General features: G+C 38.5%; 2 protein-coding genes across 5 annotated transcripts; both read left to right on the forward strand.

Moving 5' to 3' along the window:
- The first annotated feature begins 346 nt into the window (after nt 1-346).
- SCIN (scinderin) lies at nt 347-76,852 on the forward strand. The gene is made up of 16 exons (XM_004431396.3): nt 347-611; nt 5,966-6,120; nt 10,214-10,375; nt 21,627-21,776; nt 47,918-48,010; nt 50,409-50,541; nt 50,960-51,048; nt 51,855-52,070; nt 54,429-54,550; nt 59,939-60,029; nt 64,538-64,708; nt 69,665-69,842; nt 70,436-70,557; nt 73,332-73,409; nt 75,319-75,379; nt 75,999-76,852. Exons 1-16 carry the CDS (start codon nt 413-415, stop codon nt 76,124-76,126), a joined length of 2,148 nt encoding a protein of 715 aa, XP_004431453.1. The 5' UTR covers nt 347-412; the 3' UTR covers nt 76,127-76,852.
- A 48,493-nt stretch (nt 76,853-125,345) lies between these two features.
- Nucleotides 125,346-127,635, forward strand: ARL4A (ARF like GTPase 4A). 4 transcript variants are annotated; one of them, XM_014788211.2, is made up of 2 exons: nt 125,346-125,504; nt 126,626-127,635. In XM_014788211.2, the coding sequence occupies exon 2, from the start codon at nt 126,712-126,714 to the stop codon at nt 127,312-127,314; it is 603 nt and encodes a 200-aa protein (XP_014643697.1). In that variant the 5' UTR covers nt 125,346-125,504; nt 126,626-126,711; the 3' UTR covers nt 127,315-127,635. The 4 variants fall into 4 exon arrangements, with proteins under 4 accessions (XP_014643697.1, XP_014643696.1, XP_004431454.1 ...); XM_014788210.2 differs by having other exon boundaries at nt 125,363-125,504; nt 126,623-127,635; XM_004431397.3 differs by lacking the exon at nt 125,346-125,504 and adding an exon at nt 126,045-126,161 and having other exon boundaries at nt 126,623-127,635.
- Nucleotides 127,636-144,179: the final 16,544 nt, after the last annotated feature.

The raw sequence follows: 144,179 nt of genomic DNA on the forward strand, positions 1-144,179 counted from the left end.
GATGACTGTTACCTGGACAGCCAATTTTAAAAAATCGATGCGCCAGCCAGAGTTTTTATTGCTAATCTCTTCCATCTGTTGCCAGGGGAAATGTTCTTTTTTGGAAGAGGCATTTCCAGCAGTTTCTGTAAATTCCCTCTGGATCTCACGATTTCTGAGATTCCGATTCTCCTCCTGCCTCTGAGAAGGGCGCAGGAGGTGGATATCAGACGCTGCGCCGCGGGAAGGAGCGGATCGCCTCCTCCCCGGCAACTCCGGCCTGGGCCCCTCCCGTTTCGGGGCCCCGCCTCCCCGCAGGGCGAACTCTATAAAGTCGCGGCGAAGAGGGTCCCTCCTGCTGGTCTCAGTTTAGTCTGACTGCAAGGTCAACGAGGTCCTGCGCCCGCTTCCCCGAGCATCGCGTGCCGGAGCTATGGCCCAGGGGCTGTACCACGAGGAGTTCGCCCGGGCGGGCAAGCAGGCGGGGCTGCAGGTCTGGAGGATAGAGAAGCTGGAGCTGGTGCCCGTGCCCGAGAGCGTGTACGGCGACTTCTACGTCGGGGATGCCTACCTGGTGCTGCACACTGCCAAGGCGAGCCAGGGCTTCGCCTACCGCCTGCACTTCTGGCTCGGTAAGGCGCGGCGGGCAGCGGGACCCGGACGCGCCCCGGTCGCGGGGGGGCGAGGCTGCCGGGGCGCTGAGATTGGCAGTTTGGAGTTGGGGCTGGGGGGCGTGCCGCAAACCGGGCCGGACGGGAAACCCGTCGCACCAGTCGCGTCCCCGCCGGTCCGCCCCTTTCGGGCGGGCCACCTTCTCCCCGCCAGAGTCCGCTCCTGCAGACGCGGCTGCAAACGCCCGGCGCAGCGAAGTCGGGAGCAGCCCTACCCCACTGGCTTTGACCTTTGTCGCGTCCATCTCCCGGGCTTTGGGGCTGGTTCCTCTAGCTCCTCTCACCTTCCAGTCTCCAAACCCCACTCCCGCCCAGGGCCGCCTCTCCGCGCACCCTGGCGCTGGCCAAATCCCGCTCACCTTCCAACAAGTTCAGTCCTGGTTTCCCTGTCACAGAGGAGATGAAGTCAAACAAGTTTGTGGGCATCCGCCCTAGCTAGCGAGAAGTCCTCCCCGCCCCTTTTTTCCCCTTAATTAATTAATTTTTATTTTTTGCCCTTGGGCGCCAACTTGTATTTCGCTACTAATTGTGGTGATTAATATTTTGGGCCGCTTTATACCAGGGTCCCGCCTGCACCCCGCTGCTCGCGGGTTTGGCTAACAGCTATTCCTGTTTATTAGGATGCTGGAGACCTTCAATATAAATAAATAGCTTTATGTGGCATATTTATTTATTTAGATAAGTTGCTTTGTTATAATAATAGTTATTTTTTTAAAATTTATTTTTTATCTGTTTGAACAAGGACGCAGTGTGCAACAAAACGGCTGCTGCTGCGGTAGTAATTATTTTGGGCTGCACTGGCGCCAGGCTCTTAGGACACTGGGCCTTGTGTGTTCTACTTTTTCCACCTTCTACTTTTACTGGTAAATATCCTGAATGTCCAGGCTCTCCCTGTGAGATCCTGTGCTAGTGGGCACACTCCGTGTAACAACGTGCCAATATCTGAGCCTTATTGCCTTTTAATATAGGCTGCCTGCCCTGGACTTGGGTTTTTTTATTTTTTTTATTTTTAGTTTTATTCCTGAGCTTATGGGGAAAACATACAAAACCACACACACCGAACACGTTTTGAAGTCCCTGAAAGCCGTCATTTTTATTTCTAACATTAGGAGATTTTAAGAAACAAAATGGTAGAAAACATTGAGAAGTGATGTTCTCAGTGTTAGTGAACACTTGGAGCAGAAACTCCAAATGAGCAATACATAAAGGGAGAGATAAAGGACTATTTGCATTATAGCATTAGATATTAAAATTTTGTGCTTGCTTGAGGAGGCTGAACCTGAGTTCCCAAACACATTTTGGTTCCCCAGTGTTATGTCACTATTCCTATTATAATAGATAGTGATCTATTTATATTTTATACCAGAAAACACTGAAACCGTAATGTATAACCATGTTCATGAATAAATGATGCCAGATAGAATAGTAATGTCCTCGCCTTCATTTTTCTTTCCAGAATTTGCATCTGGAATGAATAAAGGTGTCTGAAATGCCACATTTGTCATTTTGGTGAATTAAAATGTGAAAGAACTTCATGTACTTGCTGTAAACAAGAGATGAGTTTGACTTTGTTGCACAAGACTGCAAGAAGGCTTTCAATACAATTTTTAAATTCTATGCGTTCTTTCTTATCCAAATAAGTTCTTTAAGCACTATGTTTTTTGGGGTTTACAGATTCATGTTAACTCTTAATTATTCATTTAGTGCTCACCAATTTCAAAAAATGTAATAGCATTTTCATAAAATGTGGTAGCAGTATACTGTTATAATTATACTTTAGTATACTAAACTATACAATAGTTTTACAAAATGTTACTACTGGGGGAAACTTGGTCTCTTGATCTGTGTGTCTATCCTTCCACCATTAATTACCACACTGTCTTGATTACTGTAACTGTATAGTAAACCGTAATATCAGATAGAGTTTTTCCTCCCACCTTTTTTTTCTTTGTCAAGTTTGTTTTAGCTATTCCAGGGCCTTTGTCTTTTCACATATATATTTTTTTTTTTTGTGAGGAAGCTTGGCCGTGAGCTAACATCCGTTGCCAATCTTCCTCTTTTTGCTGAGGAAGATTGGCCCTGAGCTAACATCTACGCCCATCTTTCTCTATGTTGTATGTGGGATGCCTCCACAGCATGGCTTGATGAGTGGTGTGTCAGTCCGTGCCTGGGATCCAAACCTGTGAACCCTGGGCCACTGAAGCAGACCGCGTGAACTTAACCACTATGCCACTGGGCTGGCCCTCACGTAAATTTTATAATAAACTCATATAATCTAAAATAAACCTTGCTGTGATTTTGATAGGAATAGCATTAAGCCTATAGATCAATTTGGGAAAAATTGACATCTTTATTATATTGAGTCTTACAATCTGTGAACACTATGTCTTTATATTTATTAAGGTCGTTTATTTTTTTCATCACCAGTTTGTAATTTTTGGCATATAAATCACGTACCTGTTTTGCTAAATATGTGCTTGAGTATTTCAGTTTCTTTGGAGTGATTGTAAATGGTTTTGTGCTTCTAATTTCAATATCTGCATGTTCTTTGCTTCTATATAAAAATGAGACTGCTTTTTGTTATTGATTAATCTTTTTTTTTTTTTTTTATAATTTTATTTATTTATTTTTTCCCCCAAAGCCCAGTAGATAGTTGTATGTCACAGCTGCACATCCTTCTAGTTGCTGTATGTGGGACACGGCCTCAGCATGGCCGGAGAAGCCGTGCGTCGGTGCGCGCCAGGGATCCGAACCCGGGCCGCCAGCACCGGAGCGCGTGCACTTAACCTCTAAGCCACGGGCCTGGCCCCTGTTATTGATTAATCTTTATCCTGCTATTTTGCTGAATACACTTATTCTGGGAATTTTGTTTTTTTGTAGATTGCTTAGGATTTTCTGTATTGACAATCCTGTCATCTCTAAACAGAGAAAGTTTTATTTCTTCCTTTCCAATCTGTATTTTTTTTTCTGATCTTATTGCAGTCGTTAGAATTTCCTGTATGATGTTGAGTAAGATTAGTGAGAGTGGACATCCTTGCCTTGTTCCTGATCTTAGGGGTAAAACATTCAGTCTTTCAACATTAAGAATTATGTTAGCTGTATGTTTTTTGTAGATGTTATTTATTAAGTTGAGAATGTTCTCGTATATTCCTAACTTGGCAAGAGTTTTTATTGTGAATGGATGTGCGATTAACCTAATTATTAAACTTCTCTTTTAATCTATGTTTTATATATAAAATCATCACATCCCCAAAACAGTTTTAGGAAGATTACAGGATATATACAAATATAACATAAAGTAACGTAATATAAAACAACATAACACAAAACAGCATAACATAACATGAAAGACATTGGTGAAATCAGCATAGGGAAAATAAATGAAGTCATAAGCAGAATTCATACCGAAAGTTCATAAGTTTCTGAACACTTGCTAGAATTTCATCATGATACAACTGAATTTGATTCTAGTTTTCACATTCAATGGCTGGTATTGGCTTCATTAAGACTTTTCAGCCTCTTTAAAGCAAGGACTTATTTATTCATATGGATATTCCCTGGCCTAACACAGTACATAAGCATTAACAAATGATAGCGTAATTTAATTAACTTACTTCCAGGTCATTCATTAATTGCATGCCTGTCCATTTACATCTACCTAAAGAGATTCAGGTTTCAACTTGTACTCAAGTAAAAATGTTTATATCAAATACATGATCCTTAACACCTTTGATATTAACCTTGATTTAAGTTTCCCTCTTAAAGCATCTCTGTACAAATCTGTATCTGTGCCTTTATTAGTATTCTCATTTATGGATGGGAAAGTGGGCAGAAGAATGACACTAGAGTCCTTTTGGACCACAAAATCACATGTGTGTTTTTTTATGAGTGTTAAATGATTTCCTTTGACCACAAGTTCACAAAATTGATATCATGTCAAATACTCTTCTAGCTACTGAATTTTTTTCCTGAGAACATACTTGCTCTACAGGTCCCCTTTGAGAGTAAGGCAGAAATTGTAAAGAAACATAATTCTTTCTTTAATATAACTGACTGATGTGCTTTCTTCAACTTTGGTGAATACTCTCTATTGGAGTTTCAGATGAACTATAGTATTGGTATAGCTTCTAGACTTTTATGCATCAATTATCCATGGAGAAAAATCACATACACCAATCGCCATAAAATTTTACTGCTAATTAGAATCTGATCATAAAAAAATACCTACTAGTATTGTAATTTCTAAGAGCCTGTGCTTCAGAGTCACAGAAACCTGCCTCTGGGTCATGTTCTACCAAAGGTCAACTTTATGACCTCAGAGAAGTTACTCGGCCTCTTAGCCTCCACTACTTCCGTGTAACATAGTAGAAAATAGTTTCTGCTGCATGGAGCTGCTTAAAGATTGAATGAGATCATCCATGTAAAACACTAGCACAGTGTCTGGCCCATAGCCATGGTACTATAAATGTATAAATGTTAGCTATTATTTTTTCTAGAATCATTTATGATTTTCACATAGCTCAGATATAGTAAGAGTTTTGAAGTGTCTTATAAAATCTGAGTTCCCTTCAGGACTGTCCTGGCTCTGATCATTGTGTCACTGAAGATGCTGGTTCTTAAGAATTGGTGTTTCCACCTCAGTGAGGTTGCCTGGATGGGATCTATATTAGAATTGTGAAAATTCAATGTGTTCAATTTTTGGGACAATACTATAGCGTTCAGTAGATGTTAGCATACTAGTTCCTTTACTCTCCCTTTTCCTTTGGAAAATATTGTCTCATACCAATAAGATAGTGAAGTGGGGACACTGGGACTCAATAATAGGAGTAAGGTCAAGTTATATTCATTTTCGCATTCTAAAAACCACTTGCTTTACTGAAGTTGTTTAGCAGTGGCCTATGATGTTCATATTCCTTACAAATATGAACATAATGACGTATTGGAAACCTAAGGATTGATGCTAATTAAGGCTAAAACAATTGCAAAATGTTTTCATAGCCCGATCTTAGTGACTGTACCAAGTGAATTTGAATCTTACTGGAATGTATTGTTATATCTTCCTGAGCGTGTCCAGACAGTGGTGTTCCTTTTAAAATTTTGAAAGAAAGAATTGGAAAGCAGGAACAAAATTCTTTTACTTATTAGCAAAATAATATTTTGTATTACACTATTTCTGCTAAAAGATTGTTCTCTTGAAGACCATTTATTGTATTGATCTATAATTCAAAGAAAATTTCTGAGTTTTTTGTATCAGAAATTCTGCCTTAATTCTTTTCCTTGCTTGATAAATGAAGTGCTATCATTTGCTATTTCAGGAAAGGAGTGTACTCAGGATGAAAGTACAGCAGCTGCCATCTTTACTGTTCAGATGGATGACTATTTGGGTGGCAAGCCAGTGCAGAATAGAGAACTTCAAGGCTATGAGTCTACTGATTTTGTTGGCTATTTCAAAGGAGGTCTAAAATACAAGGTGAGCAGCTCTCTGAAACTGTTTCTGATATGATCTTCTTTTCTTATCCATCTACACCTCATGTCTTCATAAAATGAAAGTTCGTTGACGGCAGGATTTTTTGTTTTGTTTTAATCTGCTTTGTTCACTGATAGATCCCCAGTACCTGCTGGACACAGTAGACACTCAATAAATGTTTGTGGAATATATGGTGTAATATGTGAAATAGTCTGACTTGATTTCATTTAATAAGTTAATTTTTAATAAAGTTAAGAGCTTTCAGTTATGTGGTCACAAGAAAGCCCTTTAAAATTTTGTGAAATTACTCCAGTAATTAAATATTGGTAACTTGGGTATTAACAGGTTTCATTTTTGCATTCTAGAGAATCTCTGAATTTGCTGCAAATGACCCACAACTTGGGAATCTCAATTGTTCTGGAATATCTTAATGCAGTATTTATAACAATTATGACTTTAGTTAATACAAAGAACTATACATGCATTTCCCTAATAGTGTGGTTTGATCTTGGAAATGATACAGATGAAACCACTGAGTTGAACATAGATGTGGTTCATCCCCACAAACTCAAATACACATACACTGGCACAAACACCTGTATACATAGTTTATGTGTATTGGCCTGAAACACTAATCATCAAATGGCTTTACTTCTGAAAATAAAAAACAAAAGTTAAATAGTTCTATCCCTTTAAGGCAACTTTCAGTAAAGGATAGCTTTTTTCTGGAAATCTCCCAGTGACCCTTGCAGACTGGCCATCCTTCACCATACCTGCTACCCCTAGGGGTGTTCAGTTAAAGTGTTTGGAATACCCTCCCCAGAAAGACATTCCAGAAATAATCCTTTTCAAAATCAAACATGCTCCAACAGGTATTCTGCAGACCCCACCATCCCACCCCTCAAGCATGATAGCCTACTGAAGACCTAAAACCTCAGAGCTAAATGAGACTTCTGAATGTATACTAAATTTGCCTAAATGCCAGGGTTTGTTTCTACTTTTACCTGACCAGAGCCTTAGATGGATATTTTGTGATGCCATTGGGATCAGGACAAAACACTTATAAATTCTCTTCTCTCTTTTGAACTCATTTTTTTACTCTAGGCTATGAACCACCCTAAATATGAAACTATTAGCTCTCATTTTATTTAATACACATGAGTTCCTACCGTTTATGTCAAATGATCCTGAAACTTGCTTTATGTTAATGAACCCAACATTTTGAATAAACTGGGTCTTGTAGTTATTAAAAACATATACCGTGCCATCATCCTGGTGATGAACCCGTTTCTGCCACGTATGACTTTGCCTCAGGGCAAGTACATAAGCTTTCTGTGCTCAGTTTCCTCAAATGTGCAATGGGTGTAAAACAGCAGCTTCCTCATATAGGTGTTGTAAGGATTAAGGGTTAAACTAAATAATAAAATACCTATATACTACATACACAATCAGTAGGGACATTTGTTAGTAGCATTAATCCTGCTGGCTATTAGCAGGATTTCTGAAATCAACTTCTGGATACATATTTAAAAGTGGACATGATAAAAGTAATTTTACAGTTATTGGATAATTATATTCTAATTATCAACATTAAAACCACCATAAATCAGCATTTTTTAGAAAGAGGATGTTTGCAAATGGAGGTCAAATTTACCAGCAAAAAAATCAGTTCACTGTCTTATCATTGGTGACATTGAACAGATGACAATGTGTGCAGTTGCAACAATATTTGATAGGAAATGTGGAAGCAAAGATAGTTGACCACCCAGAATAGCAAAGATTATGTATTATGCTATACTTAATTTCATGCTTATAGGAATATGCTAAGCACTTCATGTATATTATCTCGTTTAATCCAAACAACAGCCCTGTGGTGCACTTTCTGTCATTATCACCCTATTAAGGTAAGTAAACCGAAGCTTAGAGAGACTGTGTAATTTGCCAAGGTCTAATAGCTGTTATGTGACTGGGTGACCATCTGCCTCCAGTGTCCAAGCTGGTCCCCATTATACTATGATGCTGCCTAAGCTGGTAACCATTATACTATGATGCTCTCAACATAAATAAACGGTTCAAATGTTGGGATGAATTTTTTATTTAATATTACTTTATGAAACAGGGAATTGTGTTTATTTGGAATGGGCAAAACTTGGCAAAACCTGCCGTTACTCAGTCAGCCACAACCATAGTTAGTTGCCATATGTAATGTAAAGATTCAACATTAAGACCATCTTCCTATGTCATTTAACTGACTTGAGGTTTTTTCTCTGTAAGGTTTTATAGGGAGTTGGGGAGGAGTTATAGAGGACTGTTACTTACCACTACTTCCTTATATTAAATCTCTGGCTAATCACACCTTTTCCAAGCTCAACAAGACCCAGCCCTCAGCCATGATTGTAAATAACAACAATCGGACATCTTCGGCCAGCAAAACTGTATTTATGGTGCCACTGATTTAGAGGATCATCAACCTTGTTTTCATTCTGTAGAAAAGGTAGAAAGAGACAGGGAGTTTCTAGGGTTAGTTAGAACAGTATTCACAGAAGAACTACTTACTGTCTGATACAGACCTATACAAAACAAAGTTTTTCTTGTGTGCATTTTCGGCATCAAATATTAGAGACAAAATTGACTTTTTAAATACTGTTAAATATTCACAGACTATATGGTTCATAATGTCACATGAAATGAACCTAAATTTGTATATGTATACTCAGTCTGAGTCTGCTCAATATTTTATAACGTTTTTTTCAGATTACAGTGTTTTTATACTATTTTTTTTTATCAGATCACAATATACTTCCTATTAAAAAAACTTGAAATGGCCAAGAGCAGTAGTTTGTAGATGAAAACTTGTATTTATTTTTATTCTATAATACTTAGTTTGTTTAGTCAATAAATATATCATTGTAAAATTATGGTCTGAGAAATTATTATATATTTCTTAAAATTTGTGGTTATAATTGTCCTGAAGTCAACATTTAGCTTATATTAACAAAACCTTTCTATTTATGAAGGCCTTTTCCTGGAGAATGGGGGAATTCAAAGTCAATGGAAATTTAAAGAATGTGTTAATGATTACATATGCAGTTTAACCTCTTTCTTTGGATTTACTGTACATGTTTATATGATAAATTTGAAAGTTGGATTATTTTATAGGTTTCTTATACTGTTAATTTTTCTTACCATATTATCATAGGAGGCCTTTGATCAATAAGTGACAGAGATCTATTTACACTGCATCTTTAGTAAGCACATTACCTCATAATTAATTGTGGAATAAAGATTATTTTTCTTAAGACTTAATTAGAAAAAAAATGAAAAGATAAAAGCTCATTTCAAATAATGCAAGAAGATGTGCTTGATCCAGTATATATTTTTTCTTCAGCATTTTTTAATTCAATGCAGTTATATTTTGTTTTGTTTTGTTTTGTTTGGGGTTATGCAGCCAAGATACTGCATCTCTCCTAATTTAGAGTATAAATACTTAGGCCTGGTGTATTTACTAAACTCTTTTTACCAAAAAGTAAATAAATAAGACAGGTGATTTTTAATGTAAAAACAAGGACCATAAATAGGAGCAGCCCATACCTGGCCAGCACTAAACTCCCCTTCTCTGCCCTAATGCTGTGACAATGGAAATTTTGGGGTGCCTTAGTCTCTGGGTGCTCGTCATGTGTACCTGTTGCCTCTGAGTCTCCTCCATCCTCCGCCGCCATCTTCCCTGAAATCCTTGTCTGCCTTCTCGCTCACTGACTTAAGAATTATTAGTTCTCAATGGACAAAAGCTATGGCTTCTTTTTGTTTATGTAGGAGGTTTTTTTTACACTGATGGTTCTCAGTAAATATTCGCACTGTTAAAGTGAATGGTTAAAACAGGAAGGACAAAGAGCCTAAAAAACAAACAAACAAAAAACCTGTTGATTTGCCAAGGAATTCTCTTCTGCATATTTAATTTCACACGCACTTAGATGGCTATTTTATCTTGGCTTGGCAGGCGGTTTTGGCACAAACATCTGTACTTTTATACCTTGTTATGTCTACTTAGAAGCCTCATCCATTTTGTTTTGTTTCCTGTCTTCCTCCCACTGATCAGGCTGGAGGTGTGGCATCTGGACTAAATCACGTTCTCACCAACGACCTGACTGCCGAGAGGCTCCTGCATGTGAAGGGTCGGAGAGTGGTCAGGGCCACGGAAGTTCCCCTTACCTGGGACAGTTTCAACAAGGGCGACTGCTTCATCATTGACCTTGGCACTGTAAGTTTTATATACACAGGTAGATGTCTAAAGGAAAGTAAATTGTTTTCAGATCAAATCAGGTGTACGTGTCATGGAAGGTAATGACTTTTTCTACACACTAGAAAGAGGTCTTGTTTATGTGAGATGCAATTATATCATATGAGTAAATTGGCAAGTATTTAACTGACACACAAAGTAAGATTTCAGTTTTTATTTTCTTTGATAGGTTTAGAGTGGAGTAGTGATTTAGTTCTTCCTACCATAGAACGGAAATTGAATAATTTTTAATATATTTCCCCTTCTCTCTGAACAGAGCTTCCTCTAATTATTTTTGTTCCTAATTGTGTGTGGGAAAACATTACTTAAGGGAGAAATTGATTCCTCCAGAAAGCAAAGGTTCTAGAATTTAAAATGGACATAAGATGAGTCTAAATAGCCTGCCTGAAGAGTTTTGGGGAAATATTTTAACACATATTGATATATCCCTTACACACACACACACACACACACACACACACACACACACACATCATATTACTTCACACTTTTTAATTCTCTTAGGATTGTCAGAAATTAAGACACAAGTACAAATATCAAGTATCATCTTAATGGGATGAGCAATATCTGACTTATGTTTTCTTGCAGGAAAAGAGGCCCCTCTAGTGTCAAGTATACTTATTAATCATTATTATCATGACAAAGAAGTATGATTGCAAGGTCTTGTGCTAGACTCAAATAGATAGGATTTAAGTTGTGTTTGTAGAATTTTGTAAGGTTTTGAAAGTAGAAATTAAGGGCATTCCCTACCACTGAAAAACCATGTGCAAAGGTGAAGAAGGCAGGAAAGTACAGAGCACGTTTATGATGTCCTTCTCTTCCTTCTCGTGATCATCATTCTCATCACACCACATACATCAGCATTCTAGTCATCGTCCCTAACATTCCTGGGTGAAGCATTCTAGAGGGACTTGGTCTGACCTGTATTGCTTCAGTTAGCGTGAGGCTTGGACTGGCTATGGAACTGGCTCAAGGTTGCACAGCCAGTCAATGGTGAAGCCAGGGTTAGACCCTAGTCTGATCAGACCCTATGTTTGATTGTTAGCATTTTGTTTTACTGCCTGTCCTTGGGCAGTATTTTAGGGGAAAGCATCAGACAGAAGCCAAAAGAGTTTATTCCATATGCATAGAGGAGGGACACCAAAGGTTTTGAAAATGGAGCTACACAAAGTTCTGTTTAAGCCATATTAATTTGGTAACAGCACAGATAGGAAATGTGCTATTATAAATGGTTTGGAAAATGACCCCAAGCTATAAACTTCATTGGTTTCTCTAGGTTAGAGTACACTTATAGTTTTATTACCAGTAATGTATAATCCAGCTGTCTTGGATCATATCAGCCTGTGTGCACAATTGAGATCATAATAATAATACCCAAAGTACAATGCTCAGTGTCACACTTAGACATCTGCACCCAAAATGGCAGTACTCTTGCCGTGAATCTCACAATGAATTTCATGGAAAAGTCCTTTTCAACTTTAAATGCTAACCCATTCCCCCAGCAGGGCTTAAGTCCTGACCCTCAGATCTAGACAGAAAACTAATAGAATTCCATCCCTTCATTCCCCTGCAACCAAAAACCATAACTTACACGAGTAGGTACCCACGTGTATCATCAAGCCTCACAGTTCCAAAACGAATTATAGCATTCAGAGCCTCTTAAAGCTCGTGCACAATAATTAATTGCCTATCTCAACTTGCATCTCAACCACTTACATTTTATAGCCCCTTATCCCTTTATAAAGTATTTTTACATATAAGATGGTATTTTTCATAGAAAAAGGAGACCTCAGTTTTCATCCAAGTTTACTGTAATCTCAGGTTCTCATCTATAAAGTCAGGTATCTGAGTAGATGATCTCTAGGGCCCTAAACAAGAGAGACACCGCCCATTGATAATGTCATTCATCATTGCCATTACTTGAAAATATTTCTTTTTTAAAAAAAACCTTTTGTATGTAATGTAATTGCTCCACGAATGAAATAATCTCTTTAATGATCGTGAATAGTGTCCACTTCAGCTTTCCAACTATCTACTGTTTGATCTTGAGCAAGTCATTAACCTCTCCAAACATTAACTTCCTTATCTTTTTTTTCATCTTGACTCTGGTTTCTGATGACACTTCTAACCTTAGCTGGCTATGATTCACTCTCCTCTGACACAGTCACATGTGGAGATGGCACTTATCATCCCAGCTTCACAAGAGCCAAAAAAGCCTTAGAAGATGTGAGCAAGTCACTGGCATTAATATAGGTTGAGTGGTGACCTGGGACAGGACGTGGGTTTTTCTGTTCCTGGTTCACATTCTTTTCACTACATTAAGCAAACTTGGTGTAGTATGTATATGGCCCTATAACAGAATATCTTGCAACAATTTCAGAATCTATTGAATTCAGAATTGATTATCTCATCTGGCTTAAAAATCTGCTGAAAGTAGTATTATTAATGAAATCATTTATTGTTTTATTGAACAAGTACTGATTGAGTTTCCACAGTGGCTAGATAGTTTGGTGCTGTGGTAGAGAGATTTTAGTTCTAGTGACATATGCTGTCTTCCCATAGGTAGTGTCTGCCTGTGGGAGTATGACCCACAAATCCAGGCTCATATAATAGAGACAGAGTCTCTGTTATAAGGTTCAAAGACATTCATCTGTTTAATAGTAAAGTATCTTTATTTTATATAGTTAATTATCTTTAATAACTTACAAGTTCTCACGTGCTCTCATGCCTGGTTAGAGACATGTGCGATGATTTGTTGCAGAGGTACTTGAGTTTCATTATCTCTTATGTTGTGGAAGTTTCCTATACTCCAAAGGGATACCCTAGTGGGAAGCATGCATTAAATTCCTAAGGACACTGGAACAAATACCCACATGATCTGTGTTTATGTTACTAACCTTTAATAACCACTCGGTATGTTGCCAAAAGTTTCTAAATGGTGATAAGATCTTGCGATTACCTTAGGGACTTTCTTTTTGGGGTGTGTCACAGTAAACAAGGCATGGAACCAAAATTTTCTCTACCATAATATTTTTTTTTTTTTTTTTTTTTTAAAGATTTTATTTATTTATTTTTTCCCCCCAAAGCCCCAGTAGATAGTTGTGTGTCATAGCTGCACATCCTTCTAGTTGCTGTATGTGGGACGCGGCCTCAGCATGGCCGGAGAAGCAGCGCGTCGGTGCGAGCCCGGGATCCGAACCCGGGCCGCCAGCAGTGGAGCGCGCTCACTTAACCACCAAGCCACGGGGCCGGCCCTCTACCATAATATTTTAATAGCAGTTATTGAGTTAATTATTTCGTGACCACCTTCTACATTAGAGGATGAAAAAGGAAGCCAGTGCAGTTTCTTCAAGTTTTGTTAACTAGGTATGAAAAAAAGCAGATGAGATATCTAGAGCTGTCGCCCAGCTAAAGCCAGCTGGCCAAAACTGAGGTTATGGATAAAACCCAAATCCTGTATCTTGATTGTGTTTGAGGGAAGTCAGTTTTTTTGATACACAGTCACTATTATTGATATGATATGCCATATGCCTTAGAAACATTTGCTGTGATAGGATTTTAGACTACAGTAAATATCCCCTGGATGTGACAATGTTGTCTCCTCAACCTGGAGCATGACATTGTAAAATTATCCATTTAATCTCTTTGAAAGTTAAGAAAATCAACATTTTAAAGGATGATTTGGATAACTTGTCTTATATTTAGTGTGTTTTCAGCAAATAACGTGGAATGTGGCTAGATCTTAGCAATTTGGAATTTACTGAATCTTTGGCAAAATGCTTTTAACTATATATTTTAATGTTGGTGAATTTATAAATCATTATTTTCCAGCTATATTAAAGATATGAGGTATTTGTATAAAATAAACCTGTATACATTTGTATAAAATAAAAATAATAGTAAAATCACATCTAAATATATTGCAGCAAAGCATCAGTAACTACAGAATGTGAATAGTAGCGAACAGAGCCCGTATTCTCAAACTTTGGGATCTGGAATTAACTCTTAGAAAAAGACGTCAGAGCCAGCCACTAATGGAGAATTAGGTTGCACAGGAGTAGGCATTTTCTGTGGGGAATTACTAATCGTGATGTTCTGCCTGTTTTGTTTCCTTGTTAACTTGTTGGTCAGCTTTGCAACTTTGCCTACGCCCCTTACTATTTATATTCTTTCACCTCTCTCTCATGGTGCAGACTGCTGCTTTGAAAGAGCAGTCTGCACTTCCTCATTTACTAGTCGGTCTTCAACCTCTGTTTTCCGACTTTCACTCCTACCATTCCTTTGAGACTGTTCTTCCTACAGGCATAATGCCTTCTGCTAAATCCAATGGACACTTCGATCATTATCACTTGATCCCTGTGCTGCGATTGACACTGGATTACTCCCTTCTGCTTCAGCCTCGCTTCTCTCCTGGCTCCCTGCTCCTCTTCCCTGTCAAGCCACGCTTTCCCATTCTTCTCCACATGGTCCGTCTACCCCCTTAAGTTGTTGTTTTTTTTTTTTTTTAAAGATTCCGCTTTTGATCATTGTCTCTTCTTTATACATTCTTTCTGAACAAACTCATCCTCACCCGGAGCTTCAACTACTACTACCTACTGGTAAATCTCAATTTTATAGTCTAGCTCAGACGTCTTCCCTGAGCTCTAGTCAGTGTTTCAGACTACCTCCTAGATATTTCAGCTTGTGTGTGTTATGAGAACCTCAAACTCCACAAGTCTAAAAATGGAACTCATCAACTTCACCTTCTCATCCTAAAACAATTTCTCCTCTTATTGTCTTTATCTTGTAAATGGAGCCACCACTCAGTCAGGCCCTCAGACCCCAAATCTGGGAGTTATCTTGATGACTGCTCCCAAATGCTGCACATTCAGTCAGTCACTATGCCTAGTCTCCTCCTAAGTGTCTCTTGAATCCTTTGTGCCCTGTTCATCTCCGTGATGCTGTCTCGGTACCCTATACATGACACTGTCTCTCAAGTTGCCATGCTTTTGCTTTTGTGAAAATTGTTTCCTTTGCCTAGGGTACTCTGCTCTTCTGCATCACCTCTCTCCAACAAGCATCCAATATCACCTCATCCTTAAATATTCAACTCAGATTTTGTCTTCTTTCTAATGTGTTACCTGACCTGTTCCTCCTCTCCTTCCCCATCCCCACTTTGCTTTCCTGTAGAGCTAGGCATGCCCTTATCTTAACTCTCCTATTGCCATGCAGAGACTTGCCTCTCAGCACTTTCCACATTGCTTGTCCATTCACTTATGAACCACACTCACTCACTTTGTTTCTAGCATAAGGTCCAAAACTTACAGTCATTCAACAGTTTTTTCAACAAATGTATATCTCTCCAACACAAAGCATACAGTCTCATGCATTCATGTGTATAAAGATGTAATTTTCTTTTTTCATCTATAACTCAACCTGATTTTATTGTCAAGCTTCTAATTCCACAAGAAGAAGGTTAAAAATAAAATGATATTGCCTTATTCTGGTGAATTTTGTTTACCAGTAAAGCACTTCAAACTTATCACACCCATCCTCTTTTCCATCCCCCAGACTGGAATGCATGGGTAATATTATGGCCTGGGGATGGGGGTCAGGGTTCAGAATGGACGTGAGTCTGGTTTGCAGTCTTCAGGCCTTACTTCTCGCTGACTTTCATTGAAGTGTAGCCATTTCCTTCATTTTTGAGGTTTGGGCTTTGGCCTCTGTCCCAAGACATTTACTGGAAAATAGCCCTGGCCTCACTTTGGTCTTCTGCTATACCCACATATCCATGGCAAGACTCTTTCTGGTTCTGTCAGCCACTGCTGTACCCTGCTCAGGAACTCTGCTTTGCTTCTCCCATGCCACATTGCAGTTGTGGGACACTGTAACCTCATTGTACCAGTACCCATTGGTCCAACTGCCTGGACACTGCCCACAGTTGTTTCTGCTCTAATGGCCAAGACCATGGATAAATATATGACAATTATGGTGGTTGGGAAGTATACCGAGTTCTTCTCAAAGATTCATTGCATCTGACCAAACTTCCTAGTTCTCTTGTAATCTCTTACTTTTCTCTTCTTGGACCAGACAAACTAGTCTTACACCATTTCACACTGTTGCCTCCTGTATGGTTCCTGCAATATACTCTAGCCCCCAAGGCCAAGAGTCTGGTTCTTGACATGCAAAACCAGCTTTCTAGACTGCATCCTCACTCTTCCTCTCAAAAAAACTTGAGCAAAATAAAGGTTCTTTTAAATGAAAACTATGTTGGTTTTCAGGCTTTGTCTCTGCTATGACTTAAAAGCCTATTTTAAAGCTAAAATCTGAGCAAAATCCTCTTTGTTCTGGATAAATTTGTCCTTACCCCAAAGTAATGATTTCCACTAGCTTTATAAGAGGAGAGCCTTGAGGCAATAAGAAAAGATGATGAGAAAAATAAATCTAATCTTAAATCTGTAAAATTTACCCTGCAATAAAAGTAGAGATGAATGGCATTTATTATGTGGTTAGTATGTGCTGAGTGCATGGAGTACAAGGGTGAAAACCAGATAGCCTTTGACCTCTAGGTGCCGTCAAATGGTGAGAGGCACAGACACATACACAAGTCAGAGTATGACAAGGTAGAATGTGAAAAGTGCTGGAGTAGAGGGGCACACACATTATAACTGGAGAATGGATGAGAGCACTAGGAAAGACAACTTTCGAGGTATTAGGATTTATACTTTAATTCTCAATCATGGTTTCACATTAGAATCATTTGGAAGAGGTTTTAAAAATAGTGATGCCGGGCTGGCCCCGTGGCTTAGTGGTTAAGTGCACGCGCTCCGCTGCTGGCGGCCTGGGTTGGGATCCCAGGTGCGCACCGACGCACCGCTTCTCCGGCCATGCTGAGGCCGCGTCCCACATACAGCAACTAGAAGGATGTGCAGCTATGACATACAACTATCTACTGGGGCTTTGGGGGGGGTGGGAATAAATAAATAAAATCTTAAAAAAAGAAAAAATAGTGATGCCTATGATTTGACCCCTAAAGATTCTGATTTTAAAGTTTTATGGATGGGACTTTGGTGGAAGTACTTTTTAAGCCCCACTCCCAGGTTATTATAATGTACAGTGAACATTGAGAAGCACTTCAGTATGGGAAGTGTCTAAAGGGGTTGGAAAATCATATGCATGAAGAACCAATAAGTCAGTTAAAAACAGTTGAGTCACCAACTTATGTGGCTGGCAGAAATGATTTGATAAAATGTGATTATATAAAACATCTGTGATATGCCAAATACTTTGACTAGTACAGAGAACATAATTTCACCTACTCTCACTGTTGCTGTAGAAAGAACCCTTCAAAAGCTGTCCCCTGGTCCCAGTAAGTGGCATCACTACCAGCAGCCAAGCTAATTGCCCAAGTCACTTCCGCCTTTCCCTGTCCTCCAGTACACATCCAAAGGGTATTGTTGACCAATCCTGTAGGCTTTAACCTTCGAAATATCCCTCGATTCTTCTCCTCTCCATCACTGCTGCTCTGTCCTGGTTCACATGCAGTTTCTTCGTTTCTGTCACCAAGCCTTCAAGTGTTCCTGCGTACCCATTCCATTCATCTTCTGTCCTTCAGTCAGAGATGTTTTTTAAAACACACATATATGTCACTGAAGGATATTGAGTTGGCTTGGCTTTGAAGGGCAACAAAATAGGATATAAATCAACAGTTGTTTATCCAAAAACTAAAAAGGTCGTGTTCTAAAGTTTTAAAATATAAAATGATAGATTCCTAGAGGTATCTCACAAGTCGTCATTATTTTTAAGCTATGCTTAGAGAACCTCAAGCCTAAAGGGATATCTGAATGAAGTTCTATATTGGGTTAACTAGATTGAAGAGAAAACTAAATCCATTAAAAATAAAGCCAGTAGAAGAAAGGGAGAGGAAGAGATCTGGACCCTCTTCTCCTTTTATAAAATTTTAGATGTATTTAGAATAAATAACTTAGAAAAGGATAAAAGAGTGGCAAATCCATGCTGAATTCTTTGCACATGTTATGAGGCAACATCACATGGGCTGTTTGGGGTGCTCCTTTGAACTCAGCTTCTGAAATCTCACTTCCCTTCAAGGGCATCATGGAGCATTGTTTTATTTCTGCTCTTATTTCCTGTTCCCAAATGAGATTTCGCTGTGCTTGGATGTTTTACTTGTTAACTCTGACCACATAGTTTAAAGGAAATTTTAGAAACTTCTAGTTTGCTCCCAGTGTGGTTGTTTCTATAAATGTCACTCACTTGCTTTTATTTCATTTTACCAGTGGACCAAACTAATTGCCGTAACAGATTGTCTTTACTCCCCTATTTCTTCCTTTTCCAATTGTCCAGAGTAATTTTGTTTTCCTTTAACAATTTTATATTGAGTTAATTATAGTTTCACAAACTTCTACTAGAAGTTGTTCATGGGCAATATGTCCATCAACAAATTACGACCAAAATTTAAGTGGACTTCATTCTGAATTGAGTGGATACTTCTGTATTTACAGAGAGTCTTTATGTTCTTTCCCCAAGGAAATAAATTTAGTGTTGAGTTGTTAAATTCCTTAGGATCTTAGAGGGTAAAATAGTTGCCTTTGAAACCATGTTTGCTTTACAATTTTCAGTGTCTGGTACACTTAAATCAGATTTACGAAAGGTTTTTCATCTAAAGCCCACTAAATTATTAGAAATAAAACAATTTAAATTATAATGAAAACATTTTGTTGTAATAATACATATCAACCTATCAAATCAATTCAGACATTTTTTAGCTCTATGCAGAATTTCTTTTTTTCAGCCTGCTCCTTCTAAAAAACAGGGTGAGTTGAAGTATAGGAGAATTTTTCAAGCACAGGGCCAATTGAGTACAAAGTCTCCTTGTGCACAGAGTGGTGAAGTCTTAACCAGCTACCTCTGAAAAGAGTGTTGGGCAGTACGGTTTATTAATAGTACTGCACACATTTATTTCAGCACAGTAGAGCTCTGTTAAAATGAGATGTCCTCAACACATCATCCACACATGGTGGAATATAAATTGCTCACATTTAATGAATTCTAAAATTTTGTTTAAAATTTTAAAGCATGTTTTAATGTGCTCTGCCATAATTGAATGAACTATTTGCATAAAAAATTAATTAGCATTGAATGAAAAATATGTTTAAGGTAACTTTTTAAACAATTCTGGCTTTTAGCAATTTAAAATTTAAGTCCATATTTTGTTGCATTTCTTGTCTGAATTAACCATTGAAAATTAAGTTTAGTAAATAAGATGATGTCACTTTTATAGAAATAGTAGCACAAAATAAGATGAAAATAAAAAGAGAGTAAGCGTAACATAAAGCATTCTTTTTCATCCTCAGTAAGAAATTTTCTGTAATACTTTCTTTAGTGATGTAGTCATCTTCCAGTTAAAAGGAAAACTTTACTTTTAAAAGTTTTATTATTTTTATGAGTATTTCCTACATATGGTTTTGCTATTTTAAAGGTAGCCTGTGGTCTCTAAACAATGGTAAGGAAAATTTTCTATAACTAAATTCATCTGTGAATTGATATTGCACATAAAAACTCCCAACGCAAAGTAGTATCATAGAAAATATTTTGGGATCTATACAGTATTGTAAAATTCCATGTTAAATAATAATTATGTTCATAAAATTATCATTATCTACAATTCATTTTTAAACACATTTTACCAAGCTTCCATAATGCTTTACAGATGCTAATAAAATTTAGCGTGATTTGATATAATCTCTTTGAAGTAGATGAGAGGTTATTTATACAACTAAGGTAGGGAGAACATAAACATCTGTTAGATGATTATAAAAATACAGAGCAAGTCAGTAATGAAAGGTGCTAGTAAGTCGGAGAAATCTAGAGAGCTAACTTCTGATCGACTTCCTCTATTTCACTGTAAGGTAAATATTAGACGTTTGCTTTCTCAGACCTACTGAGAAAAGAATCATTCGCAAAATATCATGGAATATGGTAGGAAAGGAATCTGAGCTAAGAGCCCAGGTGTACTCAGCAGAGTAGCTTGCTTGGCTCCATTGGGTAATTAAATGTTACAGATTCCCTGTAATGAGTGCCAGATGCAACATGCTCAGGGCGACCAGCAGAGGTTCTCAGCCCTGGCTGAATGCTAGAATCATCTGGGGAGCATTCAATAAACACGGCTGCCCAGAACACACCTGACAGTCCCTAAGGGTAGAGCTCAGGTATCTGTATTTTTAAAAATCACCTTTCTGCTTCACCATCTGATTTTAATGCTCAGTGATAGGCGTTGACTGGTCGTTGGGAACCATTTGTTTTCCCTATTTGTAACTGCTAACCTGCGCACAGTATTCAAATTGCCTCCAAATGTGAGCCTCGTATTCAGATGCCCAAGTGTAGAAAAGAGGTTGGAGAGGAAACAGTAGCAGTGCACGATTCTCTTAGAAACAGAAGAGAAACATCCCTTGACCATATTGAGTAACTAATCAGATTCTAGAGTGAAAGGGGTTGCAAGGCGTAGTCGTTTTTATTTTACTTCTTCTAAAGGCTTGAATTCCTAAAACGTATATTTTATTCTTAGAGAGGAGTATGGAGTAGGTTAATCAGGAACCTGGTGAGGTGAGTCAGAGAGACTGTGCAAGCCTACTTGGTTCAAAGTTGTGCCCCTAGGGCCTGGAAGAGAGCCTGCCCCATTTTAGGCAATCAGTAAACTATTTTTGAAGGAGGAAACAACTCTGGACTGGAAATGTCTTCTTTTTTTTTTGGTGAGGAAGATCAGCCCTGAGCTAACATCCGTGCTAATCCTCCTCTCTTGCTGAGGAAGACTGGCTCTGAGCTAACATCTATTGCCAATCCTCCTCCTTTTTTTTTCCCCCAAAGCCCCAGTAGATAGTTGTACGTCATAGTTGCATGTGCTTCTAGTTTAAGTAATCTGTATAAGTCTACTTTCGTAAATTGTACTTAGTGGATTATACATACAAAGGTTGGTGAGATATACATTTATATTTTCCATGTTTAAAAAAGTGCTTACTTTATAATGCTAATTGAAAGCAACAGGATACAGAATGAAGTATAAATAAAATATGTAAAATCATATATACCTCAACAATAGATAACTTTTATTTTTATACCTTTTTGTTTTTTCCTAATTAATCACAGTGAGTATTACAACAGGGCTGAATGTCCTCCACATGTTTCTGGGGTCAAAAGATCTTTCTCTCTCTTTTAGGAAATTTACCAGTGGTGTGGCTCCTCGTGCAACAAATATGAGCGTCTGAAGGCAAGCCAGGTTGCCATTGGCATTCGGGACAATGAAAGGAACGGAAGGTCTCAACTAATTGTGGTGGAAGAAGGAAGTGAACCATCAGAGCTTATAGAGGTATTGTGACTTATTTTGTTTTTTAAAGGGTTACCACTCTAAGTTGTATGTGCGTGTGTGTTAGTTTTAACAAATTGTCTAATACTTAGGCTAAGATTAGGTAAGAGGAAATATCAGAGTTATCTAAGTCATGGTACTAGGAAGATAGAGTGTCAAGACAGTTTTCTCTAACCATTTGTATGACTTTCACAGGAAGCCTTGACCCTATCTTCTGTGGTATTCAAGGACAAAGAGACGTGTAACACTTTTGAGATTGACTATAAGAATATATTTTGGAAGAAAAATAATAGTTTATTCATCTGGGCTTCTCAACATTTTTTTTTTTGAAAAATGAAATCATTTTTTTGAAAATGATTTTCTTCATTTTTAAAATTAGCAATTATTTTAGTAAAAGAACGAAATATAATCTTATGCCAAGAGATTACATATACCAATGATTTAAAAAATCATTTTAACCTAAGGATTACCGGCAAGACACTTATAATTTTAGTATAGTTAAATTTTGGACATTTAGTTGTGACCAATTTTTCCCCTTTAAGAAAAGTACAATGAGTACCTGAGTGTATATATTGTATATATTCCCTTAAGTAAGATGATCAGTCAAAGGTTATAATTATATTCAGATGTCTAGACGTGTTGGTAAATTGATTTTCATTTATGCATTCAACAAATATTTATTAAACTCCTACAGTGTGCCAAGCACTAAATGTTTACACCAACTGCTGCTTCCTTGCACAAGCACTGCTTCTTCATGACTTTACAGAACCAGATCACGATTTACTGTTGTAATATCTTTTTGAATCTTCCTGCATTTAGTAGTAGCAGGTGGTATCTCTTTGGATTTTCATTTCTCTAATTTCCTAGGGTATTATATATTTTTCCCAAAAGATTTTAGCTATTTGCATTCAAATTTTTCTAAAGACTATCTTGTAAACATATTTTTTAATAATGTTGATTTAGAGCAATGTAAAGCATTAGAGTTACCTGATCAGCGATAGCCTACATAATCCAGTGATTAAAAATTATATAATGAGACAATTTTATTGATTATAATATCTTCAAACTTTATTACTTTAATAACCACCAAACATAGACCTTCACATTAATGATGTTTTGGAAACAATTTTAATTCAGTGGGAAGATGCTCCTGGTGTAATGCTAAGAGAAAAGGCAAGATATAAAATTTTATATACAATATTATTGTAATATGTAGGTTTATATGTATATAGCTATATATTCATACATACTATATATCTGGAAGAAGTATGCTTAAATATTACCAATATTATCTTTGACTCTTGGGATATGGCTGCTTATTATTTTGTTCTTCATTTGTCCTTATATTTTCAAAATTTATTATAATGGATGTATATTCCTTTTATAATTGGAAAAAAAGGACCATCTGAAAAAATAAAATAAAATTAGAGATGGTTTAACTGGGTTTTCAGTAGTCATAATAACATGGCTGATGAATTAGACCTTGAAAACTATTCAAAACATATTCTCGGTCTTTTCATATTCTTTCAAGACCTCTGTTCTAGAGATGTGCTCACCATTTAAGTCTTCCTACTGTCATATTTGGGAAAAAAAAAACTGTAAATAAGCTGTATTGCTAATTGATTGTAATCTCTTTTTACGATAGCTATATTTTGATAGAAGTGGACCCAGGAATAGGATTTGCTCCTGTAGAGTGGTAGAGGGTACATTGCGTTAACTATCAGACTCAGCTTTTCTGTGTCATCTTGCGTCCCGAGCAAGTCCTTTAACCTCAACCTCTCATTGTCTCTGGTTCCTCTTTTCTAAAGTGAGGGCTTAGACAAAGTGGCTTTTATGGTCCCTTTAAGTTCCAAAGATCTATAATTCTACCTTGTCTTTTAGGCAATATCTGTGTTTAATTCCAACCATTTGTAGTCTGTGGGGTCCTTCATTATTGGATTTCATTTAAAGTTCTGAGAAAGGAAAGTTTAAATAGTCAACTAATATATTATACTGTTAAAGTAAAATAAGAAAATGCAAACCTGAAAAAAAAAGTGTGAAAATATAACTGATTATAAGATATTAGTGATAGGGATAAGGGACATACTGCTTCATATAAAATGCCATGTCTGTGTTTTAGGGGTTTTCGTTTTTTGGTTTTTCAAAGTTCTAGAAAACACCTATTTTGTTTCCATTCAACACATTCAATGTATACTGCATTATATTTGACAGCTTTCACTCACACAATAAACTGAACTGAATTTTCAGTGAGAGTCTTCATTTTTCTTCTTAAAAAGCATTCAGTGTGCTTTTTGTTTTTATAAGTGTTGTTTTGTATCTAATTACAAGGGTAAGTAGCAGTTTGATGAGTTAATTATGCACCCATGATACACTAGTTTGACCTCAAAGAGGTCATGAACTTGGTTGGGAAAAAAATTACAACTTCCTTTTCACTAACCTCTAAATGAAAATTTTCTCCAATTGTGAATGCGGTGGACAAACCACAGTAGCGTGAGCAGTACCTCTGATTTCTCAGATCATATTAGAGTTATTGTAGATAACCTCAAAATATCATATATATTCATCACTGCTTGGTAATTATGATAGTTATTATACCTGCTGTTCAACAATATTATTTAATGAGTTAATGAAGAAGCTTATATGTTACTTTATCACATGTTTGGTTTTTAAATATATTTTGATACTTTGATAATTGTATTCCAACATAATTGGTTTCCATTGTAATACTTTGTAGTTTATTTTACACATTTAAAAAATATTTTTCTTAGAAGGAGTTCATAAGCTTCAAAAGTGGTCCAGAGTGGTCTGTAGCATACACATACAAGAGGTTACCTCTTTTAAGATAATGAAATACCATTTCTTTTTCTGAGACTCTAGTGCAACTGTTAACTTTGCTAGAGAAGGATTTTAAAAATCTTTCAAAATATCTTTTAAAATTGACCTTTTAAGTGACTCATTTTTATTTTATTTTATTTTTTTGTGAGGAAGATCAGCCCTGAGCTAACATCTGTCAATCCTCCTCTTTTTTTGCTGAGGAAGACTGGCCTTGGGCTAACATCCATGCCCATTTTCCTCTACTTTATATGGGATGCTGCCACAACATGGCTTAACAAGTGGTGTGTCAGTGCGTGCCTGGGATCCGAACCGGCGAACCCCGGGCTGCTGCCGTGGAGTGCACGCACTTAACCGCTTGCGCCACTGGGCTGGCCCCAAGTGACTCATTTTTAATGAGAATCTTTTAAAATTATTTATCTTCAAAAACTTTGAAAGTCTATATATGAGGGTTAGTAATGGCTTGAGATCAAGGACTTTTCAACCAGTTAAATGATCCTGTTAGCTTTTCTTCATATTCAATACTGAATATTTGGAACATGTCTTTCTAACACATTAAAGTGCTCAACACTAAAAATATTGAAAAATAATTTTTCTGAGACTTTTTAAAAAAATTGTTCTTTATTTTGAGGTATTTCAGCTATCTATTCACACGATTGTTTTCACACAATTTTAATATGGCTGATCTCTCGGATGATCATAAGTTTACCCTTCAAACTAAAACACTTTGGAGAGTAATAGGGAACACCAACCAGATAGGACTCAGAGAGGACATGTATTAACAACACTGTCTGGGGAAACAGGATGTGTGGTCAGCCTCTTATCTGTATCTTTAGCACTTTCAAAAACTCATATGCCTAAATGTGAAAATAATACTGTAAGGGGAACTAACTAAAGCGTGTAACTAAAGTCACATTTTACTTTGTGCTTGCTTTCTCTTCACTGTAAACATATTTACCATGAAAAGCTGCATCTAAATTATGTAAAGCTTTTTTCTTGGTCTTTCTTCTTTTCATATTTAAAATAAACAATGAATGAGAAGGAAAATTAAATATCTCATTAGTCCTAAGGTCCCAAATTTTCTTCGTTGGCTGTATTCATTCTCTAAACATTAGGAGAGAGGCTAAAAAATCCCCTGAGGAAAAATTGCTGAGGTCAATAATTCATCAATCTGTATTACAGACTTTCATTTTTAAAAAGACAGCATCTGGTAGATATCAAAAAGAGAATGAAGAAGATCTTGTTTGAAATGACAACAAAAAACAACTAATTTGTCTAACCCAGAAAGACTATTTTTCAATGTAATTTAATGAATTTGTTAAGTCTGTAATCATTGTAAATGCTAGTGGAATACTGGCAGGGAGATTGTAAGCAGATGTTATGTTACTGAACTGCTGGATTTCTTGTTTTTATGAAAACACTAAGGCTCCCTGGACCATCATATGTGCAGTCATTGTTTCAGATTCTGGACAAAAAAAAAAAAAAGAAAATTGGAAGAAAAATTAGAATATCATATTATATCTTAGTTAATGTATTTATTGAGTACTGGGTTGACTCACAAGAAAGTTTAAAAACTCTGCTTATTTTATTGTCTGATTGAGGAGAACAGCACACACTAGAGCTAAAACAGAGTTGGAGAGTGGGAACAGGTTGTAAGGGTCCTCAAATGCCAGAAATCATGGTCAGAATGATGCTACCATTAGTTAGAAGCCTTCTCTTGATAAAGTTTATGTACTTTAGATTGTATGATAATAGCATATAGGCTAGATTAATTACCATCTATTGATGGACACTTAGGTTGTTTCCATATCTTGGCTGTTGTAAATAACGCTGCAGTGAACGAACATAGGGGAACACACATCTTTACGCATTTGTGTTTTTGTGTTCTTTGGATAAATACCCAGAAGTGGAACAGCTGGATCATATGGTAGTTGTATTCTCAATTTTTTGAGGAATCTCCATACTATTTTCCATTGTGGCTACACCAATTTACATTGTCACCAATAGTGTACCAGGGTTCCCCTTTCTCCACATCCTTTCTAACCCTTGTTATTTCTTGTTTTTTTGATAATAGCCATTCTAACAGGTGTGAGATGATATCTCATTGTAATTTGATTTGCATTTCCCTAATAATTAGTCATATTGAACATCTTCTCATGTGGTTGTTAGTCATCTGTATGTCTTCTTTGGAAAAATGTCTGTTCAGATCCTCTGCCCCTTTTTTAGTTGGGTTGTTTGTTTCTTTGTTCTTGACTTGTATGAGTTCTTTATATATTTTGGATATTAACCCCTTGTCAGATATATGACTTGCAAATATCTTCTCCCATTCAGTAGGATGCCTTTTCACTTTGATGATGGTTTCCTTAACTGTGCAGAAGTGTTTTAGTTTGATGTAGTCCAATTTGTTTATTTTTGTTTTTATTTCCCTTGCGTTTGAAGTTAAAGCCACAAAATATTGCTAAGACCAATGTCAAGGAGCTTAACCACCTATGTTTCCTTCTATGAATTTTATGGTTTCAGATCTTACATTCAAATCTTTAATCCATTTTGAGTTAATTTTTGTGTATGGTGTAAGACAGTGGTCTAGTTTTATTCTTTTGAATGTAGCTGTCCAGTTTTCCCAGCACCATTTATTGAAGAGACTGTCTTTTCTCCATTGTATGTTCTTGGCTTCTTTGTGGTAAATTTTCCATATATGTATGGCTTTATTTCTGGGCTCTCAATTCTGTTCCATTATCTGTGTGTCGGTTTTTACACCAATGCCATACTGTTTTGATTACTATCGCTTTGTAGTGTAGTTTGAAATCAGGGAGCATGATACCTCCAACTTTATTCTTCTTTCTCAAGATTGCTTTGGCTGTTCAGGATCTTTTGTGTTTCCACACAAATTTTAGTATTATTTGTTCTAATTCTGTGAAAAATGCCATTGGAATTTTGATAAAGATTGCACTAAATGTGTAGATTGTTTTGGGTAGTATGGACATTTTAACAATATGAATTCTTCCAATCCTTAAGTATGGAATATCTACTTATTTGTGTTCTGAAATTTCTTTCACTGGTGTCTTATAGTTTTTGGTGTACAGGTCTTCCACCTTCTTGGTTAAATTTATTCATAGATATTTTATTCTTTTTGATGCAATTGTAAATGGGATTGTTTTCTTACTTTCTCTCTCTGATAGTTTGTTATTAGTGTATAGAAACTCCACAGATTTCTGTATATTGATTTTGTATCCTGCTACTTTACTGAATTCTTTTATTAGTTCTAACAGTTTTTTTGGTGGAGTCTTTAGAGTTTTCTGTATATAGTATAATGTCATCTGCAAATGGTAACAGTTTTACTTCTTCCTTTCTGATTTGGATTCCTTTTATTTCTTTTTCTTACCTAATTGCTGTGGCCAAGACTTCCAATACTGTGTTGAATAAAGGTGGTGAGAGTGGGCATCCTTGTCTTGTTCCTGATCTTAGAGGAAAAGTTTTCAGCTTTTCACCATTGAATATGATGTTAGCTGTGAGTTTGTCATATATGGCCTTTATTATGTTTAGGTATGTTCCCCCATACTCACTTTATTAAGAGTTTTTATCATTAATTGATGTTGAATTTTGTCATATACTTTTTCTGCATCTATTGAGATGATTATATGATTTTTATCATTCATTTTGTTAATATGGTATATCATGTTGATTGATTTGTGGATGTTGAACCATCTTTGCATTGCTGGAGTAAATCCCAGTTGATTATGATGTATGATCCTTTTAATGTATTGTTGAATTTGGTTTGCTAACATTTTGTTGAGGGTTTTTGCATGTATGTTCATAATGATATTGGCCTGTAATTTTCTTTTTTTGTGTTGTCGTCTGGTTTTGGTATCAGGGTAATGCTGGCCTCATAAAATGAGTTTGGAAGTGTTCCCTCCCTTCTGTTTTTTGGAAGAGTTTGAGAAGGATAGGTATCAAATCTTCTTTGAATGTTTTGTAGAATTCACCAGTGAAGCCGTCTGGTCCTGGACTTTTGTTTTTTAGTAGGTTTTTGATTACTGATCCAATCTTCTTACTAGAAATTGGTCTATTCAGATTTTTCTATTTCTTCGTGTCAGTCTTGGAAGACTGTATGTTTCTAGGAATTTATCCATTTCTTCTATGTTGTCCAATTTTTTGGCATATAACTGTTTGTAGTAGTCTCTTATGATCCTTTGTATTTCTGTGGTATCAGTTGTAACTTCTCTGTGGTTTCTTATTTTGTTTATTAGAGTCCTCTCTCTTTTTTTCTTGGTTAGTCTAGCTAAAGGTTTGTCAATTTTGTTTGTCTTTTTAAAGAACTAGCTCTTAGTTTCATTGATTTTTCTATTGTCCTTTTAGTCTCTATCATTTATTTCCACTATGATCTTTATTATTTTTTCCTTCTACTGACTTTAGGCTTCATTTGTTCTTCTTTTCCTAGCTCCTTTAGGTGAAAAGTTTGATTCTTTGGGATTTTTATTGTTTCTTGAGGTGGGCCTATATTGCTATGAACTTCCCTCTTAGAATTGCTTTTGCTGCATCCCCCAAATTTTGGTATGTCATATTTCTGTTTTTATTTGCCTCTAGGTTTGATTTCTTTGATGACCCATTGGTTGTTCAGTAGCATTTTGTTTAATCTTCACGTTTTTGTCGTTTTCCCAGTTTTCTTCTCATAGTTGATTTCTCATTTCACATCATTGTTGTCAGAGAAGATGTTTGAGAAGATTTTGGTCTTCTTGAATTTATTGAGACTTGTTTTGTGGCCTAACCTGTGATTTACCCTGGAGGATGTTCCATGTGTACTTGAGAAGAATGGTATTCTGTTGCTTTTGAATGGAGTGTTCTGTATATATCTCTTAAATCCATCTGGTCTAACGTGTTGTTTAAGACTGATGTTTCCTTATTAATTTTCTTTCTGGATGATCTATCCATTGATGTAAGTGGGGTGTTAAAGTCCCTTAATATTATTGTATTGCTGTCAATTTCTCCCTTTAGGTCTGTTAATATTTGCTTTATATATCTTGGTGCTCCTATGTTGGGTGCATTTATATTTATAATTGTTATGTCTTCTTGCTGAATTGACTTGCTGAATTACATCAATATGTAATGCCCTTTTTTGTCTTTCATAACAGTCTTTGTTTTAAAGTCTATTTTGTCTGCTATGAATATAGCTACACCAGCTTTCTTTTCATTTCCATTTGCATGGAATATCTTTCTCTATCCCTTCACTTTCAGTCTTTGTCTCTCCTTACTTCTGAAGAGAGTTTCTTGTAGGCAGCATATGGATGGGTCTTTTTTTTTTTTTTAATCCATTCATCCACTCTGTGTGTTTTGATTGGTGAATGTAGTCCATTTACATTTAAAGTAATTATTGATAGGTATATACTTATTGTCATTTTGTTAATTGTTTTCTCTCTGTTCCTTTCTTCTCTTTTTCTTCCATTGTGATTTAATGGCTTTCTTTAGTGTTATATTTAGATTCCTTTGTCATTTTCTTTTGTGTATTTACTATAAGTTTTTGCTTTGGGATTACCATGAAGTTCATGTATAATTTACTTTGTATATAACAGTTTGTTTTAAGTTGATAGCAACTTAAATTTGAACACATCCCCAAACTTTACACTCCCCTCCACAATGTTATATTTTTGATGTCACATTTTACATCTTTTTATTTTATGCATCCCTTAACTAATTACTGTGGTTTTAGTTAATTTTACTATTTTAATCTTTTAACCTTCATATTTGCTTTATAAGTGATTGATCCACTACCTTTACTATATATTTACCTTTTTCAGTGGGATTTTTACTTTTCATATTTTTTTTTTTTTGTTATTAATTAGTGCCATTTCTTTTCAGTTTAGAGAAGTCCCTTTAGCATTTCTTATAAGGCCAGTTTAGTGGTGATGAACTCCTTTAGCTTTTACTTATCAGAAAAACTCTTAATCTCTCCTTCAATTCTGAATGATAACCTTCACAGGTAGAGAATTTCTGGTTGGCAGTTTTTTCCTTTTAGCACTTTGAATATATCATGCCACTCTTTTCTGGCTTGAAAAGTTTCTGCTGAAAAATCTGCTGATAGCCTTATGGGATTTCCCTTGTACATAATGTTGTTTTTCTCTTTCTGCTTTTAAGATTCTCTCTTTTTCTTTAACTTTTACTATTTTAATTATAATGTGTCTTGATGTGGATCTCTTTGGGTTCATCTTATTTGGAACTGTCTAGGCTTCCTGGACCTATATGTCTGTTTCCTTCCCCAGATTAGGGAAGTTTTTAACCATTATAATTTCAAATAAGTTTTCTGGCTCTTTCTCTTTCTCTTCTCCTTCTGGGACCCTATATTGCAAATGTTTTTCTACTTGATGTTGTCACAGATGTCCCTTAAGTTATCTTCATTTTTTCTTTTTTTTTTGCTGCTTTGTCTGGGTGAGTTCTATTGCTTTGTCTTCCAGCTCACTGATCCAGTCTTCAGCTTCATCTAGTCTGCTGTTGAACCTTTCTACTGTATGTTTCAGTTCAGTTATTGTATTTAGCTCTCTAACTTCTGTTTGGAACTTTCCTGTGTTTTCTGTCTCTTTACTGAGGATCTCCCTGTGTACATCCATTCTTCTCTCAAGTTTGGTAAGCGTCTTTGTGACCATTATTTTGAACTCTTTATCAGAGAGATTGCTTATCTTCATTTCATTCATGTCTTTTTGTGATGTTTTGTCTTGTTCTGTCGTTTGGAACACATTCCTTTGTCTCCTTATTTTGCCTGACTCTGTGTTTGTTTCTTTGTATTAGGCAAATCAACCACTTCTCCCAGTCTTGAAGGAGCCACCTTGTGTGGAAGATGTCCTATGAGGCCTAGAAATGTGGTCCCCACAGCCACTAGAGCTGGGCACTAAAGGAGTATCTCCTATGTGGCCTGTGTGCACCTACCTGCTGTGGTGGGGCTGCAGCTCATGCACAGGGGTGGGTGGGGGCTGTTGCCCAGCCCAGGGCAGTGCACTGCTGATGTGTGGGAGTGGGCAGGACTCTTAGCAGGGCACTCCCACCTTCTCTAACAGATTAGAGGGAGTGTTCCAAAATGGCATGCAACAGTGCCAGCCTTAGCAAGTTAGAATGAGATTGCCATAATGGAGCCTGCCAGTGTTTACGACCTGCAAAGTTTCTTGCCTCTCCCACAGATGCTTTAAGATTAGTAAGTGGATCTCCTCCGCATATGGTCTAGGTGCTTTACAATCTGTTTTTGTAACTGAGTTCCAGGGCCAGTGAGTCTGCATTTGAGCCCTTTATTAGAGGGTTCTCCATTCCCTACAGTTTCATGATTTTCCTGGTCATAATCCCCATTGGTTTTCAAAGCTGGGCATGTTGGGGGTTGGTCTCTTGCAGGATCTAAGGGTTGGGGTATCTGATGTGGAGCACAACCCCCTTGCTCTTCAAGGAAAAATTTTGTATTTTTGGGATCCTTCCCATTTTTGGATTACTTTGCCTGGGATGGGCTTTTTGCTTTGTTTTGTTTTTTTGATGAGAGCATGTCTCTGCCTCTCCTATCTGTTTCAGCGCTGCCCTTTTATTTGATGTGGAAGCTCTGCTGATCCAGTATTCAGGTCTTTTTCAGAGGAAATTATGCCATATCTACGTAGTTGTAGATTTGTTGTTTCCGTAGGAAGAGGTGAGTTCAGGATCTTCCTACATAGCCATCTTGACCCTATCCAGCAGATGTTCCTTAAATTATCCTTTAGATGTGTCTATTTAGCCAAAGAATAATATTTTAATCCTATTTCCCCAAAATATTTTGCCAAATAAAATTGTATCTTCTCAATGCTACTCTCAGTTCCTTGAGGGCAGGCACTGCCTTTATATCTGTGTAACCCTCACAGCTGTAACTCATTGCTCATTAATATTTGGAGAATTAATACAATTAACTGTGAACTATGTGGTATCGGAAAACCATAACATTTGTTTTTCTGTTTTCTAGAGGATAGTTTGCTTAAAAAACTTCCCTGCATTTTAAATAATAGTGTTGGTGAAGATATGAACAAAGCCATACTATCGATTTAAGTTTTAAAACCAACTGCATTTATATAGGAGCAGTTGATGTGAAGATAAGGATAATTCATATATGCTTCTCATCTTCTTTCTACAGATACATAGTTACAACTAACCTCTTGACAAGAAATAACTGAGTCTTGAGCTTATTTGTATTTACTGCAATACCTTCCCATGTATTAGGTAGACTGCATATACTCCAGGTGAAAGTACCTAGCACAGTAAAAAATAAATAGCTGGTGTCTAAAACTTTTCATCCTGTGAATAAAAATACATGTTCCCAGGAGCTGCAGTTGGACACCTCCACCTGTAGAATCTTCCTTCCAAGGTCAGGTCATCTCCCCACTTAGTGTCCTGCAACCGCAGAAACCAACTCCTTCTCTCACTCTCTAGCACAACACTGCTGTCCACTGGCCTCGACCCCTTTGCTTGGCTGGTGCCTGTGGTCCCAGTGCTGCTGCTTCTCACAACTGAGTTAAAAGTGAATATGCTCCGTGAACTCCATGCAACTACATAGATGCAGAGCTTTATTTTTTAAATTACCCAATATATGTCTTATTCTTTCTCAAAAGTTAACATCAAAAGACTATGCAAGTGGCTAATGCTTCCAAGTTCTTATACAATTTAAATTTACAGAAAGTAAAATCAGGAGTGATTTTGAACATTCAATCATCTATAGGCATTGGAATATTCATACATTTAAGCATGTAAAGTAAGAGATTAAGAAATAAATCAAATTGGAATTTGGAAATTTAGGATTCTGTCAACATTCCTTAAAGTTTCTCTGTGGAAAAGCTTGCTTCATAGCCTAATCTTGGGTTTACTGGATTTACGTGGGATCGCATTTAATGTTTTAACCAAAATATCATTGTATGTTTAAATCAAGCATGATCATTTTGAAAATGATACTATAGAGAGTGGGAGGAACTTTTTTTTCTGGGGTTGATCTTTGATTACATAAATCTATCCCCATTTATCTTTGTAGAATAATATCAAATGAACCAAAGAAGAACCGATAATGGAAATGGGGAGCTGTTTTGAAAATCCCTGTCATGACCATTTTGGAACAATGAGTATATAGTATTTTTAAAAGAGTCTAAAGATTTATAGGAAAGTAATGTAAATAAGAATAAAAATCACATTGCTTTTTAGCATCAGGGAACAAAACATGGATGTTTTGAGCTCCTTAAATGTAAGACTTAAACTTGTTTTGTGGGTTTGTAATACACACACATACACGCACAAATCACTCATTAAAGTGTTTTCTGTTGCCCTCTTATTTACTTCGTTGTTAGTCACAGCTCTGTGCCTTGTAAGGATGGAAATTTGAGTTGCCTGAAATATTAATTTGGTCAGTAGACACTAACACTAAGAGACAACAAAAACATTTTGTCAGAGAGGCACACTTCTCTTTGTGTGCTGTCCAAGTAGCTTTAGCTTCCTTGTTCATCCCTCCTTTGTTTTCTGGGATCTTTTTATAAATTCTTGGGAAATTGGAGGATGACTTAAACATTTTGGAATTTCCCATTCATGTAGCATGGTACCTGGCACATCAGAGATGTTCTTCAGTGTTCTGATTGAAATAACATTATTATGGGAGCCATATGGAAAAACGAGATCCATTTATGGGTTTACCATTCAAAGATTTTTAAGTTAAAGGGATCCAAAATATTTACCACTCTCTCTAGATTAGTCTTGAGGCTACATTATATACAGAATAGAAAGGAAGTTATCAGAGATACAGTACCAGCAAATAGGAATTTTTCTTTTCTTCTCTCTGTTGCATGGTAATTAAATCATTTCCTCCGTTTTGCATTATGGCAATAATACTTAGTACGCACTCAAAATCCAAAGAATTATGGTGACAAGCAGTGCATGCTGCAAAGTTATGACACTTTCAAGAGCACTATAGTTGCTAAACCTATTTCTGTCTACCATTTATTGATAGCTAACTATGTGCCAGGCACTGTTCAAGGCACCATTCATTTGTTGTCATTTATTTTAATCAGTCTTTTATTTGAATTTCTAGTATTTAATTCAGATATCCATTTTGTTCCTCAATAGTTCATCCAGTGAGGGAAGCTGAAGTATTCTGAACAAAGATAAGAAATATAGTAACAGTATTGTTAACCATATGCTGCAATTAAATAATAATAGTATTTCAAATAATCTTCCACTTTGTCACACCAAATTTCAACATGAAGATTTGTGACTTTACTGATAAGGTGTCACTTTTATATAGTCAGCCCAAATTAATGCCACTTGGCGATCATTTCTGAATGAGGTAATTTTCCCTTCAGTGTGCAGCTGAAGTGAGGGAATAATGATAGGACGTGTAAATAGAATAATGCAATTCTGAGACAGATGGACTGCATAGAAGGATAGATCTTTGCCCCTGCAAAGTCGATATCTGAATTAACATAAATATTAAATTAGAATGACAGGTTTCTATTCTACTTATATTACTCTTGATGTTTTGTTATAATATTAGTGATAATATATAATAAAAAACTAACAGTAAGACTATATTTTCTTTCAGTAAAATTAGGTCAATTTCTTCTTATCCCTTATGCTAAGAATTGGCCAAACTCAGATATCAAAGGGCCAGATCTCTAAGATTCAATGAGTTACAATTCCCTTGACATTCATTTTATGAATTAGTTTTTTAAATATATAAGAATAATTAACAGTAATATTAATTTCATGTCAGTTTCCTCTTACACATCTTGTGCTAATAGTTAGCCAGGCCCAGATATTAAAAGGTCGACTCTTCAAGATTTAGCAATTCACAATCCCTTAGTATTTATTTTGTAGTTAATATTTGTTTAATATCATAAGAAAATGTGTTCACATATTGGAAAGAACTCCGTAAAATGGAGACCATCTGGATTGTGCTTCTAAGTCCTATTTTTCCAGAGCCAAGAATCACACTGGGATGGAATTGGGTTATATTGACAGTACTTGTGCAAATGAAAAACCAATGTTATTGCTAAAAACCAATGTTATTGCAATGCTATTGCTCATTTATTGCTGTAAGAATTACTATTATGTTTGCAAGGGTATCTGGTGCATCACAATTTTACAGTTACATTGCTTTTGGATACATATATGTATTTTTATAAAAAAGGATTTTAAAGTGACTTTATAAGGAAAACATGGTTTGTTCATGTAACTACAGTATACTCTTAGTGGAAATCAATGGGAAATCCTCAGTTCTGGGTATTCCATAACATTCTACTAATCAGGAAAAAGTAGTAACATACAGTTATAAAAAATATATATTAGTATCTATGCAAACAAAAAAAGCCATACAAATATATTAGGAAATAAGTCCTATACCAAGCATAAATGAGAAATTAAATGTCAATGCTCTATTTCAATGAATACTGGCAACTAAAAAAGCAAACCAAAACTGAAGCTAAGTTTTAATGCAGTCTGACGGAGTGCATGTGGACAAAACAAATATGTTGATTAAACACTGTTCTGAAGCAAGTAGCAAATGCACGATAATTGAATGTCAGTTGCTGTGATACTACTCACTGTCCTGGGGCTCCATTGCTAGGTGATGAGTAATTTCATCTTGTTTTGTTCTACAAGGGTAAGAGCAAATGGCTTACCGGTAGGCTGAATTTTCTGTTCACGTCTTACTCTTTCCAGTTGCATTTTTCTTTATACGATACAAGTGCTTCTTACCATCAACACAGAAATTCCGTCATCTAAGAAACAAATTTGTCGTGGATTTCATTTGCTACAGAGGAGGTAACAACAAGCCCCACCATGGCAAACATACAGTGCTTATTACCATGTGACTGGCATTCTTCTGTGGGCTTTATGAGGATGAGCAAGTTTAATTCTTACAGCAGTCCTATGAAGTGGATACTTCCCCTGTCTTGGTTTGTGTTCCTCCAAAAGCCAATTCTGAGACAAAGAGTTGGGGGCAGGTTGTCATTTGGAAGATGATCCTGGAAGCACCAAGTAGGAGTAAAATTAGGCAATAGTTTGTTAATAAGTTATTTGCTGCAGCAGCTGGGACTTTGTCCCAGAAGAACTCTCTGAGAAACTGTATGGAACTCACTTCCAAATTGGCCCATTGAAGGCTGAGGTCACTGCAGGATTTAGCCAGTAACTCCATATCCCTCATTGGATGACGGTTGCTCCTTGGGTGTTAACTCTCTAGAACTTCCAGCCTGCCTTGTGTGTAGTTACAGTACAGCTTGGTGGCCAGATAATGCCATCAAACAGACAGTAGAAGGCTTTGGCCTTTAAGAAATTATTTGCAGATGACCTCTAAGGTAGACCAAGGTGAGATGGGTGGAGCACCAATAGCATCTCTACACCCTCATTTTACAGATGGGGAAAGTGAGTCAGAGAGGCTGTGTAACTTGCCCAAGTGGGAATGGGAATGAGAGATCTGTGATTCACATACATGCAGTCTTCTTTCCAGAGCGTGCAATCTTAAACATACAGAGACATGGGAAGCCCGTCTGCTGTAAAGTTATTTTATAACTTCCAAAATTTTGCCACATGTTTTTTACAATCATACCCATTTTATGTATTCCATATCTTAAGTAATAGCTTTAGTAGCACAATGTTTGTGCTCAGTGGACTGGCTTGACCCTCTGTTTTATATCTCTTACTGTCAGCATTCAAACTTTCATCCATACTGTGGAGGCGTTGGGTGCAGGGTAATTGGGGTAGACATTTTCTTGGAAAGAAAATACATTCTTTTAATGCGGGTATAAAAGGTATGCAAATGGCTTTCACGTACTCTGAGGTGCTTGAAAACTATTTTGAGTTTGCTCAGTTAAATTCCAGTGTTGGAAATTTTCTGAATTATGTAGATAAAGAGGAAGTTTTCACGACTCCCTTGCCATAAAACTTGACCCAAACTGACTAGACATTGTATGTAAATCAGGTTTATTTACCTCTCCTACAGGGATAGAAGGAGGTAAAATGAAATGGATTTGTGTATATGTGTATATGGTGATGAGGGGCAATGAAAAAACACTCCTGGAGGTTTAGCTCATGTTCTCATCGTAGGCATGCTCTGTGTAGCTCTTCTCTTCTGCCTCAAAGGAGGAAACTGGAGAAGAAAAGCAGTTTTCTTCTTGTCTATTCCTCCCCTCAACCAACCTCAAATAGTTTTTCTTCTGGTAATCTCCAAAGTTGGTGAGACTAAGCGATAAGTTACTGGGAGAAGAAGCCCAGAGGCGTGGTGGTGGAGAGTCAGCCATGAGAGGAAGAGGCTGTTCCTCTGTGGACCTGATACTCTCTGAATCTGAATTTGAGAATCCTTACAGGCCATTTTCATATATTTGGGGTTAAAATAAATGAAATGTGTCCTGCCACTTCTTCCACCTGCCCATGAGTGTAATAACTGGTAGATCATGTTAAACTTTCTTAGTAAATTTGGAAGCCTCAGAATCTTTCTCTACAGACTGCTCCAGCAGCCGGTGCCTACACTGGGATTTAGCAAGGACAGGTGAAACCTATTTAGCATCCTTGCATTGAACCTCACTGAGGGCAGGGACCATAGCTAACTTATTAATTGTTATAGCCTCACTCTTTGCCATGGTGCATACCATAGACACTCTATAAATAAACCTTACATAACTGATATATCCTGCCTCACCAAAATAAGGTCACATGGGGGCCAGCCTGGTGGTGTAGTAGTTAAGTTTGTGGGCTCCACTTTGGCAGGCTGGAGTTTGTGGGTTCGGATCTGGGGTGCGGACCTACACACTGATCATCAAGCCATGCTGTGGCGGCATCCCATATACAAAATAGAGGAAGAGTGGTACATATGTTGGCTCAGGGCAAATCTTTCTCAAACAAAAAGAGGAAGATTGGCAACAGATGTTAGCTCAGGGCCAATCTTCCTCACCAAAAAAATAAAATAAAGTAAGGTCATATGTACAAGACTAAATGGGGAGATACAATTGAAACACATGGGAAAATCAGAGAATTAGTTTTGTAGCAAATGGCTAATGGCATCATACATAACATAATTGTGGAGAAACTTCAAAGAAGGGAAGAGATTATTAGATCTTATTCTTCCTTGTCAGTAATATGAGCTATTCCCTTGCTGATTGCACAGGAGACAATTCTCAAAGTTTTGTTTGAGTAGGTATGTATAATTTGTAGTTTTAAAATTAAAATATAATATTTCGACAAGGGTACACTATCAAGACATATAGCTACTTAATGACATCATTAGATCAAGACATGAACAAATAAGTAAGTGTAAGTCCACATGGAGGTGTATGGCAAGAAGTTCAATGGTGAAATCATTGTGCAAAGAATCAGAGCAGTGATGTGCAGGGGCATATCAAGCAGAGAGAATGACCCTTTGACCAGGGCGAGGTTTGACTCTACATATGTAAGGGCGAAGAAGCGATACAAGATCTAACTTTTGTTGAGTTCTCACTATGTGCCAGGTAGAGCGACAGTCACTTCACATACGTTATTTCACTTAATCATCATAATAATTGTAGTGGTATTAATTATTATACCATTTAAGATGTAGAAACAAGATCACAGAGTCACTTAGTAGTGGGTCCATCCAGCTCAGATTGCCTGATCCTGCCAAGTGAAGGGATTGTCAGAAAGACAAGGGGGAGGATGCTCATCGTGAAGCATAGAAATTAGGAACTCCAAAGGCAAATGATGGAAGTGTCCATTCAAGAACTGATCAGGTCGAAATGTCCAGATGCGTTTGAGATCTTATGAAAAAAAGTTTAATGAGCTCCAGAAAGGGCAGATGGCCTAAAATCTTTGCCTGAGAATTACCCTGGGGCAGCTTCCAGATCACCAGACCATGATAATTTGTCCAGGGGAGAAATTCCTTGAGAAGATAATGTGAACCTCAGAAACGCTTGGCAGACCCGTCCTGATGGTTGAGATGGATGAGCCAGGCTAACAAAACTGATGCCACTGAACGCTTGAAGCATTTCGCTGAACCAGGCCCAGGGGGGTTTTTAAAATACACAATGCCAGGGCTTGAATCAGCATCTCTAGGGTTCAGACCCAGACTTCAGCATTCTTTATGGTAACTCCTCAGATCGTTCTAATATGCAGCCAGTGAAAACAACTGCTCTAGTTTAATAAGTTGGCATTCTGGTTTATGTATTTTAATAGCTTTCCATGTTATAGTAACTTGTGAATTAGCTTTCCATGTTATAATAACCTATGAGTTAACTTTCTTGTGATTTGGACCCTCTAAATCTAGTTTCTAATATGTTGATGTTACAGTAACACTGAGGATCAGACCTGCCTTGCAGTGAGTTCCCCAAAGCCATGGCATTCCCTGAGTCCTCTCGAGCTACACTGTAAAATACAGCATCCCTGAAACACAGATGGCTAAGTTCTGATTTAAATTAATTAAAATTAAATAAAATTTAAAATTCAGTTACTTTGTCATCCTAGCCACATTTCAGGTGCTCAGTAGCCACAGGTAGCTAGTGACTACCATATTGGACAGCACAGATATGAAATATTTCAGTTACAAAAAATTCTGTTGGACAGCCCTGGCGCAGGTAATTAAATAGCCAAACCTCTCTTGCAGACACTCAATTCACTTTATCCTCTTATCCAAACATGTATTTCACATGCTTTCCCTCAGTCTAAAATAATTTTACCCACTATTTCATATATTAAGTTACCCTTTATTTGATATGTCAGTAAAGGGATAAAAGTATTTTAGAGGCAGGGAAGCATATCACTGAGAGAGAAGAGGAGAGCAAATGTTGGCAACTCATGTCGAGGTGAGACGGAGCTGGCTAATCGAGGTTGCAGGATTTCTCAGAATTGCCTGTTGTTTTATGTCTCCGTGTATCTTCCCTATTATCAAATATTTGTCTTACCTATGGCGTTAAATGCCTTGAAGCAAGTAAATACACCATAACAACGATGCTATCTTTCACTTTTACGGTAAATTCCTATTCACTGTATGCTTGCAATCTATTAATTTTTTTTTTCAAGTTAGGGAAAGGAAATAAGACACAAGAATTACTGAGTAATTAAAATGTTAGCTCTTGGAAACTGAGAGCTTACTCTGTTTTTAGTGAAAGTAGAAACAGAGCCATTCATACTGAAGTGATTAAGATAAGAATGCGATGTCTCACTTCTGTATTGAGCACTGCAGTAGGAGTGGTAAGGCCTGGGGTTTACATCTTTGCTTTAGTATTTATAAGACTTGGGCCTAAGGCAAAACTCCTAACTTCTCTCATGTTGTTTTCGTAATCTATCAAACTGGAATCAGAGTTGAGAAGCACATAAGACCCTCTATGTTAAGTGCTTTTAGGACTTGACACCAACTTAGAACAATTTTATCCAAAGTGATCTGGAGTTTTGAGTTATGTATTGTCCTTCTTCCAGGTCATGTATTAGCCCCTCTTTTCCTATTATTCACCCCAAATACTTACTGTAAAGTGTCCAAACATCTTGACTTTTCTGTAGAAAGTTAAAGGAGGGAAAGTTCATCTTGAGTGAGGAAGATTGTAAATGTTGGAATTTCATATCCAAAATAGGTGGGGCTGGCTAAAAGTTTCAAAGTAAATAAAGACAGATGCAAATGTGAAAAATAAGTAAGGATTATGAGGATACAGCAAAGTTTTCCTTAACTGCCTGGTCCTTCTTTCTAAAACAAACAAACAAACAAACAAACAAATTTACACATAGGCCTACTTATGTTTTAAGAGAAAAAGTCACAATGGATCATATAGAAAAACAAGACACTGAAGATGATCTTAACACAGGTTGTGAGAACCTAGAAGTTCTGAAGTTAGGGGATTGTGACTCTAAAGCTATATTGTTTATTTGCTATAATAATTTAATATAAATGTCTTCTGACATTTTGAATTGAACTCCTATCCAAGGCAAAGAGTACGCAGCAGAAAAGAAGATCTATTTAGGCAGAGAACAAAATTGTATTCCCACAAATTTCCGACCTTTTTAATGTGCTTAGAGTAGTGTCTTATGTTGCTAAACATTTCCTTTGTGTTACTAACAAAACAGATGAAAAGATATAGATGTTCCCATTTTTCTATTCGTATCACACCTAACAAAAAAGCCCCTGTGATCTTGGGAATTGCTTAATTCCTAGCTGAAAACTTACGGCCCCTGGGCCACTGGTGGTCATTTTTAGGTCTTTACATTATCAAATACTTCTCTGATCAAAATGCCTAGAGCAGTTAGGCATCCATTAAGAACAGTTACTATCCTTTGAGGAATTGAGTGGCTTGGGAAGCTGAAGGTAGATTGTTAAGTTAAAAGGACGTGATAATTACTCCATTTGAAGTAATGAAATGCCTACTGTATACTGTATACAGTGTACTTTATTCCACTGAGAGAGAAAACAAATACAAAACCAGGAGGTCAGTATTTTTTGTTTAATAAAGTTTTTACGGTTTTATTTGTTTATTATTTTTCTGTAGAAAAATACGTTTATTGTTGAGATTTTACAAAATATAGTCATAACAGAAAAAAAAATCACCTCAAGTCCCACCTTTGAGGAAAAAATAAACAAACTCTTTCTAATCTTTGTTTTTCTATACCTATCTCTGTACTTTTACAAGCAAGAGTTCATACTATAGATAATGCTTTGCAAGCTAAATTTTCACTTGAAGTATTATGAACATTTTCCTGATCATCAAATAATTTTTATAAGATTTTAATGACTGTATAGTCTTCCATTATATGGATATAGCCTAATTTATTTAATCAGTCCCTTCCGTGTTGGGCATGTAAGTGGTTTGCATTTTTTAAAATGCTGTGATGAACATTAATTCTTTGCATGTATTTTAATTATTCTCTTAGAATAAACTACTAGAATAGAATTATTAAATAATTGACATGCTTTTAAAGTTTCTGTTACCTACTACTAATCACTTTCAAGAATTTTCCTTCTCACCAGAGAGTGCCTGGTAGAATACTGAATCTTTCCCAACACTGGATATTGTTGGTTTTCTCCAAACCTTTGAGAATTTTAAGGGTAAAGAAGTATTATTGCTTTATTTTACATTCATTGATAGCTCTTTCATGTTTGTTGAACACTGTTGTATCTTTTTTTTTTTTTTTTTGCTGAGGAAGATTTACCCTGAGCTAACATCTGTTGCCAATCTTCCTCTTTTTGCTTGAGGAAGATTTGCCGTGTGCTAACATCTGTGCTAGTCTTCCTCTATTTTGTATGTGGGTCACCACCACAGCATGGCTGCTGATGAGTGGTGTAGGTCCGCACCTGGGAACTGAACCCAGGCTGCTGAAGCAGAGCGCACTGAACTTAACCACTAGGCCGTGAGGCTGGCCCCTGTTATATCTTTTTTTTTTTTTCCTCGTGAGGAAGGTCCGCCCTGAGCTGACATCTGCCAATCCTCCTCGTTTTGCTGAGGAAGACTGGCCCTGGGCTAACATCCATGCCCATCTTCCTCCACTTTATATGGGACGCCGCCACAGCATGGCTTGATAAGTGGTGTGTCAGTGCGCGTCCGGGATCCAAACCGGTGAACCCCGGGCCGCCGCAGCTGAGCGCACGCACTTAACCGCTTGCGCCACCAGGCCAGCCCCCTGTTATATCTTTTTTTAAGGGCTATTTGCTCACATGACACTCTGATATGATGAAAGAACTTTTCTCTCTCAGCCTTTAATGCCCACAGCATAGGCAGAACCAAGAAGAAAGGGGAGTAGAAAGAGAGGATTTGGAAAAAGATGAAAACAGAGCTTTGTGGAGAGGAAGGCAGAACCGCATAACCGTAGTGAATAGAATGCTGTGCATATGTTTACTAGTATTGTTCTAATCAGAATGGGAGAACTAAAAGTGGTCCCTAATCAGTCTCTGCTATGAAACAACTTCTGCTTTATCTTCAGAGACAAGGCCTAAACAGTCAAGTGAAGACCTTTGGAAGTGCCTGCGATAGGCAGCACAGCATGTTAGTGAAGAACACACACTCTGGAGTCAGAGTTCAAATCCTGACTTTGTCACTAACTAGCTGCATGACCTTGAGCAAGTTACTTAGTCTGTTTCTTAGAGTTTCATAGAGTTTTTATGAAGATAAAATGACTTAATAAATGTAAAGTGCTTAGAATGGTGTCTGGTACATAATGATATGTAAGCATCTGTTAAATAAAATTTTTAAAGTGCCTGGCATGGCACGTAATAGTACTTGAAAAGTATTAGCTGAAACATTTAATACGTAACGAAAGGCAATAAATATATAAACAAGTTCCAATACATGCGGTTTAGACAAGAAGGGTACTAGATGTTAAAGGGTAGTTTTCAAAAAAGTAAAATTGTGAATCTCATACAAATGTAAAATAACCCATGTCAAAGATTTTATTGAAGTTATTCATTAATAAGAGAACTAATATATAGTTAGAACTAGTTCAGAGAATCCAAAGAACAGACAAATGTATAGGCAATCAGTGTTGAAATGAATTTGCTAATAAATGCAAAGGTGGCCTCTTCCACAGGGCAGAAATTAGTTTCATCTCCACCAGACAATTGCTGTGCATCTCTGTGGACAAAGCATTTGCTGCTTTCAGTCTTCTACTGAATTAGAAAATAACTCAAAGAAAAGGAAAGGTGCAGACTTCAATAGCATCAGATCACTGGAAGGGTCCCAGAGACACCATCTATGGAAAGAATTTTTTTGTCCATTTCAAAGACTTGCCTAGTTTCCCTTGATTTAGGGAAGTATGCAACCAATAATTCTAAAAGTTACTGAAATCAGGCATTAAAAGGACCTGTGCCAGAATCACAGCCTCAACACTTAGCAGCTCTGTGAAACAATAACTTCACCTCCAGGAGCATCAGTGACCCCTTCTGTAAAATGCAGGTAACAGTATTTAGTTCATGGGAGCTCTCATAAGGATGAAATGGTATGTGTCTAGAGCTCCTGATAACAGTGTGTGACTCATGTAGTCATTCAATAAGCCGTAACTATTGCTGTGCTAATTATAATTAGCAGAACCAATCAAAGAATAATTGCTCAGTTTTGCTTCTACTAGGCCCAGTCAACCTAGGTAGAAGTTATATACAGCATTGGGTAAAGCTCTGGGGAAGGAAAGAGTGTGGCTCCCACAAGGGACACTGAAAACAGCCTGACTAGAGAACGCTACTGGGTAGAGAATGCTGAGAAATAATGCAGGGCAGGTGACATCCAGCCTCTGGAGGGGCTCTGGAACCCAGACAGAGGAGTTTTGCCTCTGTACAGTAAACATTCAACTCAGAATCATCTGGAGCGCACATTCCTGGGCCTTGCCTCAGACCTATTGACTTAATAGCTGGCAGTTGGGAATCTGTATTTTATCAAGTTTCCCAGATGTTGCTTGAGCACATTGAACTTTAAGAACCATTGCTGCGGGGCGGCCCTGTGGCTTAGCGGTTAAGTGTACGCGCTCTGCTACTGGCGGCCCGGGTTCGGATCCCATGCGTGCACTGACGCACCGCTTGTCGGGCCATGCTGAGGCTGCGTCCCACAGACAGCAACTAGAAGGATGTGCAACTATGACATACAACTATCTACTGGGGCTTTGGGGAGAAAAGGGGGGGAAAAAAAAGGAGGAGGATTGGCAATAGATGTTAGCTCAGAGCCGGTCTTCCTCAGCAAAAAGAGGAGGATTGGCATGGATGTTAGCTCAGGGCTGATCTTTCTCACAAAAAAAAAAAAAAAAAAAAAGAACCATTGCTGTGGATATAAGATATAAATCTTTCTCTAGAGTCATATTCTTGACATATAGGAGTAAAGTGAAATAAGGGGCCTTCTACCCACTGTGCAGGATAACTTTCTGGATGAAAAGATGAGGTGAGACTGAAGGCAAGAGTGAATTGACAGGAGTGGCTATAGCCCATGAATAGGGTGATGAGGGCCTGCATTAGGGTGGGAATAATGGAATAGACAGGAATCACTGACTCTAAACATCATAAAAAATCAGAATTTAATGGTTAAATGAGTAGGAGATTCAAAGTGCAGGACAGGAAGTATTTAAAACTGTGACCACATGATTTTAAATGCAGGTGAATAGGAAAATAGAGATTCGTTGACACAAATGGAGAATTGAGCATGATCAGTTTTGTGGAAAGATGAGCTCAGTCTGGAGCATGTTAGAGGATAGTGATACTTTTAAATGGAAACGTATAGAAAATAATTGAAGGAAAAAGGGGCAGGTCTTAGAACGATAGATGAAATTTCTATGGAACGTCCTTAGGTAAGGCTTCTCTGTTTCCCTCCCTCTTTAAATTGTCAAAATATATTTCACACACAAAGGATTACATGAGCTAAATGCTAATCACTTGAGAAACCTAACATGAGTGTTTTAAATTTAGGTATTATTGTAGCTGTAGAGAAAAAGAAAAGCTAGATTTACAGTTTATATCAAAGATCAAACTGTATGGCATAGCTGAGAAAGTGAACATATTTAATTATTTTCTTCTTTCTAGGCAGGATGTAAAGTCCTTAACAGTTGAACAAACTGATTGAAAACTCATTTGTATACCCCAGTGAGGTATTTGGTAAATGCCTAATTGTTAAACTGAATTTTAAAATGATCCTTAGAGATACCTGACAATATACAGCATCTTTCTAACCCTGGAGTTAAGTCTGTTGCTGGTAAATCCCTGAGTTCAATTCCCAGCTATGCTACAGTCCTTTAAGAGGCTAGTTAAGATCCTTGGCTAATATGGGAATTGTTGCCTGAAAACTAAAAGTTAGGGTCTGCCCCAGATCTCAGACTCACTTAGCCCTCTGGGAGACTTCTCAGTATTAGATATGTGCTTAACCCAAACTGTTGATTCCAAACTCTGTCTTTGTTGCAGTAGAATTACAAAAGGGTCCATGAAGAGACTTTTCACTGCTGTTAGAAAATATACATACTTCTACCAAAGTAAATCTGTTTAAAAAAAACTGCGTTTGGTTGCAAGTGTTTTAATTTTTGTCCTGATCCTACTTTTAGCAAAAAAGAAAAACTATATTAGAATCATTTAGTATGTACAATAATTAAAACATTTTATTGATCATTGTGTAAATAAAAAGATGGGCATGTTCCCAGAAGAAGTAAGTTCTTTAATGTATTCCTAAACTTGAGGCTGTGCCTGTATTCATGCAAGGATTAGAATTTATATACATTTTTTTTTTTTAAATTTCCCCCCAAAGCCCCAGTAGATAGTTGTATGTCATAGCTGCACATCCTTCTAGTTGCTGCATGTGGGACGCGGCCTCAGCGTGGCCGGAGAAGCGGTGCGTCAGTGTGCGCCCGGGATCTGAACCTGGGCCGCCAGCAGCGGAGCGCACGCACCCAACCGCTAAGCCATGGGGCCGGCCCTAGAATTTATATACATTTTTATTGTTTTTTGGTATTCATAGAATGTATTTTCATGCTATGTGTTGTGAAGGATGTTGAATATAAAACACATTATGCAAGGAATTTTGTTGTAAATCAAATATTTATTGAATCTAAATGAATATCTTCTGTGCATCTTCTAAACTTGAATTTGTATCTATATTCTTACAAAAGTCACGTTGTTTAAAATAAGTTTATATCTTATTCCTGTCCCTAACATCCTATCATGTTTGTGTCAATTTAATTAATTAAAATGCTTTATAGACATATTTTTTGGGATTTTAATGTGCAGAAATTCAAAACAGATTCAAATGTACTTTCTACTAAATACTTGAACTTTTGAATTGCATCATATATGCAAAGAATAAATAGATACATTCAATTATTCATTGGCAAATACTTATTGAGCATCTAATACGCCCCAGGCACTCTTCTAAGGGCCGAGGATACAGCAGAAAACAAAGCATGGTATGGTCATCAACAACTTGTACTCTATCCAGCCTATGTCAATAATGGTAATGGTACCCTACCCTGAAATAGTAATTTTGATCCAAGTCTTTATAATAATAAATTAATTAAACCCATAGATTGCTTCTAGAAACAAGGGTCACAGAAGAAATTATGTTGCAGCACTCATATTTTAATTAATTCCATCTAGTTTTAAATAATATGGACACTCAGACTTTTGAGTTTGGGATTTTACTTTCTTGGAAGCTCACGTCACCAGCAAACTCAGTGTTTGTTTACTTAATGCCATTGGTTGATTTGATGCCTGGGAAAAGGCCAATGTGGTATGATTGATGAGAAATGTTTAAGCCTGGTCATTTTATTTGCGAATATTTTATGATCTATGTCTCTTGAAATGTAAGGTGGTTTGGTTTTTTTTTCTTTTTAACTCTGCATCCTTTAATGAGAGGTCTGTCTTTTATCCGTTGTTCACTTTTTTTCAGGTTTTAGGGAAAAAGCCAGAGCTTAGAGATGGAGATGATGATGATGACACCATAGCAGACGTAACTAACAGGAAAATGGCTAAACTCTACATGGTGAGTTCATTGTCAGTGAGTTCCATCGTTTTTACTGGACTGGATGCAGCTGGGGAAGCCTGTAGTGGGAGGGACTCTCTTTGCTGCAGTTGATAATTTTCGTTGTCCTCAAAAAGAAATGTGTAGATAGAATGCATTCTTTGCTCTAGTATATTTATTAAAATTCTTCTTTATGTTACTTTTTATTATTTTTATCAAACAACACATAATAAGTGAACTTATTGGTATGACAATTAAAGTATATATTGTTGCTGTACTAGTTTGCAATAGTATATTTCCATGTATACATTCAATAAAATGTTTCCTTCATGGAGTAAAAATACTTTGTAAGCTTTTTCTTATAAAATCTTGGTAAGCTTAAAAATCTTGACCTTATTTAAAATATCCTGTTTAGACATAATGAAGGCTTTCTTTGTTATAGTAGGGCAAAGCTATCAAATTAGACAGCTGGAAGGAAACAGGATAAACACAGCCCTGTCCTGGGCACAGGCAGACCTAGTTCCATGTCAGCTTCGTGGTGAATGACAGGCTAGGTGAACTTGGGCAAGACATGGCCATTCTAGGTCTTAAGTTCTTATCTAAAACGAAAAAAGAGATTACATTAGAAGATTACTCAGGTTCCTTCCAACTCCATAATTTTATGATTTTATTGCTGGTAAGGGTAACAAAAGCCAAAAGATATAGACTGCTCAAATGAGATCCCTCCTCTTGGAACTTTCTAAGCACTTGATTTGGAGCAGACCATAATCTCCCTGCAGAATTGAGTAGTTTTCTCATCTGTTACAGGAAGGAGTTATATTTGCTGTTTTTTAAGGGACCGTCTAGCTCATAAACTGATTTTAAATGAAGATCAAGTTACTAACTTGGGTAGCATAACTTCCTTTGAGTAAAAGGGAAGTGGATTCTTTTCTTCCTAGATGGTAAAGGAAAATGTGGTTACCACTTCTGCTAAGTACTTTTATTATTACTGCTGTAATTTTAATATAAACCATACAGAAATTGTTATCTAAAGACTTCGTGGCTGCTTATGTTTTTTCATTACTGTTTCTAAAACTCATTTTCAACAGCTTAACAGATATCTTTTATGTCACATCATCAAATAAAACTGTTCTCCCTCTTGGACAGCATTATGGACTAAAGAAATATTGTAAAATATGAACAAGTTATTCGTGAATCATTGCTCTCTCTAGTGGATCCATCAAGTATTGCGTATTTTAAAGTATAAAGTCCGTTTGAAAATACTTTAATTTGGGATTGCTGAACAAAACTGGGAAGCAGAGTCAGCTAGGGCAATTTCTAAAAACACAGAATTCAAACCCCACCACAATGTGGCAAAACTCCACCACTGATCTAGGGAAGGCCCTGGAATCTGCATATTTAACAAGTGCCCGGGTGATTATCTTGCAGCCTACAAGCTGGCCTTTGAAAAACTGAATTCTAATCTAGGCATTAGTATCACTTCCAATGTTGTAAGACCATCTCCAACTTTTATAATTTTTTTTTTATAATTTTTTTTTTTTTTCTCCCAAAGCCCCAGTAGACAGTTGTATGTCATAGCTGCACATCCTTCTAGTTGCTGTGTGTGGGACGCGGCCTCAGGACGGCCGGAGAAGCAGCGCGTAGGTGCGCGCCCGGGATCGAACCCCGGGCCGCCAGCAGCGGAGCGTGCGCACCCAACCGCTAAGCCACGGGGCCGGCCCTCCAACTTTTAAAATAATGTTCTGTAGTCATTTCCAAACTTCAAGAGTCTGGGTAAATAACAATCTATTCATGACAAAGGAAATTTACTTTGATAATTTACACAAAATATACTTAAATTACAGGACCTATTTTGAGGAAGAAAATCTGTAGGCATCAACTGTGATGTATCAATGCCTTCCTTAGCCTGGTGCCTGGCATACGGCAGGCAATCAATAAATGTTGAATGAATGAATGTTTAAGCTTCAGCTTTTTGTGTGTGTACAATGAGTGTAAGATTATTACCTATTTGAAAATATTGCTATAAAAATTCAAAGACATAATCATGTAAAGTTCATTGTGTGGTGCCTACTACATATGAGCATCTCAACACACCTTAGCCGTTGTTACTATCAGTATTATTTTTGATGTTTTAGGCAGAGTGTCAAAACTTAACTTTTTTAATTAGTAGTTTTTTTACCCCAAAGGACTCTTTTTTAAAAAAGTCTTTTAGGGTTATAATTGGGCTTATGGATTTTGTTTGTTTTTTTTTTTCTTTGAAACAGCTTTATTGAGATAATTTATATTCCATGAAGTTCACCCATTTAAAGTGTACAATTCAGTGGTTTTTATTACATTTACAGAGTTGTGCATCCACCACCATAACCTAATTTTAGAACATTTTTATCATCCCCAAATGAGCTCATGGTTTTTATATTAGGTTTCAGATGCCAGTGGATCTATGAGAGTGACCGTGGTGGCAGAAGAAAACCCCTTCTCCATGGCAATGTTGCTTTCTGAAGAATGCTTTATTTTGGACCACGGTGCTGCCAAACAAATTTTTATATGGAAAGGTAAAAGATGCCATTGACATTGTTGCTGCCCTTCAGACTTATAGATATTTTTTTCAGAAAGGTAAAGAAAACATCTTTTGTGATTTAAAAAAAAACCTGCCTTTCTGAGACTTTGCTCTATAAACAGCTCATATAAAATGTAGACATCAAAACCATATTTTCTTTCTACTAGCATCATTTGCCAGGGATGATGGGGTTAAAGAAAGCATTTAAGCCATATAAAAAGAATCTTTTTTATATGTAGCATTCATTACAATATTAAGTATACTTAATGTACTAGGGAGTTTTTGCCATTCTCTCAATGTTATATTTAAATTAAATTATAGTTATATTTATTTTTTGGTGCACAAGTATTTCTTAATCATATAATATCTTCCCTCTCTGAAATTCTGTCTCTTTAATTTATCTTACATTGTAGGTAAAGATGCTAACCCCCAGGAGAGAAAGGCTGCAATGAAGACAGCTGAAGAATTCCTACAGCAAATGAATTATTCTACTAATACCCAAGTATGTGTGGAAATGAACTGGCTAGAAAAAAAAATTTAAAACACAGGAGTTCATGACATCTCCACAAAACTCACAAAATAATTTGGTTCAAAGTAACATATTCATGTGAAGTCATTCTTCACTTACCTGTGTCCAATGTTTTGTCAAATGTCCCTTGAACTGTATCTATGTGGAGGATGAAATTTTGCAGAAACTGGAGCTCAGACCTCCCATGGGGCTGCATGATAAGAATAAGAGCCCTTCTGCTTCCTCCATAGCCCTTAAGTCAGGATAATAAACCACAGTTGAATTAACTGAGAGCACTTAATCAGTTATTCCTTAGAGCAAGTAGTACAGACATGGACTAATACCCGGATAATATTTGGCTTCATCAAGATCAACTTAGATACTGGCTAGTTACTCTTTCTGAATCTCTCAGCCTTATCTTTTCTCTTCATTTTTATGTCCTGGCACAAGTAACACAATGAAACCATTTCTTCTAGGTCACAGACGTCTTGTGAACCTAATGTGGAAAAACAGTCAAACTTATTTGACTGCAGTGGTAACATATGAAAGAACTTTATTCTTACCTCAGACATCCTTGCCTTTAGTTGTGATAAAAAGCAGAACTAGATTGTTTTAGCTTCATATTTGGTAACCTTTCCTTCTGCATTCATTTAAGGATCCCAGCTTCTAAGTTTACATCTGTCATCACAGAAACCAGGACAATCTTTTCATTTCCTTAGTTTTTTCTCCACTACTAGATTAATGTTTTTCCTTTGTCTCTTATTTCCTCTTTATAATTATTATTATTTTTGAAATTTCAGATTCAAGTTCTTCCAGAAGGAGGTGAAACACCAATCTTCAAACAGTTCTTTAAGGACTGGAGAGAGAAAGATCAGAGTGATGGCTTTGGGAAAGTGTATGTCACAGAGAGAGTGGCTCGAATACAACAAATTCCATTTGATGCCTCAAAATTACACAGTTCTCCGCAAATGGCGGCCCAGCACAATATGGTGGATGATGGTTCTGGCAAAGTGGAGGTATTTACCTGTTTTTGTTTGTTCGTTTTTATCAAGCCCATTTATGCCAGTATATCTGGAAATACAATGTCAGGAAACTACAAACTTTGTAAAATGTGAATTTTACTTATTAATAAAGATGGTCCAAGACTGTATATTAAATCAGGGGATTTAAAGCTGAAAGAGATATTGTCTGACCCTCAGTCCTATTTTACAATATGTATGTTGAGATTGTAAGAAGTTAGGTGATTTGTAGAAGATCACATAATTATCTCCTTAGAGACCTGATGTGGAACCCAGCCACCTTATTTCCAGGTCCAGAACTGCTCCTGCTCTCGTATGTGGGATTGTCCAGTGAGGGTTTGTTGCTCTGATGTACCAGCTACCATCAGTTTGTCCTTCTCTTGCACCTTAGAGGCATTCACAAAAGCAAATTGGGCATGTGTTATGTGCTAAAATCACAGATGTTTTTAGAGGATTCAAATTGAGTTTGTTGATTATTCCTTTTTGTTGACAAAAATTGCTAAAAAAAAAAAAAAACCCTAATAATTTTCCCTAATTCAAATCTCTTCACACTTAATCCACTCTTAAGTCATCTAACGTAATAAGAACTGAGTGCTGTCACTTTGCATTCTAAAATATTTTAATGGCTCTCCACAGTCTTGCTGAGAATGTCCATCTTCAGCTGGGCCTCCATGGCCTTCCGTGCTTTGATCCTTGTTCTCCTCTCCGCCTCACCCCTCCACTGCCTTGAGGACTCTTGCCCTCTGCCATCTGGCTAACATTCCCATTACTGCTTTGTAACTCAGTTATGACACAAGCTGCATCTTTTCTGAGAAGCCTTCCCTCTGCACTGAAATGGCATTTCTCTGTGCTTAAACTATAAGTAAAATTTTCCACAGGACTTATCATAGAAGTACCACAGAATTGTTCATTTACTTACAAATTTCTCCTCCTAGATCTCTTGTCAGTTCCTCTTGTCAGGAATGAGTATTTTATCTCTATATTCCCAGGGTTTACCACAATGCTTTGACCAAAGTATGTAGTAAGGAGATTTAGGAAGTAGTTTTTCCTCTTTTCAAAGACATGAGGTGTGAATCTAAGCTATACAGGGGTTGTGGGAACTGAAAAAGGAGAAATGCCCCACATGGCCTGTCAGGAGTTTCCAACTTCTGGGTCTGGATCTGCCTCCTGCTCAGACATCCTTTTATGGAGCCCAGCAGAGCCAGAGGGTCCTGTGGCAGAATTGGCTCCCCAGCACCAGCTGTGTCCTGGCTACAATCTCCATGTCAGACCACAGCATCTCTGAGATGTCCTCCTGTGCCACCCCAGGGCTGCTGAAATCTGGGGGCTCTCTCTAGGCTCTTGGGTTTAGCCAGGCTCTGCTGCTGTTTCTCCTCTGCTCACTGGAATGGCATGGGAAGAAGGCACTGTACCTCTCCTCTCTACTTGCTCATCTCCAAATTTCAAAGCAAAGGGTCTAGCCTGCCCCACCCCAGGAACCAGGCAGGAGGGCGTGTGTGTGCACGCGCATGGTACTGGCAGTCTCTCACTCATGTGTTACTTTCCTATTTCATCTACAACTCGCACTGTCCAACTTGGAGTGTTTTTAATCTGTGATGAGGATGAGGAAGTAGGAAAAAACTGGCTCTGCCTGCTTTTATCTTTTTAGTCTTATTGCCTGGATGGCGCCTTCTGAAAATAGAAGTCATGCAATTGGCATCTTTATTATTTGGTCACAATCTGCCACTCTTGCCTGGGAAAACAGTAGTCTCATGACTTAAAGTGCAGGGAAAAAGAAATTAAAAAAAATTATCTCCCAACTGATGAAAAATTTTATGTAAGTTATGAGATATATTTCTGAGCTGAATATTTTAGTTTGTTATTCCACTAAAATGTCATGGTATTTTCACAAATGGATCAAACAACAGGTATTTATTAATCAACAGGCTCAGAACAGAGCTAAGTACTGTGGAGGATGCAAAAGAAATATAAGCACCTTAAAAATCAATAAACAGGGCCGGCCCTGTGGCTTAGCGGTTAAGTGCGCGCGCTCCGCTGCTGGCGGCCCAGGTTCGATCCCGGGCGCGCACCGACGCACCACTTCTCCGGCCATGCTGAGGCCGCGTCCCACATACAGCAACTAGAAGGATGTGCAGCTATGCCATACAACTATCTACTGGGGCTTTGGGGGAAAAAATAAATAAATAAAATTAAAAAAAATAAAAAAAATAAAAAAATCAATAAACAAATTGATACATTGATAAAATTCAAAAATTGTTTAATGATAAATCTAAACCAAAATTTTTTTTAAAAATTCTGAGAAGAATTATTAGATCAAGAATTTTAACTTTCGTCTGCATATTCCATTCCTTTCAGATTTGGCGTGTTGAAAGCAACGGTAGGATAGAAATTGACCAAAACTCCTATGGTGAATTCTATGGCGGTGACTGCTACATTATCCTCTACACTTATCCCAGAGGACAGATTATTTACACCTGGTAAGTTTCCCTCTTTCACAAGATCTCAAGTTTCACAGGGGCCAGATTTTGCTCCAAAGTTGAATTCCATGCAGTATGGGGTAGAATTATCCTATAGTTACCCCAGTGAGATTTGTATAGCATGCATGTAGTTTTTCTTTCGATATGATTTTGACTATATTTTGTAGCTGCTGTTCACAAGCAGGGGAAGTTAGATAAAAATCATCCTCCCTAGTCTAGGAAAAAAGTTTGATATTCAAATAGTAGTGTTCTCTTAGTGGATACATAGTTGAATATCTCATTTCCTGTGCAAGGTAACACTCCAACCCACCAGCATTGGATACTACGTCTTACTGTTAAAACATAGAGGCCCAGCCTGATTGGAGCTGCAAAATTGCAGTGAGGCAAACCTCCTGAGGGATGTATATATGATTTATGATTCTATTTTATATGCCAGAGACCTCAAATTGCATCCCTATTCTTTAATTGCCATGCAAGTCATAGCAATAATGGAGAAAAAAATGTATCCACATCTTAATGGTTTTGTATAATGATTTAATTGAAGATTAAGTTTACTTAGTCAGAGTCAGTGCCAAGGCTATGTTTTAATGGGAAATATCTAACCAAGTAAGTTAAATGCACATACCATGCTGGTGACATTTTTCATTGGTAAGTGTTTCACCAGATGGCAGGGTCATATTGGTCTCCACAGTGTGACCACTAACTGCTTACACTGACCAGTGCCTTCAGCCCAAGGAAGTTCAGGGGATGGGATGATTATCCCGATGCCATAGGCTCTTGCTACCCTAAGTGTGGTCTGGGAACTAGAAGCATCGTAGTCGTCACCTGGGAGATGGTTAGAAATGTAGATTCTCAGGCCTCACCTTTGACCCTCTAAAGCAGAACCTGCATTTTAACAAGATCACCGGGTGATGCATATGCACTTTAATGATAGGCAGGCATTGCCTTAGGCAATGGTTCTAAACACTAGCTGCACACGATAACCTGTACAGTTTTTCACAAATCCTAACGCCTGACCTCTACCTCATACCAGTAAGTCTCACTCTCCAGTGGTGGGACTCTTGAGATTGTGATGTATGCCACAGCCAGCATTGGTGAGAACCACTGTACCCCGGGACATTTCTCACCCCAGAGCCACATCATACCCTATCAAATGGATGTATGTAGTGCGTTTTTTTAATAATAAAAAACTCACTGTATTTAGAAAAAAAAAGCATGCCGTCATCGGATGGAAAACTCAATTTGAGAAACTACATTGTGTATTACATAGTGCTTGATGTTGTGAGAGATATAAAAGTTTTGAGACATTATTTAGTCTATTATCAAAACTTAGTATATTATCAAGACTTTTTCATAAACATAAAGGGAGAAAATCGCATTACAAACATAAACTTCCTCTATAAAGCCATATTGTCCGACAGATTCAATGAAGCAGAGCATTCAGAAATCTTCTGTTACAAGAGGACTTTCTTACTTCAGAAATTCCTCATTATGGTGTGTTCTGTTGCAAGAATTTGTCATTCTTTCTTAAAAAGCAAATTTAATTATGTTGGTAGTATTACTTTATTATGACATTAGTACTTGCACAAAAAGTTGAACACACATATAATCTACAAAACCACAATATATTGTCCATAGAGTAGAATTCCTGCTCTTTGACAGTTTTTTTCTCTTTTTTTTTTTATTGAGGTAACGTTGGTTTATAACATTATATAAATTTCAGAGGTACATCATTGTATTTCAACTTCTGTGTAGCCTATGTCGTGTTCTGTATTGAAGATGTCAACTGCATAGCAACCATTTTTGGGGCAAAATGTTTGGGCCAGCAGAGTGCTAGATGTTTCCATCTGTTTTCTTCATAACCAGGTTATTTTCAAAAGAAAAAAGGGAGGGGAGGAATCAGACAGATTAAGCAATTTAACCCAAAGTCACAACTGGGTTGTAACTGGTAAAGCAGCATTTCACACCTTGATCTGCTGCTCTCTTTAACTCTAAGGCCTGAGTGCAGCTGTACCCTGTAGGTATGTCTTTATTTTGCAATTTCCATTTCTAAAATTTTAATTCAGATAAGTGTTTGTCCAAAGCGTAGCATTCATAGGGATAAATTAATTGTTCCCAGTCAGCTTTTCTTTTACATTCTGTTTCTTGGTTTTCCTCTCAATTCTCTTTTGTAGGTAAAAAATATAATTGATTGTAGCACTTAGCTCTAACAAGAGAGACTAAACAAGCAATTCAAAAGAATATTTTGAGGAATTAACATTTGAAATCCACATGAATAACTACGTGGATATAACTAAAACAGGCTAAACCAGGTTATAAATTTTAAATGCAATAGCTATTCCTTAAATCATCTGAAAGTATTCATTGAGCACTTTTGATGTGCCCAGCACTGTGCCAGATACTAAAGATACAGTGGAGGAAAAAAATACAGCCTGTGTCCCCAAGAACTTGTACTTTAAAGAGAGGCAGATGATTAACAGGCATTTCAATGAAGTATGAAAGATTTTAATATAAGACCAAGCTGAGTGATTTTTAGACGGACACCCAAGCCTACTTCTAGGCTGTTGGTGAAGGGCTCCTAGAAGAAGTGACATCTAAGTGGGTGCAGAAGTGGGAGCTAGACAGGCAAGCAGATAAGGAAGTTGTTCCAAGCACTGCAGGGAAATGTGTGCTCTAATCTGCTAATAATGGTGTATGGCTGGAGCAAAGTTAGGGAGCAAAAGATAAAACCAGAGGAATTGGAAGGAGTCAAATTGTGAATGGCCTTGTGACCACGTTGGAGAGGATGAACTGTATTTTCAGGGCAGTGGGAGCCAGTCAAAGAGTTTGCTTAGGGAAATAATTGGTTTTCATCTTAGAGAAATTATTCTGGTTGACATCTAAAGATTGGACTCGTGGGAAAAGATTGGTAGCAGGGAGACCACTGGGACTTTGTTGCAATAATCCAGCTGAATGATAATATGGCCAGAACTCAGTGTAAGGGCAATGGGGTGGGAGAGGATGAGACAAGTTTGCAAGGTATTAAGGAATTGGCATCTGAAAGACTTGTTATAGGGAATGGAGAAGATGACCAAGTCAAGGAGGACACCCAGATTTCTTGTCTGTGCGCAAGTGCGTAGTGTTTCATTTACTGAGATAAGGAACTCTGTAGACCAAGTTTGCCCCCCCCCCCGTAAAAAATTCAAAGAGAAAGAGAAGATAATGAGGGTATACCACATTATTAATAGTTACTATCTTTGGGATGAGACTGTGGATGGGGGAGGGGGTCATTTAGTTTTCTTCTTTGCAATTTGATATGTTCAAGGTTTCTATGATGCAAATGTATGTCTTTCTTAGATAGCAAATATAAGTTAGATACGTGAAAGTCCTTTTATGAATCTTTGCCATTTAATACCACAGATGTTAAATATGTACATTTGTTAAGGTTGTATGGACTTCCAAATCTTCTATAAAGGTACTGAAGAGGCATTTAGAAAATAAGCAGATCTCTTGAAGACTGGCTTTCAAATTAAACAACTTTCCAGTTTATGTGATAAACTGCATGTTATGTGAAGGAGATAATTTCAGCAGGGGTCTTTTCTTCGAAATGTCAGGTAATTGAAATTGCATAAAGATTGAACAATGACAGTGATGAGTCTCTTGAAGCAGTAAATTCCATTTTCATGCAGCATTTATTTTTAATGAACAACAAGCACCACAGGTTTATAAAGAAGAAATCATGTCAAAGTAGATGTCTTTTTTTTTTCCCTTAAGCATAGGATTTCAAAATTAGAGGCAAAGAGTGACTTTATTATGTTTGATTATAGTGGAGCACTTGACCCCTGGGTCCTAGATCCATAAAGCGAGTTAGTTTGAATCTGTATGGATGAGAGTATCCATCACTTTGACAGGAAGAGGAGGAGGGCCTCCAGATAAGTAGTGAACTATTTATTAAGAGTCAGAAGGCAAAAGTCTGGTGATGTTTTTCAAGTTTGCTGGTTGAAATATTCCAGGGGGAAAAAAAAAAGCAAACTGGAGACAAAAGTTTGGTGATATTGTTTATTGGTTGGTTGAATTTTTTTCCTGTAAAAAAACGCAAAATGGAAAAATAGCCTGGAAACCACAGATTTGATGAAGGAATGACAGGTTGTAACAGACCCTGCTGTTAGCTGCAGCTCGGTGTTACTCCCCACGGTGTTTGTTACTCCCCACCGTTTGCTCCCAGTGGCTCACAGAAGTGTTTGTTAGCATTATAGGCTCATGGAAAATTTAGGCTATTAGCATTAAAAGACTTTATTTTTATGGGTACCTTTATTAGGGAAAGCATTTTTTATTTTCTTTTAAATGTGCGCCTGACATGACCATATCCTTCCTTTTTTTTTTGCACTCCACTATAGAACATTTTTATTCAATCATTTGACTATGTTGGTGCAATAATATATTCTGGGATAAATAAGACACTCTCCCTGCACCCAGTGCTTAGGGGTGTGTGGGTGTGTGTGTGTTTGTTGCCCAGGGTGGGAGATTATTGTTAATCTGTTCTGGGTATGGAACAGGTAGGTCATTCTCAAGGTTTCAGAAGAAAAGTTATGTTTAACTTTCAGAATCCAGTTCCAGAATTAGTGTTCCTCCTGCTAACCCCAAGTCAAATAGACATGGGAGAATTGGCTAAAAACAAACAATGCTCAATGCTTTGGCTGCTTCCCCCCACCCCACCCCACAAACTCATCAAACAAGCAGATGGCCCAAGATTGCTTTACAGGTTAAGCTAGTGATTGGAGTTATAGCCACAAGCTATACACAGAGAAGTTGCAAATGAACTGGACAAATTGATTTATTGACCCTCATGTGGATTGCTAGTAGTTTAGCTTCTCTTATGGTTTTATTAATAATTCCTTTAAAGAATTGCTAGAATGACAAAATGGGGCCTAACCATTGTCTACTTCTGATGATTATTTTCTCATTTTTCTGGATGCAGACATTTGGTACTATGCTCACCAAATATTCGTTGAAAGATAAAATGCCCTAATATCCTGCCAAATATATTTGGCTCATATTCTCATACTCAGATTATTTTCACTATGGAGATGGTTTCCCAAAATAGGCAGCTCCAACTTGAAATCAGAGAGACCTGATTACTTAGCTAATATATAAGGAGATAAGCCTCAATTTCTTTACCTATAAAATGGAGGTAAAAATACCTACCACAATGTAGTTCTAGACAATACACAGGACAATTCACAGCTCAGTGTTAACACTTGCAAAAAATGATAGCTTCTACGGCCATATCATGTTAAAACGGTTTCTTCTTGATCTTTCATAATAACTTAAGTTTCCACTTGAAATGCCTGTATTAGAAGGTCTTAAAACTTAAATATAAGCTAATTTATTTTACTTTGGTTCCTCCAGGCAAGGAGCAAATGCCACGAGGGATGAGCTGACAACATCGGCGTTCCTGACTGTTCAGTTGGATAGGTCCCTTGGCGGACAGGCTGTGCAGGTTGGGATATTTTTGCCCCCAAAACTCATACATGTGAAGGTTTTGCTAGCCCACTGCTGAGTTAAAGTCCTCCTGCCACGTTGGGATGGGAATTTGACATTTTCTAAATATTACCTTTTTTTTTCATTTTGGTATTGGAATATTCCTACTCTCATGCTATACTCTCAGATTCTGGAAAAAAGGAAGCAAACAAACAAACAAAATAAACTACTAACAGATTTAAGGGCCCAAAGGAATCTTTCCTGTAGAATCACATCATATGTCAGTGACAGTCACTTGACATTAAAACTTTTCTGATTTACCATTTCCAGATGTTGTTAAACAGATGTGGTAGGTAGAATAATTCTCCCACCCCATCCCTGCAAAGATGTCAACATCCTAATCCTCAAGACCTGTGAATATGTTTTGTTACGAGGCAAAGGGGACTTAAGATTGGAGACAGAATTAAGGTTGCTAATCAGCAGATTTTAAAATAGGAAGTTTATCTGAGATTATCGAATGGGCCCAGTGTAATCACAAGGATCCTTATAAGTGAAACAGGAAGGCAGGCAGAGTTAAAAGGAGGCAGTTGAGAAAGACTCAACCAGCAATTTCTAGCTTTAAAGATGGAAGGGGCCCCCAGCCAAGGAATATGGGTAACCTCTAGAAGCTGGAAAAGTGGATGGAAGTGGATTCACTCCTAGAGCCTCCAAAAAGGAACGTAACCCAGTCACACCTTGATTTTAGTCCAGTGAGACCCATTTTGGACTTCTGCCCTCCGGAACTGTAAGATAAATTTGTGCTGATTTAAGTCACTAAAATAGTGGTAATTTGTTACAGCAGCATTAGGAATTAAATACAGCAGTATAGAACAAGCACAGATTAATAATTCTAATTGGTGTTAAAAAAAAAAAATAGAACAATAGTTTATATGCTCTCAAATCACAAAAGTGCATAAGTTATGTTTTGCACAGGCAAACTGAAGTAAACCTTGATAAGAGAGCATGGATCCTTATTTTTCCCTTCTGGGTTGCAGAATCTTGACTGAAACAAAGTCCAACACCCAAAAGTGAGGGGGGAAGTGGAGGGGAGGGTAAAAGATGAAGAGAAAGAGGAGGGGAGGGGAGAGAAAGAGAAGGAATAGGAGAGGAGGGGAGAGAAAACCAGAGGGGAGGGAAAGAGAACAGGGAGGAGGGAAAGAAGAGAGAAGGAAGGGGAGGGAAGAGAGGGAGAGAAATCACAGAGGAGGAAATGAAAAGGAGAGGAGAGGAGAGAAGAGAAATAAGAAAGGAGAGGATGATGTGAAGGAGGAGAGAGATGGATTCTTTATTTGGATATTTCTGAAAATAAAAAATAATTTGTTGAGAATGACTGAATCCAAATTCAAAACGACAATTCTGTATAAATATAAATGAGTCAAATTTTTAGTATATATATAGAGAGAGAGAGAGAGAGAGAGATTGAGATAGAGAAAAGATGGGAGAGAGAGATAATGTGTTGACTTATTTATTATGAAAGTTTGAATGTCATACAATAGGATTCCAATATCAGTGTCTAGTTCTAGTTCTCTCATTGTGTCAGAGGGACCCTTTCCGGCCTGGTTTGACCTTCATTCCTCTTTTCTCAAGCTCTGCTGCTCCTCTTCTTATGTTTGTGGTCAAGTATCTGCTACTTGTTTCAGGATGCTTATTAGTAATCACGGGAAATTCTTGGTCTTTGCTTATTTAATTCCTTAATGTGTAACTTCAATACAGACTTTAAGGAGACTCTGTTTCCCTCCAATCTGCTCCACGGTGTGTCTACTCCTCTTCCTAACCGTTACCAGGAGTGGCGCTGGCTTGTTCCTTGACCCTACAGCAAACTGTCCCTAGTTCATTTATATCCATTCATTCTCTCTCTCTCTCTCTCTCTCTCTCTCTGTTTCTGTCTCTCTGAACCTTTCTTCCATTCCCTGCCTCACTTCCTAGCTGGAGCAGCCCACACTATCTGGTTTTTTCTGCTTGCCTGTATATTTTCTCTGGCTGGTTTTTGGGAAGGAGTCTGCTCCGGTCTGTTGGGAAAAGCGTCCTCTGGATTAAGGTTGAGAGTGAGAGCAGGTGCTGGTTTGGCCAGCGTAGTGACATTTCTGATACAGCAGGATTAGCCTTCCCTTTGCAAGGATGTGTCTAACTTCCTCAGGCCTGATGTCAAGTGAGCTAAGATTCTATGTGGCATACAAGTTTTTTGTTTTGTTTTCAAATCTTTATAAATGTGTAGTTGCTTCTTCAAAGGTAATAATTAAATAGAGAAGTAAGTCAGATACTTTTAGAACATAAAATCTAAGATGTGGAGGCTGAATTTGATCTTTCAGTTGGTTTCCTTTCCACGATGGTACTTGTTAATGGATATATAAAGCCAGTTAGATCTAAATTTAAAGGTGCATATTAACTTTTTAAAAACTAACTTTGTTAATTTTTAATTAGCAAATTAACAAGATGAACGAATTCTTTAAATGCATGAAACTCTATTTCTCCATAAACTATTACATTCATTTCTTGAGTGAAATATTTCTAGCTAAGAACTGACATCTATGCCATTTAATTATCTTTAAAGTATTCCTTACCAAACTGTGCAAAAAGTTTGAAGATATAAATCTTCATAAATTCTTATGCCTTATAAATTCTATGTTCTATAGTAAAATATTTCATATACCCAGTAAATTAATTTCCATTCAATGTTAGCCAGTTGAATCCCAAATTGACATTGAAACGGTAATGTTTAGTTTACTCACTAGATGGCAGTAATTTACAATAATGCATAAACAACTCAAGTCCTTCACTGCTGCTTTAAACATTCCTTTGTAAGGTATATTAACAGTATTGAAATTTTTTCAATTTACCTGTTCTCTCTCTTGTTTTCATTTCACAGTGGAGAATGGGGCTTCATCAGTGGCCCCCTTTCTCTTATGTTGGCAGTTGAGGTTTTCTCAATGTCATGGGAAATGCTAAGCCAACAACAGTTTTAGGTATTCCTAGCTAACCTCACGCCAACCTTTTTGGGCTGTGACTCACAATTTTCCTAATTTGCCACTCACTTATTTGAATGTCTACTAATTGAAAGATATGTGTGAAGTTAATTATTTTCAGTGCTCCCTAGGCCTCCCTTCAATGGGATGTGCTTCAGCATTCCCATTCACTTGGCTTCTAGAAAAAGACACACCAGAGTAGTTGAGACAGTGAAATTTTAGCATAGAGCAGAATAATTGGAAAAAAATAGGGGAGCGGCACAAAATTTGAACACTTTATGCAAAAGAATGCATCAATATTTTATGCGAGAAATAGGAAATTCATTTCTAATCCACTATCTGGTGTTAAGATAATAGTTGAAATTAAATAATTTATCATTTATTTTCTTATCCTAAAAAGTCCTTATATTGCATTTTTAAAAGTGCTTATATTAAACAAATCTATTACCATTTCTAAAGGTAAGTTTAAAAGTAGAAAGTATATTCCATTTATTTTTGCCAGTTTCTGATGTTTGGATAAAAATCTTTTATCCATCCCCAGATAGATTTATGATTATTTTTTCATCTCACAGTTGTAGGGATTTAGAAATAATGAGTATGCTTCCTTTTTTTTTTTTTTTTGGTGAGGAAGATCAGCCCTGAGCTAACATCCATGGTAAACAGTTGTAGGGATTTAGAAATAATGAGTATGCTTCCTTTTTTTTTTTTTTTTTTTTTTGGTGAGGAAGATCAGCCCTGAGCTAACATCCATGGTAATCCTCCTCTTTTTGCTGAGGAAGACCAGCTCTGAGCTAACATCTATTGCCAATCCTCCTCCTTTTTTTTTCTCCTTTTTTTTTTTCTCCCCCCAAAGCCCCAGTAGATAGTTGTATGTCATAGTTGCACATCCTTCTAGTTGCTGTATGTGGGACGCTGCCTCAGCATGGCCGGAGAAGCGGTGCGTCGGTGTGCGCCCGGGATCCGAACCCGGGCCGCCAGTAGCCGAGCGCGCGCACTTAACCGCTAAGCCACGGGGCTGGCCCCTGAGTATGCTTCTGTGTTGTCTGATTTTTTGAAACATTTGAATGCATGTCTCTCAACCTTCTGAACAAGATCCAAAACATGTGAGAAACAAGGATATCCCTAAACATCTGTAAAGTGTTAGTACTCTTGAAAAAAGAGTGGTTTTCATAAAAGATGGCATACATCAGCCCTTTGTTGTTTTTCTCTTTAGGAGATGTAGATGAACAGACTTGAACATGTTTATGCTTTCTGGAAGTGGAAAGTGTTGCAGTAATGTGGTGATCTTTCCCTGAGAAGAAACTGTTCAGGGTGCCATGTCTAGAGTAACAAATGATTCTTAAGTCGGGGGGGAAACTGTGCTTGATTATTATTAACCTATATTTTCTGTTAATCATCATTCCTCCAGCTCTTGACTTGTAGTTTATTTTTTGTTTTGTTTTCAAAAGAAAAATAAGAACACATTTGGAAGTACAACCTTCTTTCATGTACCCTTGATTATTTCTGTTATCATCCCTGCCCCCAGATTCGAGTCTCCCAAGGCAAAGAACCTGCTCACCTGCTGAGTTTGTTCAAAGACAAACCACTCATTATTTACAAGAATGGAACATCAAAGAAGGAAGGTCAGGCACCTGCTCCCCCTACGCGCCTCTTTCAAGTCCGGAGAAACTTGGCATCTATCACCAGAATCGTGGAGGTAATGTCATGCACCCAATAAAACGTGCCCTGCTTATGGACTTCCCAGTGGACTTGAGTCATCAAGAAATATTAGTGTTTAAGAAATTGGCAAGTAAACTCCCTTCATTTCTATAATTAATCCAGTATTCACAATAAAAAATACTAAAAGTAGGAGAATCAAGTAAAAAGTTAACTCCAGACACCAGGCCTCTCACAGTTGTCAACTGCATTGTACCAAAACAAATTTTAAGAATAATATAACAAATCAGGCTGTCCAAGGCATGAGGCAGTGTAAGCTCTGTCTTGAAAGGCCTGGAGTAAGATGGATGGCAGGTGATGGTCAGCTGACCACACTGGGGAACAAGGAAGGCCCTTGTTTGTACAAGTGTAAGGAATGTGGGAAGCAAGCTTCACCACACTGGGCCAGAACCATAACTCAACTGGTCAAATAAGCTGTCTGTGACAGCAGCTGTGAAAGAAATCAAACCCCATCTCACAGTGTCGTAAGACAAGAAGACCTCCAGGTGTGGGCAAGGCCAGCAGGCCCGGGTTTTTACATGGCTGAGTGCTTTGACCTCTTCTCCTGGTCACCTCACTCACCATCGAAATCCAAGTTTCCCAGGTCACCCGTAAACTGCCCTGTACACTCTGTAAACCCCCAAACCTGGACCCACTTGCCAACGCCTCCCCTCCACACAAGCCATTAAGCTGAGCCTTTAAAACCGGGTCAGGGCCGGCCCTGTGGCTTAGCGGTTAAGTGCGTGCTCTCTGATGCTGGCGGCCCGGGTTCGGATCCCGGGCGCACACCGACGCACCGCTTCTCCGGCCACGCTGAGGCCGTGTCCCACATACAGCAACTAGAAGGATGTGCAACTATGACATACAACTATCTACTGGGGCTTTGGGGTGAAAATAAATAAATAAATCTTTAAAACCGGGTCAGTCATCGCATCCGTCCACCTGCAACCTCTTCTCTAAGCCGACCTCCCTCTTGGCCTTCTTGCTGTGGCTGTCCCCTGAAGACACAGATTCCCGTATAGCCCCCTGAAGTGGAAGTTGTGTTTTTCCCCAGTGCCCTCTTACCAGAGATGGGGGTGGGCAGGGTACGCTCCTGTCTCACTCTTGCCCTTTGACTTCTGTCCTTCTTATCAGACTCTCCCTCCCCCAGCCCCCTGTGCTGTCGTCTACTGAGCTGCCAGGCCTTTCCCTCTTTGATGGTTTCAGCCATTGTCTCGCTGTCTCCATCACTGTGGCTTCTCTCATCCAACAGTCTTGTCTTTGACCCCCTTTCATCTCACACTCACATGGTCCCGTACTAAACCTGGTCATTGGTGATAACTTTAGCACCTCAGAAATCTGTTTTAAACATCTGATCTCTGACAGCCATCCCCTGTACTTTAGCTGCTTTACTCCAGGACGCACATTCTGACAGTTCTCCAATCTCATACCTGAATCCATGCACGTCTCCATCCATCACACCCTTCGTGTCCTCCTCTCGCTCCAAATCTCCAACATCCCTGGTCTCTACTGATAACTGATTCAGAGTTTGCAAAAGAATCACCTTCTCTATTCCCCTCCAATTTCACCAACTTGGCTGCATCTGTACATATGTATTCTCCTTCCTGCCTGTTTTATGAGATAAATTTAAAGTGTTGATTTATTTATATTTAACAATTAATAAATATTTTATGCTGGTTTTTTACATATAAATACTAAATTATTTAATAAATTAATATCAATATATTCTTATCCATAAATTAACAATAAATAATAATGGTTATATAAAGTAATATATTGGTAAATAAATTTATACATATTTATTGCATAAATAAATAAAATGTGACTCCTGCCTGAGGCCAGATTCCCCCCACCCCACCCCACCACCAGCTTCCCTCCAGGATCCCCTGCCCTCTGGCCTTCCTAAGGACCTTTCTGGATTTCTCTCTGTCCCGTGTTCATAGCCCCCTTCAAGTTCATCATTGTCACAGGCAATAATCTCCTTTCTCTTCTGTATCATCAATTTAATCTTTTGTCCTAGAGTATTTACTTTGGAATACAAATATGCCTTTAAAACACTCTCATCTTTTCTTTAAAAATTCTCTCTTGACCCTAACCCTCCTAGAGACCACATCCTTTCTCTGCCCTCCCTAAGAGTATAGATCCTCAAAACAGTTGTTTCACTCACTCACTGTCCCTACTTTTAAGCCTGTTCTCTCTAAAGCGACTGCACTCGGTCATCCATTCCCGCCACTCCACTGAAATGGCTTTCATCTGGTTTGCCAGTGACCTGCCTTTGCCTCAGTCAAAAATCTCTTTCCCGATCCCACTTTCTTAACCTCCACTAGCATTTGCCACAGTCGCCCTTTCTTGTCTTCTTAAAACACTGTTTTAGTATGGAGATTCCTCAAAAAATCAACGATAGAACTACCATATGATCCAGCTATTCCACTGTTGGGTATTTATCCAAAGAACTTGAAAACACCAATTTGCAAAGGTACATGCACCCCTGTGTTCATTGCAGCCTTATTCACAATAGCCAAGACTTGGAAGCAACCTAAGTGCCCATCAAGGGATGAATGGATAAAGAAGCTGTGGTATATATACACAATGGAATACTACTCAGCCATAAGAAACGACGAAATCCAGCCATTTGTGACATCATGGATGGACATTGAGGGTATTATGCAAAGTGAAATAAGTCAGAGGGAGAAGGTCAAATACCGTATGATTTCCTTCATTAAGTAGTAGATAATAACAACAATAAACAAATACATAGGGACAGAGATTGGATTGGTGGTTACCAGAGGGGAAGGGGGGAGGGAGGAGGGTGAAAGGGATAATTCGGTACATGTGTGTGGTGATGGGTTGTAATTAGTATTTTGGTGGTGAACATGATGTAGTCCATGCAGAAATAGAAGTACAATGATGTACACCTGAAATTTTTACAATGTTATAAACCAATGTTACTGCAATAAACAAAAAATTAAAAAAAAACAAAACAAAACAAAACAAAAAAAACACTGTTTTTTTTTCACTAGGCTTCTGAAACACCACGCTTACCAGGATTTCTTCCAAACTTCAGGGCCACTCTTCCAAATAGTGTTTGCACTCCACTTGTCACTCCAGTCCAGTTTTGCTGGACTCTCCTCCTCTGCTTGTCCTCTAAGTGCTTGAGTGCTCCAAGGCTCAGTCTTGGCCCTCCTCAGAGTGATCTCACTTAGTCATATAGTTTAAATGCCATTGTATGAATTGATCTCATCCAGAACATTCTGTGCACAGATTCTCATGTGTTCAATTATGACTAATTTACTTTTAAATCTATCAAATTGACAGGCTCTCATCTACAGGTGCTCTCAGTTGATTTCAGATGGAAGAGTCACTGAGAATCTTTGCACTGGTCTCTTCCCCAGTGGGCTCTTCTCTATGAGACATTATTTCCTTGCAGCCTCTCAAACTAGCCTTCACGTTCCCAGCCTCTCCAAAAGGCGCTGGTCAAAATAATTGTTTATAAGGCTTTCTGTTTTCATCTCCTGAGAGGCTAAAGCTTTGTAACATTCTGTTTTGGAACTACCTCCCTGATCCCACATCAGTCTGGGCATGGGCCTCTCGTCACCTGTCTTTCCGTCATCCAAGCGCTTTCCTCTGTACCAATAAGGAGACATTTGGATTAGAAACCGGAAATCCTGTTTCCTATAATTCTCCATCACCATATTTGATAGATTCCTTGAGCTTAGTCCTTGAAACCTCGTTCCTATTGAAAGAGGACTATAAACACTTTCTTTGAATGTTGCCAACTCCTGGAACTTGTCTCTAAGACTTCCATCAGCCATTCCCTCTTCCTCTAGTGCTCTCTCTGGGGACAGGAGCCTGATGAACCGGGTGAAATCCAACTCTCTGTGTGGTTGATGCCTTCAGCACAGTTGGTGAAAGAGCATCATTTGGTACAGCTGATCACCAGCTCCTTCTTCAAACACTCTCTTCACTTGGCTTCAAGATCACCACACCTTGTTTTCTTCCTCTCTCATGGCTGCTCTGTTTCAGTCTTACTTGCTGGTTCTTCTTCATCTCTGTGTGATCACACATCACACTGAGTTCCACGGTCATGCAGAAAGTCAGACATGTGCTATCACAGTCACACAATCATATGGCCAGATAGAGGTTATCACAGAGACCGACACAGAGTCACAGAATCACAAGGTCGTAGATACAAAGACACAAGCCCATCCTAGGACCCTCAGGCTCACTTTCAAGCCTGAGACTCTGCGTGTGCCTGTCCCTGCCCAGAGGTTCCACCTTCAGCCTCACCCTGAGGTTAGAATCTGGGCTCAGCCAGGTCCCTCTCACTCCTCTGTGGCCACATGGAGCAGAGCTGTGCTCACCTGGCTGATCCTAGACAGTGCCCACAGCTGCTCGGGTGAAAGGAAGGGGTATGTCATTGCTGTGTTTTTAATCCCCTATAATAGTCTTTTATAACTTGAGCTATCATTTATCTGAGCCTGGAGAACCTTTCAGTGAATCTATGTTATGATCTCTTTGCCTACATTGGACTCTGGTCCCTGTTTGATGATATTATGTGCCCCTCTCTAGTAGGAGAGAGAAAAACTGAACACCTTTGCTTTATGTGTGTCATTTTTGAATATTATGCCCTCTCTCCAAAGATCAGTTCTAGCCCATCCTTGTTCTTATGGTCTCTTTGAATATTATCTTTGTTACTCATCACTTAAGTTTGGCTTGTTTTATTCTTAGATCCTTGTGCTACTATCTGCAGGCAGTTGGGCATTAAAGTGACAAAGACCAAAGTATTCCCACCCTAATATTTCTAACGCCATAGTGGCATACCCGTGCCGCCTTGAGTTAATATCCTGGGATCAGGAAAGGCTGTGGATGGTTTGTCACTGTCACAGCTGCTTGGACATGTTTATTGAGGGAGCAGCAATGAATTTGAATCGCTGTGTTATTTTTCTTCATACTCTAGGTAGATGTTGATGCAGATTCATTGAATTCCAATGATGTTTTTGTCCTGAAACTGCAACAAAACAATGGCTACATCTGGATAGGAAAAGGTGCTAGCCAGGAGGAGGAGAAAGGCGCAGAGTACGTGGCAAGTGTCCTCAAATGCAAAACCACAAGGATTCAGGAAGGCGAGGAACCAGGTGTGTACTGTGGGGCAAAGGACACTACCCAGAACTTATATGTGGTATGATTGCTAATCACGTAGTTTATTTTTTTCCACAAATAGTCACTTTGTAAAGGTTACAGGGGTTAAAAATCCTTCCATTAGTTGCAAAAGTGGGTGATGGTACCTGCTATGTTTAAGTAACTTCTTAACATTAAAGATAAGGTGAGCTAATATTATTTGTTAATATAAAGTAATACTGGGCCGGCCCGGTGGCTTAGCGGTTAAGTGCGCGTGCTCCGCTACTGGGGGCCTGGGTTTGGATCCCAGGCGCGCACCGACACACCACTTCTCCAGCCATGCTGAGGCCGCGTCCCACATACAGCAACTAGAAGGATGTGCAACTATGACATACAACTATCTACTGGGGCTTTGGGAAAGAAAAAAAAAAAGGAGGAGGATTGGCAATAGATGTTAGCTCAGAGCCGGTCTTCCTCAGCAAAAAGAGGAGGATTAGCACGGATGTTAGCTCAGGGCTGATTTCCCTCACCAAAAAAAAAAAAAGATATAAAGCAATACTGACTGTATGCTCCTGAAAATACATTGGATACCTCAATGTGTTTTCCACAGAGGAGTTTTGGGATTCCCTTGGAGGGAAAAAAGACTACCAGACGTCGCCACTGCTAGAAACCCAGGCTGAAGACCATCCTCCTCGGCTTTACGGCTGCTCTAACAAGACTGGAAGATTCATTGTAAGTGTCTTGCAAAACACTGCAATAGAACCAGACAGTATTGGGAGAGGCATTCCGATGTTGGCTCTGGCACTTTTCAGCCATGTTGCGACTCTGATTCTCAGTTTTAGCTTACCTGCAAACCACAGATACTAATCTTAGCTCCTCACAGACTCATTTTAAGAGTCAATGACGTAAGGGATATGAAAGCATAGGGAAACTCTAAGGTGCTGTATAAATCAAGCTACTCTTAAAAATATCAGCTACTTTGCACCTGTGTCAGCATGTGGTAGTTAGTATCTGAATATGTATGTGGTGGGATTTGCTCATTTAATAATTCGACACTTTCTGTGGTCATCAATAGTGGTTTTTGATCGAACTATGTAAATTTTACACTTCAATGTCCCAAGGGAATAAAAAATTTCACCATTTGACCGAATAAGAAATTATTATGGAAATATTATGGTCGCCGGGTGAAATCACAGAAATCCGTATATGCACCTGCAAATCAACTGAAATCAGCAGGAATGTTTTCTTTCATAGTCATTTACAGTCTTTGCATTCCAGGCAATTAGAAGTAAAGGTATCTGTTTACAAGAGTGATTTTTATACCGGGCTCTGAAATATCCTGGGCTGCATGCAACCCCTCATCTCAGTTTAACCACAAAAATCCAGCTTTCTCTGCTTGACTTACTAGGCTTTTGTGTAAATTTTTCACTTAAAGAATGATCTAAAGATTTGGTCACCACATCCTGCTGATCACAAGCTTTATTTTTCAACACGCACACATGAAAACTTCCTGAGTATACATTGCTTGCTAGAAATAAAATGCTTTGAAGAAGAAACTGCTCATGTATAAAACACACTGGAAGCTGTAAGTGATTTGACCTGAAAATTAAAGATCTAAATAGTGGATTGTGATAGACTTGGTTGTCAGGCTCTGCATTGTGCTCACTACTTTGCAGGATATCCCTGTACTTTATAAACTTGCTGGAAGAATCTGTTGTTTTACTCTTTTCACTGTTAATTTAATATTGCATCCAAACAACTTCTTTTTCAGCATATGATTCTATAATTATTTATTAGTATTATTTTCTTTCTTTCTTTTTTTTTTTTTTTGTGAGGAATATTGGCCCTGAGCTAACATCTGCCAATCCTCCTCTTTTTTTGCTGAGGAAGACTGGGCCTGGTCTAACATCCGTGCCCATCTTCCTCCACTCTATATGGGACGCTACCACAGCATGGCTCGCCAAGCAGTGCGTCGGTGCGCACCCGGGATCCGAACCGGCGAACCCTGGGCCGCCGCAGCGGAACACATGCACTTAACCTCTTGCGCCACTGGGCCGGCCCCAATTATTTTCTAATATTGCTATAAAATGAAACATGTTGGTTTCCAATGAAGCTATTTGTCATGCATATATTTAAGAGAAATACACTTTTTCTCTGCACCTACCCATTTTCTTGTTTGCTATTGGGAACCTTTTCTACTCCCTTTGCAATTTAAGGGAAAAGAGTGTTATCAACAGGTGTTTGATCTTATTATCACTGTCAGAAAGCAGGCTTTAGTTGTGTAAATTCATAAGAGGCAGTAGAGCCTGTTGATTAAAAGCACAGCTTTTAGAACAGATCTGCCTGTGTGATATCACTTTCTTGGGGATATTATTTACTGGCTTTGTGACCTTAGGCTGGTTACTTGCCCTCTCTGTGCTGTAGTTTTCTCATTTGTAAAATGGGGATTATTCTAGTACCTACTTCATAGGTTTGATGTGAATATTAAACTGGGTGTTTCATATAAAGGATTAGAACAGTGCCTGGCACAGAGTAAGTGATATTTAAAATTTTTGTTTTTTTAAATCATTATGTGATTGGTAAATATTTTGTAAAAAGATAATATAAACAAATTCCTTGCCCTCTGTAAATGGATAGGTTTTTGTTGTTGTTGTTTTATAACAATCTCAGAATCTCATCAGATTACAATAAACGTGCATTGTCATGCTCAGAAGGCTGCAGGTTGCCAGGGGCCAGGTTTTTCTGGGCTGGGCTCAGCTGGGAGGTTCTGCTTCGCACTGCAGGTTGGGTTCGTGCCTGTTTTTCTCATGGCAGAGCCCAGGATCACAAGAGGGCCCCTGCTGAGTCACGTTTGCTAATATGACATGGCTAAGGCCACAGTCAACTCCAACTACTCGATGCACTGCAGAGTCACAGGGCAGAGGGAGGAAGGGAAGAATTGGGGACCTACCACACCTTCCTAAGCATGGGGGGATTCATCCAGAATTCTTTAAAAATGTTAAACCATTAAAAGAAAAATAATTAAATTTTGCATATGCAATGTTGTTATATCATCTTATTGAAAATTGTTGATTTATTAAAATGACCGGACCTATTGATTTTATTAAAATAATCTTGACCTACAAAATGAAAGACAATTTAATACCCAGACCATAAACTCAAAAATCTTTAGGGTTAGGAGGACAACATAAATCTGTGAAGCAATTTGTCATAAGGAACTGGAAGTAGGGAGACTGTGGTCAGACTGACTGTCTGACTGACAGACTGACTCAAGTACAATGTTTAGATTAAGTGCTGTGCTCGCCAAGTAAGATGCCATCAGTTTGTGATACCCTATTAAACAGATAAACAGTTACTTAAATCTCTGTTACCCAAAAGGAGGAAAAAAATGACTACTAAACTTTATTTTTGCCATGCTCCAAAATAATACAGGGCATTTGTATCCTATATATTAGAAAATTAATGCTTTACTCCTATTGGTCATAAAGCTTTTTCATATGTTTCAGATTGAAGAGGTTCCGGGAGAGTTCACCCAGGATGATTTAGCAGAAGATGATGTCATGTTACTAGATGCTTGGGAACAGGTAAAACTGTATTTTGTTCATAACAAGAGAGTGTATTTATAGTTGGGAGCTGACAAAACCTGCTTTGAGAAATGGCAGATCTAATAATAAATGGACTGATGGATTTAGGCTGTATTTAAGAGACTCAACGCAGTTTGGCAAAAAATAAAACTGATATGTGTGGCAAGTTGGTTTCTTACTGTGGAAATAATTCCACAGCTACCATCTTTGGCTGTATAGTTTTAGGCAAAAAACTTCTATTTTTCATTTATTTCACTCACTCCTAATTTATTCATACGTTCATCCATTCATTTAACTAGTCAGTGCATTAGTTTGTACAATGCCACGGGGGAAACTGAAATGTTCAGAATTTCTCTTGAAATTTGGCAAGAAGTCATAGGGGACCCCTCCTCTGGGGGAAAAAAAGACACAGAATAGTTTTGAATCTACACAGCACAATATATGACTGTTATGTATGTCTTTATTTTGGAGAAAATGAATGATGATTTGACATGCACATCTGATAGTTGTTTTTTTATTTTAACCACTATGTAAACTAATAATGGTGAAAGGGAAAAATAAATATGTTAGGAACTAACGTGTATAGAACACTTATGAAACACTTATCTGAATTAGGCCTGGTCTTAGTGTCAGCCGCAGAGATTGTTGCTTTTAGGTCTGTTCTTAATTGCTAAGTCATTCAGTCCCCTTAGGTTCTTGTTCTAGAATTACCATATTTGAATTTGAGATCTAGTCACAGATTCTCCCCAGGTGAATGGATCACATTTCTAAATACGAAATTTGAAACTTCATGTCAATAAAATACCTTTGTGTATTTTAGGATTATAAAATAAGAATGACATTTCCTTATTCAGAAGAATTTAATTATTCCCATTTTAGTCAACCCTATTGTTTCTGTAGTCATGGATACTTTAGAATATTTCCCGTAACACATTTCCATTTTTAAAATCATAATACTTTTTATTTACATTACCCTGCTGTCATGGTTTGTTTTATGCCCTGCAAATATTCCAGCACATTCAGTATGAATTAGAATACAATCAAAACTAATTTGAGGGGGCCGGCCCAGTGGTGCAAGAAGTTAAGTGGGCGCACTCCGCTGCGGCGGCCCGGGGTTCGCGGGTTCAGATCCCAGGCGCGCACCGACGCACTGCTTGTCAAGCCATGCTATGGCAGCGTCCCATATAAAGTGGAGGAAGATAGGCACGGATGTTAGCTCAGGGCCAATCTTCCTCAGCAAAAAGAGGAGGTTTGGCATGGATGTTAGCTCAGGGCTGATCTTCCTCACACACAAAAAAACCTAATATGACGAAAATTTCTCTGCCAAGAAGTGATTTTAAAGTGACTTCAATATAAGGTAATTCAGGAGCATTTTTCAACATTAGAGGACCCAACCTACACATTTGATGAGGAGAAGTATACTTTCAGAATATATAATTATATCAGTTTTTTTTAAACCCTCAATATTTAAATGCTAAACATTATAACAGTGTTACCAAAGTGTTACAGGATACAATGCTATAGGAGAACACTAGGCTTAAGTCAGAAGTTCGTGAAGGGAGTCTGAAGTGCTCACAAACAAGTCAAGTGTGGTCCCCTCAGGATAATAACATGGGGATAATGACTGTGCCTTACACACCCCAGGGGTGGGTACAAAATACAGTCAATATATTGTTTTTGAGAAAGTTCACTTTATAAACTAGAAAATGCTATATAAACATAAAATATCAGAATGTGAAATCTGGAGTCAAACTGGCTGGATATAAATTTATCTCCCAGTAAGTGTAAATGCTGGGAAAGTGGCTGAACTTCTGTGCGCCTCCTGACTTCTGGGGGTTGTTGTGAAGACTAAATGAGCAATGTGTGAGAAGCACCAAATAGTACATATTATTATTGTTTCATTTTTCAGATTTTTATTTGGATTGGCAAAGATGCCAATGAAGTTGAGAAAGCAGAATCTCTGAAGTCTGGTAAGCTAGATCCCATGGACAATTATGGTAGTAGCTCTGAATGGTTATTACCAAGTTCCTGACTGCTCTTTTTCACCATAGCCTCCAAAACTACATATCAAAATGGAGAAGAATCTTAGCCTTTCATCTTCAGACTAAAGAGTAATGGAATTTTGTTAGACTAAAGAATTTCAGAATAGGAACAAGAAAAATAGGTTTTGTTACCTAATTTAGAATATAATTATATCAATTATTCTGAAAAATTTAAGTTCACTTACTTTTTTTCATTATGGAAATAGTAAAACTTCCATAACCATGATAACCTAGATTTTTAAAACAATTCCTTTTGAGTAATGCTGTTCTTTCTGGCCCAATTTTTTTTATTGAAAAACATAATAATTATGCCATAAGGATAATTTCATAAAATTTGGAAATTCTTCAGGCAATAAGGAGACTCTCCTGGTGCATTCCATGGCAGATGAGAGAAATCTATAAGGAATTATTCAAATGGAACAGTATTTGGCTATTTGGGGGCAAGGAAAATTTGATTTATTACTTTTATTGGAAGACTTTTCATTCTGTGGTTATTTTGGTTTAATGGAGACTAACTGAATTTGTATGTCTTTGCAACTCTTTTTAGCCAAAATGTACCTTGAGACAGACCCTTCTGGAAGAGACAAGAGGACACCAATTGTCATCATAAAACAGGGCCATGAGCCACCCACATTCACAGGCTGGTTTCTGGGCTGGGATTCCAGCAAGTGGTAAACTGACGTTTGTAAGAAAAAGCAAACAAACATTATGGGGCAACTGTCCCACTGCTGTTTTGGAAGAGAAAAGTTTTTGTTTGTTTGTTTGACTTTAGAAAATTAACCTCAGGCATATGGCTATTTTTAAATACCTAGTATTGTTTTGAAATTCTTTTTAAACTGGGATTTTCATATGTTAATATTTTAAAATAACCTAAAGTAAACATTTGTTATGAACCAATATTAGCTCTGCTGGAAACGGATTTGTGTCTTTTTATGTGACCTTTTAGAAGTGGAAAGCTATGCGCAATGTAGAGGAGCTTGTCAGGAAATTTTATAAATCAGGAGCCATTAGCCAAACTTATTTTTTAACATGCCAGAGAAGAAAGCCATAATGCGTCTGAGGTTATGCTCTTTTCTATGTATTGTTTTCAGAAGAATTGTGTATTTGCAGTAAGGTTTGTGTTAAGATAGCTTTAAAAGTCTGTTGTTATTTTCTTCTTTAGTCAATGTGCCTTTGAGACCATTAACTCCTAAGTCTCATTTTCTAAGAGAAACTTTACCTTTTTTGTGGTTTTAAAAGGCTTTGAAAGCACAGCTTTTCCATAACAAAATAATTTGTATTCTAATTCACTTAGGTATATATACATTTGGCAGTACGTGTTTAATATCACAAAATACATGTACCCAAAACTTCGCTAATACTGTCTTTCATTATTAAAATACATCTCTTTTTGAAAAAGTTTTTTGTTGTGACATTTTATTTAGATGTGATATGTGAGTTAATAACACGATTGATTTTAAGGTTAAATACTTTTATGCATAAATAAATATGAATTTAATATTTCTTAACTCATCTTTATTAAGTAGTCAAAATTAACCAGCTTTTTCCATGGTTACATAATTGTGGAAGATTTTTTCTTTTTCCATGAAAGATTTTAAAGATCATAACAGTGCATATGTTACCTGGGCCATGTTAAAAGATAAACTGAGGCATATTAAAAGTTTTAAGAGTTTAGGGCTGGCCCAGTTGTGTAGTGGTTAAGTTCACGTACTCCACTTCGGCAGCCTGGGGTTCGCGGGTTTGGATCCCAGGTGCGGACCAGCACACTGCTCGTCAAGCCATGCTGTGGCAGCATCCCACATACAAATTAGGGGAGGATTGGCACAGGTGTTAGCTCAAAGACAGTCTTCCCCAAGCAAAAAGAAGAACATTGGCAACAGATGTTAGCTTGAGGCCAATCTTCCTCACCAAAAACAAACAAAAAAAGTTTTAAGAGTTTATTTGAGCAAAAATCTATTTGGATGGGGCAGCGCCAAACTAGAAGGGGTTAGGAGCACTCCAGGACAGGAGCTCAGGGAGAGACTTTTAGAGAGAAAAAGGGGAAGCAGAATAAGGAAATGATTGATTGACTGTTTGTGATTGTTTGTCCTTAGGTTTCAATTTCATAACCTTGAGGCATTTACAGGCTTAGGTTTTGGTTTGCTTGCGTAGGCCACCATGGCATTAGAACCACCTCAGTCTAATGGCCTCCTTGTGTAATTAGTTTAACAACCCCCAGAAAAGAAGAGTTGAGGCAGAAGATGGAGCTCCAGGAAAGTAGAAACAGCGCCCAGGTTAGGGGAGTGGCTGGTTGAGGAGGGGAATCAGAGCCAGGAGTGATCTGAGGAATTCTCACCCTCTGTCTGAAGAAATGGAGGGCGTGTAGGTTTCAGACTGGGTCCTGGCCTGGGTCCCGGCAGGGGGAAGTGGGGTCAGTTCCCTTAGGGCCTGAAGGTGAATGGGGCTTGTGTGGGAGGTAAGGAAGCCGTGAGAAGCTGCACTTCCAGGGACTGTTCCTTTGTTCAGTAAATATCTCTGAGGCATCTACTTGGTGTCAGGCAATATTCTAGGCACTTTGAGTCCAACGTGAATGAAAAGGCAATATTCTAGGCACTTTGAATCCAACGTGAATGAAACAAAATCCCAGCTATCATGGAGTTTATATTCCAGGGAATAGGCTAACAAAACAAAGTCAATAAGTAGATTAGCAGACAAGTTCTATGGAGAAAAAAAATATAGGGAAGGAGGACAGAAAATACTAGGTGAGAGTGGGGCGGAGTGCAATTTTAATAGGGTGGTTAGGGAAGGCGTTGTTGAGCAGAAGACATTCACACAGAGAATTGACAGGGGGAGGGAGTGAACCTGTGGTCACACCCAGGCAGAAGGTATCTCAAGTCCAAAGGCCCAGAAATGGGAGCGTGCCTGAAATAATGGGGCTGAAGTCTAAAGATGCAGGGAGATCCCTCAGGGTTCTCTCCCACTGTCACCACTGGACTAGAAAAAATTCATCTTAAACAGTACTGCTGTTTTAAGCCTGAGCTGTGAAAAGATTGCTTTCCCAAATCCCAAACCCAAGTACTCAGGGGCAGTGATAGTGACACCTGAGGAGACAGCCATGTCGTCAGCACAGGCAATACAGGGAGGACACATCTACTGAGCAGCCCTGAGCAGCACTGCCCCAGTGAAACAGTTGAGGTTGTCACAGAAATTACCAGCCACTACAGCTGCTATATCAAGAAGACTTGTGATTGTGATTTAGTAAACTGAAGGGCAGCTGCTGGAGAGAAGGGATAAAGAGGATTTTTAAAAAAACCACCTAGAGGGCCGGCCCCGTGGCTTAGCGGTTAAGTGCGTGCGCTCCGCTGCTGGAGACTCGGGTTCGGATCCCAGGCGCGCACCAACGCACCGCTCCTCCGGCCATGCTGAGGCTGCGTCTCACGTGCAGCTGACTAGAAGGATGTGCGGCTATGACATACAACTATCTACTGGGGCTTTGGAGGGGAAAAAATAAGTAAATAAAATCTTTAAAAACTACCTGGAAAGGGTGAGCTAGGGAGTTGCTGTTTTAATATTACACCCATGGCTGAGATGGCTTCGAGAAACACCTGCAACTTGTGTGAAATCAGTGTGGGGGCAGGGGGAGTGGTCTACTTCTAAAAAGGTGAAAATTTGGTGGATTATAGAGAGGTTTATGATATTGTGTAGTCTTAAAACTCAAATTAGATATAAACCTGTATAGTAGTTAGTCTTTTGGATTTGAAATGCAGTTTCATACAACCTCATTAATAAATATAAAAGTTTCATAATTAATTTTCTATTTTTTCTTGAATGGAGCTATTTCATATTAATTTTTAATATGAAACGTTAGATCTTTTTCTTCTCTTCGATTTTCCTCGAAGATTTTGGGGATGAAAACCTAAACGAGATATATTTAGTCCTCAGCTACTAGTGCTTTACAGACCTTTCCTTGCTTCAAATAATACAGCACACTCGTGTGAAATTTGTGGCTAGAAAAGAAACAAAAAACATTTAGTGAATCATGGAAAACCAAGTGCTAATCAGAATAAGTAGTCTAGTCAGACGTAGCACATCTCAGGAATTTCAAATAAGGAATCAGATTATGGCCTTTGAGCAAAAGACCAGGAAACAAGGAACCTATGCAAAGTGAACTCTTGTTTTGTTATCTTAACTATTCTTTGTTTGTTTTGTAAGACCATTAGAGAAGTGGCTTCAAAATAACTTCTGCATTGGACAGGTTATTCAAAGGGATGAAATTCTAGTCCAAGTAAAGAATATTAGTATTCATTATATATACAGGGAGGGTATGTTGTAGTTCAAAAAAATATATTTTCAAAACTTTTTTTCTTGCTCTATTTTCTTATTTTTTTGTCCACTATAATTTCTCCCCTTTTTAGTTTTAAAGACTTATGTTAGACTTTTTTTTTTTTTTTCAGGAAGATTAGCTCTGAGCTAACATCAGATGCCAATACTCCTTTTTGCTGAGGAAGACTGGCCCTGGGCTAACATCCATGCCCATCTTCCTCTACTTTATATGGGACGCCGCCACAGCATGGCCTGACAAGCTGTGCCTCTGTGTGCGCCCAGGATCCAAAGCTGCGAACCCTGGGCCGCCGCAGCAGAGCGCGGGCACTTAACTGCTATGCCACTGGGCTGGCCCCAACTTATGTTAGATATTTCAAAAGTATGCTTTGTATTTTATATATTCTCTAAAATAATTTTCTCTCTTAAATACCATCCTTACTGAGCTACCTAAAATATTAGTGATGAAGTGCTTTGGTGGTGAAAAAAGAAAAGGTTGGATTCACATTTTACTGTATATTCCTGGGTCAATTACATATGGTTCAAAAATTTAAATGTGAAAGTGAAACTATGAAAATAAGAAAAGAAAACATGGAATTACATAGGAATAGGGAAATCACCTCCCCACAGCAGCTAGAATAAGAAAATCGGTAAGGACCTAAAGGTCTTGAATGATATTCTCAACCAACTTAACCCTAATTGGTATGTACTGAACGCTCCACCAATAATGGCAGCTTGCGTATTTGTTTTCTAAGGCACTCAAATTATTCACCAAGAGAGATAATATTCTGGGCCATAAAATTGCAACAAATTTGAAGTCTTGAAATCATACAAACTATGTTCCCTAACCACAATGGAATTAAACTAGAAATTAATGACAGGGAGATATCTGGTTAATTTCCAAATATTTGGATAAAAGAGGAAATGAGAAAATATTTTTATCTCAGTGAAAATTGAAATACAGCCTATCAAAATGTGTGGGATACAGCTAATTCAGTGATTAAAAGGTAATTTGTAGCATTAAATGGTAACATTAGATAAATAGAAAGGCTTCAAATCAATGCTGTATGCTTTCACCTTAAGAAACTGAAAGAAGAGCAAATTTAACCTAAAGAAAGCAGAAGGGAAGGACTGACACAAACTAATAATACAGGAAAAGGGGAAAAATGTGAATTATTAGTATCAGTAATAAAAGAGGGTCCAGAACCTCTGGACACTAAAAGGAACATAAGAAACATAATTTTATGATTATAAATTTGACATTGATGAATGGACAAATTCCTTGGGAGACAGAAACGCCTCAAGCGAGCTCAGGAAAAAACGGATGGATAACCTAAGAAGCAATACACACATATTAAACTGAATTCATAAACACTTTCTGACAGAGAAAGACTAGGCCTAATTGAGCTTCACTGGTGACTTCTATCAAACATTTACGAAAGCAATAAAACCAGTTCTATACAAACCTTTCCAGATGATAGAAGATGAGAGGACATTTCCTGACTCATTTATGAGGCTGGTATTATGCTGACAGCAAAGTGAAACCTAGAGATTTTAAGAAAGGAAAACTACATACCAGTATTCCTCAAAACACAGGTGTAAAAATCTTTAAAATTTATCAAATTGAATCCAACAATATGTATAAATCAAATGGGTTTTATCCCAGGAATCCATTTTAACGTTTAAAAATTAATCAAGAATTCTCTATATTAACAAACTAAAAGTGGAACACCATGTGAACATCTGAATAGATGCAGAAAAGCATTTGCTAAAATTCAACAACCATTTGTGGCAAACACTCTCAGCAAACTAGGAATAGAATGGGAGTTTCTTGATCTTAAAAAGGGTATCTACAAAAAATTTACAGCTGACATCATATTTCAGAGTGGAAGACCAAATGTTTCCCACTAAAATCTGGAACAAGATACAGATGTTCGTTCTCATCTCTCTATTCCATATTTTACCGGAGGCCCTGGCCAGCCTGGTAAGGCAGGGTGTCTTAGCCTTGGCACTATTGACATTTGATAATTCTTTGTTTGGGGAGGCTGTCCTGTGCATCACAGGATGATTAGTAGCATTTCTGGTCTCTGCTTACCAGATACTGTAGCACCCTCCTCCCCTACCCTCACCTCCAGCTGTAACAATCAAAAATGTCTCTAGACATTTCCAAATGTCCTTAGGAGCAGAGGGAAGCAAAATTGCCCCTCGTGGAGAGCCACTGCAATAAGGCAAGAGAAAGAACTAAAAGGCCCAAAGATTGGAAAGGAAAAAGTAAGTAATCTTGGTGAAAAGGATCAGGAAATTAATAGTCTTTAACTGCTCCCAGGTGATGATAATATGTAGCAAGGATAGAGACCTACGAGAATCTTTTGCAAATCAAACATAGCTCTCTCCAGCTCTAGACCCCGCTTCACCAGCCAGGGGGCATTCTTATATTATTTTCATATGCAAGAACAGCAAAAGCTATAACTATTTATCCTTCAAACATAGTATTTGATAACTGACAAAACATCCCTTTGACTTAAAAGTCCTATCCATGTTCTACTTCTATCAAGTCAAATTTGAGGCAGTGAATATTCCATTAAAAAAAATCTACACAAGTCAACAGCATAAGATTTACTTTCCGTTTACTCTAGAAATAGATTTTGATTTTAGATTTCAAAGCATTAAGGATGGAATTTATCTATTTGTCTCTTCAAGTTCATTAAAACAGTGTTCTGCCTGATCAACCCAAAAATTACAAAATGTTTTAAAAACCTTTAGAGATGTGTACACCTAAACAACACAGTAGAGGGCACTCTTTGTCTATGTTATAAAGAAAGACTGCTAGTTCCTGAAAACACTGAGAAATACAATTTTATTTTATTTTATTTTGAGGAAGATCAGCCCTGAGCTAACATCCGATGCCAATCCTCCTTTTTTTGCTGAGGAAGATTGGCCCCGAGCTAACATCCGTGCCCATCTTCCTCTACTTTATATAGGATGCCGCCACAGCGTGGCTTGACAAGCGTTGCGTCGCTGTGCGCCTGGGATCCGAACAGGCGAGGAAGATCAGCCCTGTGCTAACATCTGCCAATCCTCCTCTTTTTTTGCTGAGGAAGATTGGCCCTGAGCTAACATCTGTGCCCATCTTCCTCCACTTTATATGGGAGGAAGCCGCCACAGCATGGCTTGCCAAGCGGTGCATTGGTGCGCGCCCGAGATCCGAACCTGCAAACCCTGGGCTGCTGCAGCGGAGCATGTGCACGTAACCGCTTGCGCCACCAGGCCGGCCCCCATATTTACTTATATTTTAGATTGAAAAGAGTAGTGCTTCTAGGCAGGTCAAATGCGGCTGTGTTCCCAGTCTAGAAGCATTTTATACAGTTTTCCAATTTTGAGGTCAATAAAGTACAATCATGTTGATTATATGTTTGCTACATGCCAGGCTATCCTGGTGCTGGCAATACAGCCCAGAGCAGATGGTGGGTGGAGACAGAAAAAAAGCAGATACTCAATACATATTCTGCCATATAGCAATAAGTGTTATGAAGAAAAGTAAGGTTGGAGAGAGGAGAGGGATTGTGAGGTGAGGGATTCTATTTTAGTTAGAATGCACAGGAACAGGCCTCTCCAAGGTGACATTTGGGCAGGGACGTGAAGGAAATGAGGCAGTGTGTCTGTGATGGTTAATTTTATGTGTCACCTTGACTGGGCTATGAGATGCCCAGATATCTGGTTAAACATTATTTCTGGGTGTGTCTGTGAAGATGTTTCTGAAAGAGTAGCATTTGAATTGGTGGACTGAGTAAAGCAGATGGCCCTCCCCCATATGAGTGAGCATCGTCCCATCTGTTGAGGGCCTAACAGAACAAAAAGGTGGAGGAAGGCCTAACTGCTTGAGCTGAGACATGGTCTTCTCCTGCCCTTGGACTAAGACTTACAGCATCAGTGTTCCTAGTTCTCAGGCCTTTGGACTCGGACTAGAATTTACACCACTGGCTTTCGTGGTACGGGAGGTGAGGAGGCGTCAGCAAAGAGGATGAGAAAAGACCCCAGTGAGACAAGAAGAAAGCCGAGGAAGTCTGTGAGAGAATGCTTTGCTGAGGTTGTCAACCTTTTTTAGTTATAAACTATGTGAATTTTAAGGAAACAACAACCTATGTCTTTCTGATAATTTCCTAAGAATATAACCAAATATTTTTGTGAGTGTTCTAGTGGATGCTTATGGGGTATTTATCACCAAATTGTGCATGACCTAAAGCAGTGATTTTCAACCAGGGCTGATTTTGCTCCTCAGGGGACATTTGGCAATGTCTGGTGACATTTTTGGTTATCACAACGAGGGGACATCTAGCACTACTTGCATCTAGTTGGTAGAGCCCAGGGATGCTGCTAAACATCCTGCAGTGCCCAGGAGAGCCCCTCACAACAAAGAATTATCTAGTCCAAAGTGTCAATAGTGCCAAGGCTGAAAATCCCTAACCCAGAGTCACTGCATTGCAAAATGCAAATAAAGCAGTATGTTACCAAAGAGAAATTTTAAGGAAACAGGCTAAAATGAGATAATGCCACATGCTAGCACAGCTGCTTCATTTTTTTACATCGTGTTTCACATAAAGGACCAAATAAGGTCTCTGAATTAATTAACTAAATTTGCCATAATCTTATCATCATGAAATAGAGACTGTATACCTAAGACCTAATATTTAACAGATACAAAGTATATGGATATAGGTATGTGTATAAGATAATATATTTTTTAAAAGATTTAAACACTACAATTTTGATATTCTATAGAAGTTTAAAATTGATACTGTTGAATCATAGTGTATTCATTTCCTATTGCTGCCATAACAGATGATCACAAATTTAGTGGCTTAAACCAACACAAGTATATTGTCTTCCAGCTCTGGAGCTCAGCATTCTAAAATGAGTCAACAGGGTTGTGTTCCTTCTGGAGGCTCTGGGGGAAGAATCCCTTTCCTTGCCTTTTCCAGCTTCTAGTGGCCTCCTGAATTCCTTGGCTTGTGGCCATTTCCTCCATCTTTAAAGCTAGCAGTGTAGCATCTCAAAAATCTCTCTCCCTCTCCCTATCTGACCTCTGCTGTGTGACCACCAGGCACAACCCCTCCTCTGACTCTGAATTTCTTGCCTCCCTCCTTCACTTATAAGGACCCCTGTAATCACACTGGGCCTGCCTGGATAATTCTGGATAATCTCCCTACTTCAAGATCCTTAATTTAATCACATCTGTAAAGTCCCTTTGCCACGTAGGGGGACATATTCACAGGTCCCAGACAAGATGTGGTCATCTTTGGGGGGGCTGTTATTCTGTCTACCCCACGGAGTAGAAAGGAAAAGCTGATAATGTGGGAAGCTGGTAGATTTCCCCACGTTCTTCCATCAATTCCACCTTCAGCCTAGACCCTCATTTCTAAAATAGAAAATAAATATAAATGTAGTTGGGAAATCTAGTCAACATTTCATCTCTTTCCTAATCCTTGCAAGGGTGCTATTCTTATTCTAACCTGACAATCTTATAAACGGGGGCAGAAAGAAATCTCTCATACTGGGTTCACATAAAGAATTGGCTGTCTACACAGTGACAGTACCACTACTTGAAAGGCAAAAGTATATGTGGGACGATTATGGAGACAAGGGAGTGAGTAGGATATCTCGTTTGAGTTTAACCAAAAAAAAAATACTTTGAACAACTAAAGATCTAATTTAATAAGATAATTTTGAGCTTTAATTTTGAGAGTGGTGTTTTTCTCTTCTTAGTCACAGGATACCTGTGAATTTTATGTATTTGAAGATCCAGTAGGGACCTTGCCAGAATGATAATATTCTCAGCAGGTCATTAGTGAGGTTAGCCAACAGGCTTCTTTGTTTCATTGATCCTTTCTACCATTTTTTAAATTTCAGTTTCATTTATTTCTGGTCTGATTTTTATTATTTCCCTCCTTCTGCTGACTTTAGGCTTTGTTTGTTCCTCTTTTTCTAGTTCTGTTAGGCGTAATTTGAGGTTGCTTATTTGGGCTTTTTCTTGTTTGTTAAGGTGGGCCTGTATTGCTATAAGTTTCCCTCTCAGGACCGCTTTTGCTGCATCCCATATGAGTTGGTACGGTATATTTTCATTTTCATTTGTCTCCAGATATGCTTTGATTTCTCCTTTAATTTCATCAATGATCCATTGCTGGTTTAGTAGCATGTTGTTAAGTCGCTACAGCTTTGTCACTTCCCCAGTTTTTTCCTTGTAGTTGATTTCTAACTTCATGGCATTATGGTCTGAAAAGATGCTTGTTATGATTTCAATCTTCTTAAATTTATATAAGCATGCCTTGTTTCCCAACATATGGTTTATTCTTGAGAATGTTCCATGCGCACTTGAGAAGAATGTGTAATCTGCTGTGTTTGGATGGAGTGCTCTGTATATGTCTACTAAGTCCATCTTATCTAGTTTTTCATTTAGGTCCATTATTTCCTTATTTATTTTCTGTCTGGATGATCTATCCATTGATGCGAGTGGGGTGTTAAGATCCCCTACTATTATTGTGTTGTTGTTAATATCTCCTTTTAGGTTTGTTAATAGTTGCTTTATGTACCTTGGTGCTCCTGTATTGGGTGCATATATATTTAAAAGTGATATGTTTTCTTGGTGGAGTGTCCCTTTTATCATTATATATTGCCCCTCTTTGTCTGTCATTACCTGTTTTATCTTGAAGTCAACTTTCTCTAAGTATGGCAACACCTGCTTTCTTTTGTTTGCCATTTTCTTGGAGTATTGTCTTGCATCCTTTCACTCTGAGCCTGTGTTTGTCTTTAAAGCTGAGATGTGTTTCCTGGAGGCAGCATACTGTTGGGTCTTGTTTTTTAATCCATCCCACCACTCCGTGTCTTTTGATTGGAGAGTTCAGTCCATTTACGTTTAGGGTAATTATTGATATATGGGGGCTTGTTGTTATTTTATCACTCTTTTTCCAGTTCTTTTGCATTTCTTTTCTTTCTTGTCCAATGTGTTTCGGACTACCAATGCAGTTTGGTAGTTCTGCATGGGGGTTCTCTTAGTTTTCTCTTTCTTTATCATGTGTAATTCTGTTCTTATTATTTGGTTAGTGGTTACCATGAGGTTTGTATAAAAAATCTCGTGGATGTAGTAGTCCATTTTTTGATGGCCTCTTATTCCCATAGACTAAGTCGATTTGATCCCTTTCCTCTTCCCCTTCTATGTTATTGTTGTCACATCTTATTCCTTCTTGTGTTGTGAGTTTGTGTTTAACATGATGAGGTTATATTTATGCTTGGTGCTTACTTTCCCTTGATCTTTGGTTTTATAATTAAGTGTTTGCTAATCTATTTTGATAGAGGACTGCAATTTTTCTGTTTTTTTCGACCTATTTTCCTCCTCGTTCAAAACTTTGAACCCCCTTTCTCTTTTTTTCCTCAGGGATGAGGGCCTTCTTGAGCACTTCTTGTAGTGGGGGTCTTGTGGCAATGAACTGCCTTAGCTTTTGTTTATCTGGGATAGTTATTATTTCTCCATCATATCTGAAGGATATTTTTGCTGGATAGAGTATTCTTGGCTGAAAGTTTTGGTCCTTTAGAATTTTGAATATATCGTTCTACTCTCTCCTAGCCTGTAAAGTTTCTGTCGAGAAATCAGCTGAGAGCCTGATAGGAAATCCTTTGTATGTTATTATTATTTTTTTTTTTGTCTAGCTGCCCTTCATATTTTTTCTTTGTCGTTGACTTTTGCCAGCTTTACTACTATATGCCTTGGAGAGGGTCTTTTCGTGTTGATATATTTAGATCAATTGTTTCGTTCACTGGTATTTCCAGCTCCTTCCCCAAGTTTGGGAAGTTCTCAGATATTGTTTCTTTGAACAAGTTCTCTGCTCCTTTTTCCCTCTCTTCTCCCTCTGGAATACCTATAATCCTTATGTTAGATTTCCTAATTGAGTCAGATATTTCTTGGACTTCATTTCTTTTTAGTCTTAGTTCTCTCCCTTCTCCATCTGGAGTACTTCTGCATTGCTGTCCTCAATATTGCTAATTCTTTCCTCCATACTGTCAGCTCTGGTGCTTAAGGCTTCCACATCTGTCTTTATCTCCTCTATTGTGTTTTTCATCTCTAAGATTTCTGATTGGATTTTTTTTTATAGTTTCAATCTCTTTTGTGAAGAAACTCCTGATTTCACTGAATTGTCAGTCTGTGTTTTTTAGTATTTCATTAAGCTTTTTTATGATGGCAGTTTTGAATTCTCTGTCGTTAAGGTTATACATTTCTGTGCTTTCCAGGTTGACTTCTGGGTGCTTGTCGTTTTCCTTTTGGTCTGGAGATTTAATATATTTTTGCATGGTGCCTGTTGGTGTTGGCTTACTTTTCCTCATAGTGAAAATATATGGTCGCAGTTTCCTTTTGCTGCTGCTGGGTGGGGGTCAAGGGCTGTGTATTCTGGCCCGCCTCAATCTGTGGGCACTCTTGTTGGCCCCTGGCTGATCTGCGGTGTGGCTGAATGGAGGCTGCTGAGTGGAAGGGGAAGCATGGAAACAGCTGGAACTGGAGCGCAGCTAGGCCGAAGCAGCTGGGGCTCTGGTGCGGGTGGATTGAAGCAGCTGCAGCTGAAGTGCCGCTGGGCCGAAGAAGCTGGAACTGAAGTGCACTGGGACGAACAAGGAGGAGCTGGAGTGCTGCTGGGCTGAAGAAGCTGGAACTGGAGTGCGCTGGGCCAAAGAAGGGAGAGCTGGAGTGCTGCTGGGCCAAAGAAGCTGGAACTGGAGTGCAGTAGGCAAAGTTGCTGGCGCCATGTCAGCTGGAGCCTGAGCACAGGCCAAGTCGAAGCAGCTGGAGCCAGGGGTAGGGGGGCGGTCAAGACAAAGGAGCTGAGGGCGGGACACTTCCAGCCGAAAGAGCTGGGGCCGTGGTGTGGTGGAGGAGGGGAAGCTGGGGCCATGGCTTGGTTGAGCTGGAGCAGCTGGGGCTGTGGCGTGGTGGGGACTAAGCTGCCGCACCCTCTGGTGTGGGGGTGCAGGCTCGCCCCACTGTTGGTCGGGCCAGGTGCCTGGGGGCCGCTGCTTCTGGGGATGGGGCTGAGCTGAAGCCCTGCTGTGCTGAAGCATCAGTCAGGTGGGCCAGGTTGGGGAGGGGTACTTACTTTCGCCTCCCTGATCTCAGAGGTTTCTCACCTCGCTGTCACTCTCTGCTCTCCTGAGGGGCCAGCTTGTTGAAACCACCCTTGCAACAGTTCCGCTCCCTCTGTAGGGGGATCCCCTCGGGCTGTGAGGAGTCTTGGAGAGCAACGTTTTTCATGCCGCGAGCCGCCCCTCTCCCTCCTCTGAGAGCCGCATGGTCTCAGTCTCTGGGTCACAGTCCTTGGGGAAGGAAGGGAGCTCCTCTTACCTCCTTCCACTTACTCTGGAGATTCCAGCACCTCGGTCCTCGGGTGTATGGCTGCCTGGGTGCCTCAGATGTCCCCTGTGTTGTGTGAATAGCTTCTGTTGGAGTATGAATGTCCTTTTTGTTGTGTCTTAGAGGGGGAGAGTTCATTGGGGGAAGCTCATTCCGCCATGATGCTGATGTCACTCCCCCCCAAACAGGCTCCTAATGGTACATAATATTCAACCCAGATTTGAATGAGAAGAATTGAGATTTTGACTTTTGAATTTAAAATTACTTGAAAAAAGGTCATATTTTTATAAGGTCAAGTATTATTTTACATGAACTTTTACTGAAGATACCAGAGAGAACATCTTTTTTCACAATCCTTGAATCAGCTGCTCATTTGAGTCTGCATTTTATTCTTTCCTTTGTAATGTTTCAGGCCCCAAGAGGTCATCAGTTACTCAAAGCAGAAAATTTGTATAATGCCTAACTGTCCGTGTAGAATCCACACAACCCCCTTATGTTCCCGTGATGACATTCCTTCAGAGAAGAGGTCCCTGCCAAACACAATGTATTTCTCAAGGAATTTCATGAGCGATACATAGGAGCAAATCATTCCATATTTCAGCACCAAAGCTACCACAAGCTCAGAAGAATGTGTAGGCAAAAATAGTCACAGAATAATGATTCCTCAATTTTTAATGAAAAAAGATTTAATCACAAAAAGTATGAAAATTATATTCTATTTCCTAGTAAGAATTACAGGTACCCTGTAGTTTGTTAAAATATTCTATGATCTGAAAATATCCAGCTCCACGGGTTTTTAAAAAATGCATTTTGTACTTGTTGGCTTTGAAGATGATTATTAAGTGAGACCAAAAACAAAAGAGTATAATTTCAACCAGTTTTCTAGGCATGGTTTTCCCCTCAGAAAGTAAACTATTCAGTGTTGGCAGAACCAGATCCCACCCTGGGCATCCCCATGATGACACCTCATAGCCAAATATAACTGACAGATTACTGATGCTGTTGGACTTCCTTTGCTTTGTCTGAAAGCAGTGTGATTGGTTACAATAACAGAGAAATACTAAAAAACACTGCATGGTGTCTTGATAGGTCCTTTAATTAAAAGATTGTGGAAAGAATCCTGTCTCTACCATTACTAGCTGGGCCAGGTATATTATGTAAATCACCTTATTGATATTTAACCTCAGTTTCTCTAATGGTTAACCATGCATTGGATGGCCTCCACTGGTTAGTGTGGGTGCTGGGAAAACACCCAGCATGGCTGCTGGGAGTCAGGGAGTGGCTCTTGAGCTGCTACCTCAGGTTAAGCCAACTGAGCGGAGAAGAAGGAGGTTAATGAGAGCATGGCACAGTCTCAGGACGTACAGAATATGGTGAAGACAGACTGTCTGAACAAAACCAAAATACACAGATACAGCAAAAAGTGGATATGCTGAGGAAGGGATTTATAAGCATAACTGTTCAACTACTCATGGAAACCTTGGGGATAAAAGGAAGGGCTATTGAGAAAAGCTCAAGAATTGAGTAGAATAAATAAAACAATAATGGTGGTGAGGACAGGGTGGTGGTGAAGAAAACTAAATGCTAGAAACCATAACTAGTTTGAAGTACTTTGTGCTCAATGAGATTTGTTAAATATGCAGAGGAGAGAAATAAAAAATAAAATGAACAGCATCTCTGCAGAAGGAAGAGAAAATTCCTTCTTTTTTAGAAAGAAAAGACCTACTTCTTATAAGAATATGATTAACCATTTTATGTATTCTCTCGCCTTTTGCATTTACCAATATATAGTCTCCTACTATCAAAAACATCAGTAAAAAATTTAGATTTTATTGAACATTTCAGAAAATAGAAAGTAAAAGTTTAGTGAGATATTCTCTCTAGCTCTGAAAAAACTGAGTGTAACTTGGACCAAGAACAATAAAAAAGCAGAATGTATTACAAATAAAAAATATTTTTATTGATTAGTGAGTTGGTGCTGATAAACGGTCTGAAAAAGATATGAAATCTAGATTTAAAGTATCTAATTTTGTATGTAACTGGGGAGCTGAAAACATTGTTTCTAAATATGCATGCTATTTCCCCCAAAGTGATGTCAAAAAAAAAAAAAAAACAAGCAAGGGAAGAAAAAAATATATTAATGTGATATCTATATCTGCTAATCTGCTAATCTCTATTGTCCATTCTTCCCTTTTCCCTTTTAGTAACAGAAACCTGCCTGCATGACTTAGTAGGTCATGTTCTCTGTGTCCCTGGCAGCAAGGTGTGGTCATTTGACTAAGTTCTGGCCAATGACATGTGAGCAAAAGTTCTTTGAGTTATAAGGGCAGGTTTCTAGTCACTTCCTTAAAAGGGAAGCTCTTTGTCCTTCACTTTTCTTTTTCTTTTTTTTATTTTTTGAGGAAGATCAGCCCTGAGCTAACATCCATGCTAATCCTCCTCTTTTTGCTGAGGAAGACCAGCTCTGAGCTAACGTCTATTGCCAATCCTCCTCCTTTTTTTTTTTCCCCAAAGCCCCAGCAGATAGTTGTATGTCGTAGTTGCACATCCTTCTAGTCGCTGCATGTGGGACGCGGCCTCAGCATGGCCGGAGAAGCAGTGCGTCGGTGCGCACCCGGGATCCGAAACCGGGCCGCCAGTAGCGGAACGCGCGCACTTAACCGCTAAGCCACGGGGCCGGCCCTGTCCTTCACTTTTCTGTTCTCTTTTCTACTGGTAGGAAACCATGAGAGCTTGAATACCACCTTGGGCCCAGAGATGGAAACCACATGTAGCAAATGGCAGAGCTTCCCTACTATGACTGAACCTACTTATTTTAAGACTGATAGATAAAAAGAAAGAACAATCTATCATTTGAACTGCTGTATTTCAGAGTCTCTTTTTAGAGCAGTTCAGCCTGTACTGTAATTAATATAAAAACTGGTATCAGAAGTGGAGTTTTGTATTAAAATATTCTAACATATGTACCCCTCCCCTAATGGTAGACTTGCTGAGAATGAGTAAATGCATATTGTGGGCTGGGAAGCCGGTAATCCTTTTTATGGTAAAACATTAAATAAAACCGTTACCACTGGTAACTAAGAAGGCAAATCATACCAAGCCTGTATCTGCTAGAAAAGGAGTTAGGAAAATTCAGAATGGTAATGTATATTGGCTGTTCCTTGCAGCTTTTAGCAATGAGCTATGAGAGAGAGATGAAGCAAGAACAAAGCAGTTTAAAGCCGAGATGAAAGGGGATGTAGCTGCTCTATTTTCAGCAGATGGCCTTTAATTTAAATTAAGTAAGGGATTAGTAACTTGGAAAAGTCAACTATTTATGTAAATAAAATGACACTAGATAAAGTTGTCACTTGGGACCTTGCTCAAGAGCCTTCTCTTAAGTGTTCTCAACCGGGAATGTGAGCCAATCCAAAATCGGATTAAAGGTGTTTTCCCACCCGATGTAGCTGCTGTTAATTCAAGGCAGAGAGGGATGATAGCATTGTCCGAGTTGTATCCAGATAAAGCCTTTGGCTGTGGTTTCTTTCACATACAACTACCTGGAACCAAATAGACAAGGAGTCAACTAATTTTTGATCAAATTACATTGCCAAAGAACTTCTAGTCTAGTCTATATGCAAGTTTGAGAAATTTGTGCTGCATTGACCTCAAAACCTAGAACTCCTTGTCCATCATCACAACTAAAGTAGAAAAAAAGGTATGCTTTCTAACATGCAGAGTAGATGTGTCCCAGGGGATTATGGACAGAGAAGAATTTCCCAAAGGACAAAGCCAGGAGACCAAAAGGACAATGGACAAGGGAGTTTCCCTCAGAGCAGAGCGAGGATTTTATCAAGGAACTTACTCCACTGCTAGTAAGGGGAGTTTGCAGTTTCTGCCCAGCAAGATTTCAGCATTGCTATAAACAGGTTGTTCTGTGTGTTTCTCTTTTCCAAGTAGAAATTTTTATTGCAGTTATCCTGGTTCTATTCCACCACTGTATATCAGTGTATTTGTGTGTTTGTGTGTGGGGATGTGGGGGTTGAGGGGGGTGGCAGTGAAGTTATCTACTAGTTTTTAGGTCACAGAACCAGAAGCAGCCCCATCAGGACTCATGGAAAGAACTTTGCATCATGTAGAGATTCTAGATTTTGAGCTAAACAGGATTGGACTCTACATTGTTCACCCTTGGAAAAGAGGTGTGTCCTTCAAGTGGAGTGAAAGAAACAAGAGATAATTGAGTTACCATACAAATGGGTTATGGCGGAAGTTGCTAAGTGTCCCCCAGTATTCAATATCCCTTAATCCCTTCTAATCAGAGAAACCACCAAAATTTTGGCAAATGTGTGGCTGTCCAGGTAGAAAGGAAATTTCTCAGCCTCGCTTGGAGCTGGTTGTGGCCACGTAACTCAGCACTGACATCTACTTAAGAGATATTTACCTAAAAAGGAAACTTCTTTAAACAAATACATGGACAAAGAGAGCAGATTAGTAGTTACCAGAGGGGAAGGGGGTTGGGGGGTTGGCATAAGGGCATAAAGAGGCACATATATATGGTAACTAACAAATAATAATGTACAACTGAAATTTCACAATGTTATAAACTATTATGACCCCAATAAAAAAAAAAGAGGAATCTTCTTGCTACAGCAGCTTAACCTACGTGCTAATTAAGATAGCACTTCTCCCGTATTCAACAAGAACGATATAGGAGGGTATTTAACTATTTCTAGGAATAATAATGGAACACAAATAAAAAAATATATATATATTTATCAGTATCTTATGGAGCAAGCTTAATATTATACGTGCTTAAGGCTAGCAAGAAGAAAATGTTAAAGAGCACTTTTTCACAAAATTAGTAAAGAGCAAGGTTAGTGGTCCAATGTAAATTGTGTTTGATCACATTTCTGTAGTATAGCTAGTGGCTTTTCTCATCTCCAATTTCTAACACAGGCCTAGGCAGTTAATATTTGTTGGATGGCAATCTCAAAATTGGGATAGGTGCCAAGATGATAAGGTAGAATGTTGTGAGAGCCTAAAATGATTATTCAGTTCTATTGTAGAGAGTTTTAGCCTACCCAAAAGGAGAGAGAAGAAAACACAGCTATATAATTTCTGAATGCATCACAGCAAAAACATATGCACGCAGAAGGCATAAAAGAAAAATATGATACATTTTATTACATGAAAATATAAGACATATATAGTACCCAAAACAAAACAGGAAACTTAGAAATTAATGCATACATGTTACCGAACCAAGTGGGCTCGCCTCCTGGTGAGTTAAATATGACTCTACACCAGTGGAAGTTGTCTCACAAAGTAAAGTGTATTTGCAGCAAATAGGAGGCCATGAGGAATCATTTCCAAAGTCATGGTGTCCCTGAACAAACGGAAGGAGGAACTTTTATTTGGTTGGGGAATGTATATTCAAAAGGGAGAGGCAGGTACACTGCAGATTATGGTAATAAGGCTTAATCTCCTCTTGAAGAGATCTTCGCATTAAAAATAAGGCAAGGTCATAGGCACAGCCCTTGTAGGGAGGATTGGTTAGCTTCAGGGTGGTTGCTGGTTGTGTCTCCTTAACGTAAAAAAAAAGACAACTTGGAAAAACAATTAAATGCTTCCAAACCCACCATTAAGCTCCTCGGGGCACTAGTCGGTGCCATACATAAAGCTAACATTATAGCTATGTAAATACTAATTTCTTTCATTGAAAAGGAACTCTTACAAATCCATAAAGAGAGTCAACAATCCGATAGAAAATTGGTCAAAGAACGTGAAGAGACAGTTCACAGAAAAGAATGAAAATGACCAATAGATATTGAAAAGATGTTCTATGATGCTCATAATTTAATAAATTCCAAATAAAACATATTTGTCTATCTACCAAATTGGCAAATGTTAAAATATCAAAATGTTAGTGGTCATCAGACTGTAGGGACACAGGCTCACAAATACACTGAATGGATATATAAATTGGTCAAAACTTTTTGATCTATAGCACTGTATTATTTTTGTAAAAAATATACACCTGAAACATTATATATTTATCAAATACAGGCACTAATCTAAAACCAAAGACATTGGACTGGATACCAATGGAAGAGAGAGGGATGTATGTGTTCCCAAGCAAGCTAATATGTTGGTGTCTTTTCAAACTGATATTTTGGCACATTTATCTAATATTTAATCAGAGGCAAGGAAAGGTGGAAGGATCCAGATCTACTATTAGCAGAGATCAGTCTCATTTCTCCTCTCTGCTCCCAAAAGTGCATACTCGACTCAGTCAATCAGAAGTCCTACAATTACCCTGTGCCTTGGAGAGCCATTTAGAGATCATCTGGATCTACTCAAGCATAATTACCGGTATTCTCATCTCTTATCTCAAATAGCTTATCAAATAATTTTTATACAACCTATTTCTAATAGTCCTGGCAAAGAGAATTGCCTCCACGTTGTATTTGTAGCAATATCTGGCTTCCAGCAATGGTCAGGAACCCAATATAGATTTAGACATCAAGCGTCTGTCCACCTGGCTCATATTCAATCAAGCAGCGATTTTCACACCAGTCATTTCCCAAAGCTACACATCGTAAATATATATTGTTGTATAGAGATGAAAGTCTTCTACTTGAAAAAATAGGTTGAAACTTTGAATTAAAAGGAAAAAATCTAATATTTATTTTAAGCCTAATGCCCTTGAACTGGGTTTGAATTTAAAAGCCTATGTATGCCCAGCATATGTACAATGACCGTTCATTCCAGTTTGCTGTTGTCTCTGGTAAGATAAACAACCTGAGAGAGAGAGAAAAAAAAAGGCTTATAAATGCACTTCACAAAGAATCATATACAAAAGCTATTAAACCTATAAAAAGGGGTTCGACCTAAGTGTTCATTAGGGAATGGCTAAAATCAAATATTTTACTTGGCAATACCAAGTAAAAAACACTGGTGAGGATGTGGTGCAACTGGAATCCACTGCTGGCAAAAGTGTGAATTGATACATTGGTTTTTAAAAACTTTCACTTTCTCTTAAAATGAACATATACATAACCTATGACCCAGAAATTCCACTCCATAATATATGCCAAACAGAAATGCATACAAAAATGCACCAAAGATTACAACTGAATTTTTAAGTGATAAATCTCTTTTTGCTTTGGCAAAGAAATGAGGATACTGATTAGCAATTTCCTTGTACAATGCAATCAGGGGAAGACAAATCAGAGGTATTATTTTCCCTTGTGCTTCGAAACTTGTGTTTCTCTCTCTCATGCTGATGTGAAAAGCAGCTGACTGTTATTTGACAACATCAGTCTCGTATTAAGATGTCATTTTCAGTATATAATTAACAATGATATTTGCATATATTTCATCAGGTCTCTATCTCTTCAGAATGATGATTTCTGATATGTTTTTCTCCTAATGCAAGAATAAGAACTCAGTAGTCATAACGTTTTCTGTTACCTGAGAAAAATGGATCTTTTAATTTAGTTAATATGACAAAGTCCGTCTTATTTAGAGGGATTATTTTTAATGTTACCATGATAAAAATAATACCTTTATTAAAAATGCCTGTTCATAAAATGCTTTTCCATTATTTCTACACTGATTGCAAATAGTACTGAATTAAATATTATTCCTGCAAATTTACTATGACTCAACCTAAGATTTTAATAATTCATGAATTAAGATTAATGTTGATGTTCTCCAAATCATTCTGGCTAATGCCAACTCCTAAGTAAACAAGTAAACAAAAAGGAGCTAATTTCAGTTTTCCGAATTATCAGACATTGGCATTAATTTGTGCTAGATCTATAGCTGGAATATATTTTGTCAGATCTTTCCTTGCAGGGGACCAATGAGCCCTTGATGCAACAGAGTGAGAACAACAGAGGATGGCCTTGAACTCCTTAGAAAGGTCAGAGGAAGAGATGAATGTGTACAAGTTTTCGCTGGAGCACTCACCTACCAAAGATGCTGTGGAAGTGGAAATTTCTCCTGATCCATTCCTTTTCCAATCAACTGGAAATAGCAGCTGAGTATGGAGTCCTCAGCAATACAGTATCTTCTGGAAAACAGGCTAACTCCACATTTTACGGTTTTGGTACGCGTAATGGAGCTCATGGCGGATAGAGTTCAGGGGATAAGATGAGACAAGGAAGGGAGGCAACTGAAGTAAGGTTGATTGTCCCTATCATTTTAGAGGGGCCAGGTGCTTGGAAAGAGTGAGTATGATGAAAGGGGATGCCGAGACTCACTAGTTGGAGCTCTCTGTAGCTTTGTCTGTGGGAAGGAGTCCTGGATGTATTTATTCTATCCTATCATTCTTTTAGATAGAGATTGCCTCAGGGGTATCAGTGAAGTCGGGGAACTCATGAAGTACGAGGAATAGAAATTGCAGTTGCTATAGAGTATAAAATGTTCTGGGTGGAGCTGTTGTATTTTTTAACTCAGTGGGGTGAACCTAGGCAACGACACTGCTGCATATGCTTTGTCTGTAAACAACGGACGGGTAAATACAGACTTGGCTGTATTTGAACACCACCTTTAAAAATCAGAAGCCATAGGGGGCAAGCCCAGTGGCTTATGGTTAAGTTCGTGTGCTCCACTTTGGTGGACCCGCGGTTCCTGGGTTCGGATCCCGGCGAGGACCTACACACTGCTCATCAAGCCGTGCTGTGGAGGCCTCCTATATGCGAAATGGAGGAGGCTTGACACGGATTTACATCCTCAGAGACAATCTTCTTCAAGAAAAGAGAGGAAGATTGGCAACAGATGTTAGCTCAGGGTCAATCTTCCTTACCAACAACAAAAAAAAATCAGAAGCCATAATCAGGCAACTAGACTTTTCCATGGAGGCAGGAGATTCCCTGATCTGGTGATGCCTGGAGGAGAAATAAGAGGTGGGCTAGAGATTGTGTGCCATTTTGGCGTGGATATATAACACCAGCACGATAGCTTTGTACTAATGAAAGAAATAAAATCAAGAATAAGCGTCTCCATGGTCATCCAGGGGAAGAAAATGGTTTAAATAATCCATTATACTACTACTTAACCTAGAGACAGATATCATAAGTGAACATAATAAAAATCACTGACCACATTCTGAACCATATTTAATATGTTGAAAGAGCCACAGTGGCTGGTAAAAATGGCACAGTGCCAAGTCCAGGCCATAGGCTGACCTTTGCAAAATATATAGTCCCCCGCTTTACAGAGAGCGCATCACAAGTGGTCTTGCAGTTTTTAGATACGTAGACTGCTGCATGTAGGTGTTTTATGCTCACGATGGCCTTACTCATTCGGTATCAAATAGAAATGAACAAAAGCAAAGTTTTCAGAGCAGAAGTATTCTCATGTTTGGGCCTCATCTATTACTCCCTGGTAAATTGGCTGCTGGGGTTCCAGAGGGTTCCACAATATTGCTGTTGCTGCTGCTATTGATGTTGTTTTGGGGGGTGCCTGCTTGTAGAATATGGTACACCTTCAGTGTTAAAATATGCAAGCTATGGGACCAAAGAAGGAGGAGTTCTTGGGTTATCTGCAGCTGCCAGGCAATGGTGGATTACAACTGGATTAGTGCCACAGAGCCCAGAAGGCAGATTTGACAAGTAATTTCCATTTTTAGATGAGGGATTAATACTTTTGGGGTCAGTTTCCCAGACAAATCACGCAGAGATAGAAGTTTTCAAGACTAGGAGAAAACATTTGTTGTCCAACTGGAAGCATAGGTCCTGATGGTGTAAGTCTGGGGTGGATCAGGGTGCCCTTGGGTCAGGACAGAAGTAAGGAATCTTTCATTTTTATGACCATCTTTAGCCACGTCTGAATACGAGACATCAAGAGTACCATCGTGTACACACACACGCACACATCTACACATCTTGTTTTGTCAAAGAGAAATTATTTTATTTTTTGATTATAAAAATGTAACCTAATTTAAACGCTCCCCACTGCCTTGCTAACCTCTCTCTGTCCTCAACTTCCAGCCCAATTCCTGCTTCTGGTGTTGCTTTCCTTTCCACCTCTCGACGGCATCAAGTGTCAAAACCACACAAACAAACAGGAGCTTGCTGAACTAGCAAAAGATCCTTGCCTCCTCAGAAAGGAGGGGAAGTGGAGAGGACTGCAAAGCTTATGATGTAATCGTATTTATTTTATTGCTGTCGCAAAGATTACACAAGTTGTATTAGTTTTCTAGGGCTGCCGTAAGAAATTACCACAAATTTAGTGACTTAAAACAACAGAAACTTATTTTCTCACAGTTCTAGAGGCCAGAAGTCCAAAATGAAGGTGTCCTCAGGGTCTTGCTCACTGTGAAGGCTCGAAGGCTCCAGGAGAGAATCCTTCTTCGCCTCTTTCAGATTCTGGTGGCTCCAGGCATTCCGTGGCTTGTGCCACAGAGCCCAGAAGGCAGATTTGACAAGTAACAGCCTAACTCCAGTCTCTCACTCCTTCTTCACATGGCCTCTTTCACTGTGTCTTTTCCTCTTCTTATCGGGACACTTGTCATTGGATTTAGGGCCCACGCAGTTAATCCAGGATGATCTAATCTCAAGATCCTTTATTACATCTGCAAAAACCCTTTTTCTAAATGAATTCACAGTCCCAGGTACAAGTTAACACTACATCTCAAATTTCCCTGTATAACTCTGCAGGGGTAAAAGCCTAGATGGAGATATATCGTCTTTTGTTCCATTCCCTGATCTAATCCGGAGCTAGTACAATTGACTGAGCTGTGATGTGAATGCACGTAGCTTCCTCCACAGCCTGTGCTCTAACCTCTATGCCCCATCATTATCCAATACTCTTGAGTGTATGATTGCTTCCACCTGGTAATGAAAACCCTTGCTACCCAGACCTGCTCTAGAACTCGGAGCAGCTTTTCCATAGTTGAAATACAGAATACGGTTCAGAGCAGAAGTTGAAAGATGGGAGTGTCTTCCTCTATCAAGATAGTTTCAATCTGCCAGGACTAAGATGGTACCACCGCCCCCTCCCTGTCTTTGTCAGGAGAGGAGAGGAATTGCTCGGGCACCTTGAGAAATCCTGAGCACATCAACAATGGACCATCTATGTGTTTACCTCTCAGAAGTTAGGGAGATTGTGACCTTGTAACAGTTCAACAAGAAGGATGTCCTTGAAACCTTCTAAGAAAGGAGATTGTGAACAAGGTGAGGAGTGAGAATGGCTCAGCATCCTTTAGAGCTTTGGTAGCCATATCTGCCTGAACATATGGCTCAGTGCTTCTGGGAGGTGAGAGGTGTTGTTGACCAGTAAGTAGTCTGGATGTAGGGGGGCTGCTACATATTGCTCTGGTTTCTCCTTGAGAGGCAAGCCTGGATGATGTGTTGTGAACTAGCAAAAGATGCTTGCCTCCCAGAAAGGAGGGGAAGTGGAGAGGACTGCAAAGCTTATGATGTAATCATATTTATTTTATTGCTGTCACAAAGATTACACACAAAGATATATATACTATACACAAAGATATATAGGTGTCACAAAAACACCTAAAGAGGGAAGAAGGAAGGCTCTTGTGTGTTGTCAATGGGCAGATTTTTTTGAGGGAGAATCAATTATAAGAAGAAGGGTTTATTTGGACTGGAAGAAGTAACGTATTTTGGATAGTGAGAGGAAAAAAGTGCTACCTTTACCAATAGCTTGTTCACCTGTTAACAAATATGGGGCAAGGACCTGCTAGCCTCTGCACCCTTTTGAAGACACCAGACAATATAATAGTGTAAGGACGGGGAAACTAACATTGAAGTTCTTCACCCTTGATAGAAAACTGGTTGCAAGTGGGAAGCACAGCCTAGCACGGAAGTTGAATTGGCAACATAATGGTATAAGCAGAATTAGAGGGAGGACTTAAAATTCAAGTTAAGACTAAGAGAAAGAACAGAATCCAAAGCAAAGTGTTGATTAAAAACAAGAAAGGCACAAAAAATAATTCTGCTGGCAGAGACTATGAAGTTCTATGGGGAAGCAATGATGTGCATGGAGGTAGAGCTTCCAATGACTGTCGGTAGCCAGTGGAGCTGGTAGGGGCTCTGAGCTTGTTTGTAGGTAGCCCACTGAAATAACTCAGAAACAAAGAAAAGCTAATCTCTATTAGAATAGAGAGATTTTTATAAGAGAAAAAAGCAGAAATCAATCTATGTAGCTACTACTTTCTCATTTTCTTGGTAATTTCCTGCAGCTGTTTAGAACTTGCTCTCATTTGAACTCCTCCTATCATCTTTCCAAACGCTGGCTCAGACTCATGGCTAATCTACAAATTCTAGAAATGGATTGAGTAGCAAGGTCATCAGAGATAGCCTGTTTTTGGGAAAAGTATTCCTTCCTTCCTTCCTCCTGAAGCTGGGTACCTAACGGTTGCTGTAAATATTCAATAAGATGACCTTTCGACCTTGTTATGAAAAGAAGTTAATCTTGTCAATTTGCTGTTTTCTCATTTAACCTGAGGGGTAACTCAAGGATCGCAAGGATTTATGAGCTTGTTTTACAGAAGAAAGATAATGCCTTCAAGGATCACCAGATAACTAGCCACCAGCTGCCGTTGATGCCCAGAAGTCAGCTTGCCCAAGGGCTTATCAGGAGTGAAAGAAACACAGATTACCCTTTGTTTCTCCAAAACTCCTCCTGCCAAGCCCCTTAGTTCTATAAAACCTCCTGCTTTCTTCTCTGGTTAAGGTGGATTTGAGAGAACCCACGCTCCTGCCTTCTCCTCTTGGCCAATTCAAATAAACTTTTCTCTGTCTCCAAGCACCAATGTTTTGGTGTTTGGCTTACTGCACATTGGACACACAAATTTGAGATTAAGAGATTCAAGTGACATTTCCTTCCTTCCTTCCCTCCCTCCCTCCTTCCTTCCTTCCTCCTTCCCTCCCTCCCTCCTTCCTTGCTTCTTCCTTTTTCTCCTTCTTTCTTTCTTTCTTTTCTTTTTTTTTAATTATGTAACTTTCTCTTTGGCAACTATCTATTATATGGGAATTTACTTTTCCAGAAATTTTTTGGACACTGATTCAAACAATTTCTGATAAATAAAATAGAAATATTAAATAGAATGTATTAGCCTTGTGTAAATCAGAAAAGCTGCTTTCCTCATCATTTTTGGGGGGAAATCCACTGAAGTTATGAAATGAAAATTATTCTCTAAAGAATGCACAAAATGATTTCTTAAGAAATATTGGTTCTACCTTGAGGGCACTATGCTAAGCAAAAGAAGTCAGACAGAGAAAGACTGCATGATATCTCTTATATGTGGAATCTAAAAAAAGTTAAAGTCAGAGAAACAGAGAGTAGAGTGGTGGTTACCAGGGTCTGGGTGGGGGAAATAGGGAGATATTGGTCAAAGGGTACAAACTTCCAGTTATAAGATTAAGAAGTTCTGGGGATCTCATATACAGCATGACAATTATAGCTAATAATACTGTAGTATATACTTGCATGTTACTAAGAGAGTAGACCTTAAATGTTCTCATCACAAAAAAGAAATGGTAATTATGTGACGGGTTGGAGTAGCTAATTCTATGGTGCTATGGTGGTGATCATTTTGCAATATACAACTGTATCGATCAATATGTACACCTTAAACTTACACGATGTTATATGTTAAGTATATCTCAATAAAGCTGAGGGAAAAAAACAAAATAAGAGAGGGAAAAGAGGGAAATATTTGTTCTAGGTTTGGGAGCAAACATTTGCACAGCAAAATCCAGGAGACCTCCCTTATATTTATTGAGGCAAAGTAACCAATAACCATTCTATAGATAAGAGAAATAAGGTGAGTTCTACTTGAGCCAGAGTGAGGATTATAAACTGGAAAGGCTTTAGAAAGCCTTCCAGAGAAGCATGGTTTTTAAGTACAGTCTTATATCTTTTTAGAACAAAGAACATACATTAAACACATCCAGGATACATTTTCAAAGTTTCAAAGAGGCGTTTAGTTGCAAATTAGCATGACCCTGATGTCAGGAAAAGGACTAATATGGGCATTACTAATAGGGCGTAGGAGGGGAAGTATACATTCTTATCCTAAGAGAGTGCATTCTTTACTTTAATGGTTAAAGCAGATGTACAATGTAGGTTTGATAGGCCGTAAATCAGGCTTCCTTTAGTTCAAGCCAAATCAGTTTTGAACCTGAATAGTTAGCCGGTATACTTCAATATGTGAAAATCTCTTATCAATAGAATGTTTAAGTAACAAGTTTATTAATTTACAAGTTTATTTACAAGTTGACTTTTAACTTCACTTATACCTTGAAGTCATTCTCTGTTTAATTATTTTCATCATGTTCTCATGACCTTATGATAGCTCACTGAAAATGTAAATGCTTTGCCACAGGTGATGTCATCCCTTAGTGTTTTACATTATTCATATTAGCGAAGCTTTAGATTGTACATTTTATTCAGAGACACGGGTTGTTTTCCCAAAGCATATTCTCTGATGGCTGTCCCACTTAGAATGAGGTTAGCAAATATAAACTCTTCTTGAATCTTAATTTTCAGTTTTATTTAAATTTTTCTTTAATTTTCAGAAAGCATTAATTCATAGGTAATTTATCTAGATTTAAGCCCATGTTTAGCTTAAAAGAGTGAGGATTTCTGTGTTAAGTCATCAGTACATGTCATAAGAGAATGATTAGAAGAGATATACAGAATTCTGCACTGAGAAAAAAATTAGGCCTGAGAAACCTGCATGAAGTCTTAGCCTTCTGCAGAATACAATATGAAAATCCCTAGACAAGAATTTCTAAGCTAAGTTTTATCACTCTCCACTATTTTCTCCCTAATATGAGGAATAAAGACAAATATATCCAGCCACTTTCCCTGCACATATTTCATCCAACAAATATTTATTTAATATCTGCTAAGTGTTAAGACAATGGAAAGTGTGAGAGGATATGTAATAACATTTAAAAGTCACTTTAAAACATGAGTAAGACTTCATAAGGTGGAAATAAAACTATTTTGTTCTAACTGGAAAGCTTTCATTGCCAAGTTGAAAGAAATATTAGAATCTGTCCTTTGATCCATTACCTGATATATTCTTAATCCTGATCCTTATCTTAGTCATTCATTTCTTCAAAGTAGCTAGTTCTTTTGAATCTCATTGATCTGTTTTATATATACTAACATCTTAAGGATGATACATCTGAGAAAAATAAGCAAGTGGCCCAGGGAAGAATAATACCAGTACCATCATGACGGGGGCAGGGATGGAGGGCATATTGCTCATCGCAAGTAAAATTGATCCACCCTGTATGATTTACCACATATTTCTCTTCAAGTATGTTCTAGTTTCTTGGATCTCTGTCTCCTGTGTTGAATATATATAATATATATTATAATATATAATACATATATCCTTTCTTTTTTTTTTTTTGTGAGGAGATCAGTCCTGTGCTAACATCTGCCAATCCTCCTCTTTTTGTTGCTGAGGAAGACTGGCCCTGGGCTAACATCCGTGCCCACCTTCCTCCACTTTATGTGGGATGCTGCCACAGCGTGGCTTGCCAAGCAGCATGTCAGTGCGCGCCAGGGATCTGAACTGGTGAACCCCGGGCCACTGCAGTGGAGCGCACGCACTTAACTGCTTGCACCACCAGGCCGGCCCTTACATATGTCCTTTCAATCACTATCATATTCATGTATATTTTGTATCCATCCAACAAATTATATTGAATTTGTTACCAAGCAATTGGCTTACCTTGCTCGCTGCAATCTGGGCCAATTAATCACAATGAGTTAGGGATCGAGAAAGGAAGCTTTAATTCGATTAGCCAGCATGACTGGGAGGATGGCAGACTAATGTCTCAAAAAACCATCTTTGAGGATTACAGAATCTTGAGGCAGTTATATAGGGAAAATGGACAGTAAGGAGGGGGTCCAGGGATGTTGGGCTCTAGGCATGACAGGCTCCAGGCATCACATTGTTCCATTCTTCTGTCAGCTGTGATGGATACCTTGTAAGTGTGTTTCTTGCTGGTGGTCAGCCTGTTCCTGGAGAGAAACTCATAGAACAAAGTTTTAATTTATCAAGCTATCGGGGGGGAACATACCTAAGTAGAGGTCATAAATCAGAAGAGCACATGAATTTTTTGGAGTACGTGCAGAGCAGCAAGTAGTCACACAGAGGAGGGGCTGGGGCCATTCAGCATAAGGAGATGGCCTCACTTATGCTTACTTACAAGTTCACCTACTATGTGCTATGAACATGCAGTGGTGAGCAAAATAGTCACAGTCTAGTGGAAAGTCTGAGAATTAAAGAGAAAATTATATCACATTTTAAAAGTCAACCATGCTGAGAGTACATAGCAAGGTTAGTTTGAAATTTGAGGGAGGGTGAGATAGGAGTGGCTCAGAGAAGACATTCTAAAAGAAGTGACATTTAAGCTAGACCTGAAGAATAAATAGAAGCCAGCCAGGCAAATAAGAGCTATGAAAAATTGTTCCAAGTGAAAAGAGCAGCAGGGACAATAACAAAAGGACTTGCAAAAGAATGTTTCATATTTCAGGAATTCAGAGAAAGTTCCTGTGGTAAATGCTGTTATTTAGTCAATATGTGATTTTTGCTTCTTTCTTATTAACAGAACTCTGATTTTGTTCAAAGGAGCACAATATCTAGGTAAAATGAAACATAAAAACAAACAAAAAACTACATTTTCCTGTATGACATATAGTTAACCACCATTTGGCAGAGTTCTGGCCAATGAGACATAAGCTGATGTTTAGGTGATTTATGAGCAGGTTTTGCTTTCCTGGTATAGGTGCTATCTCTTCTTCCTTCTTGCTTCCTCCCTCATCTCCTGTCTGGAATGTGGATGTGTTGCTAGAGGTAGAGCAGCCATCTTGTAACCAGGTAGTAACCATAAAAAGGAAAGCCATGAGCTGTCAGTGGTAGTGTAGGAGGATATAATAAGGAGCCTGGGAGGTTGATGATATCGTGGAGCCACTGTTCGAACCCTGAACTATCTACCCCTGGATTTCTTGATATGATAAGTGATAATAATAATGTCATACTCCTCTCCCCCAAATTCAGGTGTTCAGGTCACTTCTTACATGTGGCTGGATGTAATCTAATCCAGTGCATATGGCTGGTGCATTGTGTGTGAAGATTAAGGCTGACAAGGCAAGTAAGAGCAAAGTCAATGAAAGATCTTTTTTTTTTTTTAATTTTATTTATTATTTATTTTTTTCCCCCAAAGCCCCAGTAGATAGTTGTATGTCATAGTTGCACGTCCTTCTAGTTGCTGTATGTGGGACGTGGCCTCAGCATGGCCGGAGAAGCAGTGCGTCGGTGTGCGCCCGGGATCCGAACCGGGGCCACCAGCAGCGGAATGAGCTCACTTAATGCCTAAGCCATGGGGCCAGACCAAAGATCTTAAAACATATTAAACAGTTTAGACTTTATCCTTGGAGCCTGTGAGATACCAGTAAAAGGTTTTAGATAAAGAAGCCAGTAGCCAAGTTTGTATATTAGAAAGTTCACCTTGGCTGTAGTGTAGAGAATGTACTAGAGGGGGCAAGAATGGAGACAGGAAGACCACGGAAGCTGGGCAGCCATCCAGACGTGCGACAGTAATACTGTAAACTAGAGGAGTAGTTTCAGCGATGGAGAGAAGTGAATAGTTCTGAGAGATATTGAAGTGGTAAATCAGTAGAAAGAACTTTGCAAATGGCTGGATATAAAGGGTGAGAAAAATAGATGAGTGAAGGGTGTTGGCAGTTTTCTGGCTCAGTCAGAAGGGAGGATTGTGGTGTCGTTCCATGAGAAAGACAGACAGGACAGGAGAACAGCAAGCCTTGAGGGAGGAACTCTGAGCTCAGTTTTGAGCATTCTGAGTTTGGGATGCTTATGGGATGTCCCTGAGGCTATGTGAGTTAAAGCGTTGGAAGCAGAGGTCTAGAGCTTAGGATATATCTCTAGGTAGAGGATATAGATTTGGGAGTCATTGTCATTTAGATGATATTTGGAATCATGAGAGGAAATGCAGAAGCCCAAGGAAGCGTGTAGAGAAAGAAAAGGTGAGGTCAAGACGGAGGCTGGGGAATAATAACATTTAAGAGGTAGACAGTAGAGAAAATAAAGCTTTCCAAGGAGCCTGAGAGGAAGAGGCCAAAGAAGGAGGGAGAAGAAGGAAAAATTATGATATCAGAGAAATCTGGGGAAAAGAGGTGTCAACAGTGTCAAAGCTGCTGAGCGATCAAGGAGAATAAAATCCAAGAACTATCCGTTAGATTCAGCTCTAACAGATTTTGCTGACTTCTGTGAGAGCGGTTACAGTGGGATCTCAGACAACAGAGCTAGTACAGGAAATTCTTTTTTTTTAAGATTTTATTTATTTATTTTTTCCCCCCAAAGCCCCAGTAGATAGTTGTATGTCATAGCTGCACTTCCATCTAGTTGCTGTATGTGGGATGCAGCCTCAGCGTGGCCGGAGAAGCGGTGCGTCGGTGTGCGCCTGGGATCCGAACCCCGGGGCCGCCAGCAGCGGAGTGCGCGCACTTAACCTCTAAGCCACGGGCCGGCCCAGGAAACTCTTGAAAGAAGTTTGGCATGGTTCTTGGCTGTGCAGCCTCTAAGCCAGGCTCCCTTGCTCTCCTGTAGATTCAAAGGGCTACCTAACATTTTTATGCATTCCTTTTCTGCTTAACTAACTAGAATTGATTTCATTTGTTGGCAGCTAAGAACCCTGACAGCTACATGCAGAGCAAAGTTTTGGAGTTGAGGGTTTCTTGAAAGAAAATACGATCTTCCGATGTAGTCACCTCTAATTCTGACCTCAGTGAGAGCTGTGATTCCAGAACATCAGTGGATAATGCAGAAAGTTCCATGATCTCAGAAGAGTCCCCAGAGTTGCTTTAGTGGATAATTGCCGATATCTCAAAAATCTAAGACAGAACCAGCAGTTTCTTCCTTCCACATGTAAAATGATTTGTTGTCAGAGCTCTTCAGGATGGAAAAAGAGGTCTGGCATCCTGATTCCTTTCAAGTCACTTAAAATTAAATGCATAGATGAGGCAGCAGAGGAAAACAAAGCAAATTTAAATTTTAATGTGCTGTATATTTGATTAAATAATTTATAGTGTGTTTAGGGCTAAAATCATGAAGGAAAATAATATGTGGTAAGATCTATTATAACAATGGTTAAAGAACATACTGTATTTTGCATGCTTTTTATAAATAGGTATCGTCGTGCATTTTATTTCCCCAGAGCCTAGTACAGAGCTGTCAAGAAGGCAGTCTATAAATATTGTACATATGTAGTGATATCCTCTGTCTTTCCATAAATGCATGTTTAATTTCCAAGACATAAATATCAGGCTGCAAAAGGAATTCATGTACATAACACTGTCTGTGTTTATGCCAAAGTTTTACCAGTCACATGAGTGTTCAGCTTGGTAAGGAGTCCAAATGTTCAGTCTGGATTAGAATGTATACAAACACAGCTGCCAAAACTGAGATTTGTGTCTCCATCCACTGGCACAGTGTGTTGCCAAATACCTTTGCTTAATCTTTGTTTAGTCCTCTTCTTTGATGTTGTGGCAATGTAATTTTTATACTTTATTTGGAATGGATTATCTGTGAGATGAAAACACACAGTGGACACAATCTTAAACTGAACCCCTCAAAGGCATTCTGCTGTTTTGTGAAGTCTTGCATACGTAACCGGAGATGGTCTGCTAGTACATGCTAGTTTGCTTGTCAGCCGATCACTCTTTAGATGACCAGATATTTTGATTTGATCTTTGAACAACTCAAGGAGATCTACTAAAGCCTGATGATATTTTCCCTTTGAAGAAAAAGAACTATAACGAATTCAGTCAAAATGTTGGTTCTTCTGAACACAAAATGAATAACAGCCTACATATCTATCCTGAAGAGCTGGAGTATTGCAAATAAGTTTTTTTTTACCTCTATAAATATGCTAGATTTAAATATTCTTGTACCTGGACAAGTGTGCAAATCTTTTTAAAAGAAACATGATTTACTTGCACAAACCGATTAGTTTTTGAGAGATTGCTGTTGCTCCTTTTTGTTTGTTTACCAATTCAATGATTTTTGGTATATCTACAGTTGTATAACCACCATCAAAATCAATTTTAGAACTCTTTTATCACCCTAAAAAGAAACCCCATACCCCTTAACAATCACTTCCTAGTTTTCCCTAATCCTCCCCCTTCTCTGCCCTAGGCAAACACCAATACACTTTCTGTCTCTATAGATTTGCATATCCTGGACATTTCATATATGTGGAATCATACAATATTTGGTCCTTTGTGACTCACTTTTTTCATTTAGCGTAATGTTTTCAAGGTTCATCTTGTTATAGCATGCATTCATATTTCATTTATTCTTATTGCCAAATAATATTATTTTGTATGGATACACCACATTTTATTTATCAGTTCATCATTTGAGGGACATTTGGATTGTTTCCACTGTTTGGCTATTATGAATAATACTGCTGTGAACATTCATATACAAATTTTTGGGTATATACCTAGGAGTGGAATTGCTGGCTTGTATGATAATACTATGCTTAACCTTTTGAGGAACTGCCAGACAGTTTTCCAAAGTAGCTATACCACTTTGTGTTCCCATCAGCAGTTGCATATGATTTTTTAATATCAAAATATTTTTTATATTTTTGGAATTTATTAAAACTTTGAGTTTTTATATTCAATAATATAATACTTTTTAATATTTGAGTAAAATCAAAACACATAGAATTTTTTAATTGTTTGGAAATTATAGTTTTGGATCCAAAATATTAAATCGTAATTGATTTTAGCTGCCTGATTTTAATATCCATTTCTTCAAGAAAGGAAAATATTTTTTTGCTTTATTTACATGTAATTATATTTTGTAAGTTTACAAGTTGTATATGAACTTGAGAAGATCCAGTTACAGTCTGCCTTTCATTTCTGAATTGCAAGCTAATCTAATGCCCTCCTCTAACCTCTGACTAAATAAATGGAAAGTCCAGTTACTGACAGAAAACGGAAAATATTAACAATGTCCATCATTTATAATTTCCTTTTTTTAATAGAATCTACAAAATTCTTAATATTTTCCACATATGTTTACCATTTATATATATAAATAAACAGAATTAAGAAATAATTATAACTTTACTCTTAGATAGAAAACCTTACATTTTTCTTAGATACAAATATTACATTTTATTTTATTATTTTATTTTTTTTGGTGAGGAAGATCAGCCCTGAGCTAACATCTCCCAGTCCTCCTCTTTTTGCTGAGGAAGACTGGCCCTGAGCTAACATCCGTGCCCACTTGATGTGGGACGCTGCCACAGCATGGCCTGACAAGCGGTGCGTTGATGCGCGCCCAGGATCCGAACCCCGGCCGCCAGCAGTGGAGTGAGTGCACTTAACTGCTACACCACGGGGCCGGCCCCCAAACATTACATTTTAAATTGATTTTCTGATACTAATAGTTTAGCAGCTATTGTTACGGTCAGATTTTAACACGCACACACTGAGATCTGTAGTCATCCCAAGATACTATTTTGGTGGATCATTTATACTTTCTCTATACTTCTGTTTTAGAATGAATAGGATTTTTTCCAGTATGAGACAAACTGGTAGGATTGAGTTCTATTTTGTGGTCCATATCACAAACTATTGTATATAGAGCAAGATTTCAAATTGAATACTTATCTTTGTAATAATTCAGCACACAGCTTTCTAATGTTTCAGATTTTTCCTTAAACACAACACTGCCTTATACTTCAGACATCATGGAGACAAGTGTAATTTCAGAGTTACAGAAATGTTTGAGAACCTGGCTCAGGACAACATATCTATCTAGATGTCTTAGGCTATGATTTGTAACAGAAGTGATTTCTCAGTCTGAGTATCAGGATGATTTAATTTTGAGATCCCTAAAGAAGCATATTGACTCTAAGTTTAATAAGCCATCCAGCATACTTTCAATCTATATCACAGAAAGTTACCATTCTAAAGAAAATATAAAGACCAATTGGTCTTTAATGTAAGGTGACACACAGGGCATCAAGAAAACCCCCAATTTTCTAGTAAGAGGAAGTGTTATTTTTAAATAGAAGATAGCAGGACAGTCCTCCAACACTAGTTGTTTCTGTTTGTGCTAAACTTTATTTAATTTCCTGATTTTGAAACTACATCTGGGTAAGTCTTAAGACCGTAAAATCCTTTTGGATTGAGAACATCATAAATTTGCTGCCAACTCTCAATAGATTCCAGACTGATAGCTATTAATCCTTAAATATCATATCCTCATGATAAATGAAGCATACTGAGGGATTACTGTGCTAAAAACAGGAAATATACTTACAAAACAAGGACATTTTGATCTTCCATATTTTTTTGCTGCCCAAATCTGTTAATAGTGGAAACTTTCTGAAAGAAGCTTCTTCCCTCCCTCGCATTCCACATCCCAAAGCAAGTCAGTGTGCGGCCACAGGCAGATCTCTAACCTGGAATCAGCCAAGTTACAACTCCAAAACACTAGCATAGTGACCTTCAGCGGATAAATCGCTGAACCTCGTGGAGCTTCAGTTTCTTCATTTACACAATCAGGATAAAGCACACAGATCTTGCTTTCTTTACTAGGCAGTTTGGAGGATAATTGATAAATATAGAAAACTCATTTTTAAATAACTTTGTAAACTGTAACTGCTCTTCATTCACTCATTTAACAAATATTTATTTTTATAAAATTGAAAATGACATCAAATATCAAATTTAGGGTTCAGTTTGCTCATTAAATTACTTGAAAATAGACAGCAATTTTGTCTTTCTCTTTAACGGAAGGTCAGAAATTATGAAACATCTTGGCTCAGTTTATCTGTTTCACACCAAAAAATTTCAGTAGCTTAGAATAACTTTTAAATCCTAATTACTTATGACTAAAATTCTGTTTAATTACTAGATTTTATGACCTTCAGGAAGCTAAAAAATAATAGTAATCATATGTCAATAAAGTACTATTTTATAAAAGTTATTGGTGTTATGCATAGAGTAACTTTATTCAATGCCCAAAAATAAACCCAGGGAGGAAATGAGGCACAAAGACTCTAAGGCACACTTAATTTTCTCATTTATTCATTCCACAAATATTTTCTAAATGTCTGTCAGTAGCCAGGTGTGGGACGAGTTGAAGAATTTAGAACTAAGGTTCTGTTTGATTCTTCCTTTGATCTGTACCATCTACAGAGGGCGCCCTCCCCACTCCTATCTCTTATCTTCCCTGTAAGTTTGCTCTACTTTGACAGCACAGCCCTCAGTGAGGGAGATGACCTACATTTCCTTCTAGTGAAAGGCAGACCCATGTATCAGTACACAGCAGTACTGATTCAATGTAGCTGAACAGTAGCAACTCCTTCCTCAGCCTCTGCTTAAGCCCTCTTTTAGTTCTGTACACAAAGATCACAATATTTATACATACTGGCCTGGATTGTATGCATAATAGAGAAGCAGCCTCCCCTGCCAGAGCAAACACATGTTTTCTTCTGACCTCCATGTCTGCTGGCACCATCTCTTCTGACCTCCTCCTGACAGTTGAACAATTATGTGAAGTAATGTAATGTTTAAAATTACTATACATGTGAAAACACAGGCTTTCCTCCAAGTTTCTGTCCTCCCCTCTTCTCTAGTACTAATCACACTTACCTTGCATCTACACCAGAGACTGGAAATTTATCCTGCACCGACTTCTGTCCTCAACTTCAGTCAATGATTTCCAGCTACTTCTCATTCCAGAAGTTTTTAACAATCTTACCCCTAGGTAGTCTGATTCAGTAGATCTGGGTGGGAAAACTGTAAAATCTTTTGACGGTATATTAGGGTTGTATTCCTGAGAGACCATGCATTATCATGAAGTGTGCTATTAAAATAAACATTTCTTTTTTTTTATTTTTTATCATTTTTTGTTTATTGCAGTAACATTGGTTTATAACATTGTATAAAGTTCAGGTGTACATCATTACACTTCTTTTTCTGCATAGATTACATCATGTTCACCACCCAAATACTAATTACAACCCATCACCACACACATGTGCCGAATTATCCCTTTCGCCCTCCTCCCTCCCCCCTTCCCCTCTGGTAAGCACCAATCCAATCTCTGTCTCTATGTGTTTGTTTATTGTTGTTATTATCTACTACTTAATGAAGGAAACCATACGGTATTTGACCTTCTCCCTCTGACTTATTTCACTTTGCATAATACCCTCAATGTCCATCCATGTTGTCACAAATGGCTGGATTTCATCATTTCTTATGGCTGAGTAGTATTCCATTGTGTATATATACCACATCTCCTTGATCCATTCGTCCCTTGATGGGCACTTAGGTTGCTTTCAAGTCTTGGCTATTGTGAATAACGCTGCAATGAACACAGGGATACGTGTATCTTTACGCATTGGTGTTTTCAAGTTCTTTGGATAAATACCCAGCAGTGGAATAGCTGGATCATATGGTAGTTCTATCCTTGATTTTTTGAGGAATCTCCATACTGTTTTCCATAGTGGCTGCACCAGTTTGCACTCCCACCAGCAGTGTGTGAGAGTTCCCTTCTCTCCACATCCTCTCCAACACATGTTGTTTCCTGTCTTGTTAATTATAGCCATTCTGACGGGCGTGAGGTGATATCTCATTGTAGTTTTGATTTGCATTTCCCTGATAGTTAATGATTTTGAACATCTTTCCATGTGTCTGTTGGCCATCTGTATATCTTCTTTGGAGAAATGTCTGTTCAGGTCTTTTGCCCGTTTTTTAATTGGGTTGTTAGTTTTTTTGTTGTTGATAAAACAAACATTTCAATGAAAAATAAAAAAGAATGTTAGAAAGCTAAAAAGTTATTCATATAGAAAAGTAATTTTCCCTGTACTTTTAAAAAAAATGACAATAAGAGTATGGCTATAAAATAGATAACAAAATCAAGCAAATCCAAATTTGATTTTATATAGATTTGCCTATTATTGGCCCTCATCTCCACCAGAGCTCTTATTAGCACTGGAATTCTTATATACAACTTACTGCTTTTAAAAATTATTGACATAGGAGGCACAAAGCCACAAAGCAATTGTTGCCCAAGAAAACAGCTTTTATTTTAATGCCTGCTGCTGGTTTCCAATCACTGTTTTCCTGCTATGTTCTGCTCATGATAGCATTGTAATCAACGGCAGTTTGTAGCAGTGTGAATAAATCAAAATGTGTTGCCCGCTTAATCAATCATGATATATATAACTGTAATCTAAAAATTCCAGCGCTAACAGAAATTTCTGCATTAAACAAACAAGTGAACCTCACGAGGCGATTCTCATAACAGTTTTGAAAACCACTGTGCTAGACCGCTCTATCTATATACACCTATATCACCACCACTTTAAACCCACATACTTATTTCAGACTCATTGTCTTCTCTACCACCCTGATTTCACCTTTGTGCTTCCTATTTTTTGTTAGTGGTTCCAATATATTTCTAGTTACTCTGGCTAAATACATAAGAGGCATATGACACCTCCCTTGCCTCATATACCTGATCAATTTCTAGGACCTGTCAATCTTCTCTTCAAATTATTTAACACCTGTTTTCCCTTCAATCCATTTTCTATATTATCAACCTTGTGTAAGACTTCCAATACCTATAACGAGGAGTCTTACCAAGCCTCCTAACTAGTCCTCCTTCCTCTATTCTTACCCATTTTTTGCCAGAGAAATCTTCCTAAACCACAGATCTGAGATTGGCAGTCTTCAAATGAAAAAAATCTTGATTACTATTCATTCTGTGATTGATATGACCCATCTCAAGAGCTTAGGGTAAAAGTAAGGTCACAAATCTTATTTTTCAAAATAAAACCACCTCTGGATCAAATATTAGGTTAGCAGGAAGACCAGCATCTTTCTCTTGGGGCCTCTTCTCTCTCCCTGAATGATCCCTTAACTTAATGAGCTAATCCTACTTCTAGATACTTTGTGATGGTAGAGTCCAAGTTACCGTGACTAGTCTTCCAGTGGCCTCTGTATTCAGCCATTATTGTTTTAGTCTGCACTGAAGCATTGCTGTTCTGAACAGGACTTACTATCATAATGTGATTCTTGATCAAGATCTCTGCAGAGGATGCGGTAGTTCTGACATAAAGGAAGAGTGAGCCTATATCCGGAGTAGGTCCATCATGCTAGGAAGACAGGATGAGGAGGGACTTTTGGATTCACCTATAGTGTGCGCCAGAACTAGACCAGGCCTTCCTCCCATCTCTGTCCAAACCATGGTGTTGATTCCAGGTCACAGCCCAGACCACTACCCCCAGCCCCGCCACCTTCTCTTACAGAAGTTCCCACATCAGGCCCTTTCCTGCTATAGACCTTGGTTGAGACCATATCAATCTAAAAAAAAGATTCAGTAAGGTATATGTTTTTATTCCTTTTCCACCCAGGATGTTCCTTGGCTCTAGACAGCTTTGTACCTTTCCCTAAGTGAGGAGTCCATTAGCAGTGGTAGTACTATTCACAAAAAAAGGCCCTCTTCTGTCTTGTTCCCCAGACAAACTTTGCCTAATTGCTACTCACTTATTTAACTAAAAAGGACATTTAAAGTGCTTTTTTCCAACCAAAGATATGCCTCAAGGAGTCTTACACTCACTCCCAGTCAGAGAGGCAGCTGACAAGTTTTAAATAGCAGCTGTGTCTGGTTTAAAAAAATAATCAGCCTAATAGGTCACCGTGCTATGATAAATTCTGTACCAACATTGAGCTAGACATTGGGGATCACAGAGTCTAGCAGGAGAATTAGACATGAAATCAAAGAATTTCAAAGTGATCAGCACTTAAGTAACAGTAGACACATGAAATGGAAGTGGCACAAAGGAAAGAATGACTTATTCTGATCGGGAAAGTTAGAGAAGTCTCACCAAGGTGCAGGCTCTGGAACCACGTATTGAACAGATCTCCCAAGGGATGAGGGTCAGTGCAGGGCTGGAAGGGAGTGGATATGGGACATTTTGGGCATCATATAAAAAGCACAGAGGCATGAATTAGCACGGTACGCTATGGAATACTTGGAGTAGAAGTAGTTCCACGTGGACAGAGCACAGGAATGAGGGTTGCGGAGTGTGAATGAGAGAAAAATGGCAGATAAGATTAGAAAGCAGGCCAAAAAACAGTAATCAAAGGTCTACAAATTGGGATATTACAACTTCAGGGATACACAGAGGTATTTTAGCAGTATGCAAATCTATAGTGTAAACATGGTGCATTTTGCTGAAACATTAACTTCACTTTCTGAGGGGAGTAGGGGAATTTATGAGGATTCTTTCTTTTCTCTACACTAAAACCTAATCTGTTTATTCCTTTAATAATAATTAGACTTGTTTGATTAACTTATTTGAATAGTTTTCTTACCATCTCTGCTGAAACTACTCTCTGGGAGGTCATCAGTGACCTTCTGCACAGTAAGTAATTTTTGGCCAGTGGCCACTGCTTCCAAAAGTTGTTTCAGCCTCAATCCACTATCATTCTTTTGCAGTATCTTAAATTTCATTTTTCGTTTTTATTCTTACTTTTTTTTAAAGCATAAAATGCATTTAGAAAAGCACAGAAATCATAAATATTCAGCTTGATAACTTATAAGAAAGAAAACATTTTGTCTATGCAACCACTATCCAGGTCAAGAAATGGAACAATATCACCTACTTTTAAGGAGTTACTGCTCTGGGCCAGGCACTTTACTTAGTGCCACATGTGGTTTTGGGACTAATTGGGTGTGAGGTGGTAATATTAGGGAGTCATCAATGGCTGAAGTCAAGTTTCTTACTAAGATATTCAAGACACTCCACTATCAGAGTCGTTATTTTCTCTTTCTGAATTTGTCTTGTGTCACACCTCCAGAACCCTATATTCTTGTTAGTTGATAAATTACTTGCTATTTCCTTGGAACACCTCCTGATTCTCTCCTTCTGTGCCTTTGCTTATGCTGTTTCCTCCTCCTTTCTGGAATGCAGCTCTGTCTTGCAGCCCCGGTCCTTCGCCCTGCCTTCCCCCAGCGCACACACCTCAGAGCCTTCTTTTAGGACAGCTTTTTTTTTTTTTTTTTTAAAGATTTTATTTATTTTATTTTTTCCCCCCAAAGCCCCAGTCGATAGTTGTGTGTCGTAGCTGCACATCCTTCTAGTTGCTGTATGTGGGACTCGGCCTCAGGATGAACGGAGAAGTGGTGCCTCGATGCGCACCCGGGATCCGAACCCGGGCCGCCAGCATCGCAGCGCGCGCACTTAACCACCAAGCCACAGGGCCGGCCCTAGGACAGCTTTAACACCACCTTTTCCACGACATGTGCCTGCTCTTCCTCAGTGAAAGTAAATCCACGTCGTCAGACATTTCCCCAGCGTTATATATGCCTCTGCTGTAGCCCTTATCTCTTTCTACACTGGATTATTATCTTTAATTTTACTAGACTAATTTTGTTGAAGACAGGTTTATTTATGAATCATTTTATTCCCACTTACTATTAAAATATCATCTTAAAGGATTAACCATGATATTTTGTACACATGTCATTTTATCAACCATCACTTATATTTTTAACCTTCAAAATTTTTTCTATGTCCAGCAATTTGAACATCAAAGTAAAATAACTAATGTCATACATATGGTAGCATTCGAGCATTCAATATACATCTCAGATGTGATCAAAGATTTCCTCAATATAAACTGAAGCATAAAATAAAATAAGGATACAAATGTAAAATAAAATAAAGTAGAGAAGGCTTTTTATATTAATGGCTTATTGGGTTAGACTTTATAACTTTTGTATCAAAACAGAAAGCTTATTTAAGGTTTATAATATTCTTGATAGGCAACCAAAATATATTATTTATAGAATGAGAGATATATTGATATTCAAACACATGTGACATACCTTAATTGCCATTTTTTTCAATTAAATAATCTTTCCTTATCATCTGTCAAGAATAGAGTTTCCAGTAAAGCATGTTGTTTTTCATCAGTACTTGAGAACTCATAGAATGGAAGCAAAGACTCTACCTGACTTATAATTCTAAAATAAACCACAGTTCAAGCTGCCCTTACATGCTAAATGTAAGATATAAAAAAGTAGTTTATTATACTATTTACCATCATAAATTAGTTATTCCTTCCTCAGGATTAGTAAATCATATTGAATCACTTGATTCATCCTTTATCTTTCTTCCAAATTATCACCTGCCTCACGTGGCCAACTCCTCCAACACCATTATACACACACACTCACACACGCACACACACACAGAAACACACATGCACATACTCATTAGGGCAAAGATCAAGTTGTAGTTTTCTAAATATCTGTTCCGGTACTAGCCTGCTGCTCTATAAAATGTTTGTGGAATTTGTTTTTAAGTAAGTGAATTAATAAATAAATAAAGTGGGCTTGAGAGAAATGTAAGAGAACTTTCTCTTCTCATTATTTTCCCTAGGATATTAGGCCATAGTCTTTCTAAAGTGTTCTAATAAAGTTATTTCTTAAGTAGCTCCTTGCAAAGAGAACTAATCTATTGTTTGTTTGTTTTACATATATTCACAAAGCTCATTTAAAGATACTTTAAGTTGTCAGGAATTCTTTAATAATGGGGGAGTATTCGAGGCATATTTCTGCTATGTACCATTTCATTAGATATTAAAATGTTATTTTGTCTTATTTAAAACATCCAAAAGTGCTATGATATCAATTCTATTTTGAGTAATAACTAAATTTCCCTCACTAACTATAAAGATGTTTGGTTTAGATGAGAGAATTGGAAATTAGTTACCTAATCCATTTACTCTATGTTTGACAAAAGAGGGAGCACTTGCAATTATATGTGGTTGTTCTAAACAGTCATTTCAAGAGTGATTGTTACATATTTAATACCAGCCCACATGAACCCTTGACATTAGAAGTATAAGGATACATCTTATGGAATTGAAAAGCGGAACTTCTGCCTATTCTTGACTTGTGGTGATAAGGTTTTTCACTTCTTATCCAAGGAGCACAGTGTGATCGTGTTAACTATGTACACTCTGATAACTGTCCCCACCCCCACCACAAGATGACCACCACTAATAAAACAAAGTAGCAAATATGGGTTGAAAACAAAACAGAACGAAAATGGAAAAGCTTAAAACAGAAAAACCTGTCTGAAACTTGAGGTAAAATATTTGAAACACGGATGGTTTAAAGATAAAGGAAAATTCTCAAAATTATCATTAGTTTCTGCCTCAAAAGCTATAAAGATCTGAACATTCCTTTGGGGCCTCCTGCTCTTGGGATTGAGAAACCACTTGAATGGGTCCATTAGTTACAAAAACATAGCAGGTACCTGACGATTAGTCTCAGGAATAGTGACATAACTGTTAAGCTTAATGCAGATATTTTACACTGAGAAGCTAAGCATTCTATTTTGTATTATGGTGCATTCAAAGCTGTTTCTACAGGGTCTGTTGCCTATTTAAGAATAAGTGAGTACAAGACATTTGTTTTGCTTTGTTTTTTCTCTGTATAGACTTGTGCCTTTAAAATTATCATTTGTTTTTGTGGAGATCTGTGGGTTCCTGTTGGAGCAGTTATTTTTAGGATATTAAACATTCATTCAGTAAATTCACTGAGCTCCCACTATATGCCAGACACTGCAGTAGACACTGGGGGCAGAGTCTCACCTAAGATTGATGTTACCCTTGCCTCCTAGAACTTACAATGGAAAAGAAGAAGGGGCAGTTAGTGATGGCACACAATAAACAAATACAAATTATGCCAAGTAGTGACAAGCGCCAGGAAGAAGTAAGGGATAAACAGAGTAAGGGATAAAGAGTGGTGATGGGGAATGGAGGGCATGGCAGATACCCTAGAAGCAGGGAGACTACATGAGAGGACCAGGGACACGATGGACGTGAACTAGAATGACAGCAGTGGGTGCTGAGAAGTAGTCAGGTTTGGATGTATGTGTCCACAGAACATGATGTCTGAAGATGACTCCTAGGTTCTTGATCTGAACAAGTGGGTAGATTGGGTTACCAATGAATAGAATGAGTAACGCTGAGTATGAGGAGTAGGTTTAAGGGTTGTTTGAGATGGTTATAGGGGTTGTTTGAGATGATTCTATTCATCTCAGTTGTGGAGTTCAGGGAAGAGATCCAGGTTGGAGACAAATTTGCGAGAATAGAAGGTATTTTAAGCCCTGGTACTGGATGAGATTACGTAAGGAGAAAGACCTAAGGACTGAGCCTTGGAGCACTCCAACAAGAGGACACGAAATCTGTGACGGAGAGGATTAAGATGTTCATGCTAGAAGATGGAAATGCAAAAAAAGACTGGACAGAACTGGACTGCTGAGATCAAATATAACGCAGAGTGTTAGTCGAGAAGAGTCAGGACTCATCCGTTCTGATGTGATAGCCACATTGAGACCCTGCTGGACTGGCTATTCTCACTGTCAATCATCCCAGGAGAGACAGGTCCAAGGCCAGGGAATAGGAACATAGGAAGCAGGCCTGGTATGTGGTGTGGCATGACACCCTTCTACCGCTGGGCCACTTGGCAGTTGGGCCTGGACTAGGTGTCCAGAGACTCATGGAGGCTCTCCCAGAGGAAGGGGCAAATTATCCTGTGACTTGAAATTGGTTGGAGCTACACCTTGAAGCTGCCCATAAAAGAAGTTCATGAGGAGGGTTTTGGACCTCTGGGCTTGTGAATTCTTATCTAGGAATCATTCTAAGTGATTTTTGGGTCGTACTTCCCTTCTGACATCCTCTTTTTAAAGTCTTGTCAAAAATTGTACCCTGGCTTTATGCTACGGTAGATCAAAGTGAATTAACCTAAATAGGGACTCCCTAGAGTGTAAAGAATAAGAGAATAGACTCTGATGTCAGACATAGGGGACAAATCCTAGTGCCACTGCCTATTAGCTGAAAAATCAGTTAGGAGGTGAATTAACTAGTTTGGGAGAGACATCATGAGAACCAGATGTAAGCAGTGGAAATGAAATGCAAAGAAAGAAATGGATTAAAGAGACATCGGTAGCTAATCACAAGTGGGGCACAGGAGAAGTTTTTAAATGGCTCTGAGATTTCTACTTGGGGCTACTAAATGAATTACCATCAACTGAAACAGGAACTAAAAGAGGAGGGCATGTTTCAGCAAGAGTAATAATAAAATGATAATTAATTTTGAATATGTTGGGTATCTGCCAGAGGAGTTCAAGACGCAATTGGAAATGGAGTCTAGCTCCAAAAAACTTTCTGACCGTAAGGTTATGAAGCATGAATAAATTACCATGAGTATGAATGATATCAATACACTTCAGAAACGAAAAATGCATCCATTTTTCTTCTGTCATTTGGGGCTCTGGAAAATATCCTTTTTCTAACATATCTTTTTTTCCCAGCTTTATTGAGCTATAATAGATATATAACATTGTGTAAGTTTAAGGTGTACAATGTAATGATTTGATAGATGTATATACTGTGAAATGATCACCACAAGAAATTTAAAATATCCATCATCTCACAGTTCCTGTGTGTGTACGTGTGTGTGTGTGGCGACAACATTTAAGATCTACTCTCTTGGCAACTTTCAAGTATACAATATATATTGTTAACTGTAGTTGCCATGCTATACATTAGATCCTCAGATCTTATTCCTCTTATAACTGGAAGTGTGTTTCCTTTGACCAGCATCTCCCCACTTCCCCCTTCCCCCAGCCTTGGCAACCACCAACCTACTCCCTGTTACTATGAGTTCAACTTATTAAGATTCATATATAAGTGAGATCACATAGCATTTGTCTTTCTCTGTCTGACTTATTTCACTTAGCATAATGCCCTCCAGATTCATCCACGTTGTTGCAAATGGCAGAATTATCTTTTTTAAGGCTGAATAATATTCCATTGTGTGTGTGTGTGTGTGTGTATACATATATATACACCACATTTTCTTTATCCATTCATCGGTTGACAGACACTTAGGTTGTTTCCATTTCTTGGCTATTGTGAACACTGCTGCAATAAAAGGGGGTGCAGATATCTCTTCAAGATAGTGATTTCAGGGGCTGGCCCCATGGCATAGCGGTTAAGTGCATGCGCTCCACTGCTGGCAGCCCAGGTCTGGATCCCGGGCATGCACCGATGCACCACTTGTCAGGCCATGCTATGGCGGCATCCCATATAAAGTGGAGGAAGGTGGGCACAGATGTTAGCCCAGGGCCAGTCTTCCTCAGCAAAAAAAAAAAAAAAAAAAGAGGACGATTGGCATGGATGTTAGCTCAGTGCTGATCTTCCTCACACACACACAAAAAAGATAGCAATTTCATTTCCTTCAGATATATACCCAGAAGTAGGATTGCTGATCGTATGTTAGTTGTATTTTTAATATGTTGCGAAACCTCCATACTGTTTTCAATCATGGCTGTACCAACTTATATTCCTACCAACAGTGCACAAGTGTTCCGTTTTCTCCACATCTTTGCCAACACTTGTTATCTCTTGCCTTTTTGATAATAGACATTCTAACAGGTGTGAGGTGATATCTCATTGTGGTTTTGGTTTTCATTCCCCTGATGACTAGTGATGTTGAGTTTCTTTTCATGTACCTGTTGGCTATTTGCATGTCTTCTTTGGAAAAATATCTATTCAGGTCCTTTGCCCATTTTTAAATTAGATTTTTTGTGTTTTTGCTATTGAGTTGTATGAGTTCCTTGCATATTTTAGATATTAACCCCTTATCAGATATGTGGTCACAGAGCCCCTAGTGTCTCAGTAATTTTTTCATGGTGCCTCAGGCCAAAAGAAATACAGTGAAGTTCTATCCAGGTAGATAGATCCAGACAACTTAATAGTTGTAGTTCTAAACAGGGTCCAACAGATGGCACTGTGTTTCCCTAAAAAGTTAAAATATCCCCTAGAATCCCTATGAGTTCCCTGAGGCACCCCAGAGCACCTCCTCACACAGTTTAGGAACTATAGCCTAAGGGAACATTTTCCCAGCATAGCATCTAAATGAAATACCTGAATGGTCCGTCTATAGGAATATTGTACAACAAAGTAGACAGTGTATGCCATGAATTTCATCCCTTTTTATATTACTTGTTGTAGTTTCATATGGTTGTTATTGCTCATAGAGCAGGAGCATTATTTTCCTAGAAAGAGCCAGAGAGCAAATATTTTAGGTTTTGAGGGCCACAGATGGCCTCTATTGCATATTCTTATCTTTTCTGTTGCAGCCCTTTAAACATGTAAAAACCATTCTTATCTCTTACATTTGGCCCAGAGGCTCTAGTTTGTCAACCTCTGTTCTAGTTATAACCCTAGTATTTAACATTAAAGTGCAATTCAGTGAAGGTGATTCTGCAAAGCTGGAAGCTCTCAGTATTGTCCCATTTCATCCTTTTTACTCCAGGGAAGTCGATGCAGAAATGCTCCTTTGCAACTAATACGAGAAGAGCCTACTTGATTTCAAAGCTGTTGTAAACAGAGACTGTGATGGAATCTTGCTCTTAATTCTCGATTTAATGAGAATTTGCAAGTTTTTCCAGTGTAATAAAGAATCCCTGTTAAATTTCCAAGAAAAGGAGACTCAGTCATTGCACTAAGCCCTTTATCACTTACTTGCTGATTATTGTAAATGAGTAATGAGATTTCACAATTATAACTAATAAGGCAAGCCTTGGCTTATACTAGATTCAATAAATAACGTGGTAGAATATGCCATTTGAGACTTCTAGCTTTATTTCCTAAATTAGTGTCGCTGTCTTGAAAATATGTTTTGTGCTTAGTCCTTAGGTTTTATGTCAGTTATTTTTAAAAATCTAGTCTGACAAGTACTGTTCCCATGCTAGTCATAAAGGAGATAAACGTCAATAGCAATAATGGTGTTGAGAAAAATTAGGAAATTTCTTGAGGCAATTTCAATCCATATTTAAAAAGTGCAATTTTTTAAAAAAAGTGTACCATATAGATTTTTCCAAGTTCCAATCTCTTATAGCCTACACCGTAAAGATGTTTGTTCATCACTTTCCCAGAACTTTGAAGTAAGTATCCCTGCTTCTATGTGGTCATAAGTACCCTGAAATTACCACTGATCGCACTTTTGTAATTAAATTTATTTATGTGGCAATTTGGTTACTTTCTTTTTCTCCCATGAGACTGATTTTCCACAAGAGCAGAGACAGAGTCTGATGTGCTCACCATTCTATCCCTAAGCACACAGAATTGTGCCTCTTGCCTATGAGGTGTTCAGTAAATATTTGTAAATTTATGGGTCAAGCACACAAGCCCATTTAGAGTCAGAATTATCCAACAGAAAGCATTATGCATTTAATGACTTGTAGACTTTTAAGTTCTAGGACCACCACTAATTTCCCTTGGATCATTAGAAACAGCCATTTAATCTTTCATTGTATTTCCTCATCTGTAAAACCGAGATATTTCTTTTTTTTTTTTTTTTTTGGTGAGGAAGATCAGCCCTGAGCTAACATCCATGCCAATCCTCTTCTTTTTGCTGAGGAAGACTGGCCCTGGGCTAACACCGGTGCCCATCTTGCTCCACTCTATGTGGGACACTGCCCCAGCATGGCCTGACAAGCAGTGCGGGGGCGCCCGGGATCCGAAGGGGGTCGCCAGCAGCTGAGCCCGCGCACTTAACCTCTACGCCACGGGGGGGGGCAAAGAGTGATATTTCAACATGTCGCCACCTCACGGGGCTGTTGCTAGGATCACGTGGGAAAGGGAGCATTTATTCGCTTTGCAAAAGGAAGATGCGTTCAAGGTACCAGTCCGGCCCAGGCAGCTGAGGGCAACTACGGAGGCACAACCAGGTCACCCCGTTATATAAAGGGCCCGCCCGTCGGACATCCTCTGAAATCTCTCTCACCCGCCACCGCCCAGAGGACCCCCCAGGTGGCCCGAGGACAGGCGGTGCAGGGTAGGACCCACCCGAAGCTAGCCGCCAGCTGCGGAAAGTCCGCCCGAGACCCCAACGGCTCCCGGGGCCGACGCCGGAAGCCCCACCCGAGCTCGCACGCAGCCAGCCAGCGCTAGGCCGGCTCGAACGTGACCTTGTTTTGCGGTTGCTAGGAGACCTGGCTCCCGCACGCCCTCCACGGGCCGGCGCCCCGGCGAGCGCGGGAAGGGGGCGGGGCCGCGGCAGCGCGGGGAGCGGCCGGCCGAGCACCGTTAGGGCAGCCTGGCGCGCGGCGCCCGCCCGGCGCCCCTAGAAGCTGCGTCTCGGCTCCTGCCACCGCCCAGGCCTCGCTGGTGCCTTCCGGCGGGTATCAGCGCGCTCCCGAGCGGCTGTGAGCGACGCTGGGTCAGAACGAGGGAAGGACGGTTAGTCAGGTGAGCCGCAGCGGGGCGGCCAGCTGGTGTGGCCACGCCCTGCCGAGGGCGACAAGCCGGCCGGGTGCGGAGGGGCGAGCTGGAGGGATCGTGCTGCGGGTACAGTGGGCCTGCCCCGGCGGGTGCCGCAGGTCGGATCATTCACGCACGGGGGCCGGCCGACAAAGGGTTAAGGCGCCGGCAGTGACCGCGGGCCCCGGATGTGAGAGCCGCCGTGCGGCGTCCGCGTACTGCGCTGCAGGTGCGCCCGGGCGGGCGGAGCGAGCGGGCCGGCGGCGACCTGACCCACCTCCGCTCCCCTGCAGGGGCCGCTCGGCTCCCTCCGCAGGAGCCTTGTTTTCTAACTTGAGGGCAACAGGTGGTGCCTATGGACCAAAGGAGAGCCCCGCTCGGCCGCGGTGGGAGCGGCAGTAATTCTCACCAATTAGGGCGCGGGGGCGGGGTAGCATGGACGCGCTGACGCCGGTGACCAATGGGATTTGGGCTCATGGGTGGGCCGTGAGGAGTGGGCGTGGTCGGAGTTGAATCCGCGGTTTCTAGTGCAGCGGCTGCCAGAGCTGCGTGGAGAGCTAAGCTGAGCGGACTTGGGGCGCTTCCCCGTCCCGTGGAAACGCCTACCAATGCTTTCTCATTTGGACCCAGGCTCCAATTCGGGAGGTGAGAGCATTGTGGGTTTTTTTTGGGGGGGGGGTAGGGGGGGTAGGGGGGGTAGGGAGGGTAATAGTGGCGTTGAGTGTGTTAAGCATGTGGAATTAGGTCCCCAAGATAGGATTATGTCTTACGGGTTTTCTGCCAAAAAAGACACTTCTGTGGTTACTGCGACTTGGACCAGATAATGGTGACTAGGTTGTCTCCGGAATGAGGTCTTTGGGGTTTGGAGACCCAGGGGAGTAGGGAAAAGTACTTATTACTGCAATTTCAGTGAATGTTAAAGAATTTCCATGACAACTATTCTGTCGTTTTGCCTCGGATTGTGTACGTTTCATATCTCATTTGGTTTGTTTACTAAAGCAAGTTTTATCCGTCGAGTTCCTTGCGTTGCTTATTTTAGGAGAAAAAGAGAAAAACAGTTGTAGTACATTATTTCACAAGAGTAACTTATTCATTTTCCCTCTCAGCAGTCTTGTAGCTGGATCCCCTAGGAAGAGAAGTTCTAAAGCAGTAAGAAGAAAGCATTTCAGTGTGGAACATTTATTTGCAGCTGGCAATGGGGAATGGGCTGTCAGACCAGACTTCTATCCTGTCCAGCCTGCCCTCATTTCAGTCCTTCCACATTGTTATTCTGGGTTTGGACTGTGCTGGAAAGACAACTGTATTGTACCGGCTGCGGTTCAATGAATTTGTAAATACTGTACCTACCAAAGGATTTAACACTGAAAAAATTAAAGTAACCTTGGGAAATTCTAAAACAGTCACTTTTCACTTCTGGGATGTAGGTGGTCAGGAGAAATTAAGGCCACTGTGGAAGTCATATACCAGATGCACAGATGGCATCGTGTTTGTTGTGGACTCCGTTGATGTTGAAAGGATGGAAGAAGCCAAAACTGAACTTCACAAAATAACTAGGATATCGGAAAATCAAGGAGTCCCTGTGCTTATAGTTGCTAACAAACAAGACCTGAGGAACTCATTGTCTCTCTCAGAAATTGAGAAATTGTTAGCAATGAGTGAACTGAGCTCATCGACTGCCTGGCATTTGCAGCCCACCTGTGCAATCATAGGAGATGGACTGAAGGAAGGACTTGAGAAACTGCATGATATGATAATTAAAAGAAGAAAAATGTTGCGGCAACAGAAAAAGAAGAGATGAATGGTGATACCTTTCATATCTGTGTGGAGTTGATTTTCTCTGGTCTGATTTTGACAAATGAAAGAGTGTCTACAGCCTGGTTTGCCTGCCTGCCCTCCTGGATGCTGTTGAAGCTTTGTTTTATTGAACAGTCATTTGCCCAACTCTGTTGCCTTGTGGAAGATGAGTCAATGCAGTGCTTCTTAAAATGGTCTCTTCTCCGCACCCCACACATCTTTTGGTACTACCATTTTGGGAAGCCAAGCAAGGATAGTAAATGGACCAGAAAACAGTTGTGGAAATTTGACCTGAAGTTAGTGAAATAAAACTTTGAAGAGTGTCTGCCTAGTGTTTTATGCTTATATCTTTTGGGGGGAAGCCTTTGCAACGAGATTGCTTATAGGGCTTTGTATGTTAAGATAAAATGTTAATGAATGGACATGTTAGGATAGATTTATATATATATATATATACACACACACACACAGTTGTATTGATCACATTGGTCCAACCAGTAAGAGACAAGGAGGAAGTGTTTGGTTTTTTAAGTTTTAGCCAAATGAATTTTGACATTTTTTGGATTCAAGTAATGTAATGCTATATCTTAATCCTAGACAGTGTTTAAGTTGATCTAACTTAAAATAATAAAAATAAGGTATTTAGGACATGTTCAAGTGCATGGATTACTTTTCCCAACAAAGCATGTTTTGGTGTGTAGTCTTTTACTTTTTAGAAATAGCTATGCATCTTTCTACATGGTCAGGTTTAAAACACCTTTTTTGGGATTTAGGGCTGTTATAGAACTAGTTTGTTGTCAAAAGCACTTTCACTTGAAGAACCTAAAATAATTTACTTAACTCTTACATAGTAAATTTGGGCATGTAGATTAATCATAAATGCATATGCTTGGATATATGTATGGATTTATGAAGAAAGCAATTGATGACTTCAGTCAAGAGGATGTAATTACAATACATGGTCTCTAAAGTATTCCGGTTGTAAAATACTTGTTTTGTTAATATTTGCTGGCTGAACACAGAAGTGGTTTTTCATATATTTTTGTAGTGTTTTGAGAGGAGCAAAAGCTTTATAAACAACACCTAATGCACTGTGGTGTGAAAATGTAAGAGCTATTCTATGTGTTCTCTGAGCTTTAATTTTTTGTTTACAAACCGAACAGTGTTACACAGGCCATCCAGTCCTGATTATAAGGTAGGAAGAAATGATATAGTACTGCAGATAAGAATTACGATTGTAGAAAATGAAGGGGAAAGTAGTAAAGATATGTTTTATGAAAATTCGCTGGTGCTGTTTACATTGGAATCCAAAACACCTTCTAAATTAAAAGGAGGAAAAACCTTTACCCAATTCCTATCTACAAGCAAAGACTTATTTCCAGTGATCGTATATTAGCAAATGAACATAATTTCCTTGTGTAAAGCCAACAGCTGTTTGTTCTGAAGATAACCAAAAGAAATGCACTTTGCTAGCAGAGTTTTGTTTTGGTTTGGGTTTTTTTTTTTAGTGGCACAGCTGAGTTTTTGGAACCTTGATTCTTGTTACACACAAAATAACGTAGCTTCCTGTGGAGCTTTCATATGTTAAATGTACCTGCACTAGTGATAGTCACTTAGAATGTTTATATTTATAGAAATGTGGATAATAACTACCAATAAACTACTTGAGCCACTAGGAGAACAGTGTTTGAATTTGAGTTTTAATGTATTTCCACTTTGGCTGAAGCTTTTAATAGGTGTGTGAAAACAACTTTGACAGCTGGTTACATACATAGTCCTCTGGTAGTTTGGTTCTGCTGAAGTGTGACAGAGGCAGCGAAGGCTGTTTTCTGGGGGAGTCTTTTTTTTTTTTTTTACGCTTCAGTGTATGAAATCATGGTGTATATACTCCAAACATCACTAGATCCACGATGGATTAATAAAGCTTGCTGAAAAAAACTCTGAATCAATTTAGATTTTAGCCTTCCTGTACTTTTTACTTCCTTGCTGTATAAAATAGGACTGCTTTAACTATCTTGTGAAAGTTTGTGTGTTGACCCTTATTTTGTAACCTAAGTTGGTAAGCAAATCTATATTATCTAAATGTTTCATATTTAGTGAACAACAACAACAACAAGAGAAAATGGGGTGAACACTGTACTAGCTTTTTATTTATAAAATAGATTTGCAACTACAAAACTTGTCATAAGAGTTTCCAGTTTGCTAAGTTCAAGTTCCCCCTCCGCCTATTCTAGCCATTAATACCAGAGGTAGTAGGATAATGAGTCTCACACCCTGAAGAGTTTAGTCAGTGCTTTTATATCTAGTTTTTTATAAAAGTACACTTTTTCTGAAGTATATTTCTAAAATATTGTCTTATATTTGAGGTTATTTTAATACCAAATACTAATCAAAAACTGGACAACTCTAAAGTCAAATTAGTACCAAAGAACAAAGATTTTAAAAAAGAGAAGTTTTGATATTTAAAGAGACTTAAACGTCCAGAGTTATTCTAAACGGATTATAAACATTTAGGAAAAAAGTTGTATACTTGAAGTAACCAGCCTAAGTTCTCTAAGAATTAATCATGGAAAAATGAACAAATCATTGGCCAAAAAGTGAAGTTATTAGTAAAAATATATGTACGTAGAGAGAGGAGTACTAGTCTGTAGAAGAATGGTGGTTTCTGAAGAGAGGGAAAGGCATGGCATTAGACTATTTTTGTTTGAACAAGGCATTTGACACTTAAAGAGTGTTTCATTGATTATTCATGTTGACCTGGAGGGAGGTCTTTGGTAGAGTGTTTCAAGGTTCTATTTAATACAACAGTTTCTTCAGTAACGTAAACACAATGGTTTCATGAGCAATAACAAAGACACAAAAAAATTTCTTTAAACTTCTGATGATGTAACACTCAACGTTTAGCTAATACAACTTGGAATCTTGAGTATACCATCATTGGAGATTGGAATTTTACCTTTAAGGTTTAAATTTAGCAGAACATTCTGTAAATGGATAGTGGTGATGCTTGTGCAACATTGTGAGCGTACTTAATGCCTCTGAATTATACTTTTAAAAATAGCAAATTTTATATGTATTTTACCACAATAAAAGAATTTAGCAGAATATTAAATGTACTTTTAGTTTCAAAGAATCAGCTAAGAGTAGAGTGAGGGTAACCTGATTTAGAGACCAGATTTGTTTACAAATTGTATGGAAGACTGGGGTGTTTAAATAAAAGCTTAGTGTTGAACCAATATACCATGATAAACTAATAGTCATAAAGTTAATATTAAAATATATGACAATCGGAGATAATAGTCTCAACAAACCACAGTTGGAGTATGTATCAAATTCTGTATGTGCAAGTTAGAAATGTAGGGATGCCTATATGGGAGGATGGGTTAGGAGGATATTAAGTGTACTAGCTAAAAACACCTTGAGCTTTGGAGTCAGCTCAGGGTTCAAATCCTGGCTCTCCCACTATTACACATGTGACCTTTTGGCAAGTTCCTTGAAACTTCTCATGGTATGCATGCCCTCCTGGTCAGATGAAGACTGTCACATAGAATTCTCAGAGGATTGAGTGAAATAATCTGAACTGTGCAGCTCATCAACAAGCATTTGATAAGAACTCAGTAAATGGTAACAATTTTTTTTTTTTGTGAGGAAGATCAGCTGTGGGCTAACATCCATGCCAATCCTCCTCTTTTTGCTGAGGAAGATGGCCCTGGGCTAACATCTGTGCCCATCTTCCTCCACTTTATATGGGACGCTGCTACAGCATGTCCTGACGAGGGTTGTGTCGGTGCGCGCCCAGGATCCGAACCCGGGCCGCCAGCAGCAGAGCATGCGCACTTAACCGCTATGCCACGGGGCTGCCCCGGTAGCTATTGTTATCAGTAGGAATCAATATGTGTTGAGAGGCAGTGTGGTATAGTCGATAATGACCGTACAAATCCAGATTTGAACCCTGGATCTACCACTTACTAGTTTCATCTTGGACAATTTATTTCACTACTCTCAGCCTTAGTTTCTTCATTGGTAAACTGAGGCATATACCTACCATTTGGGTTTAATTGATTAGAAGGATTAAATGAAACAATGTATGATATTTAGCAGAGTACCTGACACATAGTAAACATTTAATGGATAGTTGTTATTAATAGCCAGAATATTTTCTGACAAATGTATTTAAAGAAAACTTATTTTGAAGGGGAATATGACAGAAAAAGCTCTTGTTTTTCTTAGCAGTCATGTAGCCTAACACAAAGTGGGAGCTTGGTGGAAATTGGGAAAGACTAAACACCCTGAATTTTCTTGGTATCTGGGTCATTTCTTTAAATTTCTGAAGCACTGGTCTATTTTAGCACAGTATAATCTCACCTTCGCCTATAAGAAACACACAAAATTTAAAATCATGGTTATTTTCTGATATAAACATTAAGTCAAAATAGAATACTTCACTTTGCAGAAATTAAAAATCTGAGGGCCTGGCCTGGTGGCACAAGCGGTTAAGTGTACGCACTCTGCTGCAGCGGCCCGGGGTTCGCCGGTTCGGATCCTGGCATGCGCCGGCACACCACTTGTTGAGCCATGCTGTGGCAGTGTCCCATATAAAGTGGAGGAAGATGGACATGGATGTTAGCCCAGGACCAGTCTTCCAGAGCAAAAAGAGGAGGATTGGCAGGTGTTAGCTCAGGGCTGATCTTCTTCACAAAAAAAAAAAAAAGAAAATCTGAAACTGTCTGTATGTTATAGTTATTCAAAATGCCTCAAGATTGTTACCAGTCAATTCACAAATTTTACCTAATGATAAGTAGGGATTTGTATGCTGACCCTTCTATGGAAACTTGCCATTATTTGTGGGCACATCTAATACATGATGGTGGTGGTTTGTGTCTGTGGGGCAGGTATTTTCCAATTACTTTCTGTTTTTGGTCTTGTTTTTATGTCTTCTGCTTATGTTTTGCTGGAGTTAAGATTACCCATATTAGGCATTGGGTTGTAAACAAGTTGAGTAGAAAATACTGGGTTATTAGCCAAAATAAACCCATATCTTTCTTGGGCCTTCTCTTCCCTGCCTCTGTAATAAGGAAGAAGTGAAAGCAGTGCCAAAACAGAAGTATTACCTGGAGCGTCGTCATCCCTTATCCCTTCCCTTCCTGTTGGAAGACTAACTCAGGTAATGCAGCTTAGATATATACTGTATTGCCTGTTCTAAATGATTGGAACTGGTATGGGTGAACACAGTGGTTTCTCAAAGTGTGGTCCCTGGACCAGAAGCATCAGCATTACCAGGGAACTTGCTATGCAAATTCTCAGGCTAAGAATACCTAAGAATATGAAAGTATGGAGTTGGGCCCAGCAGTCTGTGTTCTCACAAGCCCTCCAGATGATTCTGATAATCACTAAAAGTTAACCCCTAAAAGAAAATCCAGTCATTTATCATGCTAAAGAAAAACTGAATTAAGATAAACTTTTAAATAATTCCAATACTATAAAATTCAGGCCTTATTTTAAAGTGCTGAAAAAGCACAATGTTTGCTTTATAATAGGCATCCAGTAAAACCTTGTTGAATGAACTTTAATTGATGCCAGCAGAAATACTATCTATCCTCTCAGTGTTGTAGCTTATAAATTTACTTTTTATACATACATATATACATATACACGAAAGAAGGGATCTTTGCTTGTGAGCTATGCTAAATATCCTAAAATATGTAGCGTTCTAAAAATGGGTGGTTGAAGAGACATGTTAAAGTTGATTCATTTCAATGATGCTCTAGTTTTAAATAAAAATCTTAACTTTTTCTTATGACAAACTTCAAACTTATACAAAAGTAGGATAGCGTAATGAACACCCAAGTATCTCTCATCTAGTTTCAGTAATTATCCACTCATAGTCAATCTCGTTTACTCTGTATTCTCATCTACTTCCTTTCTGCCACCGTTCCTCTCCCCCCACCTGTATTATTTTGAAGTGAGGTCCAGAAATTACATTTTATTTATAAATATTTTGTGTCTCTAAATGATAAGCACTCTTTAAAAAGACAATCTCAATATCATCACATGTACAAAACAATACTTCAAAATAATCAAATATGTATTCAGTGTTTAGATTTCCCCGATTATTTAAAAGTTTTTTGGAATCAAGACCCAACCAATAACAGTCCATAGGTCTGATTGGTTGATTTGTGTCTTTACAGGTTCTCTTTCTCTCTCCCTTCTTCCCACCCCCGCTTCTTGCTCTCTTTTATCGCAGTTTATTTTTGTATGGTTTCCCACACTCGGGGTCTTGCTGAATGCATTTCCCCTGTGGTGCTTACCATATTTCATTGTACTCTCAATTTTCTTTTCTTCCCCCAAGACTATTTCAGAGGTGGTGGTGTTTTATACTTCCATCAATATATATTATCTGGTTCTCTCTCTCTTTGTGATGTTCACAGTCCTTGATGGTCATTGTCTTAATCAATGACATCTAATGAAACTGTCTATGATGATGGAAATATTCTATCTCTACACTGTCCGGGGGCTGGCCCGGTGGCATAGTGGTTAAGTTCATCTCGTTCCACTTTGGCAGCCCCGATTCATGGGTTTGGATCCTGGATGTGGAGCTGCACCCCTCCTCAAGCCATGCTGTGGCGGTGTCCCACGTACAAAGAAGAGGAAGACTGGCACAGATGTTAGCTCAGGGCCAATCTTCCTTACCAAAAAAATTACACTGTCCAATATGGTAGTCACTAACCACGTGATTATTGAGTGCTTCAAATGTGAGTGATGTGACTGAGGAATGTAATTTTAAATTTTATTTAATTTTAATTAAATTTAAATAGCCTCAGGTACATGTAACTACTGCCTTGGACAAGGCTGGCTAGATTCATTAATTCAATAAGAGTTGCAAAATGGTGACATTTTATATTATACCATCTTCATTTGTGGGCTAGAGTATTTCTATAATAAGAAACTTCCTCTCAGCAATGATTTGGTTATTCTGAGGTTCAGTTCTTAAAGGAAAGGCAAGGTAAATATTTCTCTTGATTTACAAATTTTCAAAATGAATTGCTTCCCTAGCACCCTCCAAAGGTGACCAGTGAGGTTTGGTTTTTTTTTTTTGACTATCATTATAACCTTATACATTTAAACATATTTGATATGTTTCAATATTTTATAGTTTATTATCCTCATATATGCTTCAATTGTCCCATCTTTAGAGAACTGAATCCTTCTTTTTTTTTTTTTGTGAGGAAGATCAGCCCTGAGCTAACATCCATGGTAATCCTCCTCTTTTTGCTGAGGAAGACTGGCTCTGAGCTAACATCTATTGCCAATCCTCCTCCTTTTTTCCCCCAAAGCCCCAGCAGATAGTTGTATGTCATAGTTGCACATCCTTCTAGTTGCTGTATGTGGGACACGGCCTCAGCATGGCCGGAGAAGCAGTGCATCGGTGCGCACCTGGGATCTGAACCCGGGCCGCCAGTTAGCAGAGCGTGTGCGCTTAACCGCTAAGCCACGGGGCCAGCCCGAACTGAGTCCTTTTGACATAATCTTTGCTTTATGGTTTACAGAAAGTTCCTGCCTTTATCTGGTACATTTCTTGCCCCAGACCTGTCGTTTTTCTAGAATCCCAGGTTCCTTTTAGTGGGAAATGGTATGTAGAGGCCAGAGTACTATAGACGACTGGATTTGTCATTGATTCTAGGCCTTTTCAGTGGATGGAACTAGGAATTGTTTGTTTGTTTGTTTGTTTGAGGAAGATTGGCCCCGAGCTAACATCTGTTGCCAATCTTCCTCCTTTTTTTTTTTGCCCTTTTTTCTCCCCAAAGCCCCAGTAGATAGTTGTATGTCATAGTTGTACATCCTTCTAGTTGCTGTATGTGGGACTGCCTCAGCGGCTTGATGAGTGGTTATATGTCCGCACACAGGATCCGAACAGGCGAACCCTGGGCCGCCAAAGCGGAGCACTGGAACTTAACAGCTACACCACTGGGCCGGCCCCTTGGACTTCTTTTTAAAAAAAGATTCATTATTAATTCACACTACTACTTCCAATAGAAAGCTTAAAATTCAGAATGGTAGGGTTTTTATTTAACCTCAGTGACATTACTTATTATCTCTTTTCCACTATGCCCCAAATCCTAGTTGTCAGCGACACACACTTATTCCCTTGCCTTATTCCACTCTAGTCTCACCGCAGCTTCAAAATAATTCAACACTACTCCCAACAGTATGATCACTGGGAGTGGTTTAACAATGATTGTCGTTCCTTTTGTCCTTAGGTTATACCTCAGTAGGGGTATGCAGTCAAATTCTTGTGTTTTAATTATTTTTTTATGTGTGGTTATGCCATCAGCTGGCATGTGTTTAGGTATATTTGTTTCACAAAATCCTTTATTTGCATTATAGAAATGTTGAATCTGGTATTTAATATACAGTTCTTCCAATATATTTAAAGTATTTAACTTGAGATTAAAAAGAATTTACACACCATACTTTAGGAGCCCCTCTTTTATGAACTGAGCTACATGAATATTTTCCACAATCAAGAATTTTTTTGTAAGCCTTTTTTTGTTCCATTTTTAGTTTGAGCCTCATACTTTGTGGTAGAACTGTTTTGTGAAAATTTAAGTCCATGTCATTTGCATTGGAAGACACCTGATATAGAAGCATCTCTGGTTGAAAAAGGACTCTTAGTCTTCTTATTGCAGCTCCGTGTAATGTCAACAAGAATATGAATAGGTCACTTGTTTTCTTTCTTTTTAATGCAGAAAATGAATAACTAAACAGCAAGTGATTAGAAACCGTGGGCATCCAGTGGACCAAGGTGTTTTTTAAATAGTAAAACAAGAAGTGCTTATTTCCCTTAATGTGTCATCTGTCTGTAGATACCCTGAAATGGGTCAGTACCAAAATGGAGTTCTCTAGAACAACATTTTTCCAAACTGTTATGCTTCAGAATGGCTTAAGGAGCTTTGTAAAATCCCTGGACTCTATCTTAGACATTTTGAATTAAATCTCTAGAGGGTGGAGCCACTAATTTATATTCTAACTCTTCCTGGGTTTTTAACGCACCTACATCAGCCAGATTTAGAAACCATTGCTTTATTGGATGTGACAGAGGGATGGTGCTTTTAATGGCAGGAATAAAGAGATCATAAATAGAACTGACCTAGTGAAAATTTATCTGGCTGTCTTCGATCTCGTTTCTTCTCTATGGTGGGATTTTTTTCATTGGCTTGACATTGATGTCAGAATAACTAAACTGAGAACATTGTCTGATCTAGGGATGTCTCAGATCAGACGGCTTAGGGAAGATCTGAGAGAGCCCAGGGAAAAGGCAATATGGAATAAACACTTTTCCTTCTATTGAGCTTATATATACCTTATGCTTAAGACACGTAAGGTGTCCTAGAAATTTACAAGTAGTCCTGCTCATCTCAAAGATGGAGACCGGTTAGAGATTTAGAGATAAAGTACTTACTAGTGCCTACAGTGTTGCTTTTCTATAATCCTCTTGGGAACTCTTGGGTGTCACAGGTTTCAGTGATCATGATCATAGCCAATTATTTTGGGACTAACAAGTATGATAAGGAAAAATCAAAGGCATATCACAGTAGCAACACCTGAAGAAAATGGGCTGTGCCAAATGGCCTAGACTAAACCTCTATTTGATTTATCAAAAAAGTAAATAAAACACTTTCAATCTCTCAGATTGGTAAACAAAGACGGTCGTTTGTGCTCGAACAATGTGTCAACAGCTCCCCATGCTAAAAACTCGGTGCTTGTTTTAAATTTTACAGGGGGAGTTTACATCATGACCTTGACATATATTAGCTGTATGGCTTAATGCAAGTTAATTTCTCTGAGCTGCAGCCTTCTCTCCTTAAAATTGTGATATTACTTCTCCTTTAGGGTCATGTTATGAAAGGTTTGTAAGTTATCTGGCATGGTTTCTGGCACATAGATCAAACATTCACTCAAGAAGTATTTGAATGGCTACCTCATGCCACCGGGAGTTTTGGATACAGCAGTAGTCACAACAGAGGTGAGTACTTTGTCTGTCCCCTGCACTAGAAAGTAAGCTCACCAGGACAGGGAATTCAGCCACTGTTGTATCCTTAGCTCTTAAAACACAACACGGCACATACACGTACTAAACACTCACATATGTACATAATGAACAGATGAATGAAGCTCGGTTTTAATGGGGGAGCCAGACAAAAGTTAGTAAACAAAATAAGTATAAAATGTGAAAAGTGCTATGAAGGAAACAAAGGGCTGAGGAATGGAAAACAAGAGGGATGACTTTCTCTTGATAAAGTGGTTGGAGAAGATTTTTCTGATCTCTCTAAAGAGCTCTGAGGAAGCCTAGAGGGAAAACATTTCAGGCAGAGGGAACATTATATGCAATGGGCCTGACATGGAAAATCACTTAATGGAGTTGTGAACCGAGAGTCAACTAGCATGGTCGGAACTGGTGAGCAGCAGAGAGAATGGCAGGATATGAAGTTGAAAGATCAGAGTAAGATATTTACCCAGTCTGACAATTGTGTCTTTAATGAGAATATTTAGTTTGGTTTTATTTAGTCTTTATATACTTAATTACAAATTATTGCTATTTGTGTTTAAACATACCATAATATTTTTTCATTTGTTTGACCATCTCTGTTTTTAATGTCCTTTTTTTCCTTCTTTTCAATTTAAGTATTTGTATTTTTTTTCCTCTCTATTTACTTGTTATAAATTCATCTACTATTCTTTTTGTTATTTCAGTAATTACAACGTACATCCTTGATTTACTGAAGCCTAATGTAAATCAGTACTTTTGCCACTTCCACTTTTTGGACAATTTAAAAACATAAAATTTTTAACTTATGATATATGGGTTATTGTTGTTATATATTTTATTTCTACACATTAAAGATCCTCCAAGACATGATTGCTTATTTATTTATTGCATAGTTATCCTTTCTACTCTCTATTTTCTCTTGAATCTCTTGAGGTATAATCTGGGATCATTTTCCTTCTACCTGAAGAACTTCCTTTAGTATTTTCTCTAGTGTCATCTGCTACCAACAAATCTTTCCATTTTTGGTTTCTGAAAATACTTATTTTGCTTTTATTTTTAAAGGATAGTTTCAGTGCGTATAGAATTTTAGATTGGCAGTTTTTGTTGTTTTTTTAGCACTTTAAAGCATGTCATTCTATTGTCTTCTTGCTTCCGTTGTTGTTGTTGGGAGGTCAGTTGTTAGTATAATTTTTGCTCGTATGAAAGCAGTATGTCTTTTTTTTTATTTGTTTTTTGTCTCTATGTGTTTGTTTGTTGTTGTTATTATCTACTCCTTAATGAAGGAAATCATACGGTATTTGACCTTCTCCCTCTGACTTATTTCACTTTGCATAATACGCTCAATGTCCATCCATGTTGTCACAAATGGCTGGATTTCATTGTTTCTTATGGCTGAGTAGTATTCCATTGTGTATATATACCACATCTCCTTGATCCATTCGTCCCTTGATGGGCACTTAGGTTGCTTCCAAGTCTTGGCTATTGTGAATAACGCTGCAGTGAACACAGGGGTGCATGTATCTTTACGCATTGGTGTTTTCAAGTTCTTTGGATAAATACCCAGCAGTGGAATAGCTGGATCATATGGTAATTCTATCCTTGATTTTTTGAGGAATCTCCATACTGTTTTCCATAGTGGCTGCACCAGTTTGCACTCCCACCAGCAGTGTATGAGAGTTCCCTTCTCTCCACATCCTCTCCAACACGTGTTGTTTCCTGTCTTGTTAATTATAGCCATTCTGACGGGCGTGAGGTGATATCTCATTGTAGTTTTGATTTGCATTTCCCTAATAGTTAATGATGTTGAACATCTTTTCATGTGCCTGTTGGCCATCTGTATATCTTCTTTGGAGAAATGTCTGTTCAGGTCTTTTGCCCATTTTTTAATTGGGTTGTTAGTTTTTTTGTTGTTGAGATGCATGAGTTCTTTATATATTTTGGAGATTAAGCCCTTATCAGATGTATGGTTTGCAAATATCTTCTCCCAATTGTTAGGTTGTCTTTTCGTTTTGTTGATGGTTTCCTTTGCTGTGCAGAAGCTTTTTAGTTTGATGTAGTCCCATTTGTTTATTTTTTCTGTTGTTTCTCTTGTCCGGTCAGACATGGTGCTTGAGAAGATGTTGCTAAGACCGATGTCGAAGAGCGTACTGCCTATTTTTTCTTCTAGAAGTTTCATAGTTTCAGGTCTTACATTCAAGTCTTTAATCCATTTGGAGTTAATTTTTATGTATGGTGTAAGGTAAGGGTCTACTTTCATTTTTTTGCATATGGCTCTCCAGTTTTCCCAACACAATTTGTTGAAGAGACTTTCTTTTCTCCATTGTATGTTCTTGGCTCCTTTGTCAAAGATTAGGAAAGTAGTATGTCTTTATTCTCTGGTTGCTTGTAAGATTTTTCTTTGTTTTTAGTTTTTGCAGTTTGGCTATGTGTCTAGGGGTGGTTTTCTTTGTATGTCTTTTGCTTGGGAGTTGTAGAGCTTCTTGAATTTATGGCTTGAAGCCCCTCAGATAACAGATTATCTATGAACATCTGGTTATCTGTGAGTCTGTCTGTCTTCTGCTTTTTAATAAAATTTTACCCTATTGTATTTCTGGTTTTCTTCTGACTGACTGTCATACATTATAAATAAAATTTTAAGTGATATTTGAGGTTCTATAGGATGTTATCATTCTCCAGAGAGCATTTACTTTGTTACTGACAGTTAGCAAGGGTTAGGGCTCTCTGGGCTTCCTTTTTCTTTTGAGTCTTTCCCCCAAATCCTCAATGTCTTTGTAGCTCTCTGATCCCTTCAAATAGATTTATAAACAAAAATGTCTAGCTTTTCTAGTTTCTCTTAGCTGGAAGGTTGGTCTGAAAGGGAGTAAAAAAAAATAAATTTTATTCTAAAAGCAATGGGAAAGTATTAAAGAGTTTTAAGGATTCACATAACCTGATTCCAATTTAAAGATGATCTTAAATAAATAATTTATTTTGTCATCTCTTCCCTTAAAGTGGCTCTAAAGTTGCCTTTCGTAATCATTTACTGCTATCATCCTAGTCTAAACTCTGTCTAGTTACTAGCTTGGATTATTGCGTTTATCTCACTTTCTTGGTCCCTGAAGGCCATCTAACATATCCACGTTAGATTCTTTTTCCCGAGACCCTGTTTCTTTTGTCTAGATTTGGAATTTAAATACAGCTGTGGAGGGGGGGCTTGCCCCATGGCCTAGTGGTTAAGTTCTGTGTGCTCTACTTCAGCAGCCTGTGTTCGGTTCCTGAGCACAGACCTACACCACTCGTTGCCGGCCATGCTGTTGCAGTGACCCACATACAAAATAGAGAAAGACTGGCACAGCTGTTAGCTCAGGATGAATCTTCCTCAGCAAAAAAAAAAAAAAAAAAAAAAAAAAGCAGAGTAGCTATGTAACTTTTAAGTAAGTAGTTTTGTTAGTCATGTTTTGTAGAAGAGCCAATCAGCTTGAAGTGGTTGAGAGACTTGATCCAGGTCACACAGTTGGGTGGAGCCACGTGTTGAATCTAGGCCTCTTGAATTTCAGAAGGCAGATCCATTATTTTGTGTTACAAAGAGATATTCTATTCCAACTATATTTACTATAAATGTAGCAGCATTTATATTCTGTCACTGCTGCAGACAAAACTTAGTTAAAATTTAAGTAATAAAACGTAATAATAATAAAAAAATTAAAAAATAATAAAACTTATTGTTCATACTCATTGATGTCAAAGTTGCTCAAGCTGAACTTTTTTCAGAGATATTCACAGATGTTTAAAACTGGCCTGTATAATTATTTATCATGTTTTAGAATATGATTCCTTTCTATTTATACATAAATAGATTTAACATTATTTCACATACACACACACAACACACACAAATTCTATCATTAATTTGATGTTTCCTAGGTACTATGGGATTCTCATTTTGGGGTGTTTCTAGATACACTGTGTGCTTAAATCACCTATTTCATCATATACTGGGATACGTGTATGCCTACAAACCTGAGCATGCATTAGGGGGTGTGGGGAAGCAGAGTTTTTGTTGTTGTTTTTTTGCTGAGGATGGTTTGCCCTGAGCTAACATCTGTTGCCAATCTTCCCCTTTTTGCTGAGGAAGATTCGCCTTGAGCTAACATCTGTTGCTGTCCTCCTCTTTTTTTGTATGTGAGCCGCCACCACAGCATGGCCACTGACAGACAAGTGGTGTAGGTCCGTGCTGGGGAACTGAACCCAGGCTGCCAAAGTGGAGTGTACCAAACTTAACCACTAGGCTGGTCCTTGTCATTTTTTTAGAAAATAAAATTGCTATTAATGTTCTCATTAATCTATGCTCTAATATCTGCCATTTATAATTATTAAAGTTTCACTTCCATCTCAAGTATACTTTAAGTTCTTGATATCATTTGAATTTAGCTAACATATTTTGAACAATAACTAGATTCCCATATATCCTAGACTATTTTCAATTACCTAGATTTGAAATATTGTAATTTCAGACCTGAGAGAATAGAGCAAGTCAGACTAAAATAGTGGTGGTGATGACTTGTAAAGCTTTCTAAGAGAGAGTTATGATATTATTGTTCTGAGCTTAGGTTCTGGAACCAAACTGCCTGTGTTCAAATGCTAGTTTTACCATTTATCAGCTGTATAACTTTGGATAGGTTACTTAACCTCTCTGGGCCACAATATTATCAACCATAAAGTGGAATAACAATAATATGCCCTTTTAGAGTTGTTTGAGGATTACAAGAATCATTACATGTTAAGTATTTAGAATCTTGTCTTGCCCGTAGAAGCATTCAATTTATTATTATTATTGTCATTATTATTATTAGTTTACCAATAGAATTTTCTCTGAAGTGCCCCAGGTATAATAGGATTTGCATAGAAGATCTCAGCAATCCCTGGCTTTCTGTCAGTCGATGTCATTTTCAAAGATTCTTCAGCAGCTTGAATGAGCTATGGCTCTGTAGGGGAAGAGGGAGAATTCCTTCCCCAACCACCCCCTTTCCCTTAAGGTTCTTATGGCCCGTCAAATAATTAGAAAGGCAGCTTAGCAGGAGAAAGTAAAACAAAGTTTAATAACATGTATATGTGGGAGAAACCCAGGAAAACTGAGCAACTCGCCATAATGGCCAAAGTTGCCTCCTTAAATATTATCTCAACTAAAGACAAAGGAGGACGTTGAGGGTAGTGGTTTGGGACTTCAAAGGGGAGGAAGGCAATTCACATGGAGATGAAAAGCAAATGTTTGTTAGACAACTGTTTGCTGGGCGACCTATAGAGATTGTGGCCCCGAGAGACAGAATTTCAATAAGATGGGCTTGGTGGTGCCTTTCTATCACACCTATTTTACATTATGCTACAGTTATCTTGTGGTATTAACTCCTTCCTGGACCAGGCCTTCTACCTTAAATTCTTTTAGGCAATTTGGGAGAAGACCAAATGTTCTTCCTGAGTCTTCTGAGCCTTTATTGTCCTCAGCTCAAAATAATCGGCTACCAGAGTGGCACATCTTGGGGTGGCCTGCCCTGAACCCCTCAGCTCTCTCCAATATAACATTGTTTATATTTGTACCAATTCTATAGATGGCAATCTGTGGTCTGTATAATAAAAGCAAATGTTTATTCAAAACTCAGTGTTGGAAGAGGGAAGGGCTGATTTTGACATAAATAAACATGAGAGAATTATTTATTTATTTATTTATTTTTATTTTATTTTTTTCCCCCAAAGCCCCAGTAGATAGTTGTATGTCATAGCTGCACATCCTTCTAGTTGCAGTATGTGGGACGCGGCCTCAGCATGGCTGGACAAGCGGTGTGTCGGTGCGCGCCCGGGATCCGAACCCGGGCCGCCAGCAGCGGAGCACGCACACTTAACCGCTAAGCGACGGTGCCGGCCCAACATGAGACAATTAAAGAGATTTTTCAAGGGGCAGCCCTAAAATTTTACCTCCTGGTTCCAGAGAGGAGTGTTCAGGGAGCTCTGATTTGAAGGGAGGGGCAGCAGCCAGCCACAGGTTTCTCCAGGTTTGACCTTTATTGGTTTCTCTGACCCCATTTGTAACTGAAAGTCAGGTGGACAGAGGGCTTCTGCTGCATCCTGGAACTCACCAATATTTCTAGGTAATAAGTGTTGCCACTTTAATTACATAGCCTCGCCAAAATGTTGGATGGCCTGTGGTTTCACAGGTGTATTGTAATACTAAATTGGCCATGACCACAAACAGGACGTCATTGTCATTCCTTTCAAACTACAGAGCAGTAATTTGGTAATGTGTGAACACCTGGATTTGCACCTCCTTCAACCTGAAAAAAATGAGAGAGGAATAGCCTGAGTCTGGTTTTTTCTTTGTGAGATCTGACCCAGGGCTCTCTATCCCTTTATAAACATTGTATTTGGATATGTGCCTACGTATATGTAAGTTCTTATTTTTTAGAACAGCTCCTTGAGGGAACCATTACTTTTGCTCTATTATGTACAACAGTGTGGGTGCTAGATCAATGTTAAGTGCTAATAATAATAATACTAGTAATTCACAGATGAGGCACTTGGTGAGTCACTGTTTACTGTGTGTTCAGTGTTTAAACTTGGTTATGCAAATGTATCAGATTATTTCTTATATGAACTTGACTATTAGGATATTCAGTCACTGGACTCATAGTCAAAGAATAATACCTAAAATTTATTTTTTCAGTTTTAATTTTGGAACAATTTTAAACTTGGAGAAAAGTTGCAAGAATAGTACAAAATAACTTCTGTATACCCTTTCCCCAGAGACTTCATCCAAGGTTGGTCAGTTGTCTCAATAATGTCCTTTATGA

The sequence above is a fragment of the Ceratotherium simum genome, chromosome 1 (genome assembly GCF_057802395.1).
Source record: "Ceratotherium simum simum isolate JZ-2026a chromosome 1, ASM5780239v1, whole genome shotgun sequence".
NCBI classification, from domain to species: Eukaryota; Metazoa; Chordata; class Mammalia; order Perissodactyla; family Rhinocerotidae; genus Ceratotherium; species Ceratotherium simum.

Excerpts from the sequence above, each read along its gene's own strand:
- SCIN (XM_004431396.3), top strand. The coding sequence starts at position 413 with ATGGCCCAGGGGCTGTACCACGAGGAGTTCGCCCGGGCGGGCAAGCAG. Across the intron at positions 21,777-47,917 it reads AACCATCAGAGCTTATAGAG|GTTTTAGGGAAAAAGCCAGA; the intron begins GTATTGTGACTT and ends ACTTTTTTTCAG. Across the intron at positions 64,709-69,664 it reads CTATCACCAGAATCGTGGAG|GTAGATGTTGATGCAGATTC; the intron begins GTAATGTCATGC and ends TTCATACTCTAG.
- ARL4A (XM_014788211.2), top strand. The coding sequence starts at position 126,712 with ATGGGGAATGGGCTGTCAGACCAGACTTCTATCCTGTCCAGCCTGCCC.